The 144,179-nt window shown below is 40.8% G+C and overlaps 1 protein-coding gene across 3 annotated transcripts; it reads right to left on the reverse strand.

Moving 5' to 3' along the window:
• Nucleotides 1–4,796: 4,796 nt before the first annotated feature.
• Nucleotides 4,797–70,803, reverse strand: NUDT14 (nudix hydrolase 14). 3 transcript variants are annotated; one of them, XM_055715989.1, is made up of 5 exons: nt 67,501–70,803; nt 38,572–38,615; nt 23,627–23,691; nt 18,541–18,778; nt 4,797–6,715 (listed from the first exon to the last, which is right to left on the reverse strand). In XM_055715989.1, the coding sequence occupies exons 1-5, from the start codon at nt 67,579–67,581 to the stop codon at nt 6,475–6,477; spliced, it is 669 nt and encodes a 222-aa protein (XP_055571964.1). In that variant the 5' UTR covers nt 67,582–70,803; the 3' UTR covers nt 4,797–6,474. The 3 variants fall into 3 exon arrangements, with proteins under 3 accessions (XP_055571964.1, XP_055571966.1, XP_055571965.1); XM_055715991.1 differs by lacking the exon at nt 67,501–70,803 and adding an exon at nt 66,738–67,049; XM_055715990.1 differs by lacking the exon at nt 67,501–70,803 and adding an exon at nt 42,142–42,207.
• Nucleotides 70,804–144,179: the final 73,376 nt, after the last annotated feature.

Consider the following 144,179-nt stretch of genomic DNA (forward strand, 5'->3'; position numbering starts at 1 on the left):
ATTGAACCTTGTCCAGTTCTTTTAGTGATTGCTGCCACGAGCAGAAGTGTTATCCAAGCACCCCATCCCCACATACACGTGGCAGGGCTGCCGGGGGACCCGCGCGGTGGGCAGGAGCTGGGCTCACATTTTATTCCCCACCACTTCTGTTGGCCAGGCACATTGGAGACCCAATTAGTGACTCTGGCCCTGAAACCTGTCCCCATCCCCAGGCTTGCGGGAGCAGCTGCAGCTCTGGAGGGGACAGCAGCCTGTAGCATGCTGTTTCCCATGGCCCTGGCCCCTGCCTGCAGCTCCTGGGGAGGCTCTGGAGGTGGTGGCTGGGCTGTGCCACCCACAGGGCACAGCGAGCACCCAGCCCTGCCCACCAGCACCTGTTGAGGGCTTTGGAAAGGGCTGGGGACAGGACCAGCACCATGCCAGACACTCTGAAGCAGTGGGGCAAAGCTCATCGCCCCTGTTTCCATTGCACCTGGAGCCAGGTGGGATGTTACCCTCCTAGGCTTATTTCAGGGACATCAACTAACTACTTCTTTCCCCCAAGCCCCTCTCCACAGCTCCAAGGGAACAGGGATAAAGCCAGACTGTGTTTACAGTGTGATGGACATGCACTTGGATGGCATCGTTTGGAGGGTTCAGGCTCTCGCACGGGTGGCCTCGACCCCAGGAGGTCCCCGCGCACACGTGATGCTCGGGGCTCACACAGCACCTGGTCTGTCCACAGCTGGGTGGAGGTGGCTGAGCCGGGGCTGGCTCCTGGCAGCCACAACCATGCCTGTAGTGATCACAGCGACATTTTCTTCTTGTAAAATGCTAAAATCATGTTTAGCTTCCTGTTGAATGCTCTACCCATTGCACCCATACCCCAAGCACTGAAGCACAGGTGGGCACAAGAACAGCCCAGGGATTTTTCTGTTAATGAGGCTGGGGCATGAGTATAGCCATTAATTGATGACATTTGGCAGCCATTCCCACATTGCCCATTGCCAGCCCATTTTCATGGTAACCAAGTGTCCAAAAGGGGTTTCTCGGAGCACTGCTGCTTTTGAATGTTTTATTAGAGACCGAAGCCAGCACAGGATATTGAGTACTTCAGCAGCAAAGCAATCCAGTGCACGGTTGGCAGGGTTTAATACGTATCTGATTGTATTTCCAATTACGAGAAATGCACTGAAGCCAGTCCTGAGGCAGGCCAGAGAGCTCCAAGTGCTGCAAATCTGGGCCATTTAGTTACATTATGACTTCTTATCCTCCCTCATGATTCATCTGGAGAGCAATTAAAGCCCTTGTAAAAATGTGTTCCCAATTAAAGAGCAAGGCTGGCTCTGAAGGATTAGACAAAATGAGGAGTATCTTTTGCAGTAGCGCAGGATTTGTGTGAGCATCCCTTTTTTTGTTCATATCAAGCAAAATCCTGTGTAAACCAGTGGGAATGGAAACTCCTGTTGAAAACCTGCTCTAAAGTTCACGGTGTCCTTCCTTAAATTAAATTTGAGTCTGGACTGGGGCTGGGGTTTTTGGAGCTCCACCTTACTGCTGCGCTCTTTGAGATGTAGCATCCCAAAGCAGAGCAAGTAAAATCCTTTCTGGAGAGGCTGAGCCCAAACAGGGGATGTTTTGCAAATTGCTGGTGCCTGAGGGGGCAAAAGATGCAGGGTCACTTGGCAGCATCCCTGGGACTGCAGAGATGGGGACCACACTGTACGGTGTCCCTGGACAGGCAGCAGCCCTGCCCTGCCCGTTACCTCCACCCTGGCGCAGCCACCGAGACCAAAGCTGCAAATCCATCCTGTGTGCACAGGCCTTATTCTGATCCCTCTGAAGCCACTACACGTTTCAGGCGGTGGCTCCTAACAGCTTCAAAGAACCGTATTAATCTGCGCCTGCCTCCCCTGCCAGAGTGCGCGGGGCGGCGAAGGCGCAGGGAGCACAACAGGAGCCGCGCAGCCAGGCTTTTATGGCCACAAAGGGCAAGTCGCACCTGCTAACGGTTGTGAATAGACTTGCAGACAGCACCAGGTGTGCTATTTCAACAGATTTCACAACTGGGTGTGCCTTTCATCTATGTATAGAGCCCCGGCGAGGGGATGAAGCGTGCTCGGCAATTGTCCTAATTTAGCAAAAATCCTATTTGTCCAGTGGGTCGCCCTGCTCGGTCGGCATGCGTATTTCAGGAGCAATTATATCACTCGCCCTTGGCCTGGCCCCGGCCATCGCCCTGCGGGGAGTCATCTTTTATCGTTGGGAGGGAGGGATGGTAATGAGGGAGCGAAAAGGCAAGCGGCCGCCTGCCAGGGGAGCCCACTTCACAGCGCGAGGAGCATCCCAGCACACCGGGGCAGCAAGGGCGGCCAGGGACCCCTCGCACCATCCCTGCGCCAGCCCCCACCTACCCAGGGGTGTAATTCAGCTCATTCGTTGAAAGTGTCAGCCTTCTAGAGAAGGTGTTTTTAAATCACATTGCTGTTCAGTGTTTAATACTGTGAGACTGGGAGCAGCTCAGGGCTTGTATTTTCCAAACAGGGTAATAAACAACAATCATAAACAAGGTCCATGTATTGCAAGGTGCTGGGACACCTCTTCTGCCACCTAATAGGGAGCCTGACAGCAACATTACGTTCAAGATTTTATAATTTCAGGCTTCATTAGAAGCCTGAGTCATAATTTCAGGTTCATTAGATTATGTCTATATCCCAAAGCCATATCATAAAGATGAGAGAGATGCTAAGATTATTTTTTTTTAAATGTGGACCACTCAATTGTATTCAATAGAAGAAAGACGCTGATCTCATGAGGATAGCTGGATGAGGTCAGATAAGAGTTTTGCAGGCTGGAGTCAGGATTCATTAGCAGCAAATGGGGACCCTGTTTTACTCTGAACTCTCTGCTCTCCATGGACATATGTGTGGTGGCATGTCCAAAGGATGTCTAAAATGCAGACGTGATTGCAAGATTCCATTAGAAGCACTTTTTTCCTGCCTGGGCTTGGCCAATGTATATCGGATTTACTCTAATTATGATCTTTGAAATGAGCCCTGAAGAAAGAAGTGGCATCTGCATTGCTCTCATTTTATTTTTATAAATATGAATCATCTACTGTTTTGAAAAAAGTTCAAGCCCTTTCTCCTGTGTTTTCAAACCTTCCTAATTCTTTAGAAAATTCTGCACCAAAACTAACAGGGAAAATGGAAAAGGATGAAGATATTTTTATAATTTATACTGCAAAGCCAACCACCAGGTAACAACATTGCTTTATGTACAGCTTTCACTATTATTGCATCACTGCTTTTCCTGTGGAAAATGCTCGAATTCTGGAAGGAACCCAAAGAAATCCCTTGATCATTTTGTTCCCATTTGAGAATTACAGATTGCAGGGACGGCCAGGCAGAGCATAGGGTGTAGCATCCCTAAGTTTTCAGAGCCGTCACAGTCCCCTGGGATGTTGTAGGTGTCTGCCCAGGAGACCCCTGGGAAGGAATGCACTGGGTGCTGGGGACAACGCTGCTTAGCTTCTTGCAGAGCCTTCTGGATCATGGCCAAGTGCTGAGGGACTGCCCAGCTCAGCTCACGCAACGGCCCATGGTCATCTGGAAGAGCAGCATCAATTGCACAAAAAAGTTAAGCCTGAAGCCCGTGGCTCAGACTGGCGGGGCTGCCTCAGAGCACAGCAGAGGGCTGATGCCACGTGGCTGTCCCTGTCCCCTCGCAAGGGCTGTGACTTCCCTCCCCACGTGCCCTGCTGTGCTCCAGCACTGTGCAGCCCCTCTGCCCATGCCGTGACTTCCCACTGTCACCCCACGCCTGGGAAACCACGGGTGCTGCTCTGGCAGTGGTGGCTCCTCGGTGTCACCTGCACACCCCCAGGGCTGGGCTGTGAAGCAGGCAGGCCTCAGGAACGTATGTCTTGCAAGCCCTCCACCTTGCCCCCCCAGTGATGGTGAACAGCCTTCCGCTGACCAGCAGCAGTAGTTTGGGCCAGATTTTGGCAAGTCTGGCACTGCCCTTGGTGCTCTCCCAGCACACGCTGCTGGGGAGGGACGGTGTCAGAGGGACAGCCGCAGTGCCTTGGAGGGGGCAAAATACACCTGCACTTCCAACTGTCCAGCTCAGACGCGCAGGCAAGGCACGACCGGCTGACTCCAGTGGCGGGGTGCCGGGATGCACGCAGAGGTTTCAGGACCTTCACCGCCTGCCTCGTGGGGTACGGCCGTGCCCTCCCCAGCAGCCCGGCGCCCCGCAGCTCACCATGCCCATGCTGTGCAGTGGCACAACAGATCCAGCACTGTCCGCTCTCCCTCCTCCCGGCGTGGTCTGGAGATTTGAAGGCACTTCTAGCCAGACTCACCAGTGAAATGTGTATGTAGTCTGAAGAATCATATCTTGAATGCTTGTCACCCACACGGTTGGGTCAAAGCCACGGGCTCTCACCAAGGCTGTTAGTGCCACGCGAGTGCACCTCGTGAAGCACTGACTGCCGGTCCTGGATGCAGCAGGGGAGGGAATGTCTGACGGGGGAAAAGCTCTCAGCATCACACAAGGAGCCTCATTAGAAGTGGAGTTTTGGCCGTTTGTAATTCTGGGGCAAACAGTATAAATACATAAATGATGCTTTTTAAAGTTTCACGCTTTGACCCCCCTCCACTACACTGGTTTATTCTCCCGAATTACTGCATTATACAGCAAAAAAGGTTTTTGACACGTATACACGCAGACTTACTAGTTTGACACTGAAGAGATTAACAAGCTACTGTGTAATAATTTGATGGAATCAAATAGATGCTTTGGCAACTACAGCCTGGAATAAAAGACATAATTTATTATAATAGTTCATAAAGGCCTTAGCAGCAATCAGGACACATTGCACTAGTCACCATAAAGATGCAGAGCAGTGGGGACCCCACCCTAAACTACCTTCCAATGTATATACAACAGACAGACAGAATTTATTTGCTTTTCATAACTCAGCCCTTGACTCACCCCAGACCAGGCACAGTCCAACGTAAATGGGTTTGAACTTTCACAAAAGGTGTCCGACCCCTGCAGACGAAGGCTGTTCTTTCTCCGGTGGTTTTCCAAGGACCTTTTCCCTCCAACAGTAGGAAGTACCAGTTCTAAAAGCCTTTTTAAAAAAAAGTATTTATTTATACACCTCTTTAGATATGCAGTGATTTTAAGTCAGCCACTGGATACCATCAGGCATCTGTACTGCATTTATTCCAGTTGCTATATGAAAGTCTGCACATTCACAGTACTCATCTTCCAAACATACTTAGCACCTTAGTAAGCCTAGAAGCACATATAATGTAGGCATGTTAATTAAGACAGTAAATAACATAAACCAGTGTGTAATTAAATTGCCAGGCTTGATTCTCTGTCATTCATGCTTTTAACAGTTTCACATGACAAACAGTCCACATCTAAAGTATGCAGACAGAACAAGTAATGGAAGTTCTAATTAGACCACTTTATTAAATCAAATTGTGTTGCTCAGTACGTCTGTGCAGGTTGCACAGGCTTCAATGGAAACTGCACAAATGATGATAGAATCTCAATAAAGCACTTCCAATCATTAGATTGCAGGGAGTGTTATTTGAGGGGTAAGTCCCATTTTTCCCACTTGGGTGATAAGGAAACAGACCACAGAACACCTCAGAGAAATCACTTCTATTAGTCACCTCAGAGTCAAATTAAAAGAATTCAGCCCCTCAAGTCCCACTCTAGAGGACCAAGTTTGATCTAATTAATCAAGTATTACCCATAAAACAAACAAAGAAGCATGTGTTCCAGTAGAAGCCCCCATCATTCATCCCTCTATCACCATCACTGCTGCTCAGCATTATAGTGGGAACAAACAGAAGCACATAATCTTACAGCTGGTCTATTGTCAAAATGACACATTAGCAGAAGGGTTTTCAGACAGGTTTGCTTATGAAATACAGGTCTGCATGTTCAGAAATGCAAACGTGTTCTCTGTACAGGAGCCGCGCACCACAGAGAAAGCTGCTCCCTGAAAGCTGTGCAGAACCCAGGAACATAGTTAGGATATCTGTGACTATTAAGGTTTGCTGCCTTCCCACCCCCCAAATATCAGAATCCACACAGAACACACAGCTGCCAGCACATACAGACCACAGTGACAGGCTCGTCTGGCAGCTGCACTGAGGTCTTGAGCAACTCTTCAAAATAGTGGTAGAGCAGTGCCATGAAAAGAGACAAGTGGACACATTTACTTAGCCTTTGTGCAGAAATCAACATTTGCCTCTCAGGGGCAAATCCTGGCCCCTGTGAAGCCAGTAAGTGTTTTGCTAATGATGGAAATTAGGTCAGGATTTTAATTCAGACTTTACTTCCAGATTTATTTCAAGAAAGATTTGCTCTGTGAAAAGTTGAGTCGATCAAGGCAGGAAGGTTTGCAATTTTCTGTATCCACAGAACGAGCAGGCAAGCTTTTCTTAAAACCGTGGTACTTTGATTTTATTTTTTTGGTAGCTTGGGTGCTATGTTGTTTTGGAACCACATGAAGCTGAAGATAACACCCATTGTCTTTGGGAGAGTCTCATCATAAGCAAACTTCATTGAGTCTTCTAAAGGTATTTCTACAACTTCAATCAGCTCTCCTTCTTCAGGCTGGCCACCTCCTTCACCAGTTCTCATCTGGTCTGTTACTTCTGCATAAAATAACGTCTGCCTAGAACCTGTGACACCAACTCCAGACCTGGAAAAAAGCAGAGGAGAAACTCTGTTTTAGATAAAAAGGCGGCAGGTAGGAACTAAGAATGGAAACCTGGGTCCTTAACCTGTGTCACTAAGTTAACAGAGAAATCGATGGCAACTTTCATGCAGAAATACCAACACTTTAAATACAATTGCTTATGAAATGGATTTGTCTTCAAATATGTGCTGCAACTTTGGAAAGATGTTAGTTTGGGAGAAAAAAAAAAAGTTTTGAATTGGGGGACTGTTGTTCTATGTATACTGAAGTAAACAGAAGTTTTTTCAGCTGACCTTGGTGAGAACTGGAGTGCGTGATGATTTGTAGAGATTTACAAACAACAGAATGAAACTCCTCAGTGTATCTGTATGCTATCATGCCACATTTGTTTGCTTGTTTTTACACAAATATTTAGATTTTTTACTCTTAAGAAGATTATGCCCATACACAGCTGGAGTCCTCTGCTCATGGAGTAGATGGGTACAATAACAGAAAGGCAGCCTGAGAGTCTTTCTCTATCCCTCCTGAACTTCAGCCTTGACCCAAATGGATGGACCACTGTAAGCACGCATCTATCTGAAGTAATTCAGTCTCCCTGCTAAATTTGCTACAGTGGATTTAGTTGAGGATATTTTAGATTATGCAGTCTTTCTTCAGCTAGACCGCTTGCTGTGTGTTGTACTTCTTATTTGTTAATCCCCTGTTTCCTTAGGACTATTTCATTTAGGTATTATTAAATAAGGGATAAGTACATAATCCACTCATTTAGTCCTTCCAAGAAAATATTCACATCGTAATCACAGCTTCCTCCTTCCACATGATTACAAGCAACTTTTTACATTGAATCTGGATCCAAAGTTCACTGCAACTATGAATGAGGCACTAGGGCAAGCTGAAAAATTAGCTTCCGTATTATTATTATACATGCAGAGGATTCTAAGGTTTGTAGCAGTGTTATGGTCTTAAGAGTGTATATCCGTACTTACCCAACCATTAGTCAACTAAATCTTTCAGTTAATCCAGCATACATCACACCCTATAGCAGGAATTAATCATTTGTCTCTCAATTTTCTAAGAACACTGGTAATTATTTTGTTTGGAGAATAAATAGTGATTATTGAAATTGGTTTCTTACATGAATATACACTTTTTTTTAAACACAGAATAGGGAGCAGACCTGCAAATTCTTTCCTAAAATTTCTTCTAATACATTCTGTAACATTGGACAAGATGTTTTACTCCTCCAGGATCATTCCTGTATGTCTAAGAAGAGAAACTTAACCATCTTCAGCACTTCCAGGAGCGGTGAATGCTGCTACAGGATTCCTTTCATTCTGGGCTCACCACTTTATTTCAGTGTCAGTAGTTTTTTTTAAGACCCATTTTAACCAAGAAAATGGGACCTACTAGCACACAGGAAGATGCCAGACTAATGGTTTTCCATTTTCTCTTCCACTTTCACCAAAGCACATGACCTCCTTCCTCAGTCAATCTGGTTCAATATTTATTCCCCCTAAGGACCTCTTTTCTGCAGCCACTGTCCTTGGTATTTGTACAGTGTCTGATGACCACCAGAGATGGTCTGCCAATAAAAGAGCCACCCAGGGCTGACAATCATCCACAGACTGTAGGTGCCACTGGCACCAGATCAAAGTCTTCTCGGGACTCCTTGTGCCAAACTCCCTTTTCCCTTCTCCGAAAGGGAGCTGCCGGGAAGGGTAATGCCGTTTGCTGGCCGTGCTGCCGCTCACCTCACCTCAAGCGAGGCTCCAGCCAGCAGACAGCACAACACTAACGCAGTCTGAAAGCAGCGGGAGTCGCACGCTGGGCCCACCGTGCCAGCTGAATCATTCTCATCTCATTGTGAAGGTAAGGGCCAGTTTTCATCAAGCTGCTATCAGCAACAAGCTCGCAGAAGTTGGAATGCCATTTTTAAGGTTAATGTGCTCTCAGCCAGCGCCTTTTCTGCCGTGAGGATGAAGGCACACTTCACTAGATGCCCTTTGTGTTAAAAGACAATATATTTTTCTTGGTATTAACAAGCAATAATATATAATGTTAAAAAGCAACACTGCAAATGAAATACTGATTAAGAGCAAACAGATCTATTTCACAGTCCACCACGCCTGGCTATTTAAGCTCTAATCATCCACTGAGCAGTCTCCCTCAGCTTAAAAAAAAAGTGAGTCACCTTGGCATCTGTCACTGACCACTGACCCATGTGCTACCCACCCGCTCCTCACTGTCATAGCTACATCCACTGGAAGGAGCCTCACTGAGAGAACATATTTGTGATGGAATAGTAGATTGTTCATTTTTTGTTTTCTCTTTTCCTTCTTTTCTTGTCTGAGGCGGCAGAAAGGATTTTTTTTTTTTTTAAATCAGCCAGAGATCCAGATCTGTTTTTCTCTCCATACAGTGGTTACTCATTCTTCAGTTGTTTCTGCAAGAATTGCATTTTTAGTAATTAAACAAACATAGGAAGCCCAGGGTTCAGAGACTGGGTTCTGGTAAGAGATAATAAGAATAAAAAACACATGTGAATTTATACTGTAAAATTTGCAAGACAATGAATACAGCTTGCTAGTCTCCACAGGCAGAAAAAAACACGGGACTATGTGTTATACATTTAATGTTCTGCTATTCCTGGTTAAGTGTCAAGTCTGAGCTTCATCTGGGGTGCCCCACCTGCAGAATGAAAATTATCCTAAATTGAGTACACCCATGACCACTTGATACTATGTAAATGCTATCTAGAAAAACAGAATCTTATTTAAGGAGCCCTTCTATAAGAACAGTCTGGCTTGATTATTTATTTACAGCATAATCTCCTTATATACCACCTGTGACCATCTACATATGAAATAGCTGCAGCTGTGGACATCACAGGAGTTCATTTTCCACACCTTTTTTTTTTTTTTTTTTTTTTTTTAATATAAAGGAATATTCCTTCCCAAGGTGCTACACTGCAAGATTCAGTTTCTTGCCAATGCAGCTCAAACTGCACGGAGTGATTTCAATATGCTGTTATTTCATTGTATTTACTCATATGACATTTCTATTAAAGCAGTGTTTCTCTTCTTATGAACTAAATACATCAAAAGTGGCTACTAGCCTGAATATACTTTAAAAGATGAAAGCACAGAGCATCAATGTCTTTCCTTTATTATGAAGCCCAAACTTATGGCATTTCTTCATGTATACTGGCATATAATTTGGCACAGAAACCAATAAAATAATTTGCAACAATATATATTTAAAGGAGGACAGACCCACATGTTCATTTTTTCTTATTTAATTACCTAACTTATCTTTCTCTGGTGCCATTTTGCCATGAGTTATTCATTAAAAACTAATAAAAACTTCCAAATGAGCTATAAATAAAATCAGAGTGTGCTGGTATTAATACTCACGTTATTCGATTCTACTCTTCCCCCCCCTAAACCAGCAACCTAAATATTTCTAAGACTACTTACGATCCCCTTACTATTTAGATGGGTGACTTTGTAGACTATTGCATGACATTGTTTATAAACATATTACCGCTTTTATCTATTGTCTAACTAAATGTCCATTTCAGTGGTTTCAGACAGAAGTTGAAAGATAAAGAAATATAACTAATTAAAAAGGCATATTTCTTACCTTTTTTAAATTTGATATTTCTTCCTCTAAATGCTTACTCTGCCAGCTGGTCATTTTTGCATGGATCCACACGGAATGTCCTTTACTAAATTAAATATTCTCCAATACTGCTTACTGCTGTCTGTCTTTCACAACATTTCCAGGCTCTTAGATACTAATGTATCCTGCCTGTCTTTAGAAAATTGTCCAAAAATCAATGCAATCGACATTTTGCTTGTCTTTAGTACCTTTGATTTTTATAGAAATTTGAAGTTAGCTGTCCTGAGCTTCCAACTTATTGAAGTAATGAAGTGTTTTAACACATACCCTTGGAAAATGTGGATATATTTCAGTGCTTGTGGGTACTGGGGCCAGAGGAGGAAGACAGCAGAGAGGGAGAAGGTGGGTCTGACTGGCAACAGGCAGCTACTATGTTTTCAGTATGCTTTCACACTTACCTGTCACTAGAAACTTCCTGGGCTTTTGCACACTTTCACTTTCTGAGCATGCTGTTTAAGGAATATCGATGTGCCTTTAATTATGGTTACATTCCTTTTTTTCTGCTACCTTCTTCCACTATCCCAAGTCCGTAACATATGCTTTTCTTTGCCCTAGTATTTCACATTACAAATAAAACGCTTTTGCCATGGTCTGAAATGAGTCACCTATTAACAGATTACAGCTATATTCATTAGCTTTGCATCTGTGGAAATCACAGGGGTCAGCACACCCGAACTGCAAGTGATGAGTTTCACCCTGGGAAAACCACCTTCCTGATCAAGGTGCCTTCCCAGAACAAGAGAGGCTTGGTTTGGGGGAGGGCAGGCAGGGTCTGAAACTCACAGCACTCACCCACGGTGAGACTTTGGGCTTCAGCCTCACTCCATGGGTTTAGCACTGTGTTGCCCAGACCAGGCAGGTCACAGCTCATACTGACCCAGACCTACTAAGCCTGGCTTGACCTAGCTGATTGTTCCAGATGTATTTGGATGTGTCTCTACTGTGCTTGACTCTTATTTACCATTGTGGGACAAATGCAAATGATCTATACACAACACAGTTCTGTTTTCCTCATCTCTTTACTTGTTTCAATTAACAGCTACATGGCTGACAAATACCCTTTGTCAAATCTTTAGGGCTTAGGCTCACAAACCCTGTCGCTTCAACAGAGATAGATTTTTAGAACCAAACTGTGAGCACTAAACTTCTACCACTCCTTCACAGACAGTTAGAAATCTCCATTATCTTTGACAACAGCAAGTCTAAGAATGTAAGCATGTCAAAGTAAGGATACAAAAGTGGTATGGTTTTCATCACAACAGTAATTTAAATGCAAGTTTAACACATCAGAACAAGACTGTATGCTGCATTTTCATATTTCACTTTAAATAAAACACTCAAACACGGTGATTAAATCATGCTATGGCTCTCAAAGCTACAGGCAACACACTTGTAGTCTACAACACAGTGGAGAAGCTGAAGGACTGCAGAATGACTGCAAAGTGCTTCTCCTCACCTCCTGCCCAGGGGTGGGACTGGCTGGCAGAATGAAGCTGTAACTAGAGTATTTTCTATCTACTTCCTTCTTAGACCAGGAAAAACACAAGAGACAGATTGTTACTCCAATCTGTTTTTGAAACATGGCAATAGCAGCTATCAAAGCCTTTGTTTAGCTCTTCCCTTTTATTAAGTGCACAAGAAAATACTTAGCACATGAACTAGAGCTCACAAAATGAGACTTTTCACTTGTCATATCTAAGTGCATAAGCATAAAGATACATACACGTTGTTTTATCACAAGTGGGCAACAGTATCTTATTGCTTTAAAAAAAGAAAGAAGTTTAGTAGTGCCTAAAAGCCGCCAGTGATACCGAGTCCACCTTGTATGTTTGCCAACGCTCAGTAACAGGGAGTTCCTTCTTCAAACTGAGCGTGTGCGCACACGTGCACATTTGTAAACAAGGTCAAAATTCAAAGCATATAGTTAAGATTAGCTTTGCCACCTTCTCATGCCTGGGTGCTCACCTATACCAACAAACTCTTACATTCATAATCATTACATTCATAAATATTATATTTTTAATTTGAAGGAACATGCACATTTGAGAAAATAAACAGTATATTATACTCCTCTGCTACAACATGGGGAACAAATAAATTGACTTTCATTGTGGAGAATTCTTAGTTAACTCAGATTTCTGATAGACAGCAATTAAAAGCTAAACTTTTCATAATTTCTTAATATTTAACAAATATAAAATCTATAAGCAATCAACACCTACCTGTTCCTATCAACACAGAAATGTTTTTTTTTGTTTTAACTGACATAGTTAATGTGAAAATTCCTAAATGCAATACATCCTTTTATAAGACGTAAGCCATCTGGATGCAGAGTTTGGGTATATAGTGAATACATAATTCATGTTTATAAATAAATACGACAAATCTGTGTTATTTCTGCTGAAATCAAGAACTATTCAGGCACACAACATGTAAACTGATGAACGGTGACATGCACCTCCTATTGTCACTTCTTAGGACTTCTGTAGAGTTCTGACATTATATGCAGCAGGTGCAGGAAAAAAAGTAGAGAAGTAATTAACATAAAATTATACTACATTATGCCACCACCCGACAGGTGTACTAGCAGGTGATCTTTCTAATTATAATGCACTACAACATTTTCAAGGCTATTATTCTTTCTACATAAAAACCTATGAATACAAACCATTTTTACCTCATTGCGCAGAGACTAATAGCCATGGCACAGTAATTGGAACATCCAAAATTAATTCTCTGAATGCTCTTCTTTGTTGTATACTTTTGGCAAAAAAAAAGTTAACTGTAGGAAGATTAAAGTAAGTACCTATGTTAATATAGTTAAGCCCTTAAATTAATCCACCTGATTTTTGCAACCAGGCTGATAAGCTACAGCTCCTAGTGTAATAAATCTTGGCTATGATACAACCTCTGGGAAAAAATAAAGATGGAATGAAGGGAAAAGTTCTGGTTCAGCTTTGTCCTGATGCTTTGAGATGTTATTTCACTCCAAATAATTTTATAAATATTCTTCAAGACCACCAAAATTTTCAAGAACTAAAAGAAAATACTGTAAGTTGCAATGGCAATAATAACATCTTTAATAGCAACAACAACATATTTCCCTGCCCCTGTCTTCTAAGAAAACAAGTCTCAAGGAAGATAGCCGGAAGTACTGCAACATAAGAAACTAACTCACAACAGAATTTCACATGGGATTCAAGCTGAAAACTGCTGGGATACCATGACAGATAGAAAATCTGTTATATCTGTTATATCTGATATATGAGTAAGTTCGAAGTCGTTCTGACTGGCAACATTTTGCATTTAGGGGGAAAAAAAACCCCAACAAACTCGAAGGAGTTCACAGATTTCTTTTAGAGCTTTGAAAAATGAACAGTTTAACTGGCAACCATTTTCATGGAGCCTCAGTCTACTGACTATATAGTACTATATTATTAGCTGCATTTTATTATTGAGCTAAATGGTTCATTTACACCCATTGCATCTACTATCTATTCTATTTTTGACTGAGGCCATACACATAGTTGACAAGAACTCAACACACCAGCAGGCATCAAAACTTTCAGGAAGCCTTCAAAAGTGGATTAGGTGCTCCCAAAATAGAAAACAAACTTTCTGTAATACCACAGGGTTACTTATTGTACACCAAGCACAAAGTAGCAATTTGTGCAGCCACTATGAGGAAACTCATCACAGAGGTTGCAAACAATAGAAGTATTTTTCAGAATTATTCCTGCCTCTAGCTACACAGCAAAATGAACAATTTGCATTTAAATTCAGCTTCTGGCTAGCATTTTCTATAAAAGGAACAGCTATTTCTGATTCCTCAAAGTGTCATTTCTCTGACCTCCTCCAGTCAAGGCCCTCTTAATATGTTTGTCTTTCTCATTATCTGCCCCAACCGGGTAGTCTCCTTCATTCACCCATGCCATACCGTCCTGCTGCTGGAACAACTTGTTCCAAAGACTCTTACTCACCTAGCGTAAATTCCCCAACTCCTGGCTTCTTTCCTGATTTCTCATTGACTCCGCAGCTACTCTGTGGATGATTCAAGGTAGTTAAGTCTGAGATCTGCTTAATTCAGTGTCTGGCTTCTATGTGATGAGTATAACGTCACTGGAGCTTTGAAAGAACTTAAGAACAGGGTCCCATGGCTTCTTTGTATGTGCTTTTGAAATATCTGTAGCAATATTGTAGTTAACCTTTTCTGGTTAGCTGAGAAACATAAAAAAAAAAGACATCCCTCAAAACTGCTGCAGGCCCTGATAATAAATGAGGAAAAAAAACCCTATCTTCAGATTACCTCCAATCTTTACTGCTCCCACTGCCTAAGAACACAGCAAAGTTCTGCTTGAATACAGTCTAAGTACTTTATCATTTTGATAAAGAGATTTTTTTCTCTGCCACAATGAATGTACTTTCCCCAACTCCATTTAGTCCTCAGCCCATGTTTTTTACTCTGCATTGTTCTTTCATCTCCTCTTCCTCTTTTTCTACTCGAGGATTTGCTATTTGATTTTCTCCCCTAGCCTAAATCCTCCCTATGCACTGTCCCTGCCCTCCCCTTAATTCATTAGCCGCAGTACTGTACTGACCTCGCTAGCCAAAACTGTTTCTGCCTTTACATTTGGTGTCTCTTCTGCTTTCCACATCCTTCTGTCAGGTCTAGCTCAAGTCCTGCTTTCATTCCAGTCAGGCAGTTTCCTTCTCATGACCACGATTCCAGAAAGGGGTGTTGTCAGAAAAACAAGACAACTCCTTGCTTTCAGACCAAAGGATGTGACAACGCAAAACCTCTTCTTTGTCCGAAAGCCTTTTTCACTGTGCACACAACTCTCAGGTTTTATCTACAAAAATCTGATAGACTTAACTCAGTAATTATTAGTTACAGTTATCTAAATATTTTTATATTTTATTGGCAGTTTTACTGGCATCAAGAAAGGAACAAGAGCTAACAGATTTGTCAGGAATATATCAGGTGCGCCCAAACAAATGTCAGCTATAACAGGATTAACAGGTCTTGTGGATAAGGACAATACCACAAACAATACAACTTCAGTTTACCAAGGTTTTAAACATTATCTAATATGACAGTTTCATTAAGAAGTTGGGAGATCGTGATATACTTAGAAATCAAAGGAACTGTGAAATAGGTGGAAAACTAGTATGAAGATGGTACGCATGGAATGGATATTTTCAAATTGGAAATACAAATGAAATCAGATTCCACTGGGGACCATTCTCCACTCAATGTAATTCAATATTTTGTTTTAGAACCTGTATGTTGAAATAAAGACTGAAGGTAGCAAAGCTGAGAAAGATTATTTATAAGAAGCTAGATATTAATATTAGAACTTAAAATCATCCCAACAACTTGAGAAACAGTCTGAAAAAATAGGATGCAATTCAGTAAAGGCAAGTTCAAGGTTCTGCATTCAGGCAGCAATAACGAACAGCACAAATACAGACAGGAGGTGAATGTCAGTGCAGTACTGCTGCAGAAAACAGTTTTGAGATAGGGGAGGCATTGCAGACCATAATGACCTTTCAAAAAAGGCCACATCATATAAACAAAATTATCTGTAAGACTATGGAAATAATGCTTCCATTCTATGTGACACTAGTAAAGCCCCTGCTAAAATACTGTGCTTCACTTTGGGCATTATGGTTTTAAGAAATCTGCAGACCAGATGGAAAGAAGGCAGAGGACAGCAGAAGGAATAATCAGACATCTAGAAAACAGGGTCTAAAGAGAAAGTGTAAATCAACTCAGATAGTTTTGCATAAGCAAAAATAAAATAAAGAGGAGACGTTCAAACAAGTATGTGGAAGGTGCAGAAGTACTTCATGTCCACTAGGAACAGGGTGGTCAGTCTCAGACTTGAAGTAAAGAAAGGGAAATTTAGGCAAGACATGAGGAAGAACTTGCTCATGATAATTAGATAGTTAGTCAGATACGTACAAATAGTTAAGACACTTCAGACAGAATGCTGAAACCATCTAAGAGAGGCTATGAAATGATCAGATTTTAGAGAAAGCACAGATGCACATTTGTCAGAAGTGATTTAAATCTAGCTGAGCCTGATCTTTGGAAGAGGAGCAATCTAGATGAGATTCTCTAAAATTCCTTCCAATTCTGTTTTCTAAGGCTCCTCTCTAACCTGATGCACTGGATCAATAAATAATATAGCGCAGCTATTACATCGATCACTGAGATGGCAGATAATAGGAGTGGTGCATGATGTACTGTAATTATTAATGGCATGCATATGCATTGATGTAATGCCTTATGTCAGTGCTTTGCATTGACAGTCACAGCATGAACAGTGGCATAAGTCATTTGGAAAAACCTGTTACATTTAGAAAAAGCTGAGAATTTCTTATCTGTAATACAGCCATAATGGAAAAAACATCCTTAGCAGACCATAGAACAAATTAATTCCTGTCTTTGCACCAAATTGTCAAGGATCAGGCAGATAACGCCAGTCTTTGGCTGAAGGAAAAACAGGACACTCCTAATAGGAAGACCTAGAAAATTCTAATACAGAGCACAGGAAATCCAACAAAAGAAACTGTAAAATACCATCTTTGAGGCTTCAACCTTTCATATTGATCTAAAAAAGTAAACAGTATAAGGCCCTTCTGACTTCCATGGATTTCCACGGCAGAAAGCTGTACACACATAGACAAAGCAGGACTGGGGGATTAACATATTAAGTGCCCTTTGCATGGGTCTTAACAGAGAAAACTCCAATTGTATACTTTCTCCACAAGTCAGTGCAATTAAAAAAAAAAAAAAAAAAAAAGAAACTGACAAAAAAACCAACAACCACCTGTAAGATACAAAGGTATTTATCGACCAAAAAATATATGGTGTTTTAGCCAGATGTAAATTGTTAATGTTGAGTCAAACTTCCACACTGAAGCTACAAACTTCTATAGTTGCAGAAATTATAATCTGCTTTTCCTATTTTGTGTTTGTATACACATGCATACGTACATACACATATGCATCTAACTGCATGCTATATAGCCTGTCAGTGTCACCCAATCTATGAAATTCTATAGACAGCTTTTGCTCATAAATCTAGAAAGCGCTTTTTCTTTCAGTAGAACAAACCCTTAATCTAGTTTCAATGAGTTGTAAAAGACAGCTCCTGTGATTCACCCCCTCCCCTCAACAGAAGCACTGCTTGTTAATCCAGCAGGAAATAACATTTGCCAGGATTGACAGCTGTGGATTTGTATTCAATTCCCAAATTAAAAACCAATGACAGGGCCTAGTTCAATGGAGATGTCAAGCAAAATAAAGAAAGTAAAAAACCTGCTGCTTTCTCTGTAAAATGCAAACATACATACATTTTGGATCACAATACTAGAAGCTGGGGAGGAGATATAATGGGATTAAAGCTGTGTGCAAAGTTTCTCTTGAAGGATTTGTGGTTTTGGTGGGTTTTCCCCCCCCTCTAACAACTCACATTTTATATTTTTCCTCTTACATATAGTTTTCCTGTTACTCCAAATATGTTTTAAAACACATTAAATCTATTTCAATAACTAGTTGAAATTCTGCAAAAAAAAAATACAATGTAAAAATTTTCATAGTCAAATCAACAAAATCTTCATATATATAATTAATTATTGTCCAGTTTCAAGATGACTTAATTACGGCTCAACTACTATGAAGAAATCTAATGGCACGGGTTCTTAGGCTTCTGCAAAATTGTTTTAATGGTAAATCAGAGTCCAGCTTGGGCAGCTTCTACTGCTAATCAGGATAATAAAATCAGAGATTGAAATTGCCTGACACAGTAAAGATGAGCTGTTTTCTAGTGCTGTTAACAAACTGCTCTGTAAAGCCCAATGCAACTTTTCCCAGTTTGAATACTCTTTGGAATAAATTACAACTGTATCATTCTTACTGGGAATTCAATCCCATAATTATGAGTTTCTAATTCCTTAAGTCTCTGTAAATAATCCTCTCACTTGCTGAAAATTACACCTTTCATATACTTTCAGATGTCTGTGTTTCTCCCAACACACTGCTTAAACAAGGGAACAGGGAATGTTACATTACATTCAGGCCACTTCAGCAATCTGTGAAACACCACCACGCCAAAGTGTTCTACCTCACTGCTATTTACCTGTAAGAAGTGATCCTCCGTAGGTCTGTAACAGGAACACGATAGCCACACTCTTCTAAGACTTCCCCACAGGCAATTTCTTCTAAAGAAAGGTCTGGTTTATCTACGATGCCAGCACAGAGTTCATAGGTCACTCCGACCAAGGCAGGTAAGGGTTCCTCTAGACGAGAGAAGCTCTCCTTGTCCTGATTCTGAAAGACTTCAGGATGCTGCCTTTCTACTTCACACATGTAAACAGCTTTTTTTTTTTTAAAAGACAAACAAACAAACAAACAAAAAACAACACAAAAGAAAAAGAAACAGGGGGGTGGGGGGGTGGATATGTTAATGTATTCATATTAAATAGAAAGATGGTACACAAATTTTGCCCGGAAATTTTTGATCATCAAAGTATTAAGAGTAACAAGCTGTGTTATCTGTGTAAAATTATGACACACCGAAATTGGAATTTTAGAGAACAAAATTCCTTGCCATTTCTGTAAAATTATTCTTTAAACTATTTGTGCTTACATCATTCAGAATGAATCTATACACACCTTAAAAGAAATAAAAAAAGGAAGATAGTTTATCCAAGAAGTCTAAGTCCCAGAAGTGCCATACAGCTTCCATTTGTTGGGCAATGCGGATATCAGGATTTAATTTAAACTATGCAGTTATCTTGCAGAGAAGTTGGGTTGCAAAATTATGTACCATGTGCACAATGATGAGTCTTTCAGCCTGTCAACTCAGCTGTTATTTAGAAAGGGTATGAAAAGCATGTATGTTTGTTTGAAAAAAAAAAATAATCCTCTTTTGAACATATAGCTCCTTGCACAGATTCCTCTGTGGAATCTGAAAAAGACTTCTTGAACTAATCTACAAACAGCTGCCACTGTAAAGCACTCCTAAAGAAAGTGCAAATGCCAGATTTTAGACCTTATTTAAGCAAAACCTCTCACTGATGTCAACAGAAATTTTGCCTGAGTGAGAACTGCAGGACTGGATGTGAACATAGAAAGAATCACTGTTGACAATTTCAGATCATGGTAACTTTAATTTATAGGTATAACCTCACTTGTTTTTTCTTTGAAATTTCTTCATGTCTATCTCCTTGCTTTTCATGAAAGGTTACCATGAGGGTGTTACAAACACCCTGAATAAAACTATTTTAAAATCTGAAATTATTTTTATTCCATTAAAGTATTTTACATGCGTATTTCATATACACGTAACACGGTTTTCAAATGAGCTTACCTTACATCTTGCATTCTAAATCTTGCAGAACTGGTATAAAAAAGAGCTCAAGTTTGATGGACAGCATTCTTCCAGTTACTGGATTTAGCTTATTATTTCTTAAAACTCTGACATACAATGAAGTCTCCACAGAAATGTTGTCACATAAAAGTACCACAATGACCTCTCAAGCACTTAGTCTCTGAGGAAGTCTACACCCCAGAGATTTGTGCCAGGGCTCCTTCTGCAATGCTTCTTGCAACACCTCAGAAGTGTAGCATAGCAAGATCAGCACTTGAAAGGGAGGTGTCTAGATCAGTCAAAACCTAATCTTTCTCCAAAAGTTAAAACTTTCAAAGCTGTTTGCAGTAGGTACATCTAGGCCTTTGAGATTCAAACAGTTAAGGAAAGGAGCCTCCATTTCCTACTTGAAACATAACTGGAGCATAGTTTTCTTTTTAAAATGCAGCATGTAGGCAGCAAAACAAATATTCCATGCAGACTCTGAGGGACAGATCCTTGTAGGGTGTCTATTGTCATTATTCCAAAAACTTCTAAAAGCTATGACAATTATCATAAATGACAACTACATCTAAGATCTCTCCAAGATGAGCCAAATATTCTTAAGGTTTTATTGCTTTTTTACTGCTGACATACCCGTATCAGTATTTACAAGAAGGAACAACACATGCATCCCACTAAAGGGCTTGGCCATCAAAACAGGATGCAGGTAAGAGTGTGGGGTATGGAAATATGAAACTGTGATTAAAGTAACCCTCTGTTACAAGTCTGTTGAATCCCTGAAACCCGTCCTGTCATTCCAGCAGGCACCTGCTGTTCTCCTTCTCCCTCAGCACAACTGGGCTCCATGTAGATCAAAACCTACATTCCCAGAAGGACCTAATCCAGCAGTCCTCTTCAGAGCAAAGTCCTGCAATATGCCAGCACTTAAAGCCCAGTAACAGCTTTTCTCTGCAGATGAGGAAGAAAAGCAGCAGTACCAGCCACTTCTGTAAGAGAGTCCAAATATTAGAGCATTCACCAAGGAGTCAGAGTATGAATTCAGGATCACCAGGCTCGCAAAGGTTTAAACTCAATTTATCTCTCACAGATAAGCAAAGCCTTGACCACCAAGCTGCCTGCTAATATCAGGGAGCAGAGAAGTCCCCCATACCTCTTCTGAAGGTGCAAAATTGACTGCACAAGTGATGTACCAGGGGAGATGAAGTACCGGAGGGAAAGCAGCCTGTGGCCTATAGGCTAGGGAACACTCTTTGGAGCGTAACCTGTGACTCTCCTCTTTCTCATTACAGCTTGTCAGCTTATTGCACATACACAGTTTGGGAGAGCAGAAACCAGAACCAAGAGCTTCTTTTTCAGCAGTCACCCACTCACTAGTACTGTGTCTGACTGCTCTTTTGTCTTCTGATGCCTTATGCTACTTTGGTCAGAAACTGCCACTTCATCATCACCAGGTAGTCTCCTCCGTCATCATGTGATGAGCAGCAGCATAGTAAGGACTCAACCAACCATCTAGCGCTCATTAAGCATCTTGACTAATTACCCTGGAGCCACTCAGCTGTAAGAAGTCTCAAAGTGGAAACTGATGTACTTGCCTACCTTTCTGCAAAGCTGGGACAAAGGATAGATGGCTCAACCAAACTCATCAAATAAGATCATAACTGTTATTAAAAGCACCCTCAATAGATGACTCATACAGGTACTTGTTTCTATCCCTAAAAAGAAGAAAACAACAGTATGGACTGAGAGGTTAGCGGGGTCTAGCTGACTGGGGAACATGCCTGCTTTTCTTTCAACTTCTGATTTCTCTTTGATTGCATCTGTGTTTCCTACTTCCTAAAACAGAACACAGCTTACAATTCAAATCTTTGATTCTGTTTATTTTAAATCAATGCAAAAACATCACAATTCATTGAAAGGTCATTATACTCACAGTGAGAAAAACAGAGCACATGTTCATTGGTACTAATCCTAGCCTTTCCTACCAACACATTATTTTATTATATTTGAAAATGTGTGGTCAATTGGCTACCAAAATGAGCATTGCCCAAGACCATTGCCAGTCAGTCATGTGTGAGGAACTAATATGGAAACTACTGAGACAAATGTGTAACTTTTTTTCTCTCTGCTCCTTCCAAATGTGTGTTTTATGATCATTCAAGATGATCTAAGTCCACAATACATTGAAATTTATGGCCATGTCTGCCTCACCCTGGTTATGTGCTCCTTCCACCCCTCAAGCCTGCATGAACTCTTTCAGGCCAGTCAGATAAAATGCCTAATCCTCATTTTTTTATTATTTTCATTTTTTTTTCAGCCCTAAGATGTCTGCTGTGGCTGCATAAGGGCAGGTGCTGCCAAAGGGAATGAGGTGGGAATGTACGTACAGGGAGTGATGACTGCCTTTAAAAGAAGCACAGACATCAGTGGGAAAACCTGATCACGACACCACACCCTAAAGGAAGGCAAGCACATATGTCAACCAGCACACGTGCAGGGAGCGTGCCTGGTGAGTGCAAGGCAGCTGTTTGCTCAAAAGTAATGTGCTCTCACCTTCCCGGTGGGACCCTGGTAGGAGCTAGCAATGAAAAAGGTCCCAGCCTTTATTTCTGCTTTATTTGTCTGCTTTATTTTCTGCCTTTTCAGGCACCAAGGCAGACAATAACCGTGCAATGGAAACGTAATTAAAGTGATGTGAGTACTGTCAGGGCATGGTTGTGATCACTGAACTGCTATGGGGTGTCTGACTGACCACTGTCCCTAAGGCGAGGTTTCTGAGCCGCTCCAACCTCTGGAACAGTTTAACTCCAACAACAGTCTAGTCTTCTGAGGCAGATATGACACCTCTGTACAGATGATGTAATGAACACATCACTGTTCAGTACGTGTGTGTACATATATATATGCATAAATATGAACACTTCTGCCTAAGATTGCCTCAAAGGGAGCAACAGCTATATGAGCCATTTCACTTGGCTGGCAAATAAAAAGCACTGGATTATTAATAAACAAATAAACAAACACTTTGTCTTTGTAATAGTCAATATAAGGCTTCATAAGAAGTATGTACTGTCAGTATAACAGTGCTGCACAACACTGAAGAGCCTGTCAATCACTGTCAGTAAGAAAGGACAGCACGACACCACCCGAGAAAGTTTCCTATAAAGTCTACCATGAACAGTCTTGAAATGGTTTCTTAGCAACAGTGGAAAATCTTGTGATTTTCTTTAATTAACATGCAGAGAATATACATTTCATTTTTAACTTCCAGAAAGTAAATCTTGCTTTGAATTACAATAACTAACACAAAAATTCAGAAAAAAATAGTATATTAACCTAAATTCATAGTAACTGGTACAATGAAGCTGTCCATGTATTTATGAAAAAGCATGCAGTCCTGAATTTCCCTCAGTTTAAATTCCGAAGTATACAAGACACAATAACACATTAAAAAAAGAAATAAATATTTAAGAACAAAAGAAAAAAAAAGAAATGTGCTTCTGCACAGAAGCTGCCTACTAAATACTACATAGGTCTAGTAGGAACTTCAAATAAAAGCAATCTATTGCATGATCATTGTAGAGCTGTTTGTAATTGCATCCAAAAGATGACAGTGACTAACCCAATAGCAGAATGTAAGGCTACCCTGATCATTGGTTTCATCTGTAATGGCAATTTCCCTGGTGAGAAAATTCTGACCAACTGAAAAGTGGTTGAATAGTGGGCTATCATACAAAGAAACAGAATATAGAACAAAGATTTTATCACCACAGATGCACCAACTTTTAACTGCTAAACCCTGAAAAGCTTGCTTCACTAGAGAGCAAAAGTAAATCTAAAAAAAGAGGATTACCTGGGCGGAACTGCTTCACTACAACAAAGCACTGCCGAGAAGTATTAAAGATCAGGATTGACACACTGAGGAAAAAGATAAAAAACAAAAGATCAATGCTTTATGAAGGATTAATGCAGAACTATTAAACTTACATCCTGTGAATTTAATGTTAACTACATAAATACACAGATTTATTACTAAAGCCACAATGCAACCAGATCCTTGTCCAAAATCCATCAAGAGGGATAGATAATGGGTAATGTCTCTAAAGCCCATGGGAATTTACCCAAAATTAAGTCATTTTTTTCTCCTGTCATGCAATGTAAGACAACGATCAATTCCTTCTCCCCAAAGCGAAAAAACAAAAGTCCAACCACAGAAACATTGCTACTAGATAGCAATAACAAGGAAAAAAGTCCTTAAAAATAAAAATACTTGCTTACCTTATATCGGTCCCACATTAGGGCAGTCTAACTCTTAGGCACAGCCTAGTCTCATTCAAAGCCAGAGGCATCTGCATAAGCACAGAGCATCTTCTATCTGTGGCTACTTGTTGAGCTTGGGCCTTAAAACGGACACCATCCAAGTCCAATTTTGTACAAATTTAAACCAGAAGCAGTTTCCACTTCTACTACATTCAATGGTTTCAAAGTCACATTTTAATCTTTCCCCTGTCCTCTGGTTGTTTGAAATGTATGTCACAGGGAAGCCTGAGAGCCCGAGTTATTTGAAGATGCTCTGAAAGTGTGAAGTACTGATGTTCTCTGCTCACCTTTAAATTACTCAGATTTTACTAGTTTAAAAAAATGCAGACAGAAGTCTGTCTCCTTAGCTGGTAGCCCATTAAAACCTGCAAAAACATGCATATATTTTGCTTATTACCATGGTAGCATTCTTTCTTTTGTTATGCCTCTTTGTATGCAGTTGGAAAGTTAATTCATTATTCTATGAATTCTACAATAGATCAGAATAACAATGGAATATTTGCAGTGTTGAGTCAAACTTTCAACTTTCCATGTAAAAGAGCTGTATATTTATTTTCACTATTTGATTTAATAATGAAGTCTCAAGCTGCCAGAGAAACTGCTATTTGATGATTATTAAAAATAATGTTAATGTTTATTATAATAATATATAAACCCCAAAACATAAGGGAGAAGTCCAGATGTTAACATTTATATTCATAGTTGCTATTCTCAAAGACCCGTACTGCATATTGATGGCTTCCTGCCCCAGATGTCACTTACAGGCAATTTTAAAGTAAAAGTTTTAGCCTTTAGAGATGCTGGAGGAGAACATTCACTCTGTTTACTGGCATGGGGGTTCTTTCTGACCTAGCACTAGAGTATCTGGGAGTTACAGGGTAGGGCGCTAGAAGAAATGAAGTTAAACCACAGCCTAGCACGTTTTTACATTTACTTAAGTATTATTCTTTGATTTTATTTTTTTTTCCTTCGCATGACTGTTCCTCTCCCCAAAGCAGTACTGTCTGAGGGTAGACATTGTGCTAAAAAAAGGGGGGGAAAAGAATTACTGCTACTGAGCCTTTGTTTTTTGTCCACGGGTTTAAGGATGTGGGGTGCTTGAAATTGGAGAGAGCAGCAGTCTAAATCTGAGGTTAAACAAAAGAGTGGAGACTTCCTGAAGCATACGGTTGCCCTTTACCTTTCTTTACATCCACCACTCCAGGCCCAATTTTTCACTTGGCTTGCCTTCTTCAGCACGTCTCATTAAATAACTCATACCAACTCATTAAAAATGGCTCAGCTATTAGACATTATTTTTTCCTAAGAGTCAATCACTTGAGATTTTTATGGAACAGATGGGAAAATTAAAAACAATCTGTCAGAATTAAGGAACAAGATCAAATTAAGCTGGAAAGGAGTAGCAGCAAGTTATTACAATTGTCTGCTTCTCACACCATCTTGAGATGAAAGGGGACAGAAATGGCACAAATCTGTAGAACTTTCTATTTAATTACTTCTAATTTTCTGAGAGACTGACAAACAATTTTGAACATAAATTTACATTTTTTAACAAACCACAACACACAAGTTCTAATATTTCTTGTCAGACTTGGAGAGCCATGGAGGAGAAAGTTCAGAATTACACCTTCTTAGGAGGAGTGTGACATTACAAATGCATTTGGTATTTTTTATTCCGCAAGAAACAATATAATGTGAAATATTTCCACAGGTCACGAGGTATATTACTTCTGAAAACCCATCTGAAGCCGCATTAGGGACAGTTATTTGCATACTATAGAAAGTTATGGCAAGACTCTTCAACTGATTTAAATGGAGGATGCCCTGAGCCACTGCTTTCAATGGGTTTCCTTATTGCTGCAATGACCCAAATGTGTGGGTTCAGCTATAAGGAAAGTATTTATCTTCTAGAGTTTTAAATCATTATACAAAGAATTCACTACAGTATTTCAAGATTACTATTCTTACAGATGATACAGGCTACCAAAAAGGATTACTACAAAAGCAGAATTCCAAATACATCTTTCACTGGTATCATACCACAAGGGTATTTGATGTTTCAAGGCAATTCCCTTTAAAATATTATAGCCAAACCTATTTCAGAATATTACATATGCATCTGCAAGCTTTAAAGTGATAAATAAAGACTAAGCATATAAAATAAAAATTTAAAACATTCACAATGACTTCTGGGAATATCTTCACAAATAAAAAGATACAGAAGACAAACAAAGCCCAGGCTGTATGTTACCAGAAAAATCACAAAGAGCCACTAGAAGGGGAAAAAAATACCCCAGCCATATTTCCTAAAAAAGGCAGGAATCCTAGACAAGGATTTAATCTGAAATGGACATCAGAGGTCCGAATGTAGCAGCCGGTTTCATTGTCCATGTCCCAGAGAGGAGCACAAGACCACTTTCTTGCTATCTTTTACAAAGGAAAAGAATACTCAGATGTGAAAGGATCACGATGGATCCAAAACTTGCCTCCACACCTTAAAAACAAGCTATTAACATGTCTGCACAAGCGAAGCACTGTCTCAGCTTAGACCTGCCAACCTTTTCATTTTGGGCGGCAAATGATTACTTTTTACCATGTTCCACAGCTGTACATCTTCGCTGGCCATTTCTCCAGCAGCTGACGCTCCAGGAGACTGCCGGTGTAAAAGGAGAGGTCATTAATGCAAATGCAATGCCACTGAGCCCCCGACCTGCACCTGGGACACAAAGAGCACACAGCATAACTGCTGCACACAAGCATCATGGTCAGTACCTGCTATGGCCAGTGGGCTTGCCAATGCTGTAGGCAAGAGATGGCTGAGAAGAAAACCCTTAGAAATGTGCTCTATGTGTCAATCTGGAGCTATCATTTGCTTCTCTAAAGACGTAAATCACCTTGAACCAAGGAAGGAGACTTGGCTCCTTCACACTTGCGTTTGTCGGTGGTTGGTTTATGACCAAAACGGAAAGACAACATATTAAGAGATGATGCAGGTTTGCACAGTGTCTTCCAGGGCTGGTGAAGACCACAAGGCTGCTCAGACTTCAGCCCAACCCCTTCTCAGCTTCCCCCTGCAGTAGCTCCTGCTCGCTTTATACATACAATAAATCAATAGTCTATTAAAATTAATTCATTTTCTTTTTCCCAAAGAAAGCATGCATGTAAATAGGTTACTGTGCAATGAGGTAGGATACTGTTCTTTCTGTAAATGTAGGAACAATTAGGGCAGCCTTAAAATATTTTAAGAAAGGTCAGTACTTGAAGCATCAGCAAGACGTACCTCAAAAGACCAGCTACCCTGCACCTGAGCTTTTCTTGTACTCAAGTTTGCAGTTAGTGTGCCTGGTCTTGGTATCTAACACAATGTTTTCTTAAAAGGGATTCCCAACTATTCAGTCAAGGATCTCAGGTAGCATTTAACCAATTAAACTTCAAAGAAAAGGCTGACTGAAATAGGCAAGTATTAGGATTCTCCAGTGGATATTTGGCTTCCCTGAAATGTCAAAGTCAATGTGGAAAAATTACATACAACTGACCCATGGACATCTACAACACAGGAGTCTAGAATTTTAATTCCTCTTCCACCTTTAGAGGTCTCACTGAAAGAGAAGACATCTACCTGAATACAACCTTCACAGTTGAAAACACCTCTTAGAAGAGTTTAGAAAATGGCTCCATTGTGTACCATTGGCCTAAAAACCAATTTCCATATTTTTTCCTTCCCCCAGCATAGCACAGCTGTGTATTTATTGAACTCACAGTAACTGATGCTTTATGACATTCCAGCACAGCAGACATTTATATAGAAATACTGCAGCTTCACACACTCAAACCCCAGAAAGGAAGGTGGTGCTTCTTGGGAGAAATGTAACAAACACAGTATTTGACCACAGCAGTTGCAAGGTTGGGGACAGATGCAAACTGACATCCTGTTAAAATGTGCACACACATATGGATGCACAGAAAGTTAATTCTTTTGAAATACATCCTAGCAATTAAGATCAGCAAATCAGCTTTGCTAAAGCTACAAGAACATGCACTTCTGCAGCTCCAATACTTGAAGGAAGGTTTGGGGGGGTGGGGGTTAGGGGTTTGGGGTTTTTTTAGTTCTGGTTTGCTGGGGTGGGGTTTTTTTTTGTGTTGGGTTGAGGTTTTTTTAGGTTTTTTTCTTGTTGTTATTGGGGGTTTTTTTTAGGTAGAAATGTAATTTCACCTTGTAGTCATTGGTTTGGCAATCTATCTTGATGATTTGTCAGTTGTTGACCTGGGCTACAGTTAATCCACAAGCAACTGCTAACACTTACTAATTGCTTTTCACGAGACGTATTTATTAAAGGATTTTAAAAATTTAATTGATTCAGTCTTTCATTATTCTTAGATGTGAACTTAATGCATACTTTACAAGTGTAAATTTGCAAAACTAAAAATAATATTTAAAATAATCACAGTACAGTAATAGCAAAGAAAAGGACAAGATTCCCTTGTGACATAAGACTGAAGACTGGAGATGAGGGCTTTTGATGATAATCTTGTGCTAATACTATAGTATGCTAAGCAATTGATGAGGTAATACAGGCAAAGAAACTGACCTCTCTTTAATCACTGTAAGAGCAACTCAGGATCTCCTTGCATCTAGCATGGGTATGTGTGTGTCACACACAAACTGTGATCAGAATTGAATAATGGAAAATAAAGCACCTAAAAAAAAGATTGACATTAACATTGAAAGCCAGGGCTTCCCACTCAGCCACTTAACCTCAGCCACTTCCACCTAATTTTAAAGGCTAGAAATTATCTCCAAATGAGTTTAAGATCTGTAATATTGTTTGTGCTGCTTACAAATGGTAACCTCGGCTCCATATTGGAGACTTTAGGAAGTAATGTTATTTTTAAAAAAGCAACAAATTCTGTGGCAAATCATAGCTCAGCAACCTACTGAGTCTTGCATATGTATATATAAATACATACAATTCTATATGTATGTAAAATATTTAGTAATGTATGCACATACATTCAAACCAAACCAAAACACCAAAACCCCCACAACACTATCAGAACCTGCGAGACTTCAGTTACCATTCCCAAAGATGACAATGAAAAAAGAATGGCAGATTCCAAAAAAGAAACAGAAAAATGACATGCCAGAATAAAAGCAAGTAATTAATTTAATCAGTCCTCTTGACTCTCAACATATATTTGATATTAAAAATCCCTTTGATACAAACAGAAGAAAATAATCAAATGTAGCGCACAACCACAGAAGTGTTTAAGGATGTATTCATCTCAGCTGGAGAGCACGTGAATATATAACATACGTGTAATATTTTTGCCTATTACACTTCATAAGGGAGAAAATGTCAAAACTTACGAATCATACTAGAAGAAAAGTTAGGAAGAAAAGAAATAAATCATTTAGAAGTCCTGTAATTAGTTTAGCTTTAAAATATAAATTTCTTTTTCTTCTTGAAGTTATAGAAATTTGGCTTGCTTTGTTCATACAGTGTTGAAAAACTAATCTTTCATACTGTTTTCCATGTCAAGACTATAATTCCATCTAGCCTTTTTAAAATATGGTTGCAAAACACCTCAGATCAGGATTAAAGCTTGTTAGTGTACGTGTCCTTTTCTTGTTCAAATCCGAAATGACTGCACTTTCAATTTTAAAGTGATAATAAAAGAAACCCTCAAACTTGTTTGAGAGCTAACAATCAAAAGTAATTCTTTGGGAGGATTCATCCTTCAGAAAGGTCTACTTCATCTTTAGTTATTTCAAAATTATTGGTGGTGGCCATGAGAAAGAATTGCATCTAACCACTATGTCACTTGTGTACTCAAATTAACCACCCATTTCACAGCTGGACATGTCCCTGAAAACTTCTGACGTGCTATCTAAAGTGCTCTCATCTTCCTTTTCTCAGAGCAGCACCTAGTATCTTAAGCCAGAGAAAACAGTCCCTTCGTTTTCAGAACAGACATGTAGTAAAGCTGTACCCCTTGATTATTCTCCACTGCAATTCCTTTAGTTTCCCAGAGCTTTAACTATAATGCAGATAGTCCTGAGATTAAATGTGTGTGCTTACACAGTCTTTACTGGTTCATTTAAGTCTTCCTTCAAAGCGTTTTACATTTTTCAAAGGCCAACACCAATCCAATTGGCTGCTTAAAATGCAACCTATTACAAAAGCAAAGCTATAAGCTCCTGACAAAAACATTCAGCCTTTCATACTAATGACAGATAAAGTGGATTTGGCAAAAGATAATTAGAGAAGTCTAGAAGACTTCTGTATTCTGATGAAATTTGAATGCTTTCTCCAATATAACATAAATATTTAATACTAAGTAAAACCAGAATAAAGTGGTGGGACACGTATGCCTAAAAAAAATGAACTTTACTGTGGAAAAAATCAAAAGGAAGATTGGTTTCAGTAAACTGAACTGCATCAGGAAGTTGTTCGTGACACCATAAAGGAGGAAGCATATGTTTGGTTAATCATCGGACTTGTGGAAGAATGAATTAAGAAGTGCTAACAAATCCATATACATACATTTTTAAAATATAATCTCCTTGTAAAGTAGTGATTTGTACCCAAACCAGAGAATATGATGCAGGACAATTTCTTTGGAATAAACAATCCTCCCAGCACCCTGTTTTCATATAACAAAGAAAAAAATAGAAAGTAAATTCAACTGCAAAATAAATGAGACATCAAAGCACGTCGCTCTCAATAACATTCTTGAAGTGTCATATCTTGGCCGGTATCCCAGGATACCCTTAGAAATGAAACATTGCATCTCAGTGGGATTCTTTCAACAAAATATTTTAATAAATAAATTCAGGTTTTAAGCTAACTTATTTGATTAAATAAAGCTTTGTGGGCATTATGCACAACAGATGTCAGAGCCTGATGGGCTTTTGTTCCAATTCCTAATTATTTGTGAAACTGCCATTTATAAATACCATCACATAGTAAGACCAATAAATAATCCATCTAAAAGGCATAGTATGACTCCATTCTAAAATGGCAAAAATCAGAAGTTTTAAAACAATATCAGGTTTTGAGGACAACTCACAAAACAAAAAACTCAGTGTTCTGCCCTAGTTAAGGTAAGGAACAAACCAGCAAGTTTTCTTCTTGCCTAGCAAAAGCCAAATATGGAGTGAATAACACAACCTTTTGCCAAGTATAAAAGTATAGTCTCACTGTTATTAGTGAGAAACATAGACTGAGAAACTGGCAGTTGTTCACATTTTACCCAGTTTTCCCATTTCTAGAGTAACGATTTCAATAGTTCCCTCTTTTCCAAGAGGTATTTTCAGATACAATTCTAAAAATAGTGGCAACTCAAATTATAGAACGTTTTCTAGCTTTCCTAAGATTGTTTTTACCAATCCCAAGTGCAGACCATGACCATGCTGCTGTCTTTAGACCATGTAAAAACCTTTGGCACTCTTCAGAGAGAACTCATTTATTTTAAAACCACCTGGAAGCAGAGGGAAGACTCTACTTGATTTCAGTGACTGTGAGAGAGTAAACACATTCACTTATTTTGTGTATTACTGCAAATACTATAAAATGAAATCCCTAGAAGTTGTAAAGACAAGATGCCTCTGATCTGGATACCAGATTCCTTTATTTAGGAATTTATAACTAATCAGCCAAAACTCTCCTGTACCTGTTAGTTTTAAGAATTTTTATGGGTTACATTCTCAAAATTAGGCAAACATTTAAATTCCCAGTGAAGCAATGCCCTCAATAAACACTTTATTGCCATTTTAGTCTACTTCAGTGATACAGCAGAGAAGAGCTCATATGCTATATGGTGCTTTCATATCACATACTTAAAAAGGTGAAATGAGAATCTTAAAATTTGGGTTTTGATTTTATGTTTTTCTCTGATAACTTTATAGCATCAAATAAATTTATTTTTGCCTTATTGCTATGATTTTATTTAAATCAGATCCTAAGGTAGCATAGTAAGACATCTTAAAAGACAGAAAATATGCCTGCACAATTCCTGGCATGTAAGCAGAGGATCTGTCAAGTCTTCACTTTAAAAAGAACCCAAGAACGAAAAACAAAAAACCAAAAGCATTAAGTGAATTTTATTTGCAAATATCATATGCAAACAAATCGTGTAATTACTTGGACTGAAGAAAACTAATAGGCTACTTTGGTTTTTCCTTCTAATACCAGGAAAATTTTCATCATCCAGATAGCATCCTTGATAGACAGTTACCAAGTCTAGACCCGAGTGTTTTCAATGACAGTGACTACAAAACATGCCTTCCTAGCTTGTCTTACTGCCTATTGGTAAAAATGGTTCCTTAGTGTTTAATTTAAAAAATACATTCTACATGAGACACATCTCTTGTTCTGTCATTGACTACTGATAAAATTAAATTATACCAGCCTACTTCATAACATTTCTTTAAATTTTTGTGATAGTATTTCTTCTCCTCAGTTGTGTTATTCTTTGCATGAACATGCCCAGCCATCATTACCCTCTCTCAGCTCTAATTTCCCTAAACTTTTCATCATTTTTGTTGTTTGTTGAACTGCATCCAGTGCATATCTTCTGCACTATCTTTGAAGATAATCAAGAAAATCCCACACCATTGACACCCTGCAGGAGCTGTTATAAAGACAGAGAAGGTTTACAGCACAACAGCACATCATTGCACATAAAAGGCAAATGCCACCCAAGAAACTTTTTTTTAACCTATAAAGATATTAAAAATCTTTGTTTTACCTATTTTAAAGCTTCTGTGATAATTCTTGCATAAAGGAAGCATCTGATTTAAATTTCATGGTGTCTTATAATACACTAGGACATAAACCAGAAAAATACATACAGGATTAAGTTTCCATAAAGCCCAAATGATCTGGCATATGAAATAGGAGAAGGAATTTAATCCACTTCTATAATGTGGTCAGGGCACATGACTTCCACCCTGTCTCCATAGCTGCCTGCTACAGCCACCAAGCCAGAATAGCCACCCTGGTTCCTCCAGGCCCCTGGCGTGGCTCTAAGGACCCACCACCTGGCCAGCCCTCCTGGCCTGGGCTGGGATGCAGCAGGTTCCTGGTGCAGCTTTTGGGTGACCACGTTCTGCACTGCCCACTGCGCAGCCATGCTCCCCAATTTTGGCAGCGTGCAGAAAGCAGCATGCAGCCACATAACGTCAGAGCACAGAGTGACTGCTCGAGCATATTCATCTTCCTGTGCTGAGCGATGCTCATTTTTAACTTGCCTTGCGAACCTTTTTATATTTACCTCCAGCACTGGCACCTGCAGGAGACAGCACGCCCAAGTGCAGATTGCCTTGGTTTCCTTCACCCTGCAAATTCCCTCCTGATGGAAAACTACACTTTTCAATTGGCTTTGCCATAGATAAAGCCTCTTTTCTCGGCAAACAAATTAAATTAGGAATTAATTTGTTTTAAATGTGAAATAAATTAATCTCTTGACTTAAAAGAAGCCAATCTCATAAGGCAGGAATATTATTTCCTCCTCTTTTTGAGAGAGATAAGAAAAGACCGAAAAGTTTTTTCTATCAAGAATTTTTAAGTCAGGAACTGTTACTGAGCCACTGTGATATGTTTTTGCAGGCAAAACCACAGCATAAGAAGGGTGCAAAACACATGCACAGTTGTACGGTTTTTTAGTCCAAATGCCTCTTCCCTGTCACATGATATTTTCAGACTTGAGAGGAACTCACATAAACTTGAATGCAATTCAGTCTCCTCAAATTTGTTTTCTTTTAAAAGTAGTGTACTTCACAGTGAATTTTTCATACTTTTAAATAGAGGAGTGGCTATAATTTTGCTTTATATCCATTCACAATGCAATTGGAAAGGTGTCCTTTTACTTGCCAACTAGTAAAAGGTACGGTTACGTTCCTGTTCTTGAACATTATTACTCAAAGCTTGTACAAAAGTGAGCACATGACTGTACACTGACCTTCATCTGTTCCCAAATTATGTCTTTTAAAAGCCTTGAATCTGTTTAAGGGGAGTTGCTGAAACCTGAAACTAAGTTAGTCTATTGCTTTATAAAGTAGATGAACGTAAAACTTAAGTATTACATTTCAGACTCTTACTCTACTAAATATAGCAAAATTAGGACAAGGGAGAATATAACTGGAACATGAGCCTGGCTTTAGAGAATAATTTTTTGTTACAGGCATTAATGATTACTTTATAATATTTGGTACATTTCTATTTCTGACAGAAAACCACCAAACATTTGCAGATGGAAAATGTCCTCCTGATCAAGTTTTTTATTTTTTAAAGCAGTGACCTTAAAAAAAAATTAACAACTCCTTGCCTTGCAAATCACACCACCACATATTGCTAACTAGTTCTGATAGACCCAAGTCTAAGAAGTATCTTGAAATACACCTTGCATTTAAATTTTCAGCACTTGCAGTCTGCTTGATTTTCATAAGGATATGTTTAATAATGAGCAAACACATCCACTGACTATTCAGAGGGAAAGCAAACTTCATCAGAAAAGCAAGCAGTGCATAAAATAACTGCAGAAAGCATCTTTTGATGTGGGTCACTGCTTAACACAACAGGCCAGAATCATGTAACGAAAACACCATTTCAATAAACTTGTTCAATAATTATAACCAAAAAGAGGTAATCAAGGATTTTTATATTTCTTCATTCATTTTTAGTAGTCTTTACTGTTGTTTCTAATGTCATAAAACCTTGCATTGAGCTCTGATAATGTTCATCTGCATGTTTCAAACAAAGGTGAACTTAAATGTATCTCCACAGGACAAGAATATTATTTTCCAATAGAAAAATGGCTTATAACTTGACTGGTATCTTGGCAAATTTACAAATTGTTGACAGTTGTCAGATGGGAACTGTAAATTCATTAAGCATTTAATCTACTTCGAAAATCACAGAAACCTTAAAGTTGTAAGAGACTTCTGGAGATCATCTGATCCAACCTCCTGCTCAAAATCAGGCTAACTTCTAAGTTAGGTCTGATTTCTCAAAGCCTTGTCCAGTCAGGATTTGAATTTCTCTGAGGATGGAGGTTCCTCAGCCTCTCTGGGCAAAGCATTCCAGGACTTAATTACTCTCCACAGGTATGTCTTTGTGTCTTGGGTCTTCCTTCTGTTAAAATTTAAACCTAAATTTGGTAAGAAATGCTGCTTCTTTTGTCTATACTGACACTCAGTTGACTTTTCACAGCCAGGTTTTGAAGGTTTGCTTTGGTAACAGTTTATAGTGTCATCAATAATATTTTTGCACAGAACTTTTTTATTTTTCTATTTAAATGGCATGGAGGGATCATGAGTAAGCAATTATTTGTTCAGCATAATTTACAAACTATGTAAAGCAGAGGTGACTCCAGGACTGATACTCTAGCTGAATGGTCTTGATCTTAAGAAAGCTCAGGACCTACACACACTAGACTCAAGCCCAGATCTGCAATAACCAAGAAGAAAGAAAGAAAGAAAAAAAAGTACTATCCAATAAAAATTATGTTATTTTCAGCTTGTGCTAGTGTTATGCCAGCTTGCACACGGTTAAATGATCTTGTACTACTGCAATATAAAGTAAGATTTTAAAAGATGACTCACACTTAAGGCAAATGAAATGACTACTGCATGTCAAAACTCATGTTTTTGTCTTTGTATAATTTAATCACCTGTTCATCTGAACAGTTGGAAAGGATAAATTTATACAAAAATAACTTAAGTTTCTCTTATTAAATATTTTCCTTTATCAAATCCATATTCTCATACAAATTTATTGAATATCGGCTTATGTTACCTTCATCTGAAATAAGAAAGAACACTGGGGTCCCAAAAGAACCTTGCACACAAGCTCTCAGTTCACTGTCATACAGCAAAAAAGTCAGTCTTAAGCACACATCTACTTGTGCTGATAAAAGAGGATGACAGATAAAGACGTGAGTTAGGTGCAATGTCTGGTTTTAAATGATTAACACAGCTGCGTTTATTTATTCAGCATCATTAAATTAATTATACATATCAATGATATGTAAATAGATAATATATACATAGGTGTATTTTACAGATCTGGCATTCCAATCTGTATGTGCAATTTAGGTAAACAGCCTTATTAAAAAACCTTGGAGCATTTAACAGTGTTACAGCATTTTCAGATGTAAAGTAAGTTCAAATAGTTTTGAAAAACTATTACGGAAAAGGGATCTTAATTATGGAAAACACCTACAGTCTTCCTGAAGATGACATACACACTAGAAAATCCTGACCAACAGGACATGTGTCCAGAAACCCCTCCTCTTCTTCCAGATTTTATCGTTCATTAAGAGTAATGGACCTCTAAAAGCCATCTAAACGTGAAATCCTGTATAATCTTCAGCAACTAGACAACGTGATTTTCCATATAACTAGCATCATAGCTTTCCTATTAAAATACAGTAAAATGTAGCACTTGAATGCATTCTAAGGAATTTTGAACCTGAGTAATTTATCTGATAACAATTGGCTTCTTAATGACAAATAGGATTTATATAAACCCGTGGATTTCCTATACAGAACTTTCACATTATTACCTTTGGTGTCAGAAGTTGCATTGAATTTACTTGTGAAAGAGTGTTAGAGATTCTACAGTTCAACAGTAGTCACTAATAAGTTAGGATGGCAGCTGTTGTACATCTGAATCTAACAAATGTTATGTGACCAGAGATGACTGGCATGACATGTGGCCACAGCTTTTTTATACAGTTATGGTCTCAACTATTTAAAAAATGTCCACAAAAGTCCTTCAGAAATACTGCTCCAGAGAAGTTCATGGAAAACTGATCCTTTAATATTTGCCCCACTCAGTTAGTTGCATATATTCACACATTATCACAGAGCTATAAACTAAAGTTTAAACAAAAATAGTACTACAAATTATTCATCTGGAAGTCATGTTCTTAGCACTGTGACTTGAGGCTGGATTCACTTGCTTGAAAGTACACGGCACGTATTAAATTTCCAGCAATCGATTATCATTTCAGCCTTTGTATCTGCGCTCATAAATTCAGGCACATGCTCATATGGATAGAGAAAGTGCAAAGACAGAACCGTCTTCCAGGCAAATTCCAAAAGCAAGTGTGAAGTTCAGTATCGAAGTATCACTGCCTTTTCTGTCTCATTCTCAAGCAGTACAGGCATTTTAATCTATTGAATATTTTCCCAGAACTTTTACCTTCGTAATCTTTATATTGATAAAAGGCATTGCTATCACTTTATGTCCATCCCAGGTACCTACACACAGAAAGATTCACTGTAAGGATTCAGAGGGCTCCAGCAGAGAAGAATTTCCAAAAATGCAATTGATTTTACCTACTTACGTCATGCACAAGAAGAATACATCTCTCAACGTGGTTCTGGTTACAAGTCACAATTTCTTTTGCCATTAAGTGTTTTGCTATTTTTTTACGTTTAATAGATTTAGAAAAAGCTTTCTCTAGGGAAAAGTTGTTACCTTTGCTTTTTATTTTATCTTCTAGTACCTGAATTTTTAGTGACTAAATTAAACATTTATACTTTAAAGAAAGACATGTGAAGTATTTAATAACTCTCAAGACTGGGTCTGTTTCATATATACCCTATTTGTTATAATTTTGCATGAACTGATCTTTGAGGTCAGGAGTTAACTGCTTTTCTTCCTTAATAGGAGCATTACAATTGGAAAGACAGGACAAAATTGCTGACCATCCATTTCTTTTCATGTGCTTAGGAGAGGGTTTGGTGTTTGGAATGGAGGGCCTGAAAGGTTTCAGCATTTGTAAAGTTACTTGAATTTGGCTTTGCCTAAAATATCTTTATACAGTAGTGATGAAGAGGATTAAAATTAAAAAAGTTAGCGTAATACTAGGATTTACTCAAACATAAAACAGAATCTCTAGCTTATTCCAAGTAATTGCCAGTGAAAAAAATAAAACAGTATGACCATAACTTTAGATTGCTTTTTAACAGTCTTTATACTAGTGCAATACCTGGGACTGTATATTCACAGGTGAGAGAGTATGGTCACATACCTGGGACTAGATCATTTAATGGCACAACTAAGAACAGGGTTATGTATGTGGGGTGCAGTGTTTTTCCTTCAGGTGATATATTCACACTCAAAAAAGAAAATTTCAGACAATCCACACTTTCAGTTCCATTTTCTATGTAATCATTAAAATTTACAATACATCATGTGCCAAAATTTTAACACTGGAAAATAAAAGCACAGACAAAACCTACTGAACACATAATCATCCATGAGGAGATTTTAAAATTTCTGCTAATTCTGTCTAACATGGTACAGAACTATTTGCAAGTATTACATAAGAAGTGAGAACTGAAGAGAAAACTGGAGGAAAAAGAAGTGACTCCACATCAACAAGATCTGACCAATGGAAGAGAATACAGTAATGAAATAAATACAACATAAAAACAAAAGGAAATAATGTGATTCCATCTGTTACCTGTCGTGTGTCCTCATAAAATCCCAAAACTTCTTAGTGCCATTCTGGGGGGAAAAAAATAAACAAATCCATCAGTAAAATTAGTTCCAAGTGAAAAATTACTTTAATGAAATTTAAACAGGCATTTCTTTAAAAACTTGGTATAGCTGGTTGTATTTATGAGACTATTATTCTGGATTTTGACAGTAAGAATTAAAGATGCTCAGAACTGCCTTAGGACAGTTCAAAATCTTAGATCCACAATACTATGCTGACAGCTAACTTAAGGCTATGGTAGTCTTCAGGCCCAATTTTGGCCGCAGTACCAACTTCAGATGCCCAATCTAATCAAGGTGGTAGGAAGCTATAAGCTGCTAAGTTTTAACCAGTAAAATAACCCACAGATCTATATTCTTCCATGTCCAGAAAGGGCCTTAACTTAGGAGGACTGGTCAGCACTTACCTCCTAACTAAACTCCTTTGGGATCCAGGAACAAGACATCCCTCCCTCTAATCCCTTACAAGGCCCAAAATAGCAGTTCTGTCCATGACACGCCTAACACGAAGAGATCGCACTCCGTTCTACACAACAGCTGTTATTCTGCACTGCTTTTGGTGGTGAGGATACAAACAGTAGGCTTGAAGTCACAGCACTCATCTAAGAACTGGAAGACATAAAATGCATTATTTTCTCAAGTTGGGCCAACTCCTGTCCTCTGCTATCTTAAGAAGAATGACATCCACTGCAGCACAGCTGAAACTGATCCCTGAAAACAAGCATTCTTCACAGTTATAATGAACATGTACGCACTTGCTTACATTTATATTCTATTTGCTATAATTACCTGTGCCAATTCATGCACAGCAGTTAACAGAGACGTTACACAAATAATCTGAATTTGTATCTGAAATATAAATCAAGATATTTCACTCCTAGGTCAGTTTTAAGTCTATATAAGGGATCAGCATGCCACCAGATGAAATTCTTTTGGTTGATACCTTTCTCTTATCAGCAAGGCAAAAACTAGACCTGCTGAAAACCCACATACCTAAAATAGGCTTAATGTGAAAAGGAGCACAAGCTCTCTATTATAAAGTATGGTTAAATGGATGATCAAACCCTAAGCAATTGGTTAATCATTTAAAGCAGGTCAATGTGAGGAATGAAAGAAGAATCAAGTTCAGTTGGTGGGTAAAGGTGCCAACCAATATAGACGGGCTCTTCAGCTCTATTACAGATGTCATGGCTACCAAGTACACAACAGCTGGTGGGGATTAGGTAACAAGCACTCTGGTTCAGAGATTAAGCTCCTGAGCTTTATGAGTTTACCAAGCTTTTGGAAGAGTGACTACTTGCTTGCTAGCTGGGTTCTCCTTCATTCCCACAACTCTTAATTATAACAGTTGTTCGCCTCAAAAGAAACTCTAGTCTACTCTTCCATTGGTGTCTGCACATACTTTCTGTTAGCATTGACAGGAATCAAACGTGTACATTAAAAGAGGAGCCCTGACATTGTTTAAATGCAATATAAAGTTGAAAGAGAAATAATGGCAGCAAATCTGCAGTGTGAACTTGAAATATTAAAGCCATTTTTTATCAAGCTGAGTGTGCATCCAATCTGTTCCACCTGGTGAGATAGAGGAACAACTTTGAAAGGACTATGACACACAGCTGGAACACTTGAATGTAATAGCATGAGCTATGCTGTGTGGTAAGACAATTTAAGGTATTAAATGTGTACGGTCCACTCAATGGCACACTGCTGTGCAATTTTCCATTTGACATGAGTGAGCCGGGAAACTGTGGACCAAGGATAATGTCTTCTGCAGGTACCTTCATATCACTTCCCCAGCTTCAACCTTTGCCTGCCCCAAATGGAAAGGTGTGCTACCATCATCCATTCTCCTGTTGGAGTGTCCACTTGGGAGAAATGTATGTGTCCAGCTGATGGAGGAGACAAAAAGCCTGAATCAAGGCTCTCCATGCATTAATTTAGGCTATTAGTCCTGTGATACTACTTCCTGATGTATGATCCCAGCAACAATCTTCTTGGCTCTTTCCTCTTGCCATCATTTTGCAAATTACAGAACCTGATTGCTTTGGAGCAATCATGAAAGGGTTTCAAATAGCTGAGGAAAATTACACCCCAGAGAATCATCCCCATCCAGATGGGATCCATCAGATTTGAATGACCTCTTCTCAAGGATGAGCTCCATTAGCAATAAGAGAATCTACCTCACAGACGTGCACATAATTTTTAACAGAAAGTAAAAGGGACTTAGTACCTAAAAAAAACCTAATCAGAAGATAAAATCTGTATTTTCTGTTTTCTAAGTGGCTGGACAGCACATAAAGCACTTTCTCTAGAACATGATTTGATTAGTTTAAGATCCAAACTCAAAACCAGCCACAGGTGAAATTAATTTGAGTCTGTTCATTTGAGATATTGGTTATCATCACACACTCTGACTGGACAGTATTTTTTTTACTATATTTGAATAAAAAATATTTCATATGATCAACCTGCACCTGTTCAAACAAATAAATCAATAAATAAATAAATGAAACATTCCAACATCTTATTGTTTACAATGGCAGAAACCCAAATTAGCCCCATTCGCGCCCTATTGTCCAAGTCAAATGTAATTTGAACCCAACCGTACAGAACTGAGTTTCTATTGTACCCAACGCGTGGTTCTTTCCTAACAGACTAGTATGAAGGTTGCTAATTATTAATAGCATGTAAACAGTTACCAATGGTTCTTATGCTGCTTTACATACTTTACAGAACATTAATTCTAACCAGTTTCTAACCAACTATATCAAGCTGTATGTAATATCTCTATCTTATCTTTAAGACAAAAATATTAATTGTTGGAACTGATCAAATTCACACTTTTAAAAGTCAAGTAGCCATGATTACTGTTAAGCAGTCCCATACGAAATATATCTTAGCCTTTGACAATGTTCTTTTATCACCACAGTTACAGATAGTTGGAAAGAATTAAAGGTGTCAGGGGCCAACATCACTCCCAAAAAGGAGAAGTACCTTTGTAAAATACAAAAGCTTTCCCAAACCCTTAACACTCTTCATTTTAATAAACTTATATATTTGCATTATTATAAAATATTCCATTCTCCAATGTCTAATAAGGAACAATCCAGGTATCTCTCAATGAAGCAAGAGAAATAGTGTAACTGATTGCTGGGAGATCTAAACACTGACAATGGGAAGGAGAAAGGAGTGTATTACTACATTTGAGAATGATTTAAAGAATTATTCTTCAAATAGGAAATGTGTCCTGTGATGTTTTATAAAGACAAGTATGTCAAAAGTATTTATATTAGTATTTATCTGTTCAGAACAGCAGTTTTGATACTGCAACAACCTTGTATAACAGACATTTAATTTGGTAAATCTTTAATCATAAAGTAATCACACTGTAGTTCTGTGCTCAATGTTCAGGTTCTCTGATGTTGCAATGCTGAACTAGTGCATATAGTATGTGTAAATTAATAAACATGTATTCCAGGAGAGGCAGTATGTGAGACAGCTTCGTTTCACATGACACACAAGACAGATTACTTACATAAGTACAAATTGCATAAGAAAGACGTATCAGGTCAGATGAAATGTCCATCTTGCCCAGTATCCTGTCTCTAACAGTAAAAGGAAAATTTAAGGACACAGGAAATATAGGGCAATACTCTTCCAAGCCTTTAACAAAAGCCAGCTGAAGGGTGTCAAAAGATAATCCCTCAAAAAAGCATCCAAATTAAACAGAGTCCTCCCCCAATCCCCAAAAGCAAGCAGAAACAGCCTTTTCTATACTATCTGAATGTGCAGTAGTTTGTCACAAGTCCTGCGCATCCTGTCTGTAACACTGACTTGATAATGGCATTGACAACTTAGAATTACAACAGTATGCTACCAGCTTGACAGTGTGCACAGGGAGAACTCAACCCCTTTGGTTCAAGTGATTCCAGGACAACTACGCGCTGCAAAGAGCTCTCTGCTAGACAACTGCTGACAATGGACGCAAATTCAGCAGATGTGACTCCTACCAGCAGAGCCCTGTTTATGACGCCACCCATACTTGATCTCCACATTCTCTGTCCTGCTTCGATCCTTCGAATCATTTTCCTAAGACTCGTCCTGCACCTGCTCATTGCCATAATTACAGGCAGGAGCCTGCTCACACTGTCTGTTACGGGTAAGTTGGACTTGTCTGCAGCCTATAATCAAAATACTGTTCTTTTTCCCGCCTACGCTCCGCCTGTGACTAAAATGCCTTAGAATCACTGCACCAGGGATATTGCTGTCCTCTGCTTTCCTCCACTACCTTAGGCAATATAATGTTTGAACAACATGGTCAAATTTCTGTCAGGATACCTACGCAAAGGATAATTTCTGCTTCCTAGAGAAACTCACTCAAGACTTAGCCCAAGCTAGCCAATATAAAAGACAAAAAGGACATGCTATGCTAATAATGTAGGAAGAAACATCCACTGGCACTGATCGTATGGTGATACTGGGTGTGCTCCCCATGTGACAGACCTTGGACATGATGTGACTCAAGTCACCTGGGAGTTTCCCTCTACTCTTCATTTGGGAGAGCTTGAATGCCTTCCTTTTTTCCCTGAGGGCAGCACCCAGATACGGTCTGCCACCTGAGAAGCTCCTGAACCAGCTCATACATCAGGTAAAAGTGTCTCCACACCCACCAACACTCAGCTCGGTGTTACACTGATACCACCCTGGGCCTTCAAAAAAAACACGGCCCAAACCAACCAACACAGCCCTCCTGGGATTCACAACAATTCCTCAGTAGATTCAGCTTTTCCAATGGTGGGAATAAGTTTTTAAACATTGTTTTAGAGAGCAAGCCTTCCCTCAAGGACCCCTCCCAAAGAATGGGGTATGTTTGTAAATGATAGAAGTGAATTAAAGCTGTGGTGCCCCAGTTACAAACAAGCAGACCTGCACCTTTCCAATGTTTTTTGGAAAAAAAAATTAAAAAAATTGGAAAAAAATTGGAAAAACAGCCAAAGAGTTTTGAGATGAGGAAGAGAAAGGGATAGTGGTGCAGTAGGCCTGCCATGCTGCTAATAGTAGTGTGTCACCTCAGGACAGTGCCACACTAAGGGCTGACATAGCAGAAGTCTGTAAAATTATGAATGACATGGAGATGGTGAATGTGAAACAGTTATTCACAATTTCTCATAATATAGAAGCACCATGTCATAGCTGGCTACCTGAGGACCAAGGCTAAGGTTTATCTGAGCGCTGATCTGTCTCTTTTCAAGGAACCAGTAGTTTTCCTTGCTTGTTTTATGCATAAAACAATTAACAAATAGCTTCTGAAACACCTACATGCAAGCTGTATTACATATATGTTTTAAATACATGTAATTAAAGATTTATACTTCTTACATTTTAATAAGTTTTATTCTGAAGAGTAAACGGAAAACATGTTAGTGTAACACATACAAGAACACTCACAAAACCTCTTTAAATGCTTCCTTTATCTCTACATAACGATTGTTTCACACCATCAGACCAGGGTGTCTAAAATAAATCGTCAATACACAGGTTTACAGCCACAGATTTCCTGTAGTTACTCTGTTGGGAGTTCAGACCATTCAACAAATCAAAATTTACACTGGATTTGCACCGATTTACATGACTTCTTGTAACAAGCTCTGGACCAACAACACGCGCCTGAAGCAGAAATTACCTTTACCCAAAATTTACTGAAAGGTTCTCCTATCTTATTTGCTTTATTTAAGTATTACAAAAAACAACCAAATTAAAGACACTGTCCTGTGTCATCTCCCATTTTATCAACAGAAAACTTCTGCTTGGACAGACAAAGCCAAACAGCCAAGAACGGTAAAGTCACACCAAAGCCACCTCCGAAAGAGGGTTCATACTGTGTATTATGGATTTTTGAGGAGACTGGTAGCAGGTCCTGCAGGCAAATCACTTAACATGCTGAAGACATATGTCCAAAATAAGCAAACTAACTTCACATATGCCACTAAGAGAGAAAAAAAAAAAAATCTGTCCGTGACAATGATTAACTTCTTACTGTTTACATTACAGGAGAGACAGCATGACGTTTGGTGACCCATTGTGATAGGCACTAAACATATGTAGTGGGAACAGTTCCTGTTCAATGATCTTACAATTCAGTTAGAGTCCAGACAAAAGTTGGTGTAAACAAGCTGAGGCAGTTAAGGAAAGACAACAAATACATTATGGTATAGATAAGCTACAGGCACAAGTTATGAGGGTTAAAATGACAAACAACAGGCATGATCCCCTAGCCTCTACCAGTTGGACTGGGTTTAAAGCAGTCATCCAAGAAGTACATGTTCCATGATTGTGAAAAAAAGCAAACTTGAGAAGCTGAAGCAATTATAACATAAAAATAACTCTGTCCTCATTGCTCCCTTTACTCTTTTTTCACACTCCTAAGAAAATAAAACAATTAATGTCCTTAACGCAAAGGGATTATGACCATTCTTCATGCAATAAAATAATAACACTATAGGTAAAGAAAAACAGATAAGAGAATTAATTGGCAAATAACGGTCTTAAACCAGAGTCAGCAAAGCCAAACAAGTGTGTGGTCCCTGTTTAATGATTTACATGTAAAATGGCAGTAAAACTTCCTAGAGGAATAATCAGATTTTCCTTTTTTCTGTCCTCAAAAGAATTTTTATAAGCTATGAGGGTATGTTTTTCTTTCAAAACACATGTCAATTTTGTTTTTCTATTGCACTCACTTTCACATTCAACCAATCTATAAATTTATCTACACAGTTTAATAACGACATGCACAGCAATGCCTCTATCTGGAGATGCACTATGCATTCTATTGTTGAGATGTCTACTTGTTGCCCAGAACCGCATGGCAAGAAAACATCAAACTTGTCACTTTATTAGATGGATTTTTCTCAGATTAATCCAAAAGAGCAGCATGCTTGGGGAATCAAGTAACTGACTCATGAAGACAGACAAAAACCTGCACCAATGCAGCCACCTCCTGCAGCCTCCAGCCACATTTATTTACTTAAGTGGTCTTAGCTAAATGCTTTTCAGTCATATTCACCTTTTTATGACCAATAAAAGCTGCCAACAGGTAAATTCACAGTAAAAACAACTCAATAATTCAGTACTGTTTGGTTTATGAAATTTACACTCCTACAATGGGAAAATATGCCCTGAAGATGTGCATTAGCTGCTGCTTCCCCTTGAGTCACGGTTCTTGGGCTAAACAGAGTGGACTTCCCCTATGGTAAACGCAGCAAGGCAGGAGACACTCGATGCTAAAAGTTACACCCTCATCCCTCTGTAAATGAACCTTTCCCTTCCTTTCTCCACCCACTAGAGCAGAAGTGCTCCTATCAGTTGAGATTTCCTTGTTACATTTCTTTTTTCAGTTTAATGGAATCTGATGTCACATCTGTAGCAGTTTCCAGTGGAAACATATGAGGATTTATAATCTAATATAAACCATTGCTTGCCAGCTGAATTATTAATGCTATAACTCTTTGTTATATATAATCGATACATAATGTTTCCAGCATCCACAGTGATGTGCCCACAGAAGCTGTACTGCCAGGACAAACTCAAGACTGAACACTTTACACTTTTCACCTTCCCACTGTACAATTAGTGGCCAAATTACCTTACACTGTCTGAATATTTTTCACAGTATTTTCAGCACTTTGCCACATACAAAAATTATGTAAATAAACCACCAGGTTTGACCCAAAAAAATCCATAGTTCGGGATTTTTTTTAGGAAATAAAGCATTAATAATTAACATTATACTGTTAAACCTGTATGAAGAACAGAGAAAGACAGCTAAAGCAAGTTTGGACTTGTGAAGTTTTCCAGATAAGAATAAAGTAAAATACCTGTTCTATACACTTTAAAAGTTCCATTGCCTCCTGTTTAATATTTTTATTGTATTACTAAGTTAGTGGCTGGTTTTTGTTTACACACGCTAGAGAGCTGCCATGCTGTACTTAAAAATCTTCTTGAAGCACAAAAAACCAGGGCAAAGGAACAGTTAAAAATTCAAGGGCAATTAATATTCAACTTTTTCATCTAAAAGAAAAACCCTGTCCTGAACAGACTATTTTGCATATGAAATCCGTTTGAAATAATGAATTACCAAAGGGGTTTTGTCTACTTTAAAGGTTTGATTTGTGGTAACCAGGGCAAAAGCTGTCTTATTTTTATGTAATTACGGATTTCACAGAAAGTATTACATATCTTTCATAATGAAAGGAAGCACTTTCAGCTGGCATAAAACCATGCAACTCAATTAAAAAACAATAATAAAATCAATAAAATCATTCTAATTTGCATTAGTTGAGTGCCTGGCCCTTTTTTCTTTCTTTTCTTCTGAGCTCATACATCAGTATTAGGGAACTGTCTTATCCTTGGCTATCATATTACATAACTACTAATTTAAATGCAAAGTGTTGGTCTTAAAACTCACTCAGTACTGGTGTGCAGTCCTATAACAGTGTAAGTCGATGGAAAGCCAGGCTGCCCTTTTTCTACCCCAGCTGCATATCACCGCTCTACCCCTACCCCATCCCTGAGATTCCTGTAACTACACAGCAAGCTGGTTCTGGGAACTGATGTGGGGAAAAAAAGAAAAAAAAAAAAAAGTGCTCTACAATAAAACCTGATGAAAAATTTGATTTTTAGTAGTCAACGTGAATGTAACGCCATTACATACATACCAAGTTTGCACCGATGACTATTAAACAGAACAGCCTTGGTCTATTCAAAATGACTCCAAGAAGACAGAGATGTACCTGATAAGGAGCATTCTACAGAAAGACACAAACACACAAAAACAGCCTAAATTACAATTTCAGTCCACACCCGCTAATCCACTCCATCAGACTGCACACGCTGGAGTAAATGAAGCCTCATCTTCAAAAGCAATTTGCAGAATTACTTGCTGATGTTGAAGAACTACTTCAAAAGAATGTAAGTGTTATGGAATTTTACTGTTTTTTTAAACAAGCCACTGTTTAAGCTCAAGAGGAAGGGGAGGGGAGTGTTTGTTTTTTAAACAAAGCTTGTAAGATTTCATTACTAAACTATCCAGAATATTTATTTTAAAAGCATCATGATTACAAATAATGACATTTTCAGTTTTTAACTTACCCATATTCAAATGTTTCAGTTAGAAATGATTGGTTTTAGTGCCTTTGTGGAATCTGCATCCAAAATTACACAAGCTGATGACTTTTCAACAATATTAAAAATGCACATTCTGTCTGAAGCACAAATACCACTGCTGCTAATTGGCTTTAATTGATAGTATTAACAATTTCAGAAGTACGACTAAGTGAGCAAAGTTCATGGGGACAAATCGTTCTATATGCTAAAGAACAACATGCCAGCTCCAGCTGACACCACAGTTCTGGGCAGGGCAGGACAAAGTTGTCCACTACACTAATTTTATGTACAAGGATCTTGAACAAGAGGCAGAGGTGCTCAGCTCTGTGTGACAGCAAACTCTGTAAGACATGGACTTGACTTCTTATTTGAAATTAGCTGGAAGGCATAAAGGTACTTCTTGAAGAAACTGTAATGTATACCAGTGGAGACCACACCAGGGATACCTCAAGAGACATAAAACCTAAGGTCATAGACTAATTTTTACAACCCATATCAATTTTCTCTTCAAAGTGAGGGTTATTCTGGTAGGAGTTTGTAATGAAACTGCAAACAGATGGTTATGGCAATAGAGTTTACTGTTCAAAGGTGCAATTTTTTCACACTTTAGGAGGTAAAATAAACAATGGAGAACACATTAATTTATTCAACTGTTAATGTAATACTGGGCCAAGCCACTTTGTTCATTTTATGTACATCAACTGCCAGAACAATTACAACTAAGATACTTGATGTGTAAGTAAACTTTCTTGTATAATCCTCTGGAAGTTTACTTTTCAAGTCACAGTTTGTTTTTTGTGTGTACTTTTCAACAATGGAGCTGTTGCAGTTTAGCTTGGCATTCAGCTATCAGTAAGATCACTTACCTTTGAATGAAATTTATAAAACATGACAATTAAGTGTATATAAATACACTAAATTAAGTTAAATCTCCTTTCTTGCCTTTTCTGGTTTTAATATACACCACTATTAAGAACAATTGCATATACATATCAAACATGCTTTATTCCAAGGCAAATACATAGTAGCATACCAAAATCTATACTACAAAGAATAAAGATACGGTGCTTGCGTTAGGAAACATGATATGCACAAAGGTCAGATTTATGACTTTTCTCACATCACTGTACTGCCAGGTCAGCATATAATTTAAGGTTATAAACTGATACACAGATGGGGCTTTCCTAGAACTCAGTTAACTCCAACTCTGTTGAAAGGAACCAATTGCTAATAGTTAAAGAGATTTCAGATTCTAGTGTTCTTGTATATAAAGGACAAAATTTAAGTATTCAACTGCTTTGTCTTTTACTTAAATTCCTGTCACATTATTGAATTTTGCTGCATGTATTTTCCCGTTTTCACTAAACTGTGTTTTCCCTTTGAAGTCTGGCACACTTTCTTATTTTGCAGGGATAAAAGGAACATACACTTTCCATATTTACAAAATTACTAACACCACTTTTTCCGTAAAGTCATAGTAAAACATGAAACCTGAAACTTTGACTGGATATAGTTAAGGAATATCTCTTAATAATGAAAGATTTTTTTTTAACAGAGGTAATATTATTTGCAAGCTGTGCATTCAGCTGACATTTACAGAAAAGTATTTTGCTGTGCCTTCAAACAAATGCATTACACACCTTATGCAGCTACTTATATCCATACTTGCTGAAAACCTGCACAGCAAGGGCCATTTTTGTAATCTTTTCCCAGTATGTTTGTTACTGTTAAAGAAAAAATCTCACACAATTTGAAAAAACCTATTTATTTGCAAAATTACTATCAAAATGACAAAACCTCAGGAAATTTAAACCATTAAGATTTATTCTGCCATACTTTCTGCTTAATCTGTATCGGCACTTCCATCAAAATCCTATCACCCTTTCCCTGCTTCCTGCATAGCCTCCTGTGTGCTAACAACACAAGGATTTCTGCAGTCACACAGAACCACACTGAAGATGTCATCTAGTGACTAAACCAACTCAGCACAAAAAAAATTACCCATTGCAGTCATCTTGCCACTGAGTAAAGGGATGTGCCACGCAAAAGAGGGGACAACTGTACCTGTAATTTCATGACTCACGTTCTACAATTCTAATCTGCCAAATAATTAAGGACATGATAGACTTGATGATGTTCAATGGGATTAACACACGTATCTTTGAAGATCAGAAGCTAGAAGCAATTGAGACAATTGTCCTGGGTAAAGCATGATCAGAAATTGCAATGTTTTGTCTTCTGAATTCTATATCAGGACAAGCAGAAGTGATCCTAAGATTAAAATCACATCCCTGTGAAAAAGGAGCATTGCATTTTTTTAATTTAATTTTATTTTTTTAGTTTATTGTACACATTACCCATCCACTGAACATTAAGGGAAATAATAAATTCCCTGAACAAACTAAGAGGCTGAGAAACAAAGATGCAGGAGGCACATCAGCTGGCTCCAGCTCAGAGAACAACAGCCAGGGAAATACCTCAATAAGAGGGCTGCTGAGAACTCCTAGGTATTCTGCATTTCATTTCTTTTTCTGGAGTTTTCTTTATTTGTATAAATTGTCACATATTCATTGAGTTAGAAACAAAGAAACAAACATGATCTTTGTAGTTCAGTAATAAATGAATCCAGGGAAAAAAAGGCATGGGTTCATATCCCTGCTCCAATTTATAACAATTTATGAACAACTCTAAAAGATGAGATTTAAGAAAACACTCTGTAGCATTCAATAACCTTAACTTCTAAGGCACTCACTGGAAAGATGTAAGATCTGAATTGAGACTTCACTCTGAACCACTGTCGTTTCAGGTAAATGCCAGATCCCCCAAATAACGTCTAAACATACTTATTTAACCATGTCATATTCTGTGGTAAGATTTAAACTGCAATATTTGTATTAAGATTACAAAACTATTTCTGTTTTGCTACCTGATGGAGCCTTAGTGAAATTCAGTGAGACTGATTCCTGCAAATTTGGGAAATGACACACTCCTAAGTCACTAACGACAACATTTTCCAAACTACTAAATTTTACTGAGACACAGCTAACTATAAGGAAAATAAACTTTGTTTTCTTTTTTTTTTTAAAGAGACCAAAAGAATGAAAAACGTCTCCAGGAACCCCATTTTCATCTCTCCTAGTCTGTTGCCAGCTGCTTCTTTTAGAATCATAGAATGGTTTGGGTTGGAAGGAACCTTAAAGATCATCTAGTTCCACCCCCCTGCCATGGGCAAGGACACCTTCCACTAGACCAGGTTGCTCCAAGCCCCATCCAGCCTGGCCCTGAGCACTTCCAGGGATGGGGCATCCACAGCTGCTCTGGGCAACCTGTGCCAGTGCCTCAACAACCTCACAGTAAGGCACTTTAAATCTACTCTGTTTTAGTTTAAAGCCATTACCCCTTGTCCTGTTGCTACAGGCCCTTGTAAATAGTCTCTCCCCATCTTTATTATAAGCTCCCTTTAGGTACTGGCAGGTGCTGTAAGGTCTACCCAAAGTCTTCTCTTCTCCAGGCTGAACAACCCCAACTCTCTCAACCTGCCTTCATAGGAGAGGTGCTCCAGCCCTCTGATCATCTTCACGGCCCTCCTCTGGAGTTGTTCCAACAGGTCCATGTCTTTTTTATGTTGGGGGCCCCAGAGCTGAAAGCAGTGCTCCACATGCGGTATTATGAGAGCAGAGTAGAGGGGGAGAATCACCCCCCTTGACCTGCTGGCCACACTTCTTTTGATGCAGCCCAGGATATGGTTGGCTTTCTGGGCAGCAAGTGCATACTTTCAGGCCATGTTGAGTTTTTTGTTCACCAGCAGCCCCAAGTCCCTCTGCTCAGGACTGATCTCAACCCATTCTCCAGCCTGTAATGATACTGGGGGTTGCCCCAACTCATGTGCAGGTCCTTGCAATTGGTCTTTTTTAATTTAATGGAAGGGACACTTTGGGAGGTGTTGCATGGAAGGGACACCTTTTGACCACCGAGTTACCAAGATAAAGCACCTGACTGTGAAATTTCAGACTACTGATATTTAATGACAGGCAGGGGAAATAGTTCTGCACTTGTCATAACGTATCTAGATCAATTATGTCTGTAGTAGCTGTTTCAACGTAGAATGATATTCAACATAAAGTATCTGTTGTGAGTCCAAGACCCCATAGTGGATGAGAAATCTCACTTAATATTCTTTAACTCCATTCTGTACCCATCCTCTGTGCTCATTAGTCAAAATATCCTTTCAACCCCTTAGGAAGGGGACTCTCCAAATTATACATACAGGACAAATGCTGCTTTGGTCCAAATCACATTCCCATAACTTGTGCTTCCCCTGACCACTTACTGGCATAGCATCCCGAAGAATTTGGGACTGCTGAAGACAACCTCGTGTAGAATCTCTGACTTGAAGAGACAGGGACCCCACTGACTGTCAGGATTTAGGGCTTTAACCTCATCTCTGCAGGCACAGCAGGGAGAGAAGCAAACATAAGTATAGTAAGTAGGAGAAAATGAAATCTTAAAATCATCAGTCCCAAGGCAACCACTACGCCTACAAGCATAATTTCTTCTTCTCTGCTACCCTAGGTCATGACCCTCATCCCAAAGAGGAAGGAAAGAAACTGTCCTTTCATCATTAATTTTGCTATGCCATTCAGGAAAACAACACTGACAACACTATAAAACCACAGTTTAAGATGCCACTGGTATTTCAGCCAAATGCTAATCACCACCATCAATTACCTAATACTTCTCATTACCTCTTTAGTAATTCTAACAAATTCCATTGCAACTTATACAGGGTCTGTTTAAAATCTTCCCAGGTTGACAAAGAGCCAGCAGAAAAAAAGCAACTACCCCTCTTCTACCACAGCACTGGACCACTCCATTTTTATATAAATAATCAAGCTGCATTCAGACACCATGCAGCTGATGAAGGCTGGGCTGACTACGTCACCTGAAGCAGAACACTGGTAAGAAAAAGCTTGTGTATAGATTTTTGTATCATTAAAACTGGATTTAAAAAAACCCAAGACAGTAAACAATCTGTCATGCATTAACTTCAAAGTTACTTGGTTTTGCAAATGCACCTGTAAAGCAATAGCATGGATCACATAAGTATGATTTTTAAAAGTAATTAGCAAATCTATTTATTTATTTAGAACTTAGGAAGGACAAAATATTTCTGATGCAGAGTTCAATGCAGGAACAATACAGCTCCATGAACTGTACACCTCGCATCACACACCAGTCTGGTACATGCCAGCAAAGAACCAGCATTAACAAGATTGACCAAGGTCAGCAAGCAGCACCTGGGAGACCCTAAGTTTCAACAAAGTTGGGAACAAAGCCAGATGCACCACGGTGTCTCCATGGTGAAGTAAGAGTGGGAAAGGACGCCTCCTACACACCAGGTCTCACAGGAACTCAAGGTTACTGCTTACTTCAAGTGTTTCCCTAGACTAGATCGCAGGGTTCTGAGCATGTCTCCTCTGTACTGAATACCGTGAGCACGTTAAAACCATTTATTGCTGTTTCTTCTTGCTCCTTCATCAGAATACCAAGACCCCTTGAGCTCCAAGACTTTATCCTGAGCGTGCAATGGCATGAACCCTCCATACACGGAAGAGCCTAAAATCTTGGGCAAAGAATGAAGGTCAAAATTCACTTCCCAGACTCATCAGGGCTGGTCTGAGAATGAGGAATTAACTTCCACCAAGCGCTACAGACAATTACACACGTTCCCTTGCAAGAGCAAGACGCACATTTCTGACCAGAAAGTTTACAAAACACAGCACCCAGAAAGCTGTTTCTTTTCTCTTTCATCCTCTCCCCAAGGCACAACTGTTAGGTGTGGTTTGTCATCCCACTTAGTGCAGTACTGGAAGGAATGCCACTGCTCTATCATAAGGGCTGCAGAAGAATGTACAGACAAGAGGGGAGGGAAGACACAGTGCCAACTGGCATTCAGCTGGGCTTTTTGAGAAATACTTCAAAAGCAAATACTCCAACAGTTTTTCAGTTTAGTGAAATAGTTTCCCTGAGTAACTTTTTTTTCAGCCCCTGGGTGTGATTACATCTCTATTCTTCACACACACACACCCCCAACACAATTCTTACACTTAAATCTTGTAATTTATATGATTACTTTTACAAATTAATCTTTCTCTATGGAGTGCACCATAATGCTCTAGGGAGGCTTGTATGTTCCCGTGAATCTTGTGAGAGTTCTGCCAAGAGGTTTTAACTCCTATACAGATCAAAGAGAAAGTAATGAGATAAAAAGAAACAGGGTTCTCTAGACTGACAGGTCAACCACCTCTCCTCAACAAGAAAAAACGACGGTTCACCAAAACAACCAGGGAGACAATCAGGTTTCAAATTTGGAGGAACTATCCCATAAAGTACCATAGTAATAATTTCTGTACTAACGATTCCTGACTGGTTTCACTGAATAGGAGGCCATGTTATCCTTTAACTTACCTGAGTGGTACAAATCAGGCGAGTTACAGACCAAATTTTAGACTGTATAAACTGCAGTGCTATGGAAATGTCACTGAAGAGCGACACAAGCCTTTCAGACAAAGGAAGACAGAAACTGTCTACCTATGTCCAGTATTTTAAAGCGTCAGAAATGTTACAATGCTGAAAGCAGAGTGCTAAGTGTAGACATACATATGAAATTCTAGAACAGATTTGCCAAAAGATTTGATAGCCCTCTCTTCTAATCCTGCTGCTTCAAAAGCTCAACAAGCTCAAGTGGCCAAATAATAACAAAGGTAGGTCTTAAAGCCAAAACTAAACTGAATGAAGCCAACAGTGAGTTATTTCAGCAGTTCAAGGACATATACGAAAGCTATATAGGTTCATATCCTGAACAAATTTATACATTATTTACCATGTTGTACCTAATAAACAAATTTACCTGTTTTCCCTATTTTTTCCATATCTTGATTTCCAGCTCTGTATGTCAAAGCATGTAATTTCTGGTCAAAAATCACTGAACTTCTGAGACTCCAATCACCTTACTTTCCAAGCAAAAAAAAAAATTAAAAAAATCCATTAGTCAAATTACTTTAGTCTTTGCCTAAACTAGGATTAAGAAGAAACGATGCAAGTGAAGACCTGGCCTCACCAATGAGAGCAGGAAAAATACAGTTTTATTCAGCAAGGTTGAAGTTCAACAGTTTATAAAAATACATGCTAAGGATCTTAGTGTCTGGCCAGACCCATTTATAGCATAGAACCTTTTTATGCAGCAAATCAAAACGGTACATCCATTCCAATTTCACAAATAACTAGTATAGCTAATTAAAACATCAGCTAATATGACAAATATCATTGAAAAGAATCCTTAAAACACTAACACCAAGTTCTGAAATTCTGTGTTGTTGCTTGCATAATGAGTATTTCTACCCACCTAAATCATCTTGTATGTCATGAAAATCTTACAGAATCACTCAGCGTTATGCTTTTTGATCACAATATACCATTTCTAGGCATATTACGAGCACAAAATCCGGTAACTGCAGTCATTGCATAATAAGCTCTTGCAAAAAACAATGTTCTACATAACAATCAGATCTAGGGTCAGAATTATGCATAAGTGTAGCTATTTAACTGTAGAAAGAATTTGTGAATTAAAACTGAAACTACAACATTGAACATTTCTGAAATCTTAAGATAGTGAATAATGCATGCCGTGTGTTATCAGCTTGCTGAGGAATTCTAGTCTTTTAAAATAATTGTTTGTATTTGCTTACTAAATATGCACCTGGATCGTATGCAGCATGAAAGACATCAGAACAAGCATTTGCCTTAAAAGAATGAAGCCTCAGTGGAAATGTTTTCAATGCACACTCTGGGTTGGTTTTTTTTCACTATTGTTTTTTTAATTAGATTACTACACAATCAAAAACTGTACTATTTACTGACTGGCAGGACTGTGGAAGGAAAAGAAGGTGGGGAGAGAAGAGGAAAGTGAGAGGACCAGGTTCTAGAAAAAACACACAATTACTAGGTGATATATAAATGCACTTTGCACACACTGAACACATAATAAATCTTACATACTCCAACACAAAGAAAAAGAACTATTTCAGAAAGAGACATGAATTTGTAACCCTAGGTAATTAAAAATACCAGAAAAAAAGCATCCCTAAATACAGGGGAAAGAAAATTAAAAAGCACAGTAACCACCTACATTTTTATGCTTGTGTACTTTTCCCTCTGTGCATTATGAAAAAAAAACCCAAAACCCTTGGAAAAAAAAATAATCTTGCACACATGCAGAGAGTCACAAAAGCTGTGAAAGAGATACTTAGCACAGGTTCCAGACCAGATGACAAGGCATTAAACTTTCACCTTTAGGTAGTTATGATGATCTGATATCTCTTTTATGATAAATCCCAACTTTTTTAATTAAAATCGACAATGTGTTTAACAAGCAATTCTTCCATCAATCTTTGATGTGTTTTACTTATAGAGCAATGACAGTTTTCAGTTCAGTCTCCTTAAACTTCCAGAGAAATCATTTTCCACTCACTTGCTTTGAAAGCCATTAAAACAACTTGATGAAGAACAGCAGCAGGGGGCTAACAGAAGCCAAGGCTTAGTAACAATCTTTAGATTTTTCTCCTAAGACTTTCTCACAGACCCTCCTCACAAAGATTATCAGGGCTTTTCATCCTCTCCCTTCTCCACAACCCCACCCCCCCCAATATCATTTCGAAGTGACAAATGCAACTAGCTCCAGGTTCTGATCTGTTCTTAATTTCACTTTTACCTCTCAATTTTTATTTACTCAACTTAAATCCGATTCCCTTAGTAGTGTCATCTCCTCATCATCTTCCTGTTTGGGAAAAATAATACACAGAATGATTCAAGAAGTAATTTGGGAACACCTAAACCATCATCTATTCCAAAGAGAGCACTGGTACAGAGAAATTAACCTGTTGCTTAAAAGTCATATACAACTGGTATTCGATTAATTGAATGAATTAATGATTAATTGATTAGTGACACATATACAGTTCTGTGTTTTACTGCAGTATTTCTGAACCCTTCATAATGACAGTGACCCTGCAGCAGTTTAAATCTTGGGACAGAAAGTAAAGAACTATGCAGGCCAACTGCAAATAGTCTTCAATCACTCTTTAAAATGGGAACTGCCTGTAATAAATGTTAAGTTCTTTGGTTACAGTTTCATAGAAATATAGAAATCAAAGTTTTATGGAAAACAGAGCTAACAGGATAGTACTTATGCTGATCAGAATCACTAAAGCACACTTTTAAAATCTATGTTTTGCTGTGCTCGCCACCATTTTATTTCTCTATTATTATGGCCACTTGAAAGACAATCTTTGTCGATGGCTAATTTTGGGGAACTTCTGGAACTCCAGAGCTCAATGGACTCTTCAGTTGCTACATTCAAGCGATGCTGCTGTGGTCCAAATACCACACATGGCATTTCTGCAAAGTGAACAGCTACTTCCTGAAGCAGGGTTATAGGACATACACCTATTCATCCCAGATTCTAGCTGCAATCCCTTGTTCTTTTGAAAACTACAGCTAGAGTTACAGTACACATGCTAGGAGCAAGTGGGGACTAAAGGAGGCCAGATACATGTCTCCTTGTCCTGACGAACAGGGGCAGTACATACAGGAGATCTGTGGTCAGGAAAGACAGATGGTGGGCATTCGCGTTACAGCTAAGTCACCTCTTGTCCTTACACCATTGAGCTTTATGTTTTCCAGTTAGTGACTCTCACAGTTTGTGTTTCTACTTTATTTTAGCAAGCTCCTATTTGTAAAACAAAGCGGAATAATACATTGTGGAATAAACTTCTAGATGTCTAAGAACAAATCTCATCGATACTTTCTCAGAGCAGCACAAACAATCACACTTTCTGTATCTCCCCCTTCTGCTGAAGTAACACGCTATTAAAATGTTAATGAAAATGTTAATGTGAGACCTGCTTTTTTCATGAGATTTTCTTTAAAAATTTAAATTAAAAAATTTAAATTAAAATTTAAATTAAAAATTCTAACACACAGTCCTACCAGTAAACACACAAAAAGTTTCTATTTGCTTTCTGAGATAATGATTCCAAATATTGGAAAAGCATCCATCAAGAATATAAACTAAAGAAGTTTGAGAAGTACAGAAATATCCTAAGGAACGGTTATATATAATTTACTACATGCATACAATCACTTTACAGAACTGAAAAAATGTAAGGCTAGAAGGACCTCGCAAGATCACTCAGTACAACTTTCTTAACGGTGGCGGGATCAAACGTATGTGACGTGAGTGCTATGTAATACACACCAGATACAGAATATGCGCCTAAGAATTATCCAGTCAGAGCCTCCATTCAGGCTGTTCCATCATTCAAATTCAATGTTCTACCATTGGTGCAGTTTTTAGGTTTAAACTAAATACTTGCATACTGTTTATGTAATAGCACCATAAGATTGTTAAATACATGACCTAGAGTTCGCCATGAATGCTACTCTGGAATACCCATTTAATAAAAAAATATCATTAGCATTACTTCTTGCTGTATTAGTTTTCAAGTATTAATGCTTACTTCTCCAGGAGGGTAAACTTTTCCTCTATTTTCTATTTTCAGAGAAAGAACATCTCTCACCTTTAGGAGTTTAGCCTCATTTCCCTATAATGTATTCATCACCGCTCAGCACATCTGTCCCAGCAAATCCCATTTCCTGTTCTATTCATGAGGCTCAGCAACCTGGAGCTTTAGTGATTGCCGCCACACTTTTCCCATGGCCTTCTCACCTCTCTCCCCCCCCACGCACCCCGCTCCCATTGTTTATCATCTGTTCTTCCCTGCTGCAAACTGCTGTCAGATGTTCACTTATCCCTAATCTTACTCACTGCCTTTGATATTCTTTCTAATCCAACAACCTGTCAACTGGGGCATCAGCCCATGTCCAGACCAGCTGCTCTGTCACAGGCCCTAAGATTCCCTCTCAGCTCCAAGAGGTATTTAAAGGATTTTGACACAGCAACCACAATGTGAAACAAATAATTAATGCTGTTTTGATCAGTGATCAGGGCTTTAGGGTGACATGAGCTGACCACTAAGAAAAACTGGGCTTTAATTTGTTTAAACCTCAGTAAACTTTGCTGTTACTGTATTAACAAGATTTTGATCAGTGTCTGAAGGACAGTACTAAAAAGCCAAGTTCTTTAACTTGTTTTAGTTAAAAATAATGAAGAATAATTAATCTGAATGCAAGTCAGAGGGGCAGTTAACTTTATATGCCTGCTGTGTAAAACATGTTTATTTATGCAACATCAGCTTGTGTAGAGTTTTCAAAGCACAGGAGCTGACCTTTTATGAGTTACAGCTGAAAATACAAATGTCTTTTACATATGGCAGCAGTTGAGGTAAAATTGTTATTTTAAACACACTCGTATTTTCAGGAATATAATAAAAGTATAGTTCCATCCCATATAGACCGTAAACACCAGATTTTAAAGAATATTCCCATTTACAGAAAATGTCTAATTTCCATAACATTCAGATTTGCTATAAACACTTAAAATGTTACAGTGTTCACCTGCTTTAAAACACACCAAATACACATAATTTCATATCATAGCTGAAATTCTGATTCAGATGACAGATTATTTTTTTTACTGGGAAAAATAAGTTTCTGCTATTTAAGCAAACATATGTATTTTGATCCAAACTGAAAAACAAATAAAGCACTTTAGTTGTTGAAAAACATGAACACTATTTTACTTCTCAAATCTAACTGCAATTACCACAAAAGAGACAATCGCAAACAAGTCAAAAAAGCCTACTTTATACCCCACAGTAGTTGTATTTCACACACAAAATATAAAATAAAATCCCAGTGATGGATTTTATAACATGGTTCATCCACCTAGAACTAAACCACTTTTATTCTTAGGGCTTGTCCATACCAGGCCATCTAGAAAATGAATCTGAAGGTAAGTACCTTGATGAACCTGAATTCTGCTAGTTAAACTCCATTAAACCCCTGTGTGGACACAGTCATTCAGTTTAGTTTACTGCTCCCTTAGGGCATGCACTGGAAAGTTAACATGGATTAAGGTAGGGTATGAATTCAAAGTGCAATCGTACTTTGAAAATGGTTTAACATAAACAGAACCAGACTCTTTGTTGTACAATGAGACATGGAGTTAATCAGGAAAGTCCTGTGTAGACAAGCCCTTGCAGATGAGGCTACTGGAGTGGTATTGTCAAAGCCAATGGTTTGCAACCTCTTCATCTGCAGAGCTGGAAACATCTTCCAGTGAGGCTGCAGACCTTGGGAGCACACTAAAATCTGCTGATAATTGATCTGCCTTTCTTAGTTGACTCACGTGGAGGACCTATAAGTCATCCAATGGCCCTCAATGAGCTATGTATCAGAACTTGAAAAATACTGGTTTAAGATAACTACAACTTAACGTAGTTACTTGTAACTCAAGTAGTCTAGCCATTGATGACATTAAATGAGACTTTGATGTTCATCTATGCAAGTGTAGACACATTTCAGCCCTGTGCAAGGATGCTACAAAAGATGGTTGACAGAGCCTTATTCTTTCCAGTAAGTGACATTTGCTGTCATAAGTTTGTTAAATGATGAATGACTTAAAATTATGAAGTTTTGTCAGTGCCAACTACTTTTCATGTATTTACTTCAAAGAACCCTACATTCCCTTGTCAAAGCATGCTGGATAAAGAAATTAAGACTAATACAATGTAATATTCACTGAAACAAAACCAAGTACTACAGTTCTTTTCAACTACTACTCTTACTAATTCTTTTCGTTTCCCCCTTTAGTAATTCATGTCTCACATAAAAACAACCTGTACAAATTTCCAGAGTTGAATCCAAGGTATGTGGCAGAGCCAGAAACAGATATGCCTAGATTCCTTAATTTCTTTTCTTAAAACTGTGCTCTAATTGCAAAGAACACCGTTTGGTATTTGACTCCCAAATGCTGTCATTGCAAAAACTTCAAGTTTCTTTTTTTTCACCCATATAAAAGAATTCTATTGCACTTCAGTTCCCAATTAACACAGCAGCAGTCAGATCAAAAATCTGTCTCATTCAGGATCCTTCATCTGACAGAAGCCAACATGCTTAAGGAAGAATATATTGCTCAAATACTCTCAGCGTCCTGCAATCTGCAGCTCAAGTGACTTCCTGAGCTAGAAGTGGTACGTTTGCATTTAAGATTAATACTATGTACTGACATAACAGACTTGACAAGTTGAAGAAAATGAGACAAATTTTGCAGCAAAAGCAGCATCTCTTTTTATTGCACTACTGCTTTGAAAAAACGAACTGCAAATATATTACTCAGTAGCATATTTCCTACTACTGCAGACTTTTGAAGATTCAACAGAAGACTTAACTTGTTTGAACAGGTAACTTAAAAATCTGTTTACTCCCTCAACAGCATCATTTTTAACTGCCAAAATAGAAAAGAATGTTCTATGTTTGTAAAAAAGTAGACGGTAGCTCCAGAGAATATTTCAGGCAGCTGGGCACATTAATGTTGCCATTACCATATTAAAAAAATTCTGAATGCAAAATCAGATTGTTAATATTATTGTAACGCTGCACTGCTTTGCTTTTTTGTCTTCAAAGTTTTCATGACATTAATGATACAGACCTCACTTCTTTCTGCATGTATACATATTTTAATCTTCATGACATCTCCAAGACAGTTAAATTTTAAGGCACAGAAACAGTGGTTGCTCATAGTCACAAAAGAAAACAGTAGCAAATCTAAGATTAGAAATACGAAATTCCTTCTTCACTGATGAATAGCACGCTACTCCTGAAGTACATTTTCTACCCATTACAAAGTTCATGATGTGTTAAAATCTACGATAGTCTTAAAAAATACTTTAGAATGACTGTAAAACTCAAGAGATTATAATTGAATTCCCTTAACACTGAATGAAAACATACATTAAAATGAAATTGAATAGCGCATTTTTCATGTTTTTTATTTAATGAATGATTCTAAACATTAAATCAATAGAGGAAATGTGATGCACAGGCACTGGACTACTACTCTGAATTGCGCAAGGAATGTGAAGTTCACAAAAGACCAAATAATTCAAATTTACCACTACTGACTGTAACATTCAGTTGATATGCATGGAGTTTTTGAGGTTTATCCCACATCACTGAAACAGATACTCATTCACCATTCCACAGATTCGGAATACAAACTTGCAGACATACTGGGAACACTACTGACAGTTGATATTAGTCTAGTAGCAAAGTTCTGGGCAGAATATATGTTACAAAATGCAAGGAAACAGTGGCAATAGCTCCCTAGCCAGAACCACCTTCAAAAACAAAGCTATAGGAGTCTGGGCTAGATCCACAAAGGCTTTGATATGTGATTTCTGGGCAAAAGTTTCTGTAACAGCTCCCAGACATTATTCCCCCAGCTAGATGCTTACCCCAGCTGATGCTCTGCCTCCCCTTGAAGGATACCATCCCCAGCACAGAGGTCACCAAAAAGAATACGCAAAGGCAATTCGCTCAGTTCTATACAAAGCCCAGTAATTTCGATTAAAGGGCAGATGGAGGTGGGTTTGAACTGGAACAGCAGAGTAAGAGCTGGAGCAAAATGACTTTCCTTTCTGCTGATCCTCAGAGGGTAATAATTGCTAGCACAGGGACAAACAATTGTATGCAATAACTTCTCAAATTACTACAAGATTCACCAGAGCTCTGCCTGTCAAAGACCTGTCTGAGGATCCAAAGCCAACATGCAGAACCCCTGAAATCCCTGCTCAGGTGCTGATTTCTTCAGAAGACTACATTGAATCCAAATTCCCATTTGGGTACTTAATGATGCCCAAAATCCTAACTCTGCTCAACTACTACGACTCAGAGTCTACTTCATGACTTAGACCCAGCAGAATTATTAAACCTGTTGTTGGTTTTTTTGTGTCTAATATACAGGCCAGTGCCTGGCTAACACACACAAAAGAGAGCTGAAGATTTACACACAAATGTGCTTCCCAGCAGTGAGCACACTCTGCTGTGATGTGGGAAGCAGCATTAATTGAAGCAAGATCTTGCAGCCTGACTCTACCACATCCCAGGGAAATGCCCTAGCCCTTGGGCATTGAGTTAATCTCTCATTAGCCATCCCTCTGGTCTCTTGAATAAATTATTTATGAAAAGCAGAAAAACTTCAGTAGGAAAAAGTGAAAAGAGATTTACCAAGGAGTTCCTGGTAAAGAAGCCATTCCTTCAGGAGGTGACACATATTTCAAAAGAAAAAGCAAGCCACTTTAGATAACAAACCAATTTGCACTTTGGGGGCAAGTACACATTAAAACTAGCCAGATGCTATCCTATATGTGAGCAAAATTAATTTTCTTCTTTCAGTACCAAACAGAACAAAAGTTTGTAAACAGCGCTCCTACTGACAAAATTAGGAGAATATTCATCAAACTAAGCAAGGTACCTTATCTATCTCTCACCCTCAGGCCACCACATATAAAACAACATGGCTTACTTGACTGAGTGTCCCACCTGGAGAAAAGAGTTGATAGCTGAAAAGCCCAAGTAGAAAGTTAGGTCCATTTTGAGGAGCCGTTAGATGCCTATTTTGAAGAACATAGTTTTAAACTGTATCTTACCCCTCTATATTGACCCTAACCACATCTGCCTATAGCTTGGTGAATTCCATGACTCCTTTACTGCACTTCCATTTCTACCTTTGCACTGTACAATGACAGAATCAATAATTTAAAAAAGTTATTGATCCAGTGATTTGTCTGGTGAGCCAGGCTATTCTCCATAGCTTGGATGCCTAACACCAAGCTGCATGTTGCCTCAATCCACATGGTTCAAAACCTAGAATTCTTTTAGAAGGGTGTACACTTACTTTTATGCTCTATAGGAACCATTCAGAGCTCATCACTTACATTTAAAATATGAGTGGGTAAAGGCAGAGGATGATGAAAGACCTCATATGAAAGGATCTCATGACCCTTTCATGGAAGAGCAGATCCACCACGGACACAAACTGTTCTAACTTCAGGGGCTTCTATGATTTCCAACAATCCTCACTACAGCTAAATAGCCAGAAACATGCATTTTTCTCAGTCTTTTGGAAGAGTATTTCTATATGTAACCAAATATAACAGGTTCAATCCAAAGGACAACTCAAGCTCTTCGAACACAGGGAACTTGAGACTTGAGCACAAACCTCAGACACTGCTGGAGTTTTCTAACATGATAGCAAGCGCCTGACATCACCTAAGCACATACACCTCTGCCCTGCATGTGTTCACAACTCCCTGTCTGAACATCCAGATACCCAAGAAAAACACTCTACTGGCCAAAACAGTAATCCAATCTTTCAGCCTGAAATTTTGAATGTGTGAAGTGCCTCTGAGAACAGGTAGACAACCATGAGTCTCTGGCTCCACTCTTGATCAGGTGTGACCACAATCTTCTTCAGATGATTAATCTGTGTGGGTTTACAACAGTATTTATTCAGCATTTTGTTTATATTTTGCCCCTCAAATGGATCCTGTTCTGAGGTCTTGCAGATTTCTGGTGGTCCATAAACCTGCTAGAACAGCAGTGGTTTACAAGTCAGGGGGGCAGCAGGCTGAATGGATAAAATCAGACTAGCAAACTGATATAAATCATCTGTATCTAATTAATGTTTAACTGCTGAAGACCTAACTGTTTTAGCGATAGCAATGGGATCCAAATTACCTCCATTCAAGTAGCATAATTTTTACATGAAATGTCTAGGAATCAATGTTGTAACATATGTACTCATGATGAAATGTCTAGAAATCAATGCTGTAATGTAAGTGTTCATGAATGCTTAGAAATAATCTTAAAATCATGTTGTATGCAAGAATTCTTTCAATTTCCTGTTTGTACAGAAAAACAGTAGTTGTAAAAAACCAAACTAATAAAATAAAAACCTCTTACTCTGTAGAAGTCCTTGGACAGAGGATTTATGTTGACTATCAGTGTCTATTTATAGGAATGGATCTTTTTGAAAATAGCTTTGAAGATTTCAATCTTCAAGGCCCAAATTATCCTTCATCAATATTATAAAACACACAAAAAAATGCATCAATGAATCTTATTCAGACTACAATGAATTATAGGGAACATGTTATAGTTTCACAAAATGTATCTGTAAGATCACCCCAAGCCTTCCAGTTACAGCATGATGCCACATACTGCATAAATTACCCAAAATAGTTTCAGTTTTCACAATGCAACAAATGCCATTATTTAAGTTTTCCTCATTCAGATTGTTCTGTTACTCAGAAAGACTTTTTTACTAGATTTGGGTTTAGTTCAGCAAGCAGGTGCAGGGAATTTGTGGAAGGGGGAAACTAATTTTACTCTAAGATACACCAAGATAAGCACCAATTAGGAACTGAGAAGGAAGTTTCTTTTCTTTCTCCAGCTAGTGAATAAAAAAAAACTTTGGACTAGGGGAAGACCTACTCAGCATAAAACCATTAAGATCAAGGGCTAGATTTTGGAAATAGTTCTCAGTTTTAGATGACTGGCGGAATTTTCAAAAATTCTTAAGCATATCAGGCACCTAACACTCAGATTTTAGACACTTAACTGTTCCGGTATTTAGTGGGGTTTTCAGCAGGCCTAAATACCTTTGCAACAGTAAGTCAAATGACTAAAACTATTTAGTACATCCTCTGGTTAGTAAGTCAGTTTTCAAATGCAAAATATGTTTTTTAATAAACTTAGGGCCTGTCTCTCAGGTCAGGTGCAGACAGTTGTGCACTCGTTGAGCGTATGCTCTCAGTAGGCTGGACCCAAGCCAGCTTCTGTACAGATGCCATATAAACTATATTTTCACGTTCATTCTAAGACAGTACTACAGCCAAGAGAAACAATCTCTGCCCTCAGCCAGCCCCCAAACACTCATCCCTAACCACCACATTACCACCTCCTCTCTGCCAGCATAAGCATTTGAATCGAACCAAGACACCCTGTTTAGATTAAAACTAACTTCTTTTTTTGGCCAGATTAGGTTTGACCTGGACCAGATCCTTGATCCAGAGCACTATGTTGCCGCACAAACACGTGCACAAGGAGAGGAAGTAGCAAGATGTGCAGAAGGGTCAAAGCTACTTCTTTTGGTGGCAATGCTAGTCTCTGTCAAATCACAGCACGTGACCAAACGCATCCTTATTTCATCTTTACCATACCCATCACATTTAAGGCACCTGTATTCAAGTAGGTGTAATTTTCTAATACTGTTTTGTGCAGTTTAAATCCCATTTTTCATGTAAAGCATGACTCAGAAATGAAAATGAAATTAAGAAGTAAGACTTGTCACTTATAAACTAAGCCAGCAAAAAATCAGTACATGAAAGAATGTTCTTCAGGTTTTCTTCTGATAACTAAAAAGAAATAATTCAGTGTAAAGGTTTTAACTGTTCACGAATCAAAATGTTTTGCTTATCCCAACCAATGGGGAGAGAGCTTTCTTCAGGAAAGTCATGTACAAAATCTATCAAAAAAGGTTAAAAAATCCATTCATCTGCTTTGATGCAAGCTATCTGAACCCTTGCTTTTCCTTTTCTGTATCTTATCCCACTGCTTGACTTAGATACACCTCCTCCATATACATTCCCTCTTCTGCCTTTTCAACCAATGTGTTTAGAAGCAAAGCACAGAAGGAATATGAGAAGACGTGGTCTGCAGCATGCACTTCTAGGGCTGTCTGAATTCTGCATTTCCATTTCCATTTCCACCCCTCTACCTGGGTAGAAGCTCACCCTGGACCAGCTAATGCTGCATTGCCAGCTAGAGAAACAACCCGTGTGGTGCACGACCTCATCCGCAGAAAACATTCAAGGAACATGCGGCACATTACGCTGCGATAAGCAACTTTCCTTCCACATCTTGCACTCCTGCCACTGTTGGAGGTACCTGTTCCCTGGGCTCCGGTGAAAGGTGACTCACACTGACAGAAGCACGATAAGGACAGGGATTTCCTTCCCCACCTCCCACCTGCCGGCACTGAGGCTGGCCTGGCACAGCAGCGGCGTCACTTGTCCATGTAACAACCTGCCGCGCCCAGAGCTAGCCAGCGAGGAGCTCGACCTGCAGCCTACCAGCACCAAAACAAGACCCAAATCAAGAGGTGGCACGCTCAAAGGCGAACTGAAAAACCAGAACTGGGTTAAGGAGACAGCCCCGGACCCCGGCGAGGTGACGGGCACCCGGGGGCACGGCGCACCCACAGAGGAACTGGAGCGGTGGCACACCACGAAGCAGTGCCCTCCACTGGAACCGGTCTGTCGGGCTACCTGCACTGCCCACCCCGAGCCCACCTTCCCCGCCGCCAGGGGAGGCTGAGGCGGGCGGGCAGGGACGAAGCAGCCACCCGAGGGGCGGTTCCAGGCGGTGCGGGCCGGGAGGGCGCCATGAAGCTGAGGCCCACACTGCTCCGGCGACACCGCCACTGTCCCAAAATGGCGGAGGCGGGGGGGCGGGGGGTGCCAGGTCACCAGAAGGGCCCGCGGGCCGGCCGGCCCTTCTCCTTCAGCCTCCCGCCCCCCGTGCCGCACCGCAGCGGGGGAGGCCCCGCCGCCCGGCCGCGGCGGAGGGAAGGGGCGGGCGCGTGGGATGGCCCGGCCGTGAGGGAAGGGGCTGGGCGGGCGCCAAGGGGCGAGCTGCCGGCGCCACTCACCTGCCGGTAACAGAGGCGGAAAGGCCGCAGGTAGAGGGAGGAGGTGCAGGGTTTGAGCGCCAGCTCCTCGATGGCCTCCATCCCTGCGGGGGTCAGCGGCCGCCAGGAGGAGGAAGGAGGAGGAAGGGGAGAGGCGCGCGCAGCCGCCGGCGGCCGGGCCCTGGGCGGCGAGCAGAGCAGGGCCGGGCCGGGCAGAGCAGGGCCGGGCCGGGCAGGGCCCTGGGCGCCGGGCAGGGCAGGGCAGAGCAGGGCCGGGCAGGGCGCGGCAGGGCCCCGGTGCACCGCGGGCGGGCGGCCGCCGGCTGCTGCGCAGGGTCGGGCTCCCGGCGCGGTACGGGGCCCGGCTGCCCCTTGCCCGGCCGGCCGGCGCACGCTGACAGCCCGGGGCTGCGGCGCCCTCCTCCCTCGCAGAGCCGGGAGCTGGGTTTCACCCCGAACACGGGGACGCCACAGCTGCAGCACGGAGGGGCCTTGTCGTCTTTACGCCGCAAAAACGCTCATTTGTGATGGAGTTTTCTCAAAAGTTTGGCGAAGGTTGTCGGGGGGGGGGGCCAGTTACTTCCACACATTATGCCAAAATTCACGGGGTGCTGCTGCACTCCTAGAAATTGGTCTCCCTCTGAGGACTTGATACAACCTGCTTACTGGATTTTGCTACAAGTCGTCCTGAACCTGGACGTAGGTCAGATTTTGCAGGAGAAGGACCTTTGTGTCAAAAGCACAATCTCTTCTGACTGCGTGGTGTTTTCATGTCAACAACATGAGTTTTATTCATTGGTAGCCTGCGATGCGTCAGTCATTTGGTGCTTCTTAAACTTTCCCTCTCAGCGTCAGCTTCCAGCAGCGACCCAGCCCGTGGCAGAGCAATAAATGCAGCTTCAGTAAACTCATCTGGCTGCTTCAGCAACAAAGTTACAAAAAAATTACCCTCTTCCCTTTTAGTCTCTTTTTTTAAAACAAATCACTATTAGATTGAATGATTTCCTGATTTTCGTAGGAGTTTGATCATTGTTATGCAACCTTAGGTTAGATTCCCCTTGATGTTTTAATATTCCTGCTAATGATTTTCTAGATTTGTGAGTTCACAATTCGTAGTGCTCATTATCTCTTGTTTGTGTTTACTTTCCATGCAGATTTCCCAGTGTACAGATTTAGTTGCTATATAAAGCAAATTATTTTGTCAATATATCAACCACACTGAGAATAATCTGAAATTTCTTGCATCTGTTTCTTTTTTCTCTTCTAATCCTAATCTACTTCCACTGCATCACTATGAAAGTTTATTATCGTGTCATGTGGCATTAAGAATCTTAGCAGTATGGCTAAGAAGAACAGATCCAGTAACTGCAAAACTCGCTAAGAAGTAAATGAGGCAGCACTTACATTGCAGAATGCTTACCATCAGTTTTGATAACGCAAGTGACAAAAACATGCTTGGTGGAACTGAAAAGTGTGTTTTTTAAAAGTGTATTTGCAAAGCTATCATAACAATAGGCAACTAAATGTGTTTGATTAGCTGACTGAAAATATTTGTGCAAGTCTTATTTGCATCATTGGATATGTCCCTATATTTCTGTTTTTTTCAGAAGGATGTTGAGGTCATTCAAAGCTCCTGGGAACTTAAGCTGGGGTTTTTTTCTATTAAATTATTTCAGTCATCCAAGTCTAATTTAAGTATAAACAGAGTTTCCATGCACAGCACGTTTACAATATCTCTGTTTGCTTATGTTAAAAGTTACTGGCTACCCAGGTCGGTTCAGCCAGTTAGATTGCCCTCTTCAGTAAACATTCTGACACCACTTTAAGGTTTTGAGTGTGTGTGTGTTTTGGGGAACGTGTCATAGTGCCTGATGGATTGCTTATTCCATTCTTAGTCTTAGGTGAGAAGCTTTCAGGGTTGTGATGTGTCACAGACCTATCTTGCTAATGTACCTGGAACAGTTGAGTGCAGCGTGGCAGGAAAACACATTTCAGGGTGCTCTAGTCTTACAGTTGCAGTTGAAAGTTGTAGACTTCTTTGTCGGAAAATGTTCTTTGTGAATATGCTAGCTGAACTAAGGATGTAACAGGCTGAGATTGAGGAGCTGATTTAGTGTTACAGTTTCACAGGTGAAATCTGAGTGAGAGAATAAATAGGAAAAATATGCCCTGCATAGTGGGACTAACATAGAGCAGCTGGACCTGAATTTTGTTACTATTCTTCATTAAGGCCTAGGTACCCCGTGCAGCAAGTGTCTTTGCCTTTGGTAGTCCAGGAACAATCCTGAGAAGGAAATGCCCCTCAGCTCCCACTTATTCCAATGGACAATATCCAAGGGGACAACTTACTTTTGGGTGGGTGAGATGCACTCCGGCTTTCCTGTTCCCTTGCACTACTTCTGTGGCTTGCCCTTGTTGACTGGCACAGTGACTCCGACCTGACTCTAAATGCTCTGGTTTCATAGCAAGAATAACAAGAGGTTACAATGCAGGGAGGCTACTCAGCAGCTCGGCTGAGTGGTCAGGGGAGCTCTGTTCACACGTCCCACCATGGGACATGCCACCTTGTGCTCACTGCTTTGCTGGAGTGACTTGTTTCCAAAGGACATTGAGAGCCCAGGTGTGTTTGCTCAGACAGAGCGTTGCCCAGTATGGTTTTATAACCTCAGATAACAATCAGCTTGCAGATGTCTGAACTACTGTGTTGTGTGTTACTTGACATCCCTGTGTGTCTGCTCCTTTTTTAAAGCAGAAGTAGTAGTGGTGGTGTTCCACCAGAAACTTGTGAAAATAGACACTCATAATTCCAGAGTGTTCAAAGGACTGTGTTCATGTCTATTAGCTTCAGTAAGGTGATTCTGATACATAGGTCTAAGTAAGTCTAAGCCCATGTTTAATTGCTTGCAAAAATCTTTTGGTTTTGAGTAGCATTACTCCATAAAGGATCATTTAAGTTTCTGTGATACTGTACCTAGATGATCAGTTCCCAAACTTCTTGCACGCTGGATTACTCTTGGCTATCACAGTTCCTTTGCAGAGCACGAGCCATTACACTCCTAATTGAAATAGCTACCAGTGATATGCTTCCACAAACCAACTGCCTTGTGCCATCACATCTTCCTTGCTAAGTGTTACTGTTAATTTGACTCGCAAAAACCAGAAAGGTGTCAGAATGACAGGTTGCCTTTCTCTACATTAAATACATTCTTTTATCTTCCTTAGAAGTGGTTTCTGTATCGTATGTTGTTTTCTTGCCTTTTAAAGTAACAGATAAAAAGTTGTGAAAGTTGTCATGAGTGGTTTCCTCCTGGGTTCTTTAGTTTTCTGGAGCTGCTGGCCTCCTGTTGTAAAATACTAAAATCTAGATATTTTGCCTGCATGGGCTCTAAGGGTAATGATGTGATAACAGCCTAATAAAGAAAAGCAAAAAACATGAGTAAAAGTGTGTTTCTTTCCTGGAAAGAAAGATCAGCAGATTAGGTCAGCAGGCAGAGAGGAAAAATGAGAACTGTCCTCCTGTCTGGAGCTGAAGAGTCTTAAGGGAAGATTCAGTGGGATTTCTTATAAAGGATGAAATACTAACATTAGCATTAAAAAGGAATTCTTTCCACAAAGTAAAGTTCGTTGTTTAACAGACTTCTGTTTCCTTCAAAGCAGAGTTTTCTCTATGTTACTTTGTAACTTTTATCATCAGCAAAATACCTAAATCATTTTTTTTCTTACTGTTTTTTTAAAAAAAATATCCCCTTGAGCTTGAAGTTTCTTCCAATAACAGTCCTTCCCTTCCCCTTACAGACACACTGTCCTTGGGCATGTACTCTGCAGAGGGTCAGGTTGCATCCTCATTAGTAATTTGTTTTATTGCTCTTTGCTTTGGGACACAATGGGTATGTTTCCTGCGCAGCCTGGCGGTACTCCCTTCTCCCGCTCTGGGAGCCTAGCACACCCTCTCACCTCCACCTGCATGCTCAGGTGTGGATGTGCAGGGCGTCAGGACGGTCCCTTGCCACCTGTCCTGGCCCATCTGGCATGGCTCACTGCTTACCATGGGTGGCCACCCAGGAATGTCCCGTGCTCTCTTCCTGCTGGAGCTTAGCAAAGTGCCCGAGCTGCTGCGCTCATTCGCGCGCAGTAAGGCAGTGCATTTTCCGTAGTGATTTGTGTGTGGGTCTGCATGTGCTTTTGAATTCAGCCAACCCTTACCAGGCTCGCTCTGCTCTTTGACATGCCATTGCTCATGAGCAAAAATCATCACATCCTGAGCCCTTCTTATCTCCAGAGGGCTCCTTAATATGTTGCAGACTATCACTGCTTTCTCATACTTCTTTTGATATTTGTGAGTACTGTAGTTACTAAGATACTGTGAGCGTGAAAGCCTCAGCAGCTAGAGGTATGCTGACTTACAATTCTCAGTTTTAATTTTTTATGAATGATTTCTAACTCTCATGGTTGCAGAAGAAAAGCCAGGAAATGCACATGATGGCAAACCTATGGTTTGTGAGCTGTTAAGCACAGGTCCTGCACCAAGATGGTGCCATGTGTTTGGCAGAAAAGCTTTGATGTTGGGGTGATAGATAACCTGAATCCCCAGCTCTGGGCAGAAGAAAGCCAGCAGAGGCTGCTGAAACCCATAAACGCTGGCTGACCCAGGATGCAGCTGCATGGCCGGTTCAGCCCCATCCAGCAGCAGACGGCTGGGGTGTCAGCAAAGCCATTGTCTCTCTGCCTGGAAACTCCTATCAGAACTTCCTCCTCCTCCTCAGCTCCCTGGGTCACATGCAGTTTTGATAAGGTCACATAACGGTATCAGGAAGGTTGGACACAGACTTAGTGAGAAGGATGGATGAAAATGTCCAAAATCCAGTATATTTTGTAATCACATATTGGGAATCCTTAGGGTTAGCAGCATGAGAGCTTATTTTCTTCATGGGGGCCATCCTTGCATTGCCACAGAGACGTTAATTTGGAGTGCCTTTCTGGGGATCAGATGTAGGTTCTTTCCATAATGAAGTCGCTGTTGTGAAGTTTGCCTTCTAAAGTTTACCCCTTAGGCTCCTGTGGAAAAGCAAGCCTGAAGCTGCCAATATCTAGCTTTTAATTATTATTCAGTTCTGGGGCATAACCACCCTGGTTACATTCATGAAGGTCAGGAATTGTGCTTATGCAATTCTGCTGGCATTGTAAATAGAGCCCTAGAGAAATTTGTTTTTATTTTAGTAGTAACTTTTCTGAGAGACAACTTGGTGGGTTTTTTTTTAAATTATTTACATTTCTATTATGAAATATAAAATTAGAGATCTGTGCTGCAGTACATTATATTCCAACAATTTTATTAACCATCAATTGGTTCAGAGCTGCTTTAATCTTATGAATAGCCTCAGTCTGAAGAACTCAGAGTAATTATTCATGTATGGGTTTACAGAATTTTGTTCATAAGGACTGACAGCATGAGCAAGAAAAGAATGGTGTGTGGTATTGCTGATGTGCACCACAGTGAGTTAGAGGAATATTTCAGTTTGTTTCCCTTAGATGTTTTCATTAGCTCCTCCTTGCTTTCAGAAAACCAAAGACTCCTTTAATGAGAAGCAACCATCTTGGTCTTTACTTTGCAAAGTCAAGTCCTGTCTCGTGACTGTAGTGGAAAACTCACCTATGTCTAGTAGAATAGTTTGATTTCCCAGAAGAGTTGAAATTTATCCATCGGCCTCGTGAATTGAATGGCTGATACAAAGCGCTTTTTTTCTATGCATATCATTAAAATCCTTGAATTAAATATGGTAAGAAAAAAACAATTGAAATATATTCAGTATAAATACCGATATGGGTATCATGACATGTAAAATCAATCTCTAAAAATAGTGGAGGAAAACTCTTCATATATAACTAATATGTCAATTAGACAGTTCATAAGATATCCATAATGTATGGCAAGTTGCAATATAGTATAATGGAGAAGGAGGGAGGTGAGAACACGGGAAGCAAATTCTGATTTCTTAGTTTTCCAGCCGAGGGAAGAACAAACACATAGTCTGTGAAAAAATAAACAATATGCATGCAAAATTTAGATACTTTTATTTTAATTACTATCCAACAAATGTTGCCTACAGCTAACAGTGAAAATAATTAGAGGGAAGACTTCGGTTTTTCAATAAACTCCTCTCTAATGAGGGAAAAAAGAAAATGATAACACCTTGTTTGTATTACAGTACCATGTACAGCAATAATCTGGGTCTCATTATGCTAGAAACTGTTCAAATACAGGTAGAGAAATAGTGTCTTTCCCAAAAGACCTGCAAACAAATTCATACAAAGGAACAAACAAGACTAGCATACAGTAATAAGGAACAGCTGAAGTAGAGTAAAGGAATAAAAAGAATCTGCTTTTTGTTTGCCCCATATGTATGCAGCAGAGCTGGAAGGAGAAAAGTATTTTGATTTCTCAGGGAACCTTGATGTTCCGATAGTTTGAAATTGTCTGTAAAAAGGACTGGAGCCTGAGTCGTTGGATAGTTGAATGTTGGCCATGGCTCTAGCCATGACCCTGGTATCTCTGAGGTCTCCAATTGCCGTGACACGGTGCTGGTAGCCTGCCCTGGACTGCAGGCATCATAAGCCCAAGGGTCCTTAATCTTCAGGCAGTTTGCCTACCCAGATTTGTTGAAGCTGTGGGAGCTGGAAGCCCTGATCCTCAGGAGGCTACCAGCTGGGCTGCTCAGAAGCTGGGGTTGGCGTAGCTCCAGTGGTAGCTTGCCTGTTTTCCAGAGAAATTTAATTGAATACTTGCCTGTATGAAATGTTTCTGGGTTTGGTAAATTGAGAAATTCCAGGAAAAAAAAATAGTTGGAAGGTGGGGGTTTTTTCACCAGATGTAGGGAGCAGGTACCTGGCTTCTATTTTGACATACTTAAATATAAATACAATTATATGTGATTCATGAGATAGAAAGGTAAGGAGACACAACTGGCCATGTTTCTGCCACTGTTTCATTAGGCATACTGTATTATTTTCATATTTATTTGTATTGCAACAGTGCTTAGGAATCCAGAACTTTATTGTGCTCATTGGTATCAAAACACAGAACAAACCAGCCTAAATACTTTTGTGAGATTCTTGTGATTAGAAGAAGTGAGTTGGAGGAAGGCTCTGAAGAAGGACAGGATAAGCTCTCCACAACTTAGTTTGAGGGGGTATAACTTTTCATCAGAGAGCATCATGAAGGACAGCATGGAGAATGGAGCCTGGGAGTGCTATGGCAGTGCAGAACATGGGCTGGAGGTACAGGGCAGCAGGATTTCAGTATAGGAGAGTTGAAGTCAAGAAGCATATATAGGGGTTGAACTGATTGAGCTGAGGTGATTTAGCAAGTAACCTGCAAGCAGTAGAGCTGACCTGTTGTTGCAAGCTTGCTGGAAAGTTAGTTTGGGTCTTTAAGAGACTGGATCTCCGTAAGAAACAAAGTTCTGAAAAATAAAATCCTAAGCATCTTGCATTGAACTCTCAAAACTGTTGGCACTGACATTTCCTAGTTTTTGAGTGCTTGACTTTCAAACCTTGGCAATTACTTTTTTCTAAGTAAATGTTCCGCATATTTATACATTTTAAATTCTTTGGTTATAGTTCAGGGGAAAAAAAAAAACCAACAACAAAAAACACACAACCAAAAAGTCCCAAACACATAAATCAACTCTTCCCTGCCTTTCCTATTTGTGAACCATTTTGCTGGGTTTATTATTTTGCACTGTGTTCTTGGAGGCAGCAGAGAAAGTTTCCAGAGCATTTCAATTGGAGATTTGGGCATTAGTATGCTCACAGTAAAACTGAGCCCAGGGATATCCAACCCTAATCTCTGTTGATCTCCTGCAGCAGCCTATTTTCACTTTACTTTTGCAGTGCTCCCTCTCTTAATGTCTCTTCCTTGCCTGCAGCCACTTCATTTGAAAGCCTGCAGAATGGAAGAGGCGGATGTTTTTAATGTTCATACGTGTCAAGACCAAAGGAAAGGTGCTGTTTGTTTTGCTACCTGCTTGTGCATAAGGATGTTGCACTTCAGCTGAACAAGATGGACAAGGTATTAGGATCTGAAGTTGATTTGTGCTGTGCAAGATTTAAACTGATAGGGAGCTATTCACTGCATTGCTTTTTTGCTGAGACTAGGTCTGAGATTCTAGTATGAAGAAAATGCTCTCCTTCATCCAGATCAGGAATTATATATATATTTTTAACCATAGTGTTCTACATTAACTACTACAGGTTTCTACTTGGTATTTTAAAGATATACAATCCATGTGTGCTAATATAACTGCATGAGAGGTGGTCATCTTTGGCAGAAACAATAGAGCAGACTCACAAACAGGTGGTTCTCATCACTGGATGCATAATGCTGTATGTATGCATTTTAGCCTTTTGCCTAACACCCTGCTCCTGTAGAAAATGCGGTTGTCTCTGGGCATAGATGTGGATGCATTTGCTGGAGAAGGTAACTAATTACTTCCTTCAATGAGGCATCCCGCTTGTTACCTGTATAAATATCTCTGGGCAATCACGTAAACCAATAGCACATAATCTGTCATTGCTAAGGACAGCGTTGCTATTTTGTGTACGTAAGAAAGGAAAATACATTTAGAGTGAATGTGGATGTTCTGTTCTTCATTCATGTGTGACCAAATTCTAATCTCTTTCAGTCTGCTGTAAATCCAAAATAACCAACTGAAGTCAGTGCAGTTCCTGGGGATTTGTGCTACTGTCAATGAGAACAGAACAGAGAATTTTTTTCTTCCTCTCTCTCATAGTAGTGAGAAGAAAGGCTGGAATGTTAGCCTGGTTATACTTCTCTACTTTTCTCACATTGTCATAAAATGGACATCTTTTAAACCTGCTTTATTTTTTTTAATATTTTGAGTAAAACAGGAGAGCCTTGATGGTTTCTTATTTTACAGGAATATAAACATTAAAAGTAATTTTTCTTTTACACATGAGTTAGAAAGCATAATTTACTTGAAAGGACCCTATTATATACTCAGTACTGTATTTGTTTATCTAATTGAATAGAAAAGCATTTACTGCAATTTCAAAGTTAAGCCAATAAACATTTGTCTTTGTTTTGCAGGAGCAGTGTTTGACAATTGGATTGGGCAACACCCATTTTAACTTGGGTTTATTTTATAGTATTGACAAAGCAAAACTCCAAGTACCTTTTCACTCCCTTGCTTGCACTGTTGCCACAAGTTGGATAGTTGGCAAAAGATGCTAAAAGCCTTTCTTACAAATTGGCTGTGATATTTACATCATCCTCGTTTACAATGTCACTGGGTTGTCTCACCACTTTACATTTTGCTTCACATATCCTGGATACATTCTGTGTGCAACAAGAATAGAGAAATGAGCAGTAGGATTTTGAATAGACACACATGTGCAATTCCTGGTAAAATCAAGAGGAAAGCAACAGAAAATCAACTGAACCTTTCTGTTACATGCCGTGCTCACACCAAAACATCTGTCCATCCACTCTGCCTGCTCCAAATCCAGGAACACCATGTTTATAGGAGTGCTTAAAAAGCCTTTATTTTCACTGTCAGCTAGATGATGCTGATGGCATTTTTAGAGGTAAAAATATTTAAGATTGCTGTAATTTTATTATTTATATTTTTTTACTTTATAAATGGCATTCTGGGTTGTGCTGCCTGTATCAAATAACTCCTGGAACATCCCTCCTAATCAGATCCTTTTGGGAGCAGGATCATCACGTTTGTCCTGAAGTCACGCCAATGCCTGCAGTGCATGGGGGCTACAGACGAGATCTTTGTTACAGAAGCATGAGATCAATTCACCATTCTGGGCCGTGTAGTAAGTGCATTCCAGACTGAATGTTACATCGTTTTTATTTTCTTGGGACAGCCTTGCACTTTGTCTCCTCACTGAAAGGGCTATGTTCATTAGATACAGGAAGTCCTGCTAAACATCCATAACGTTACATTAACAGCTGCTGGCAGATCTTCGAAATCCCAGTGATCAAGGGAGTTTGCAAGAGAATTGTGGCTTCTTTGCAACAATTTTTTTCTTCAATGTGCTTCAGAATCTAAACTTATGTGAAAAAGAAAAGGGCAGTTAATCATTAAGGTTGTGTGGAAAACGTTGAAAACATGCACCAGATGGAAATCAATGCAGTAGTGTCTGCAAGCAGACAGATGCTGAGAAGCAGTCTGAAGGCTGATGCTATTTGGATTAAAGGAAAAGGAGCTGCGAAGCAGTCATGCAACTTAGATACCACCAATACAGTACAGGGATCTGCAAGTCCACAGTGAACCCTGTCTCGTTCTACATCACTGATAGTTTTGTTTTTGCCAGTGGCTCAAGGGAAACCAAATTTCCTCTCCTGTTGATTTGTGCTCCCCCTGTTTTGTATGGACATCTTCCATTGCTTCCTTTGACAATGCACACAGATTCCTGACTCGGTAATGAAGCTGACAAGAAGAAAAGATTTCCAATCTATAGAAAATAGATTTATATTTCTCCACTTGTTTTCTGCACTTCCCAAGCAGGGACAACAGGCTACTAAATGAAAACTGTTTTAAAAGCTCTGGGTGGAAGAAAAAAAAATTCTCACAACAAGAAAAAAAGAGAAAAAAACATGACTAATGAATGATGAGATGTTTGATTTGAACTGTTTTGATCTATATGAAACTCTTGTGTTGGAGCTGATAAGCTTAGTGGCTGCTTTATGTGTAGTGATGTCTTCAGGAATCTGTCGTTCTGGGTGCCACAGGGTTACTCCTTTGCCCCAGCTCAGAGGCACCTCTCTGTGGATGAGATTTTGCAGGATTTCTATGATTTGTTCTCCAGAATAATCCATTGTTCATGTCACCAGGAGTGCTGCATGTGCAGCTCCAATCCAGTTTATGGGTGAAATTCTCTGCTGACATAGTGTTGCAGGTTTTAGTAGAGGAAAATTAATCCTACATCGTCCTGGATGTCACCTCTGAAATGGCCAAGAAAAAATACCAAGTGTTTGGGAGCAAAAGTGCATATTAAATTAAATCTTGTACCTTTGACTCCAGATGAATTCCCAATGTCAGCAGTGAGCAGGGGATGAGGTTTCAGGAAGCTGGATATTCCATGGGCCACAGAGGTGATGTAGGCCAAAAGCCTGTGACCTCCTGGTCCCTCCGACACAGGAAAATGCCCAGATCCATAACAACCTACTCAGGAGTGAGAGTTCTGCCAAATGAGTAGCGCAGAGCTGGCAACTGTTGATGGCTAAAGCAAGTAGGCAGCAGATATCACTGTGGACAGTGCCCGTGGAGGGCAACTGCCCTAAGAGATAGCAAAGGTAAAATAGAGGGATAATCAAGGAAATGCCCATCTGATGGTTGTAGATGTTTGCATGAAGCACCCTGCAACACACCTAGGTGACTGGCAGCTCTAGGTTCTTGATGCTCTTAATGCACATGCAAGACCATACATGGTACCATTTGCTTTAATAGTGGTAATTAGTGGGCCAGTAGAATGAACAATCATTTTATGAAAATGAGGACTGACCCATTCATGGATGAATCTGGGACAAAGATTGAATCCTATGGTTGTTACTAGCCAATGCCCCCTTCCAGGTGTACAGTGTCCAGTATGTGTTTTGCTAAATACTACTGCAAGATCCTTACAATCGACCATTTATTTTTGTACATTAGCTACATTGCACAGGTAGTCTGGGCATCAAAAGCAGCTCCATGCTGTCAGTAATACCTGCTGTATTCTCTAGTGCAAGCAGGCAGAAGAGCAGGTCCCAGCTTCTGCTCACACACACACACAAAAACAATGAAAAAAAATTGCAGTATCTTTGTGTGCCTCACTTTTGCTTAATTCACCTTTGCAGGGAGGTGCTGTTTGGCACTGTGATAGCAAGAATTAGCAGTAGGAAGCTATAGTGAGGCAAGTTTAAATGAGAAATAAGATGTGAGTTTCCAACAGTGGGGATCGTTTCTCACATACATATTTATATTAAATTTATATATTTAGGTGACAGATTAGTCTTTCTTATGATTATGACTTCTTGCCTTCATAACCATAGACAGTCAGTACTCCAGGATAAAGAAACTTACCAGAAGACTTGCGATGGTATCCTTAAAACTAGCAACACTGGATGCTATTATACCAGAGAATGGGACTGTTGTGAGACTGAAGATGAAGTCCTAGGTTTCGTTGCAGATCTAATTTTAACAGGCACCCACATGTATTTAATAAAACCAGATTTCCACCTTTCCAATTGCAGTTTTAGTCATAGCAGCACATTTTGCAGTTCGCACTCAAGCCAAGCTGTGTGTGATAGTAATGGCAATGTTGCTGAAGCAGAGAGTGTCAAATCAAACACTATCACAATCAATCTCTCACTTCTCAGCTACCAAACTGAGCAGGAAAGTGTTAAATCTCTTCCAGCAATGCTGTAATGGGACACCCGATGTCATCTTTACCTCCTAAGTCACTTGCAAGCCAAGTAAAGAAGTATACTCCAAATCAGATCATCTGCTTCATTCTGAAAGACTTTTATTAAATTGAAAAGTGTTTTCTTCTCCCAGACAGAAAACAAACATTGGCATCTAGAGTGGTGGAAGACAAATACTTGGTGCTGGGCAACTTGATTAAAGTGTATTCCTTGTAATGAGCGGTGCCTCCCTTATCCTGCCATTGTGTTCAGACAAAAAAAAAAAAGAAGGAGGACCTGCCCTTTCCCATTGTATAGTCACATTTTCCAAGTTCAGCCAAAATGGATTTTATAAAAAGCTCTAAAAAAAAGAAAGTAGAAAGATTAACTTTGTCTTCTAGTAAACCACTGAGGCAACTCTTATAAGAAAGCAATATTGAGCATCTTGTATATAGGAAATCTGCTGAAATTAGTTCTCTAACCTACCAGAGGAGGAAGATAATACTGATAAAAATGGTCATGGAATAAAGGTTATCTGAGCTTTGCTTAAAGGTTTGCTACTAAAATCTAAGCTGATTTTTACTTAAAACACTGCAGGAGGTAATAGAGGAAGAAGTAATTTGCAGCAGAAGACAGTGTGTTTATACTGTTACATTTTTATCTCTGCCATCACCAATACTAACATCTACATTTATCTACAAGTGTACCTTAAATCAGCAATCCACCAATATATTAACAGGCATTATTAGCTGTAATAGCCCAATTCGGTCAGCTTTAATGGGAGAATCGCAGAATCTCTGCATCATATTTGCCATTACCCAGAAAGAGTTGCTTGTGGGCATTCACCTGTGTGCAAACTGGGCAGGAAGAATTAACATTGTGCATCATATGCTTACATTTTGGAAACAGTAAAAAGAAGCTGCAGTCAGTAGACAGATACAGGTATCCTACAAAACCCCAAAACACACACAAAGAAAAACCGAGTCTTAGGCTAAGCCATGTCCTCAGCTCTGTTTTGTGGCACTTTTATTTCTTTTAAAGACTCAGCATGGATTTTCTTCAGTCTCTTTATATGCTGAGTTTTACTGTACTGGTTCCACCACCACCAGACTCAGTAAACAAGGATGTGCCCAGGGAAAAACAGACATGGTTAAAAAGATCTGTGTTGCCAGCCAAAATCTGGTTAGGTTAGTGTGGGCTTCCAGCAGCCAAAATAAAACAGTTGTGCAGGGCCAAGAATTCCGAGATAGAGAGGGCTGGAGGAATTCTAAATATGCTACAGAAGTGGAAGCAACAGGACTTGGCAAAATCCTTGATCTAGTTAGCGAAACAACGTGTGTCACTAACCAAACAACAGGGTTGTGTCGAAAGAGAGAGTGGGATGGCAAAACCCCTAGGCAGAGACAACAGAGGATATCCAGGAAGGGGTGTTTGAGATTTGAGTCTGGATAGAGATTAAAAGTTGGCTCTAATGAAATGTCCATTTGCTCAGATTTTTGGTTCAATGTAAACATAAATTCTTGACCTAAAATTCTTCTTTAGTATGATCAAGGGTACTGACCAAATAAGCCTGAGAGATTCAAGAAAAACACAGAATTCTTGATGTATACATAAATAAATGTAATACGTATATCTCCATCCATACTTACATATATGTTCGTTAAATGGAGACGTTTTTGACATAATAGTTTGAGTAATAGACGCAAATATTTCATACTGGAATAGTATTAAACAATTACAGTGAAGAATCTAATTTCCTTGTGCTTAACATTAGTTCTGTATTGACATATTTATTTTTAGGTTTTCTTCTTTTCCTTCCTTATTTTAGGGATAATTCCATTCCCCATAGCTGCTTCACTAATAGAAAGAAATTTATCTGTTTGTATAACCTGCATCAGAGAAGCTTCACATGTAAAAAATGTTTGTGCCTATTTGACAAGAGAATTAGCAAGTGATGTGGATATTTTTATAGTCACCAATTACACACTAATGCTTATTGATTGAGAGAAAAGCAGTGCACACAATTTCTCAGAACCAGAGACAGATGCACTTAGTCAACATGGCATTTTTGCTGTATGATATTCTTTGTTTTTAGCACCAAGTTCAATATAAAAGGCAGGTACTTTCAGTTAATTAAAATTAAACATTTTATCCAAGTACACATCAATAGATAGGCGTGTAAAAGGTAGAGATTTTATCTCACTCAAAGAGAACATGGGTTTGGTTGACTCTTACTCTTTGAATTTGTGTTTGTGGCTTATTACCATTGTAATCAACAAAATATAAATCTCCTAAGTGCTCGCTTGAACCTGACAGCTCTAAGGGAACATTTTACAGCAGAACCTTTCCACCCGAGCCCCTGGCCTGCTCAGGGTCTTTTTTCTTCTTGCATTGGAGCTGTCAGAGCTCGCTGATTTAGTATTGGGGTGAGTCAGCAAAAAATAACTGCATGTCGCTCTGCTGGCGTCTGGCATCCAGAGCCTGGTTTGCAGTAGCAGAATTGATGCACGTGCCCCAGCAAGGCCTGGAGCCCGCCAAAGGGCGGAGACACGGCTCATGCCAAAATATGCAAAGAATTGAAATGAAGATTCTCCTAACCCCATACAACATACATTTTTTAAAAAAATGCCTAGATCTCTCATCAAAGTAAAATGTAATTAGGGATATTATTGCATGCCTTCTTAATTGGAACAGCTTGTGACAGAGAAGTACTTGGGAGGATTTCAACCTGACAACAAAGTGCACACATTGTGTTTGCTCCGCTCGGTTGGAAGTGCTGCCCGGCAAATCCCTGTGCACGTGGAGCTGCTGAATGGCAAAGGTCAGTGGGACTGCCCAGGTGCCCAAAGTGAGTCATGTGTGGAAAAGTTAGCTCAGAGCTTAGAATGTGGTCACAAGGCACTGTTAAGATTCCTCTGGACTACTAAAACAGCCTGTCACTTCCCTGTAAGCGGTAGCAAACATGTTAACAGATCATGTATAATTGTAAGTAATATCTTTTCTCCAGAAATATAAGGGATTGAACAAAATTTTGCCCTGTATTGCAATTAGCATCCCAAACTCAAAGCCAATGGTGTCAACACAAAAACAACCTAAGTGTGAAAAAAACTTTATTCCTGTGATACCCAGCCATGAGAGTGAGACACTGACAAATGGATGGGACGAATTCCCATGGACAGGGCAGTGGAGAGAGACCAGCAACATAGACAGGATCCAGGCACAGTTAGCGAGGGATTGACACCAGGGGAGTAAAAGATGCCTTTATTCTTCTGGTGCGATGGCGCTGCACTGCCGTGGCCAGAGGAATAATACTCCAGGGTGCTACTCACCCAGTCTGGCTACGAGCCAGGTATTAATTTCTCTGAGTTCCTGTGTGGGAGCAGGGAAAGTGAAGAAAAGTGTTAAAAATCACAATGAGATGAAGGTGTTAATGATGCCTGCCATAGGGTTTCTTCTTGGGCAGTTGCACTGCTCGCACAGCCCCAGAGTAAGTGTAGAAACAAATTTGTTGTATTTTACATGTCCTACTAGTAATTTTCATGAGATTAATAAAATAGTCTTTTTTTTTTTTTTTTTTAATACATTTCTTGGTGGAAGGGGAGTGTAGCTGCAAAGATTTATTTTAATGCAGTGCATTGAGAAGAGCTGTTGCCTGACATTCAATAGTTAAGGTATGAAGTATCAGACACTGGAGTAATAAAAACCTACTTGCTTTGATCTTGTAGTTAAAAAATGATTAAAGTATAGAATTGCATGTGCCGACGTTAGACCTCCACCCACAGAGATTTAAAGCTGTCGGGGGAAAAAGGAAAGTTGAAAGACAGCTTAAATATAATAATTCAGAAATTGAGCCGCTTTGTTATTTCAAAGATGGTCAGAGTATGAGGGATTTTTCATACCCTATTTGTTATACTAGAACTAAGGGCCTTATCCCAAGACATTTCCTCTTGCACACAACCAAAAAGCTGGAAATTGCTAAGAAGAGGTAGCATGTCAGAGATCTGCGTTTCCATATTTTCTGTTGAGCTGAACTCAGTGAATTTGCAGCCTTGAGGAGTCCCTCTTCCCCTCTTGGTACCTGCACACTGCTCAGGGTGACCCTTGCCCTCCCTTCTGCTTGCATGCTACAAATAGAAAATACTGGAGTATTCAGTAACAGAGTTTTCAGCGATGAAAAGCTTTTTTTGTTGGTTTTTTTTTTTTTTTAATTGTATGTATATTGTCATCTCCCAGGCACACAAAATTACCTTGTGGAATTGCAATTATGAACTTATTATTGGTTTATCTAATTGTTAAAAAATACAGGGACTTGTTGAGTTGAGTTTCTGGCCCCTGACATGTAAACTGCTCCAGCGAAGGCACACCCTTACACCCACACACAATCCTGATTTAAGTCAGTAGGAAGCCTCTGTTTTTGCATAATCATTTTTTTAGCCAGTGTAGAAGACTTGAGAAAGTGTTATAGCTGATGCTTGCAGGATTATATCTGCCTAGCCAGGCTTCTTAATTCTTTTCTAGTGATGGCTTTGCTGGTGCAAAGTCAATGTTTGATCTTGCAGTGTCCTTGATGATATTAGATAATTTTGATTCTTTGTCCAATTACAGATACTTAGCATTTTGTCAAACATTCTTCAATAAAAGGAAAGGCTTTTATGGTAAAAAACTGCAGTAGCATTCATTGGAAATGACCCTGGAGATCAGACAGATCATTAGATCAAGGACAGCCATCGCTATGTTTCACTAGTGCTGCATTCATTACTGTAGACATGATTATCCTGATCAGGAATTGCAGTCTGATGTTAATGTTGCTGTTCTCTGAGAATAAAAACCCAGTAGACACAGCATATCACCTCTGAGACATGGGATATACTAGAATAGGACAACTCGGCTTTCAGGAGTCAGCTTTCATTTACACAGGAATCATTTTTGCATTTGAATTGACAACCACGTTGGCAATGCCCTGCTGCTCTTCTACTGTATGCTTTACCAGATGTTCCTTGCTGAAGCACACACTTAGAAAACCTGTTGTTTTGAGGGATCAGTAGGATTTTTGTAACCCGCTGTTTTGATACAGATTGGCCTTCTCAATATCAAAATGTGAACAGCATGAGCCTGGCTGCTAGGGTGAACGAGAAGCTCCTTTTGTCCTTCCAACCAGCAGGGATCCACTTGCCATTTGAAGGGGTCGCAGACTGCTGCAGGATGAGCTCCTGAGGCACCAGTGTTGTCTTTTGGGAAATTCATTGTCCACATTCATCTTCCCCATGTGGACAAGGGAACCTTCCAACAGTGTAGAGTTTCCTCAGTGTCATTTCCTGGAAGGATCATTTCTGTCCTGATCGTCAAAGCACACCAAGATCCACAGCAGGAAGCCACTTCAGATGAGAAAAAGAGTGTTAAACTCTCAGATTCTTCTGTCTGAAGGTTTGTTTCCTGGACAATTTTGAATTTTCATTCCTCCATGAGACAGAAGGTGAGACAACAACCTGGAGTGACCATGACGAGATAGGGTTTGCCTCTTGCAAGTGCAGATGCATTCTCCAGTGTCTCGGTCCCTTTGAGGTATTAGTCCTTGGGGGGCCTTGTGGGACCAGTTTAGGGTATTGCAGAACCTTAAGTTAGTCTTAACAACTGGAAGTAGAAGCATAAAAGCATGATGTAATAGGGGTTGTAGTGGAAGTGCATAACACATGGGTTAGGTTTAAACGGGGGAAAAAGAGACAGTTGCACAGGAGAGCATGGCAAAGGAGATCACCATGTCTCGGCCAGCTTCATCTTCAATGGCAAATGTTATCTGGCTATAAAGATATGTCCATTGGGAAATGGGCACTCTCCAGCAGAACTGTAAAAGAGAGCTGACCAGTCAGATTCATGGAGAACAGGACATTACATGCCTTTGGGTTCCTCTGAAAATGGGTAACGTGAGGTATTTATAGTTCATTTCAGAGGGCTAAGTTTTCACTTGGGGTTTTACCACAGCATGATGGAAGTAGACATGTTTTAAATGGTCAAATCCTCTATGCCAAATACAAATAAATAATGCTTTCATGTTAAAATAGCAAATAACATCTTGAAACATATCTATAGAAATAAGCCCTTTAGCTAAAAGTAATTGACTATTTATAATTGCCTGATGGGATGCCTGACATCAGATGGTTGTACTAGTAACATGAGAATGGTATCTGACAGGTTGGGAAAAACACATGGCAGGAGATGAGAATATTGATTTGTGGGCAATATTTGGAAGGAGGGGGAGGGAGAGAATGGCCAAGAATGTGCTTTACTTTTTAAGAAAGTGACATTCCTACCACCAAAACAAAAACCTGAGAAAGAAAGCACATTCCACAATGATATCATCACATTCTTTCGATACGGACAAATATGTGGCACTGTAGCTGCTGTTTCCTGCATTTGTGATTTCCCTCAGAGTATTTCAGTAAGAGATGTTTTCAAGTAGGAAGAGAAAATCAGTTTCAATGTCCTTAGGAGCCTCTTGGCAAAATCAGACCTTCTCTCTGAGGCCAAGACTGGCTTAAATGAATGTCTGGGCTGGATAATACACCAGCTTGTAAATTTGTGATGTAGGTAGAAAGTAGGTTTTCCTCTCTTCGGTGACACTTTATAGGGAATATATATGTATTCTGAGCACCAGCTCTGATTTCTGTTGGATGCTTTAGGCTGAGCAGTAGACCAAACAGGAGGTTTTTCTTTGCGTTGTACTGAAACAGAATCCACAAAATGTCTTGGTTTCGAGGTTTGCAAGTAGGTAGGATGCCTGTGAGGCTAAAGAGGATTTGTCTTAAAATGACTCACTGAGTGTAGCAAACCACTGCAGTACCTGACCGGGGATGTGGTGATTCTCCACCATCAGAAGACCGGAGCAAGCCATAGTTCCTAAACCACCAAAAACCACAGACTGAGACCACAGAGTTGTGCAGGAGCTTCTGCATGAATTTCCCTGCCCTGGGTTATGCCAAAGGTCAGACTAACAGATCACGAGACCATGACAGACTCTCTGGCCTTAAAACCTGTATGATTACAAATCCGTGTGAATTGCAGTCATTGCCTGGATTTATTCTGCTGCTAGAGAAGGCAGTCAGGCCTGGGGAACGGTGAGTGCACAGGCTGCCACAGCCAGACACCAGCGTGGAGCTTCGCCTGTGCTGTACCCTTTAAGATGGGGAGAAAGGGAAGAAGGGGCAGATTCAGATTCACATGGAAGTAGTTTACATGCTAGCAAAAATATCTTACAACAGTAATGCAGGCAGGGTCTCACTGCGACTGCAAGGCAGGCGACTAGCTGTTTTTCTGCTTTCTGCTGAATTCCATTCTGGTATAACTCAGTGGTTTTCCACAAAGTCACCCCTGGTGTAACCGAAGAAAAAACAGACCTGATCAATTTACAAAAGAAAAGCCTGAGATCCCTATAGTTATTTTGGGTATAAACTGGAAAAACATAGGTCTATGTATGTTATTGACAGAGTATGTTATTCTGAATTTTATGAATGTTGTTGTTATGAATAAAAGAGAATGGTTTTCAGAAGCCCTGAATTTTATTATCAACTAAGGGATGAGCTCTTGGGAGATCTGCTTAATTATTTCACCATATTCCTGCATTTTAACATTAGCATTCTAAAATCAGCATTCAGGCACTGCCACTAACCTCTTGTGTGATTTCTGACATCCTAGTTCTTTCCTTTCCATTTCTGTTATCTTTGTCATACCACGTCTCTCTCTCTCATTTCAAATGCAAGTCTGGAGGGGCAGAGCCTGCCTCTGTAAGTATGAAGCGGTCTTGTTCTCAGTCAGGGTTGCAGTGCAAGCAATAATAGTTTTTATTAAAAAAAGGGCAGACTTTTACCCAATCCTTGACTCAGGCCAGTAGCTCGATCCTCATTCCAAAGAGGTCCATTTTACACAAGTGATGCCAAATTACAGCATCTTCACTCACACCAGGGTCATTGTAAAATCTTACTTGGCTTCAAGGAGAACTCTTTGGATGAGGAACCACCTACTGTGGCAGAAACCTGATGGTCCAGCAGAGACAATTACCATGACCAAACTGTGTCCCTCATAGCCTTCTTAAAACCATTCTCTGCTGATCGCAGTTTAACTCCAAATCCTATTCTGCTTTTATATAGTGTGTGATCATCCTCCATCCTGCTGCCCCCAGACTGCAGCTGTTCCTTCTGTCCTTGGAGCACTGAGGGAAACATATGACTGGTGTGTAACTCTTCCTGTCCTCAAAACAAATGACAAGGCTTTATGGCAGTCGCATGTTTCCTTTGTTATCCTTTTGTTTGAAGAAATAGGAATTGCACCTGACTAAGTCTGCAGAGGCATTCAATTAAACAAAGACATTTTATTTTAGCAACTGTTTAATGAAGAGGAAACCAATAGACAATATTGTCTTCCTCCAGGCGAGTAAAGCATTGACAAATGCTATATTTAGTTGTGAACTATGCAACCTGCAAAAGGACTTTACCCAACTTACCAGGAAATTAATCCCCTTTCATTTCTAACAACTTGAACTTCAGGGAATGTGAGCAGGTCACACCACACTGGAAACTCATGTTCCTAAATACATTTGTGTTAAAACAGCAAAACAACAAAACAACTGGGGGTGGGGAGGGGGGAGCAGGAAAGCATTTTTAGGCAAGCAAGTCTTCTATCTAGGTCATAATTTGGGATACATTTGCTGACATAGGAAGGCAAGGTAGGTTTTTTCTCTTGTTCCTCAGTGCCGAGATAGCCTAGAGGCAGTGATGGCTGCACTGGTCTGAATGTGGGACCGTGCACAAGGAATAGCATGTTCAATGGAGCTCCATCTCCAGGACTAAGTATTGACCTCAGTTATGTCAGACAGCCCTCCTGAGCTGCAGGACTTTGATGTATTTATTGCTGCTGATGATTCATAAAACACTTGAGAAGGCAAGTGGTTCCTCACATCCCAAAACAAGTTTCCAAGGCTGGGTAGTATAGCTGTAAACTGAGCTAATTAAAGGTAATTTTTTGTATGTGACAGGAAAAAGCTGATAACATCAAACCCTAATGAAGAGATGGGAGAATTTCCCTGAGCTACGTGCTTTGCTGCTGAGAAAGCAGAGCTTGGCAGAGGGAGGAAGATGGAACTGATTTCCAATTTAGCCTTCTATTAATGTTTTATGATTTTAAATTTAGCAGAGTAGTTCTGTGTTCTATAATCTTTGCAGGGCTCCTATTTCCTTTCTGTGGACTGCTAAAAGGAATTCTGTAAAAAATATCTACATATACACATATCAGAAGTCTCTCGTCCAAAAGAACAAGAAAGTCCCAGTACAAATTCCACAGCAACTGCCCTTCCTACCAAATGAGTCTTAACATCCTCATTCTGTCAAAACTTCCTCTGAACACTGTGACTCAGATCCAGATCTGGCTGGATCCTGCTTTTCAGGTACAGATGGGTAAGAGAGGAGAGGACACAAGTTGTTCTTCCTCTCTTAAGCTGGCTAAGCAATTAGGCTCTTGGCAGAGAAAGGGTGAGAGATGCAGTGCAAGTACTTTCCTCCCTGCTCTGCATGGGCTTGAGCTATAGGCTGTAAGATTTTATCCAGTGCATTCTCATGGTGCATGGGGAGTGCTCCAGCATCAGGCCATCAAGGCACACTGATGGCATCCCAGGATATCCCTTTAGAGAAATGCAGGGAAGTAAAATACATATCCACCTGCCCTGGGCACTAAGGGCCATCTGAAAGATGGATGCTGATTCATTCTGCCCAAAAAAGGTACACAAAGTGCACAGCATGAATTGCCTTCTGCCTCTCTTTTCATTGACTGTAATTTAAAATGTGTCACATAGAGGTCTGGCTTGGACTCAACAACCTGAGGTTTAGGCAGATAAAGTTGGGCAAAAAGCATTCAGCTCAAAGGACCAAGATGGAAACAATAAGATCATTTCTCTTGGGGCACATTTCATCCTATGCTTGATACAGCATCAGTGCCTCAAGCTTAACCCCTGGGAGCATACCCATTGCTTCCATACCGCCATCCCCCATGTAGGCTGGGGGGCCATGGGATGAAGAGTTAGTGTGTGCTTGCAAGTTAATTGGGGTTTTGGTTATACTGACACGGATCTAGAGCAGCTCTTCCAAAGCCAGCAGCAGTTGCTCTCTGTTTATGCTGCTGACACTCAGAAACCAGTGAATGAAACGCTGTGAATTTGGGAGCTTCAATTAGCAGTTCTAAAAATGATGAAATCCTATGAGGTAGGGTGTCAGCCAAAAGCAAGCAGAAGGAAACCCAAAATATAAGTATGATTCTGTAACAAATCAGTAGGAAAAATAGACTGGGGAGGGAACTTTGCCCAGCAGGGTCTCCCCGCCAGGAAGGGAATCTTTATTTGGAGAAACACGACTTCATTGTGTCAGTTGCAGCCCTTTTTCTTATCTTGTGCTGTTGCACAAAGAGAAAAGAGGCGTCTGCAAGAAGGCCTAATATGCTGTGCTAATTTAGGTGTGACTGGGTGTAAAAACACAATCATTTTAGAGCTGGGGTAAAGTACTGCTGGCGATTTAGCACTGCATATCTCAGGGTCTCAGTCTGCTGGGGCTGGCTTCCTGCTGCTCTCCGCCATTATGTATCAGCAGGAAATTACACTTTTATGAGTGATTTACCTTTAAACAAACACTACTACACAAACAATATGGTATTGAATTTGGTGGTTTGTCTTTTAAGTATTACAGTGAAAGACTATAACAGCTGTCTAAGCTGATAACTACTACTAGGATAAGAATATTGTTGACTGAGTTATTAGTCGATTGTTTAACTAAATCTAGCTGCATCTCTCTCTTTTAACTGTGTGACATTTACAGTTTCTTTAAACAATATAGTTCCTTGAAACACACATATAACTGGTTCCTTGGGTGGGAACTTTACGGATAAAGAATTGTTTGGGAGATCAGATCACACTTTTCATTTAAATTTTTGTATGTTTGTTTGTATTTATTTATTTTTCTTGGCTGATTCCTGGAGGGAATAGTCTCCTAGAAGTGAATTTCCATGTGACTTTCTAAGTTCAGCAGATAAGCCGCAACCACAACTTGTGGCTAAAGACGACTAAACTGAGACAACTGAACTGCACAGCTGGATGAATTTTGGCAGAGAAAGATTGAGACAATGTAATGAATCCACTGCACATCTGCTGCTGTGACTTTTGTAAAAAGGTTTGTTCTAAGATGGGGCTTTTTTGCGACGTGCTGAATGCTTGCAGCCTCGGTGGAGACTCTCAAGTCTCCAAAATAGGACACAGCATGTGTGGATAAGGTTGACCTTGCAAAATTCTTATTCTGTTTTTGAACAATTAGAACTAACTTCAAGCCCAGTTGAGACTTCCAGACTTTGAGGCTCCAGAGTTTGGACTGGATCCAAGGCCCAGTGAAGTCACCTGGAGATTTTCCATTGACTTCACTGTGCTTTGGACCAGGCATTTTGAAAGGCTATTCCCATGAACTCAAATGCCTAAAGCCAAACATAGTTTTACACAATTGAAAATCACCTGCTTTGTATGTTTTCAAAGGCAGCTCCACCACTCAGCAGTAACAATATAAAATCAGGTTGAAAGGATGAAAATAGATGTGGATGTGGAATGACTCTTCAAAAAGCCCATGGCAATGCTCCAGTGCTGCAGCACTGAAAATGAGAATTTTTAATGCAGACCTTTTTATGAACATTCCTGCATTAGATTTGAGGGGAAAAAAATCACGTCAGTATTGCAGAACTAGAGCTCTCTTCATGTTTTATATATTTGACTAATGCTCACTGCATTATTTGAAAGGAGAAATACCTTAATGCTTCAAGGCATTCCTTTTGTTGTATCAGTTCTACTACCATTTCAAAGCCAATTTCTTGATATCAGCTCTGGTGATTCTCTGGAATTGATCTATACCAACAGCCCATTTTCATCAAATCACACCTTATGTGGGTTTGCCCATTGCATGAAGATTCAGTGCTGTGCTTCAGAGACAAGCCGTTCTCTGCAGCTTTGCATCTGGCAACCGTCTAGTTCCAAAGAGCCAGGCTGATCCCTGAATTCATGCTCAATCTACGAATAAAGGCAGTCTCATCTCTTTTGTCCCACCATTAGTTTTTTGAAAGCACAGTTCCCCTTTGCCTTTAAGTACTCTTTGTAACCCTGACTTTTTAGGTCAAGCCAGTATCACCATCTTTATGGTGTTTTTTTTTTTTTTCAGACAAGGTCAGTTTTGAAAATTCTTTGACATTTGTGTATAAAATATGTGGGTCCTGATGTGAGTGCCCAAAAACTTAGAGCAGTAGGCCCTTCTTTTCCATATTATGTGGATGAAAAGGAAGAAAAGAAAGCTTACAGAAGCTTTATATAGCCTTATAAGCCTCATCATCTACTTCTATTGCTTATTTCCTGCCTGCGTCTAAGTTTTCAAAGGTCTTTTCTTTGTTAGAGGGCTAATTATTTTGGCCAGTAGGCCAAAGCATAGATGCATATTGGATTAACAATGCCCATTAACTCTCCCTCAGCAGGTGGAAGATTTGATTCTGATCTGCTTGATGCTGGTGTAAAGGAAGAGTTACATCCTGGAACCAAATGGATGCACCATGGTACAAAGGAGGATGAGATCAGAAGCAAGCTCTGCTACTACTATGAGCAGCTCCCTGCTGATGTAGGCGTCCTTGAAAGAAGCATAGGGACTTACGGATGACTTTTCAGCTTCTCACGTGTATGGGGCACAAGAGCTATTGGTCACAGAGAAAAGAAATGTTCTCTTTTCAAGCTGATTTCCTTTTTTGTTGTTTTTTGTTTTCAGTGCATACCAAAGTAGGAAGAACTGCAGGTAATGATGTGTTTGAGGTTCTTAAATGCACGAAAATGGGACAGTCTGGCATACAAATAAAACAGAGCACTTATCTGTAAAACAAGTTGTCAAAAACAGTGCCTCTTAATGTGGAGCAGTAAAATAATCTTTTCAAACAGTTTAATGGTCAGGATGAATGAAAGAATCTGTGTATGCTTTACAAATGGCCTGATTACTGCCAGCTCACATGCTTGCTCTGCAGTTGTAGTACATTAGAATTTGAAGTAGGATGTTGTTAGCAACTCTTTGCGTGGGGTGGAATTTGAATCAAAAGCTATAAATGACCTGTGACAGCAAAAATGAAAGTGCAATTGCTTTCTCACATGACCTGTTTCTTTTAGTGTCATTAAACTTAATCAATGATTAACCTTTGGTTTAACAGTGCTTGTCATTTCATAGCAAATCAAGTAGAAAAAGATGTTGTCTACCTGAATAATTCCCTAGAAAATGTCTCTGAGGTATATTAATAGTTTGAGAGGTGAGAGGCTGGCCAAAACTTGAAGTGCAAAATCACTGAGTGCAATTGAGGGAATGAGAAACATCTGACTATCCATTTGATTTGTAAAAATCCTGTATGCAAACCCAGGCTATAGGAAGATCTGGTGTCCTCCTGCATGAACAGGACAGTGTTCAGCTCACTAATAGCACATGAGAAATAGTAATGAATGATTTCACAGAGCCTTCATCTCATTTAGGTTGGTTTTGCATAATAACTTCATGTAGTAAATATATACAAACAATGTGTCCTAATCCAAGATTGTCTGGATACGGTTGTGTTTTTTGATCTTCACTGAGATCAAATGAGTTACGTTACTTTACACTGAATTAAGTTCTAGCTGGAATGAATTTCCTTTTGGCAACCAATTAGGATGTTTAAAGAATTTACTTTCGTTTCTTGATCTCAAAAGTATTTGTGGACAGTTCACATGGACTTTGTATTACTGTGCCTAACTGCTATCAGCCTGTGAAATTATCTTATTTGCATATGCTAACAAGGTACATTATAGGTATAGTTTTTCACATGCCTTTTATCCAATTAGCTCATTGTACCCACCAGTCTTGTGTTCCCCCCTTCTGTCACCAAATTAATAAGAGTTGTGAATTGAAAATGGTTTCATTCATATGGTGTGTCTGTGCAGACAGACTTCACTCAGAAGAGATGTGGCTTCTGCTGTTCGCAATCTTTATTTATTTATTCATTACACACGTAGGGAAGGTCTGTAGGGTTCCCAAATAAGCTGGGGAGCTTGATGTGGTAGATGCTGAGTGAATTCAGAATTTTGCAAAAAAAATTTGTGATAAAAAAATCAAACTTCCAGAACAGCTTCTTGTCTTCATCAATCACCTTTCATCTGAGGGCACATGGAATGTTTAACCTTTGCTTGCTTTCATTTGTTTTCAAAAGGAAAAGTTGCACACAGTAGGGATCTCTTTCCTCTTTTTTCCTATTTCCAAGTGATCCATTGCACTCTGTTTTGTATTACTAGTTCAATCCCATTGAACTGGAATTAATTCGGGTGATGCAGCCATCCTCATGTGCCTTCACGTGCAAAATCATACCCATCTACATTTATTTTAAAAGAAGAAAATTTGCACCAGGAGGATGAAAAATTTAAGAAGTAAATTTTCTTCCTAAAATACTGGCACAAAACATGTATGGTCCTGCACAAGTCATGGCAACCTCATTACCCTGTTAATATCATTGCAACATGATGACTGGCTACTTACCTCATAGCCTTGTTGACAACAGTTTGCCATACCAGCATGCTGCAGAACTGGCATACTCGCATTTTCATGTGTACTTGCTGTAGACCAGCTAGACTGCATTTCAAACTGCCCAACTTCCATTTCAGCTACTGCTGGCCAGCATCAACCAGGCCTACTTTGGTTATTGTCAGTGGAGTCAGAGCAGTGCCAGGGAAGTATAACAGAGAACAAGGTTAGGCTTATTATCCCCAGTGCTCTTTTGTATCTCACCCTTCCGTAAATCAGGAATATTCCCAAGGAAAATGACAACATCAGTTTTCTTTGGGAAGGAAGGGTGAATTACACTGAGAGGTTCTCAGAACTGGCTGCTTTTGTTAGCATATTCAAATGATCTAAGCCATCAAGTAGGAGATATGTTGAATATATTTAAGTCCTATGTTTTGAAAGACCAATATGAAGGCACTTTAGGAACATCTCATGATTTATTGTCATGCAATAAAAACTCACTAACCTCATTAATTCAATGATAGCCTAATCGGTCAATGGAAAAATGAAAAAGAGATAAAAACATGGTGCAACAGCAAGACAATAGTATGCAGGTGAGAAAGAAATGAGTAAAAGAAGCATGGAGAATATGGTTTTCAGTTGCTCTGTTTTCTCCTTTTCCCTTCTTTCTCTCTCATCCATGTCACTCCAAGGAAGGCAGCTGGCATCTGTAGCCTGTTGTGCAGATGGGTTGAGAGGAGCACATATTCCACTATGTGTCTGGCACGCTTCAAAAGTGGCTGGTGGCTGATTGTGTATTTGCCAGCAGCTAGTGATTAGGGAGAGTGGCTGTAGCCCTGGATGTCTGGCAGCACACGGGGTCAAAGGGACTGAGAGCACGAGGAAACATCAGATTAATACCTCCCAAAGCGCTGACCACATATGCTGCCACTTAGTAGACATAGCCTGCAGGGTGAGCGGGTTCCTTATCAGGACTTGTCAGTTTTCTAGGAGTCCTAAGTTTCCATTTTTGTTGCTAGATGTACACACTGTATGTACACCTTATGAGAAACAATGCTTCACCTAAATAACTTGTAGTTTAAATAGGCAGAAGCAGCAAAGGATGGGAGAAGGAAAGTGAAATCCCCAATTCCACAGGGAAGGAAGGGAAACCCGGAGAAATAACATTCTTTGGCGACACAAGAGAGTCATGACAGCAGTAAGAACTAAATCCTATTATTTCAAGTCCTTGTTGAGGGTCTTACCATCAAAATATTTCTTTGCCATACGCACAAGGCATACATCTGACTCTAAGGCAGTTGACTCTCCCCCAGTAAAGCAAGGCTCTACTCACCTTGAGCATAGATACAAGCCTCACTGGGATTTTGTGACTCTCCCCTTAATTTCCACTGTAGCATCCCTGTCATCATCACTCTGCAACACAGCTGGGACACCGTTCTTACTATTTGCAGGAGACACAACAGCCACTTACTCCTTTCACTGGGCTGCTCCCTGCCCACCCAGACTAGTGTAGGACCAGGAGAAGAAACAAGGCACAGATGGGCAGTTGGCAAATGACACCGAGAGAATCCTTAAGTGGCCAGAGGGGCATTCCTGCACAAAGCCAGCTGCTGGCAGGCAGCTTTGTCACTGTCCTTGCCTTGGAGGTGGGAGCAGGGCACGGCTCGGGGGCTCTCTGGAGCCCCTCGGTCTTTTCTCTGGAACGGTACCAGCACAAAGCTACAGCAACATGCTGATGATTCAGGCCCAGTGTGAATGACGGGACTAGACTAGTAGCTTTGCTGCATGCCAAGAGGGACTCTGCCAGAAAATTCTCTGCTAGCAGCATACTTGCACCACATTCGGCTTTATGGACACCTTTCCAAAACAAGTATTTCTGTTTAGAATGAAATTCAGGTTTTTGTGAAGCTGTGTCAGGCTCTGCTGATAGGGGGTGTTTGTTGAAAGTCACCAGCTCTCCGGTATTGAGGTCTCCAGCATCAAATCAAATCTCTGCATTTCTCAGCACAAAATTAAGAGCTTTCTTGAACATACACTCAGGAGTTAAGCTCGTGGTGTTCCTCAGGAGACACCAAATCAATAGCTTCCTCCCTTTTACACAGCATCGGGTGATTTTTCTTATTATATGACTTACGCACTTCCACTACTATGACCCTGGTGAGCTGATACGGTGATTGGTCGCTAAATCCACTTCTGGCCTCAGTTTCCCATCAGAAAATCCCAGCAGCAGCTTCTGCTTAACCATTAGGCTGTGATAAAAGACCCATGGGCTCTGACAGGAACTCAGCCAGCGTCAAGTTACTGGAAACCAAAGAACGTTTTTCTGACCCACCATGACACCTCTTCTGCACTGACACTGCTCCCAGATGACCCAGGAGCTGAAGGAGGTGTTTGAACACCAATGACTAAAGCAGCACGGGCAGGTGGGTGTCCGTGATCTTCATGTGGGACTGAAGTGCCCAGGTGGTGAGGGCTAGCTCACAAAGATGAGGAGACCACCATGGCAGCACATCCTCCTGAGCAAGAGCCAGGACCAACTTGCACTGTGGTGCAAGAAGCAGAGGAATGAACTAAAATACTTGCATGAACAGAAGTAAAATGTGGGGCAGTGAATGACAAGAGGCCAGGATTTCTCGTCAGTGTAGACTGACTTTCTTGGCAGTGGGACCAACTATGCGATTCAGGCATCTTTGGTCATTTTTATACATTCTTCATTTATTATAAATTGCTATTGTGTACCCTGCTATTGCAACCCCCTGTGAGCTGCCACTGGCAGCTGCAGAGATAGGTTTAGATGCCTGGTGATTTCATCTGCTGTGATGGCTGCCAGCAGCCTGAGCCCTAGCCTGGAGGCCTAGGAAATCCAGGGGCTTCACCAGGGGCTTTTAGTAGACAAAATTCCCCACAGACAAAGCTTAAGTGTACGAGGAAAGGAAAGGAAATGAAAAGCTGGCATAGCCTAAACTTGGAAAAACTGACAGACAGCAGTCCCCAGGGAAAATATCCTGATCTGAGGGAGCAGGAGGAATTGCCGGGGATTGGTTTTGGTGCAGGGCCAGGACCATGGTGAGGCCATGGTGAGAGCAGCTGGGCACATCCCTGGCCCGGGGAGGACAGGGGATGCAGAGGTGGGGGCTCCACTTGGACATCAGGTGTGGCCTGTGGGTCTTGGCATCCTGGAAGAGCAAGTCTGGTTGATCTGAGCAGTAACACAGAGGGAAGCAGTGTGGGGGATTTGCTTCAGACTTGCTTTCTCCCTTACAGAAGTAAACTATTCAACCCTATGCATTCCAGCCCCCCAGGGGGACATGCCACCCAGTTTGAGAATAGGTGCATTAATAAACCAACAATATCTTTGTCTGCATCTAGATCTAATCTATGACTGCTAAGTGAGATTCACCGTTTCCCACCCCCAGCAGCATTTTGGCAGTAGTTTTAGAGCTCAGTTCTCCACCTGTAGTTTGAACATCCCATACGGCAGTGTTCATTGAGTGCTTGTTGCTCCTTCACGGGTCCTGTTGGCTGCCATTGAGGAAGTTTGGATGATCTCTGGCCCTTCAGGGAAGCAAGGCCTCTCCTGCTTTCACTGGTTAATTCAGCCAAGGTGGTTCTGGCTTGCTGGATAGGCAAGCCTTCGCTGGATTTTCTCAGCTAAGCTGCAGTCCTTGGCTGTTTCAAAAAGAGCTCTCCACTGGCCATTAATTTGGCACTGGTGTTTCCTCCTGAGGTTGCTGTCAGGTTCTTCATGGTTTTACAGACCGATCTCTGTGGAGTCCTTCAGAGAGAAGCTTGATGGCACACAGGGCCAAGCAGAGCCTCTGCTTCCCCAGCATGCCTTCCTGCCACTTCTCTTCCTCTGTTTGGTCTGAGCTCCAGCTTTACACCACAGTGTTTAGTACCTTCAGATTCATTATTTAGCTACGTTTTGGCCAAAACACTCTAAATATTAATGCAAACAAGGCCTGTCTCTCTTAACTGTTTCCCTCTGCTTGCTGATAGAAACAAGAGAAGAGCTCTTCCCTGGGGACAGGCTGCCCATCTGGAGTATTTAAGCTTTTAGGGGCTGCTTTTCATCTTCTTCCCTGGCACTTGCTTCTTTCAGGGCTGGGCTACATGTTCACAGGTATATGACATTACTGATAATACCGCAACAAGCTGGCATTCATCAAGCACTTGGATGAAGGCTGTCTTTAAAAAGGCAGGTAGGGGCCTGTGCCATAGGAAAAATGACCAGGTTTTCTGATCACTCATATGGAGTTATCTGGACACATGGCTACCTTTCATCACTTATGCTGACGCCAAAAAAAGGGGATTATAAAGCCAACGTGCCTGTTGAAATGTCTGTGTGTACTAAGCTGTCATGGACTTGTTTTGGGTCAAAATAGCACGTGTACTCAATTTCTTTGTTTTTAGTTCTCCCCCCCCCCCCTTTTTTTTTTACTGTCCTGAATTTCTTGTGAAATTGTGAATAAAGAAGACATAACTCATCCACTGAAAATGTAATATTGCCACTAACCAACACTGCTTCTTGAAAGCTATGCATAACCCAAAACATAATGTAATGGTAGAAATAAATACAAATATCGAAGTCATTTTTCTCATAAGAATTAAACACTTCAGGAAATACAAACTGATTCACAACTCCAGTCTCCTTATCACTATCTGTACCACAAACATAAAACCAGGAGAGTAGCCATACCAGGTCACACCAAGGTCCATCTACCCTGGCACCCAGTTTTGGACTGTAATCGTAAGCAGATGCCTTAGGAAGAGAAAGGAAAGGACAAACCTATAAGATACGTTCCCCTGATACTCTTCTAGCATTCGGCTGTTCTCAGGGCAGGGGCTCCCAGAGCAAGGTGTGTTCTGTATGCTTAGTAACTTCAGTGCGTTTCTCTACTGCACACTTATCCAGTCACTGCTTGAACACTTACAAATTTTTTATCACCCACAACATCCTTTCACAAGCAATTCCATAGATCTGCTATCTATTGCATGAAAAACTACCACATCTTGTTTGGTTTTAACCCAGTTCACGTACAGAAAAAAAAAGAAGAAGAAGAAAAAAAAAAGGACAATTCACCCCTATCCACCTTTTTTGTGACTAGATTAAGTGATCATGCAAATTATCACCAATGACATAATTCTGATTTGGCTTTACATCATTAATGGAGCCATCCTGACATATTCCAGGCTAGCAAATGCTCATCATCTGCAGATCTTGCTTGGAAAAGGCACAAAACCCTTAATAGCTAATAAAGAAATGCATTCAAAAGGTTTTCTGGCCTATACAAATAACCAACCAATTAGAATAAGATGTAGGCCTTGGGTTTGCATTGCATGGCACTAATGGAGTTACTCTTGGAAAAACCCTGTGTAAAGCTCCATGGATTGGAAAGGAAGTAACTGCTATTAAAATCCTATGTAAAAAAAAAATAAAAAATGTATGGTGCAGTACTGGATGATGTAATTTTCAAAAGTATGCTTCAAGAGACAGAAAAGAAAGAATATATTGATTTTTAAAATGTCATTGTTCTAGGATGTAACATTAGTCCTTCCAGTTTTTCCTGATGGTGGTGAGTGATATGGCTCTGTTTTGCTCCCCAGTGAGTCAGTGGTGTGCACCACCCCCAACAGTGATGTCTTTTCATTTATCATTGTGCAGCATTTTGTTCCCATTCTTGTGTGTTTTCCTTCACTACTGCCACTTGTGTCATTTCAGTTGGGGCATTTTTAACTGGGATGCTAATAAGCAGCAGCAAAGCAGTGAGACCCTCAGAGAAGGGAAGCAGCATCTCCTGTGACTCCAAGGGGAGATCTGTAATGAATTCCAAGGAGGATGCCAAGCCAGCTGGAGCTGGGAGAGTCACTATGGCAAGGGAGGAAGAAGAAAGGGAGGAGAAAAGGAGAGAGCTTGCCACCTTTCCCTGCAGGACTCATGCAAAGTGCTGATAATGTGTATTCCATTCATTCCTCGCCTTTGTTCTCTAACCATCTCTTGAGAGACATTTCAAAGAAAAGGAGGTGAGGAAGAGACTAAAAGTCTCCCTTTAGATTGAGGAATGCACGCTCCACCCTTGCTCCCAGCTCCGTCCTTTCTGTGCTGCTGCAGCTGGGGAGTCTCCCTTGAGGCTCTAACTTAAACCTGGGGTTGGTCCTAAGCCAAATGGTCCAAGGATCAGGGGAGCCATGTTCTTCTCCAAGCTGAGGGCTGGCCTTTCATTGCAGTGTATGAAGCTGAGGGGGTTAAGGAACCCTCCAAAAAGAAGAGGACTCAGTTCCTTGCACTATAAGGGAGCTGTAAAGATGTAGGGGTGATGGGAAATAACCAGATAAACGTCAGATCCTTGTGTGGTGCTGCTGTGCAGAACATCCTGAACACTCACAGGAGGAGCCATGACGTGGATTTATTTCTGTGCACAGAAGCATGGGGCTACCACGGGAACACTCTGTCTTGTTTTCAAGTCCACACTTCAGAAAAGATGTTGACAGGTTGGAAAGACATCAGGGAAAGGTATATGAGCAATCTGAGATCTAGAAAACTTTACAGTAGGAGACTGAGAAATCAGTGGAATTCAACTGTTTGAAAAAAGGCTAAGGGGTGACTTGCTTGTGGTCTTCAAGTATGAGCATGGGGAAAATGCAACAGAGGTTTCAAGCAGAAAATAAACCCATAACAAAATCCAGTGTTTGGTTGTGAATGCTAGACATCCAGAAGAGAAGTCAAGTAAAAAAATTGAAGGTAATTAACCACTACTTACAAGAATAAAGTTGGATACTCAGTTTCTCTTTAAATCAAGGGTGGATCTCGTCTGCAACATCTGAAGATGGAGAAGAGTCCATGAGAAATGATTTTTATATCAGGGTTATATGCAGATCAGATGATCATCATGAAAGCTCCCAAGACAAAACTGAATGTACAACAGAGTTGATCTTCCATGCCAATCCCCTTTAGTCCTTATTCTGATAACCTTTGTGTGACCCTGATTACACTGGGAAATCCATATGGTCCGTTTTCACATTGTGTTTCTATACCCCAGAGAGATGAATGAGAGAAATGTTTCCATACTGGGTAATAAGAATGAAATCTCACTGAGATTACAGCATTCAACATCAGAGCCTCAGAAACAGAGATAAAGAACAATAATAACAAAAAATAGCCCCCCTTTTTTTCACACAATAGGTCTGCTATCAAAAGTAACCAACTTGCTAGTAATCGTGTTAAAATATATTGCTATTTTGAGGAAATGTTGTATTGCTTTTGGTTGTAGTGGGTACCCTTGCCTAAAACCAGCATGGTCTGGCCTACTGGGAGAGGTGAGTGTTAGAAATCGTCTGGTCGCTTGAGCTCTGGGGAGATCCACTGTGCTACCTGGAGGCTTTGGCACTCTTTGGATTCAGATCTCCATAAGTGTAATTTTTTTTTTTAAAAAAAGGCATAACGTGCTTGAGTTCCTCACTTTGCGTATTTGACTTAAAATGGTTTCTAGGTGAATGCTCACACATCCATCTGCAGTGGCCTCTGCTGGCAAGGGCAGGACCTGTAACCTGCCTTCAACAGCGCGATGTTGAGCACATCTGCAAGCATATCTTATTAGCACCTTTATCTGAACCTACCCTGTTACACTTGATGTCGTTAGTGCAGGGCAACACAGTTAAGGTTAGGGAGCTGGTATGGAGCTACAAATGCAAAAAATGCCATGGGGCATATGAAGGTGGTAGTTAAACACAGATAGTCAAATCTGATTAATAGCAACGATAAAGGAATGTCAACATACGCCAGTCTCGATGATTAAAAAAGAAGGTAGCTGGAAATTAGCAATTGTTACAGGTAGCTTAAGGGTATTGTTATTTTTTTCACCTTTTGAAACATCCCTACGGGCTTGCGTCTGCCAGTGAAATCATTGAGATATTTCTCCAGTGTGTAAGGAATTACTGTCATGCAATTTATAAATATAAAAGATGCCCCTTGCTCTTCTGGAGGGATCTATGCTTTTAATGGCAGAAAGTCTCTGTTGCTGTAAATCAAATTACTTGCAATTTACTTCGTTGCTTGCTTACCCTGCCAGAGAATCTGGATCCAAATCTTTGCATTGCAGTTGTCCAAGAGCACCTACCAACATGGGTTAGTTTTTGGCCTTTAGACAAACCCCCACTGTTCACTGTTGCAACTTGCCTTCTTGTATCTGATTCTTCTTCTTTTTTTAAAAAAAACAACTTGTTTTTCTTTCTGTGATCACCATTCTCCTGCCATTTCAGAAATGCTTTGCAGCCCTACCTGTAATCAATCAAGCCGTATTTCCATGCAGAATGCAGAGAGGAGCAGTGTTTCTAGGTACCATCCTCAACTTCAATGCAAGTGGAAATGTTAAAGACTCAGCTGCCTGCCTGTCCTGAACTCTCCTCTCCTTACCATCACTCTCTAAATATGCGTGGCTAGTTCTAACTGTGAACAGGAACTCAGAGCCAGAGCACAAACAGAGCAAAGAAAGCAAAATTAGCTTACAAATTAACATCCAATGTGTAACCTGAGCTTTGGCTATGTGTTGGTGCTCTCTGAGAGCAGCCAGGGACTGGTGTCTGTGGAAGAGGATAATAACAGGGCAGCAGATAGTGGTATTTCTCCAGACTGCTCTGCTAACCACCAGTGACTAATCTGACCCAGGTGCAGCAACTGGTAATATATAAGATGTTGATGAAAAATTACTCATTTTCCAACACATATCTATAATGCAAATGATGGCCCTCAGCATTTGGAGGCATCTTGATCTACAAGAAGGAAGCTGCAAAAGCCCTTCTCCAAAGGGCTTCCCCTCCCTAGGCCAGTTTTTGCCCATCTCTGCAGGGTTGCAGCAGCAAATAGAGGTGGGATGCATTCCCTCCTCTGCAGCGGATGAGGCTCGTGTGTAATTGTGTTCCCTGAGGACACTGCGCAGGGCCGAATGATGGAAGGCAATGTGAAAGAGGGAGGCCATATGACTCCACCATGCCTTGTCCAGGATGGTTGAAAGCACCAGCAGGCAGGTAGGTTCATGCGTGCAGGATGTTTTCACCTGGTGAAGCCTTTCTGGAAAACTCAGGTTTGCCCCTCCATGGCAGAGTGCCCTGCTGTGTCCAAACCGCTCCATGGGAACTACCGGGAAGAAGTGGCTCACCAAAGCATGAGGAACATGACTGCCCCATGTGACCCCCATTAGACAATTCCCTGGGCATTCTGGTCAGGGCCAAACCACTGTGCTCCCTGTACTGGGAACAGGCCATAGGCCAAGCAGCCTCAGCACCTTCTCCCCCTCCTAAGTGACTCAGTATATTTTCTGTATCACTGACAGGCTGGGTTAGTTCATGGGGCTCTCCAGGGGCTCAGAGAAGACTCACAGCTCTTTGGGTCTCTTCCTGTGAACTCCTGGAACTTGAGGAACTCACCCTTACTAACCTCGCAGCCAAGGTTGAGGGGAATCTTATAAATCTTCTCCAGCCCTATTGTATGCTGTTTAGTGCATATTATCATGTTTGAAATCTCTAGTTATAGTAATCACTTTTAAAAATGTATTTCTGCAATGTCAGTAATTAATCAAATGCTTTTGTTTCATTAGCCATAACAATATCTTTGGTTTCATGTTCTTAGGTGTTCCTCTTTATAAACCTCTCTCATGATGAGTGTCTCCTCCTTAGCACTCAGTCACTCCAAATGCTTTAACATCACTGATAAGGTGTTTAATGGAAAGACTATGAAATAGGTTTTTTTCTCATATCAGACTGGGATCTAAAAGGATTGGGATCAGCATCAGGTCTGTTTTGCAGCTGCAAATATTGGCTCTGCTCTTTGAGCCCTGTAGCTCCTGACTGTCTTCGGAGAGCTGTTAGCCTGTGCTCAGCCTCCACACCCTCTGCAGTGCACAGCTTCCTCAGCAGCTCCCATTCCAACCCCTACCCCTGTCCCACACCTCATGTGAGTTCTCTTGATGGTTTAATAAGAATAGGATTGGTCCTGAGGAAAACTCTTGACAGTCTGTGAGAGAAAAGGTAATGAGCGAACAGGCAGTATGGATTTTGGTGAAACTGGAAGAAAAAAAAAGAAAAAAAAGAAAAGAAAAAAAAAAAAAAAAAAGGATGTCCAAACCCAACACTGTATCTGTATTAATTAGAGAGAAACAAAGGTGATGATACATCTGCAATACATGTCATTACATATTTCCCACACTGAGAGCTGGTGTGTTGGGACTTCATCTATCACAGCAATGTTCACCGAAGAAATGTACACCGACCTGACTGGCAAAGCCTTTTTATTTTGTATGTCTAACTTTGTAATTTGTGCCACTAAGGCTGTTACTGTGGACTTCAGAGTCATGCTATACAGAAACTTTCTTTTCTTCTCTTTCACTTTTTCCCCTGGGCCAATTCCTTTTTTATTTTTTAAATCAAGCAGAAGAAAGTAATTCTGGCATACTTCTGGGAGTAAAATAATTGTATAAAGTCATTGGCAAACAATCTCTGCCCAAACACGCATGTAGAAAGCAAGTTCTCACAATTATGGTTAATACAAAATGAAGTCAGGTTATAGAGGCCTCCAGCGTGATTTCTAGCATGATAGTGATGAGAAGAGAAGATTAGGCTTATCACAGACAAAGCTCGTAGTGCTGAAATTTTTAGTAATTCAAAAACAGCCATGCTGCTACAATGCCCTTAAACTACTTATCTGCAGCAATATGTTCACAAATCCTGTAGCTTTGCAAAGTGAGGCAGAGGAGGCCTTTTCTGCACAATTTTACAGCCTGATACAGCAAAATGCTGAAGTGCAGGCATAATTTCCAGCATGTGGAGCAGCTCCACAGGCTCCACTGGGAAGCGCCATGTGCCTAGAGGTGCACAGGTGCTGCTCATTACCTGGGTGCTCAAGTGGTTTGTTTTTTTGAGTTTGTTTTTTGGGTTTTTTTTGGATTGAGGCCTTATCTGAACCTCCTGCAGCTCTGCTCTGTGCATCTGCCATGGGAAGACCAGGAAGTCTCAGAGGAGAGCCTGGCAGAAGCCTAGAGCAACACTCACCCCCTTTTTTGTTTAGTGAGGAACTGCAGTGCAAAACCCAGAGCTGTTATACCCTGGTAGAAGGTGAAGTTGGCAGAAAGTAGGTGCTGGGCATGGTGTGGATCCAAAATTCCTTACACATCCATATTCCCAACTTGTGTGGCAGAGGTTGGAAACAGAGCCTGTCTCAGAAGAAATGGATCCAAATGATTTCCTACAGCTCAATGAGGTCCCGCTGAGTGATGTAGCCACTACTGATCTGGCCATGGCAGGCACAGGGTCTCTCGCTTTTCCTTTGCAGCTATGTCAGGACCCTTGACCTCATAGTACCAAGATCCTCAGGTCTGGTCATTGTGTGTGAGAACTTATGCCCCTTTGACTTGATCCCAAAGAGGGTCTGCCCCCACTGGCAGAGACAATCCTCTCTTCTGGATAACCTGAATAACAACAACAGCAGGACATCGAAGAAATAGAGCCTCCAAGCAGCCATCACGTGAATTAGCCCAGCTGGAAAAGAGCCAGGCTGGAGGAACAGCAGTGCTGAGTCAGACTGAGGGGTCACCTAGACCATATCCTGTCTCTGACCAGCCCGTAGCGGATGCTTAGCAAAAAAGCACAAGAGTAGGGCAAGTACAGTGATGTTTCCTCCACTTCATCCTTCAGGTTCTGGAAATCTGGAGTTTAGGGACTTCCTGAGCCAGGGCTGTATCTTCATCTCTGAAGTCAAGGCGCCTTTGATGGAGTTTTCTTTCAAGAACTTTCTAATTGCTTTTGGAACCCATTTACACTTTTGGCCTCCACAACATCCTGCGGCCACTGGTGTCACAATGTGGTTATGCCTTGGGTGTGCTTGTTTTAAACCTGATGCTTAATCACATAAAGGCTCCCCAGTCCTCACACTATGAGAGACACGTTTTTATCACATTCTCCAGGCCATTCCTGATTTCACATACTTCTCATCTGCTGTCCCAGTGGTCTCTTTTCCAGCTGAACAGTCCTAGCCCCAAAGATAGTTCTTTATTTTGGAGGCTTTCCATCGCTTTGATTATCCTTGTTGATCTCTTCTGAACCTTTCTGGTCCTGCTGTTTTTCCTAGGCACAGCAAACAGCCCTGCCTGCAGTGGTGAAGAGGGCACACACCATCAGTGTACACAGCAATGCAGGGATGAGAACAGGCATCTTTTTCTTTTCTCAGTTTCTTTCCTAACAGTTCCTGATGTTCAGTTTTTCTTTCTGAGTGCTGCTGGACCCTGAGTTATATACTTAACAGCACTATCCACAGTGGTTACAGGGTGTCTTTCCTGAGTGGTAATAGCTAATGTAATGTCCATTACTGTATAGACATTGTTAGGGTGGGGTTTTTCCCTGTAAGCATGAGTTTGCAGTTGCTATTATGAAATTTTTATTTGCTGTTTTATCATTGACTAATGTGAGATTGCAGTCACCGGCAGAGTGAGATTTCCTGCAGCTCACCACAACCAGCATTAGTTGTTATACTGTTCACAGTTAACAACACCTGGACAAGATTAATACAGGGCTAATGCTTAGAGTCTCATCCCTAAGGGTAGTATTGGACACAAGTCATCAGGCTTTGGGTTTTGTGCCTGTATGATGCTCTTCTCTGGACCAAAATTGTGTTGGACATCTCAAAAGGATAGATGACACCAACAGACTCCCTCATTTCTTGAATTAAAAACACCAATCCTTACCTCATCATACTACAGGGAGTACCAAGAGTTGAAATGCCTGATGAGTGAGATGAACGTATGCACATGCTTGGGGCTATTCCAGGCACTGGAGCTAATCCAGGCTGTGGGGTACCGTGATGGGCCTGGAGCTATGCGAGTTGAAATTAAGCTATTGATTTTCTTTATAAAGCTTTAAACATCCCAGAACACTTATATTTTGAAGGCACACCTCTTCTGATGCTGGTGTGCAAAACATGTGCAGGTATAACCTTGAATCCCACAGGTTACTTGTCGATTCTGTGTCATCCTGTAAGCTGGGATCTTCTTTCCCCTATACCAGTTTGACTGTAGGTCCTCGGGGTGCTGTGGAAGGCCCACTGATTGACTGCTGCCTTGGGAGGTAGGGACACAGTGAGGCTGGGGACGATTTTTGAGTTTACATTTGATTACGATTGGCTGTTGCAGGGTGAGAAGAAGTTGGCTTTCCTTGCAACAGATGCTGGGGAGGCAGAGCCAGGATAGGTCGTTTCCGATGGGAGCTCATGGTATGAAATAAAATAAGGGGAAAGTGAGAGTGAAAGACACATTGTATAAGATGTACAACTGGCGAGATGCCAGCATAAATATTCATTGAGTATGTTAATTAGCAACTATTGCTGTTACTCATTAACTAATTTATTCAACAAATAGCATTCAGGCCACTCTAGAACACTGCATACTGTTACTGCTAAAAGGGGTATCAGTTTCCCTGGCTGTCACCTGGAGACATTGATACTCCCTCATCTTTGCAAGTACTTTGATACATGGAGCTGAAAACTGCTGCAGGGCCAATGGAACAGAGTATATCACTTATAGAGTAGCAGAAGTCCAATGTTATTCCCAGCACCATGCATAAGAGATTTAATTCATTAGTTCAAACTCAATTGGAGAGGAATGGCAAGTCTATGACAAGACTTCTTCTGGACGACAGGAACAGCATGTAGGTTGCAAAGAGTCTGCAAAGAAATGGATGGGCTTCTCTGAACTGACTTTTTTTAAGAGTCCTCTCATTAAAGGAACCAAAAGTGGATTAAAACGTCAGCATAGAGGGTTTCCACCGAATCTGGTAAGACCTGGCTGTCAAAACTAGAGCTGACAGCAAAGAGTTGCAGAAGAGGTTGGCATTACTGAGTGACTGGATGATAGAACAGAAAATGGAACTCAGTGTTGGAAAGTGCAAAGTAATGCATTTCAGAGAAAACCCATATGAATATTACATATGTAATGAGGGCTTCTAATATACCTATTGCCAATCAGGAAAGGGAAACGAGCCACTGGGGACAGAGATATGAAACTATCACACCACCAGTGCTCAGTAGTGATCAAAAAAGCAAATGGCATGTTAGTAATTATTGGAAAAAGAATATGGGGGGTGGGGGGTGGGGTGGGCGGGGAAAGAGTTATTAAGCCATTACTTAAGTCCAAATACATTCAAACAGCCTGGTCCTCTCATCAAAAAAGCACAGAGCAGAACTAGACTAGATCTGTAACTATAGAATAGGGTATGATAGTTATGGAAGAATAATTTCTATGCAAAGACTGAACAAATAGATTGGAATCTTCCTTATGGAAAAAAACACTGATGAAAGGCAACATCTGGGAAAAAATGTTTTAAATCCCAAATGGCATAGAAAAGGTAAATAAAGACAGCTGTTCTTTGCGATAGAAGAACTGGGAGACATGCAAAGAAATGTTAAAGCAACAAACTCAAATAAGAAGAAATACTGTTTCATACCACATCTAATGGATTTGTGGAACTCCTTGCCCAGGGTGTTATGAAGGCCAAGAATATAACTAGTTTCAGAAAAGGAATTCATGATGAAAAATTCCTTTAGTGTCTATTAAATACAAAGGCTTAGGAAGCTGTTGGTTACCAAAAGCTGGGAGGAGGCTATGCCCACAGAAGGATTACTGTATCATGCCCTACTTTGGACTCTGTACAAACCTGCTGCAGGTCAGTCAGAAACAGGGTCCTGGGGGACCTGGACTTGTGGGTGACCTTGTGTAAGAATTTTTATGTCGATACTCTGCAGTGAGAATTGAGATCCCTTTGAGGCCCCTTCCACCTCATCTTCTCTAATTAAACATTGGAGAAGAAAAGCCAAAGGATGAAAAATCCTGATCTATCTACCTACCTGCCTATCTATCTATCCATCCATCCATCCAGATAGTGTGTATCATTTAGCAAAGGCTTAATCTACATGGTGTATCTTATAGTAATTAAGACAAATGTACCTTGACATGCAGTTGAGCCCCCAGTAGTATGCTGTCATACAAAGCAGCTGCGGATTGCACCATGGTACTAGCAACCTGCCCAGATAAAGCAGGGGGCTCATCCTTATGGCCTACTCCCACAGCACCATTTCTGTAGCAAGATACTCAGGCAGCAACAGCTGTGCTAGTAAATTCAGGTATGGCAGTAGCATCTCCACGTGCTGGGCTGTGACTGCATGCACTAGCAGACTATTAGAGTATCCCTGACATGAATTTGGCCCGTTCTCTGTTCCTGGGCACAGCACTTGGACCAGTCCAGGGACCATTTCCAGTAAGCTGTTACCATGTGAACACTTTTAACCAGGCAGTTCACTAGCACAGACACTGCCTTTTACATGCCAACTGGCCACAGCGCCCAGGAACACTGCTGGGCATGTTTAATTTACCAATGTACATGCAGCTTCTGTGCCTGGATCCAATTACAGGATTAGGTCCACAAGGACAGGGGAGATGAATTTGTGAATCAAAGCATTGCAAATTAGTTGCCTATGAAGGGCAACAATTTCACAAAGACTACTCAAAAAAAACCCTGAAGATTCTTATCTCAGTGGTAAGAAATGTGCACATTTTGGAACTGCATCACTAACAGCAGTAGGATGCTGAGCTGGAAAGTAAAGGAGCTGGAACAGAGGCTCAAGGACTCTGAACCTCAACAGGGTATGGCCTGGAGGGAAATCATAGGGGAAAAAAAAGAAAAAAAAAAAAAAAAGGAAATAAAGGAACAAATGAAAACATAGCTGACATTTATGCAGTACCGGAGACTTTGACCTCCTAGCAGAGCGTCTTATAGCTGATGTATTTTAAATAAAATATAAAGTGAAGTAGCAATTAACCAAAAAGACAATCCAAGTCCAGCCCCTACAACAAGTTGCAAGATGTAGAGAAATATGTATGAAATTCTTTGATGGGGTTTTAAAGTATAAAGAGATAAAAGTGGTGTTGAGAAAACAGTATTCTCTCTCCTATCTGGTCCATCATCACCAGTGACTGTAAGTTGGTCGTGGTAACTGCCTAGCATTTGGTACTGCTGGGTTTTAAGGTGGTTGAGACTGAGGAAGAAAATGTAGATGCATGCTGTTCCAAAGTGTTGCTTGCATTTTATTAAAGCATGAAAAATACCAGTGAATTGACATTACTCATGCTCAAGCTGACAAAAAGCACTGCATGAAAAGATAATAGCTGGCCCTCTTCCTGCATTAGCAGGTTGCAATGACACAAACTTAGACTTTTGGATGAGCGTGAAGCTTTTCTTCCTAATCTGTGCTATGCTTTAACTTTGGAGCAGGGTAGTCAGCACTGAGTTTCATGCACAGAGCCGTCACATTTTCTGGTGTGGGGCAATGAGGGCAGTGGGATGGATCCGGCGTGCTGGTTCCTGTGGCAAAAGAGGCACTGTGTGTGATGGCAGAGAGCCAGGAGGTCTGGGAGGACTGTGCAGGACTGTGTAGCATGAGAACAGGAGTGGAAGGGCAGAAGCTGGGTCAGCAATGTTCAGACTTTGCCCTCAGAGATCCTCTGGGCTCCACTTCAGGAAAGCTTCCCCTTGCTTTCCTATTTTAATTTGGTCGCAAAATGTTTTCTCACACCACGCAGGTTCTATTATTATTATTATTATTATTTGCAATATTTTCCAGGTTTATTTTGATTTTGGTGCATTGGCTCACACCCAGCAGGACTCTTTTTAATACAATGAGGAGTATTCTCTCTTTGGATAAAGTCCTCATGGGAGCAGAAGATTTTAAAGCAACCCAGGGGAGGAGGAGGGGGGGCAGTTTCTTTCAACATGTATCTATGAATCAAAGAGATTACTGCAGCCTACGCTTAAAAAACCCTGGAGAGTCCCTTGCAGGGAGGATATCACCTCAGGGAGAGTCCAAACCTCCCTCCCTCCAACCCCCACACATGCTGGCTCCGGGTGCAGATGAAGTTTACCTCTGCATTCAAATAGCTGCAAGCCCTGGCTCCAAACACACCCAGCCTCTCTCGTCTCCTGTGGGAAATTGCCCCCCAGCTCGGCTCCCTGGATGTGGGCACTGGCTTCCCCCATAGCAGGAAAAGGGGGTGCCAAAGCCTCCAGGCAAGTGAGCATCTGGAGGGTGCCCGTAATCCAAGCCCAGGCCCCCATCCATCATGTGGTCAATGTGGTGAAGCCTCACTACTGGGGCTGGAGAAAGAAGACAGGTGGGCAGTTCACATCTGAGAGGTTTCCAAGGATATCACAAATCCTAGAGGATCTGCAGAAAGTTAAGCCCATCCACAGGGGCTGGACACCCCACGACTCCCCCCCTGCTCCCCAGCAGAGAGCCTGGAGACAGAGCAGGAGATGTGGTGGGGCTTTAGTCTTTTCTGGCTTTTCCAGATAAGCTTTGGAAGGCTGTTCTGGGGACAGAACCACTTGGTGGCCCTGCCTTGGCCCATCCAGCCTGGCATCCCATAGGGGAACCATCTGCAGGCAATGTCTTCACTACGGTCCAGAAGGAAATACTTGGGAAACATGGGATCACATTTACCTCTCTTCCCTTGGGAAGGTCCCTTCAAGGCATTACTTCTGTGGATGAACCCAGGCGACATAATTCCGTAACTGTGTTTCTAACAGAGGTGAGGGAAGTGAGTGAATGCTCTTACCATCCTCCCAAGAGAGATGTATTTCAAATAATGGCAAATACTGTAATTTCTAGATGATCTCTATCTCTATTGCATATCCTTCCTCTGTCCAGTTACCGGAATAAAGCATATCCTTTGGTAGCACTGAATATAAAAAGCAGCCCCATTTTCACTCAGATCAAAGATCGTGATGTGGTTGTCTGTTTTGTCTAGTGTAATGTGTGAAGACTTTTTAATGTCCCACAAGGAATATCTCTTTAAAGCACCCTGTCAGCTTTGCACTTTAATCTATTAGGTTACAAAATACAGAAAAATGAACAGAAAAAGACCTCTTTTTAAGCTACTGTTGCTTAACTTATTTCAGTATTTACGTATTTAACAGCAAACAAATAATGGGCTTGCTCATCAGCAAGGAGTTTGTTTAGTGCCATTTTTATTTTCCTCACAGCTTTGTTGGGACCTGATTGCCCATGAACAATGCACTGGGGAAAAAATGTCATTTTGTATGAATTAGCTACAAGGCACATCTTGGATTTCAAAATGCTTGCATGCATTGTTCCATTCACAGTATATGGTGTCCCACTCCCTTTTGAATAAGGACAAATATTTTTACATATGCAGGTCATCAGACAGCTCAAGCCCATTCTGTTTTGACTGGATACTGAAGGACCATACTCAGAAACCAGTCACATGGATTCCTAGTCCCGCCTCATTGTCCACACTTCTTTACAATCAGTCAGTTGTCCTTCTTGGCTTTTTTTGCTTGGAGCAGCTGAGTAAAGCCACATGTTCTCTGGATAATCAAACAGCTGATCCTCGAAGCGTGCATTGCCAGTCGTGACTCAGTAGATATGGAGACACTGTCGCTAGCTGGCCTTATGATATGCTCCTTGTGGCTACTGAATAGGCTATAGCACAAAGGGATGAGGAAAGACATTCAGGGCACATGCACAAACCAAAAGTATGGCGTGGCAAAGTACATCTTTGTTCATAAGGGATGTGTAGCGCTCAGCCAGGTCTTCATATGTTGCACCTGGATGTCATATCCTTGAATACAGTAGGCCCGCATCTACCCATTTCACTCACAGATCCAGCTCTTCTACATCCTCTTTTTCAAATGCTCATCTTTTGCAGAGAAGACTTGCTGGAGATCCATTGCCCAGACTAAGAACAGAAAACATGCACAGAGACCCCATTCTTCCCTTTAATGAGATGCCATCTCCATTTAACTAGTTTCTGGCAGAATTTTCAAGCGTTGCAGATCTCACATTCCAATTACATCAGTTGGTATTTCACTCTTTGGCAGAGGCCACCAACTTCAGCAGCTTTCTGCATTCACTAACAGTAGCAGAGATTACCTACAAAACAGGGCGACAGGCCTAAATAAGCAAGTTACACACAAGGAGCCAGAACCTTGGCCCAGCTGGGGTTGCTTTGCCCAGCTCCAGCAGCACAAAGCTGTCACCAAGCCAGCCCAAACAGCTGTTGGAGGATTCCCTTGGCGCAAAAGAATTCCTGAATGGCAAAGAGCCACTAAAGCAACTCCTACACAATCTCACTCACTGGTCCCCAGAAATCCCTGACAGCTGGGGCAGCACAATGGGGCCAGAAGCACCTGTTACCATTCAGAGCCTTTAGGCTGCTCTATAGGGCAATGAATGACAAAACGAGCACCCAGTATCTTTGGGAGCATACAGAAGCCTGTCTTTATCACCTCACATCCACAACCGGAGGTGCACCGTGGGAATGTTTTTTCAAGGCACTGCTATGGTAGGGTCAGAAACTCAAGGCACTTGGTGTGTGCCCATGCCTTCTGATATTTGTATTTGTGGAGGCTTGGAGTGAGGGAAGAAGCAAGTCTGAATCCCTGTGAGGGGAAGGAGACTGGAAGCAGAGCAGGTTTCCGAGCTCAGCACCTCTCAATATGGACCCGCTGGAAACCTCAGATGTGAGCCTCCTTACAGAAATTTAGTGCCATCTATTCTGAAAGCAAATATTGGCACCTCGTTTAGTTTGGTGTTTCAGGTCAAATCTAGGGTTTTCTCTCAATCTCCAGTCCCAGCCAGGACTACCAGAACCTTTTTCTTCATCTTGCTTTCCCTTATGGCCAGCTGGCCCTTGCCAATCCTCTGTTGTCACTGACCCCAAAGAGTCAACTCGCTCCCAGCCCTCCTCTCAGACTAATACAACCCCCTTTTTATTCAGTGCCTACCTGCCACAAGGTTCCCACTGATGCTCTTAGGCATTCTGCTCTACTCAGATTTTGTGTGTGATGCCTGAACTTCATTAATCTTTTGGCACAGGGGAACTGATGAGTCCCTTAGAAACACAGGCATATCCCAGAAGAGGATGCTAGTTCCTTCAAATGGCCATAGAAGGCTCTGTGTTGTAATAAGAGGTGTAAAGAGAGGAGGTGTAAAGCAGAATGAAGCCCCTGATTATGCTCAGGTTTGAAGGCTAATATTTAGATCAATTTATCTTTTTCCCGGGTTTGAATTATGTCTGAATTTCTGAAATAAAATCTGTATAAATGGTACATAGTGAAAAACAAAGGAATAATTTTTTTATTTCATCATGCACACACCAAATTCAAAATAAATAAATAAATAATGTTCAGCTCTGTTAATAATCCTTTCCTAGTGTTCATCATGGAATTCATCCCCAGTCCTAGACAGACTTCACTCAAATGACAGTATCAGCATCAGGATTTCATGCAGCATCTGAATGGAGCATTGTCTCTGTGCTGTGCTTTTAACATGCTCTTGCTCTTATTAATTGGGCACTTAATAAGAATTTGTGATGAATCCACCTTTCATATACTGCCAATGTGAAAGGGATTAATATTGAAGAGATCTAACAAAGGACACAAAGACAAGCCCTGACCCGGAGACCTCCTAATCAAGGATTTAGACAGTACACAACAGGTGAATAACCCGGTAGGATAAATGGAGACAGGAAGGAGGAATGGAAAACAAGTGCATTTGCCTAAGCTAATAATCACAGTGGTCTCAAGAGTCACAGGTGGTCACTAGCTGAACCCATGATTGAACAGCCAAAAAAAGTTTAGTCCAAAAGCTTACAAGATGAATGTGCTCTATGTGAACACAATTCAAAACATTTTAAAGCCACTGGAAAGACTCACATTAATGAGGGGTGAGGAGCTGAAATATCTACCTCTTGGTTTTAATCATTATTGGATGCAAAATTTGTGGATGGAATAAAGATGGTGTTTATGGCATGTTCTAATCCCTCAGTAACAATTCTCAGCAAATACCTCTGTGTTCCTCAGTTCCTCAGGTGATAAATTACACACCTCTTTCCCTCTGAACCACATGGGCTAATGCCCTTCTGGACTCCACTGTTAGTACAATCCCTTCTGACACCAACAACCCACAGGCACCAACTACCTTTCACCTTAAGCGATAGTGCTTCCTGATGTATTAACTGAATTCAGAGCCATAGTTTTCAACCTGTACCTAGTTTTCAAGATTGGTACTGTCTGAACTGAAGTTTGGTGGTGTGCTTAAAAACTTGTCTAACCCTTCCAAGCACAACAGCTGGTCTCATAAAAGCTATGCCTTCTCCTTGCAAATATCGTCCTTCCCAACTATTTATTGGATGCTTAGAAATTGTGGATATTTTTCCTTTTCTGGAAAACTTGTTCAAAATGCAAAGCAAGCCTAATATTTTAATTTGTCAAGTCAATGATTTTCTATTGCAGCTCAGAAGACAGTCTATCAGAATAATGTAGCTGGGATCAGGTAAGCATGCAATCAGGGAGAGATCAGAAAAGGTGGGGGAGGACAAACAACATTCTGTTTAAGAAGAAAAAAAATTACTTATTCCAACAAGGATATGTCATCAAGATGTCACAAGATCAGGTAAAAAATGGTAGTGTGACCAGCAGACCTCTGGTTTTGCAGGCAAGGAAAAGTTTGCAAGTATCTTTGTTTTGAGTAGATTATATACTCCCTCAATATATGCCAGAGGGGCAATGCTGCCACAGAATAAACCTCTGAAAATAAATTTCTCAACAGTTTTGTGTAATACTGTAGCAATATGGTAAAAGTAACCAACAGAAGTAACCAAATGCAAAGGCAGTGGAAATAGACTCAGAGCTCATGTCTGCACTGCAAAGGTCTGCTGGTATAGCCACATCAGGCAGGGCACAGACGTGTCCCTTCCTCACACAGGTCTTACAGACAAACCTTCTTGCTTTGCTCTTCTGGGATAACACATTTGCCTGTGGGCTGAGGGTGGACATGAAGCAAGTCACACTGCCAAAAGCGCAGTTTTCCTGATATAAGCTACATTCACAATAAGGCATTTTGCTGGTGGAGAATACTGTTAAAGTTGTGTTGGCAGAGTACAGGGATGTGGACCTGATCTGAGAGAAGCTGGCAAGTTTGCATACTGGGTATTATCCCTTTCCAACCTTCTCTTCTGAATAAAAAATGCTGTGGAATCTAATTTCCTCTCTGAATAAAACATGAATATAGATAAGACAAAGTAAGAACCCAAAGACCACAGCAGCATACTTTCTTGTTCTTCTTACTATTCAACATCATGGCAGCTCACATATAGAGCAGCTCTAGAAACCATCTGTCATTGAGCAGCTCTTTATTCAAATGAAATCAACTGTGAAGTAATCATGGTTCTCATTTTTATTATCTCTCCTTACAGTGAACTTGATTAAAATCCAGCGCACGGTGTGCAAACAGGCTGTTGTAAATTTGTACTCTGACAAAAGGGGAAAGAAAGTGATCTGCCCACATGCCTAGAACGTTGTCATTATACATGGGGACAAAAAAAGGAAGGGGCATACCGGGTTGCATAAACAAGTTTGTCCGGACACAAACTGTCCTAGCCCTATACAAAGGCCACGTCTGCTGCGTGACACCATCAGAGGGGCTGAAGAGAAGCTAATTTTACTAGCACATATAAAAGGCTTGGACATGTTCTGAATAAACTAGATAGCCTGGTTTCAGCAGCACGTGCTTTTAAGTCTTTTGCCCAGGAGGATGATCTGAGCTTCTGAGGAATGAACTCAAAACAGACGTGATTCTCCTTTCACTTCTGGCAGTGTAAATGGGGAGTGATTCCATTGTATGGCTGGTATGAATGAGACTGGGAAACAGTCCCAATCAGTCAATCATTCCCTGCTTTGTCTATTCATTAAACCCCTCTTCTCCTCTGCACAGATGGCCAATGTACTATTGTACTCTAAGAACTGGCCAAGTTAAAAAAACAACAAAAAGGAATATGCCTGACAAGTCAGCAATAAATGTTTGTTTTTCAAAAAAAGGGGCATATTAGCCTGCTTCTAGGCTTAAGCTATACATATCGACATATATGTAAGTAGATACGAGATATAGATACACATAGATATGCAGAATATATATTACATAGATACATACAAACATATGTGTGTATGTGTATATATATATATCTCACTCCAACGCCCACAGATTTCCCAGCACAAGGCAAAAGGTGTGAATTTTAAAAAATCATGGTAGCTAGCACAGTGTTAATAAACTTATCTCTGTGCCTTGGAAAAGGCACAGCCAGAGAGGGAGACTGCAAGTGACATGAATTTGGTAGAGCAGTGTTTTACAGGCATGCCATCTAAACCCAGGCGCACGGCCAGGAGTACAGCCATGAAGTACGCAGGCTGTGCCGCAGGTCCTGGGACTGCCGGCCACAGAGCAAGAACCGGGCTGGAAAGGTGGAGGATAGGGAGAAGAATGAGGGGACGGGCAGACAAGGGATGCCATGTAAATCCTGCCAGTTTCCCGGGGTATAACAAGAGAAGACATGGTGTCTGTCACGCAGCAGTCCCCAGCCCATCTACGTGACCCATGCAACAGAGTCTGTGAAAGACTGGGCATTAATCCTAGCTCTCCTTAGCCCTAGAGTGCTCAAGTATCAAATCTCTGTACCTTCTTGTGGCAAAATCCTGTAGAATAATTACCTAGGGTTAATACCTACACAGGTCTCGGTTCACCCCAAGAATTACTTTCCCACATTTCCCTGAGACATGCTACAAAATTCAGTCCGGGCTGAAATCTCAGAGCTCTGGCTAGCCACAGGGACCCAGAACACATTTGGCGGTTATAACATTCACACACGGCACACTCATATTTGCCAAAGTGTTTTACAGTATTCCCATAATAGCACACTGCTGAAAGGGTGATGCAGGTCACCCTCTGAGTGCTGTACTCTGAGCAAATGCACTCATCACCTGCAACCATCCAGTGGATTCTTATTAGTTGGCATGCAGAAATTCATGGACAAACTTCTTGGACAGCTTGAGTGATGACAGTGGTGTGCGCAAGCCCATGTGCAGTGGGCTATACCAAGCCTGTCCAGGAGGCACCAGCCACACAGGTGGATCTGAGCTTTTTAAAGCACTGTCTGGGGCAAAACTTGCTTGTGGTATGAAAGACCAGGATTTGCTTCTTGAGCAAACCTCTCAGAGCAATTGTGTTTGGTGCCAACCCCTGCTTAGGTCTGCCCTGAGTAAGTCCCAGGAACAGATGCTCTGTCTGTAACGTGTTCAACTCAGACAACTTGCCATTGCCCGGACTCAGGGTGTCTGTAGGACCTGAAGATGGACATGTCTTCCTAACCTGTGTACTTCTTAACTTGGCATCCAAAGACTGATAGTGTCAAGAAGCTGGGCACAAGTCATACATCCGTTAAGATGCCCTTTCTCATCTCGTACTGAAAAGATCGTGGTTTTAAAGATTTGGAGTCTGTGTAGGTGTCAGAAGTGTATTCTCCACTAGCTGTTCTTTGCAGAAAATGTGCTGAACCTGGGGCATCACTGAAACAACTGTGCATGTAACAGATGTACACAAGGAATGGAGTGCTTTATGCTGCCTGACTGGCCTCTGCTTTCCAGTCAGGGCACTTGGTACAGGTGTCCCTGCCTAAATCATGAGCTGTGAGGTACAGTAAACTTTCCTCTCTCCCTACAGGGCCCTCGATGCCCTGTAGGGATAATTTGCTGAGGATGGATTTGAGAGCCTTATTGTATTCAGAATATAAGGCCTGATAAAGACTGGACAGCTTCATGCTAACTAATGAGTTTTCAAGCTATTTCAAGCAATTTTGAAATATTCTTTGTGAAAAACAAGCATAGGGAGTGTTGCTTACAGATAACAGGATGTTCATAGTAGCTCTGGTATATGTCATTTTTTCCTATGCAAACAAAATGTTGCTGTAGTTCTTCAATGAGGAAAATGGTGCCAATAAAGAGAAAAGAAGGGAAAATCTGAGAAAGCATGGGGCACCTCTGAGTATACGGGATGCAGCTGCAGGAAGAACAAAATGTCTGTTTTGTCTGTGATAGGTAGGAACTCAAATATGCAGCACCCAAGAAATAAAGGATTTTACCCAGGCAATAAACAGAAGAGGGTGATTACTTTGGAGCTGCATACAAATGTTGAGATTCCTTGGCAATGATTTCACGCCTTTTCCTGAGGCATGCTCTCCTGGTACATAACACCAGTATCTTCCCGTGTCCCACAGGGATTTATGGTTTTGTTAGTCACTTGAGGTGGGGCTGTGGGCAGGGTCAAGCAATCCACCTAGAGGTGAAAATGTGGGAGCAGCTCTCCCTCCCGCTTTTCTGGGGGTTTCATTTTCTGCTTTTTTAATAATGAAAACCAAACCAAAACAAGAATGCAGCATCTGAAATGTTTAGAAAACACAGAGCCCTGCTTTGATGAAAGCAAACTGTGCTCCCTCATCAGGTGAATGGAAGTCTGTGCCCTCCTATGTTTATCTGCTCCCTGCTAACCTAAATTCACCTTCATGGCATCCAGGGAATCTTTGCTCCAGGGCTTACGTATCAAAGGCTTCAGTTTCTGAGCGTCTCATTGCCCCGTGCTTCATCAGATTAGGTTGTTGCACATCCTTCCATTGATCCTGTGGGCTTTGGATGTGGGTCCTTTGTGCCTTTTCCAGCCAGCAGGTTGTGACTTTCCTCAGAACTGCTACCTTGTTTTAGACGTGTATAGCCCACCCTTCATGTAACCTTGGATTCTTTAACCAGCACTTAGAAACAAGTCCCACCAATGATTTGTCCCTTAGTTAATCCACACAGATTGAGAGACAGCAGAAGAGGGGTGCTGAGCTGCGTGGAGTTGGAGACAGTCAGGAACCAGAGGAAAGGAGGGTTTGGGGTTCTCAGACTCTAAACATATAACTCATTCTGCTGCTGAATGGCAGGGACTTTTTGATAAAAAATCTCGAGGGTAATCTAAGGCCAAAAAAAATAGGAGGTTCAGATTTGCCCAAGCTATAGACCAGCCCCGACTCTGTCAGACAGCTCTCTGAATGCAGGGTACATACAGCTGCCAGAGAGCACTTGGGAAATGTCTTAATGTTGAAGAGTTGAAGAAATAAGACATCTCTAAAAAAGCAAGGTATTAAGCCTGGCTTCTTGCTTGAAGTATATATAATCTGGATACATTTATTGCTTGTGTAAAAGCGTGACTCACAGGGCTGGTGTGAGGTAAGCACAGCTCTAGGAAGCTCTTCGAAGGCCATCCCTGCTAGCAAAGAACTTTTTAACTTCTGACCTGAAATATCCTCTGCTGTCCCAGACAAGGGTATCTCTTCACCAGACACCACCATTTCCAGTGAACAGAACAGCAGTTTTACACTCTGTGCAAACCAGAGTATCCCCAGAAAATTAAACATAAACCTATAACTTAAAATTACTTCTGAAATCCAACTTGTAGAATTCACCTATACACTGTATTTTATTTCAAAACAAACTCAATGCTCCTTTTGCTTCAGGCTGTACGTCTCCTTAATACACATTTTAAATATTAATCTCACATTCTTCATTTTCTTGAGTAATTATATGCATAGAGTCACCATCTCTCCATAGTTCAGCACTGAAGTAATTATGATTATTTACAAGATCAACTGAAGATGACCTGACATGAAAAAAGCAGACCTGAAAAAGGCTTACATGCCCCAAACCTTATCTCTGTTTTTCCACCCTTATCAGTTGGCTTAATAAAAAGATCCTATCTTACCTTCCAAACAACTGCCTTGTTTATATCGTTAGATCATGACTTTAGCAACTTTCACATATTGTCCTCACCTTTGGAAATAGAGACATTACTCATGTTGCTGCCTATAGCTTCTGTACTAAAGCATTATCACTTTCTCTATGTCACTCTAGCTATAGTAGTAAGTATTTTGAGCAACTTCAGAGAAAATCATAGCACAACTTAGGTTGGAAGGGACCTCAGTGTCACCTGGTCCAACACCTACTCACAGCAAAGCCAACTTCAAAGTCAGATGCAACTTCAAAGTTAAATCAGGTTGCTCAGGGTCATATCCAGCTGAGTCTGGACTATCTCCAAGGATGGAGACTCCACAACAGTCAATGATCTGAAGCACTCATTGCTCTCTTGAAGTTCTGTGATACTTAAATACATCCCACCATGCAGCTATTTAGCAGTGAACTAATGGGAGTTCATGTACTGGGCAATATAGTGCTAGCCCTTGGTCCCATGGAGATGCTGCTGTTGCACATGCATTCCTTCTTGTTCCTCATGAAAAAACAATTGCCCTCAACACTGGAGTGACTAGTAAGGGTAATGTGAGTTGCTGGTACTTTCATCTTCGTTTCTCTTGGTTTCAGGAAATATTTCCTGCCAGTTTGTCTGAGCATTTACATATTTTGATATTCTTTTTACCCAGAAAAGAAATAAACCCCCCAAAATCCCAATAAAACCTCAAACACTGGAGCTATAATTAAAAAACCTTATAAACTTCAAAATGAACCTGAGGCAAAATCATAGAGAAAAAAAAAAAAAAGAAAAAAGGTGTGCTTAATCCAAAGACTGTTTGCCTGCCTTTGCTTGCCTCCAATTTTACCTGATCTTCATTGACCTGAAGAGCGTTTTCAGTTATTCCACTGGCATGCTGTGCGTTTGTGTTTAGAGCATTATTTGAGGTCCTATGGCCTTACAGCTTTTTTCACTCATCCACAATTGCTTTGTTTTGGTTTGAAACATCACTAGGACATCACCTGTGGAGACTGTAGTATCCAGTGAGTGGATAAGAAGCAGAAATTGTGGGAGTGATCAGGAACGGTGTTGCGGAGAGCTGACTTTGGCCAGGGGAAGGACTTTACACATGATTTATAAGGGGAAAAGTGTGAAGTGTTCAAGGGTGTGTCCTGTTCTGGAAGAGCACTATTAAAGCAAAACCATATTTGTAAGTGGAAGTAATCAGATAGATGTAAAAGAGCACAGTTTGCTCTTTCTATCATCAATAGTAAAATGAAAGCATATATATTGTTTATAATGTTTGCCAGTATTTCAGTGTATTGATTTAGGTCTGTATAATATACTTCAAGGAAAAAAAATACCCAAAAAAATTGCATTAAGTCCAGGTAAGAAATCTTTTGACGTTTCTGATAGATTGTTGATTTCACCTAAATTAGTTTGAATTTTGATGCAACAATTCTTCTGCTAAAACCTTCCAGGTTTTAAGACAGCAGCCCATATTTTCAAATAAAGGAATGCCATTTTCCACTGAACATTTTGTTAAAAGCAATTTCTTTTCTGCTTTTGTCAAATATTTCCAACAAAATATTACCAGATTTCTGCTGACTTCTATTTGGCCCTGTGTTTGTGAGAACCAAAGCCCATTTTAAGGGATTTGGATAAGAGTCTAATACACTTGCAATTGCTTTACTCCCACTCAGCTCTCCTGATTCCTGTAGTGCAGATCTCTGGCCCTTCCTGATGAGTTGACTGTAACATGACTCATCTCCTTCTTGACCTACCCAGCTGTTATTATTTCATTTCCCTTTGCTGGGTCAAAGACAATCAGATCATTCATTTCAACCTTTCAAAAATGAAGGAAAACTAAAATTTTTAAAGGGCAACATGTCATGACCAATGACACAATTACATAGCCCCATACACAGATTTGTTGACGGGGATTTTGAGTGGACTCAGTTATTTGATGTTGATTGATAACATATGTAGGTACTTGGATTAAGATAATACCAGAATAAGTATGACATATCTTGCTGATTTTGTAAGGTCAAGGAAAAATTTCCTCTGTGTAGCATTACGCTAGGGCTCAGTGAGCGTGAACTCTCAGTTTACTGCAGTTCCTTTGTATATCACTACAGAAATGCCAATATAGCTTAAGGCCAGCCATTCAGGCTTCTGTCTCCCTGAATATTCTTATGCTCTCTTTTTGCCAGGTCTTCTCTTGGAGGAACTTATTCTGGTAGGCATCACACTTGTCTTGGGTGAAACATCATGAAGATAACAGGATGAGAGAGTTAAGCTGGGCAGGAAAGAAGGATTAATGAGGGGAATGGAAACAGACTGGAAAGAGGAGGTGATTTGTTTCAATAGGTTGGCCAAGGCAGGCAACATAATTTTTTTTGTTTTTTGATGGCTCAGTGTCAAAAAATCCATTATCAATGAGCAGACAGGAGAAGAAACAATTTGCAAAACATGAACACCTCAGCTTTATGTGTCTGGCATAGACCTTCCTGAATTTTTTCCATCTATGTTATTTTCCTCTTCACCAATAAAAAAACTGATGTAATGAAAGAGAAGTAGCCCAGGACAACAAGATTGGTGTGATGTATCCACCAGTCCTTTCTTTGAAAGCAGAAACCTCTGCCTACTTGTTCTATCACTTAAAAAAGAAGAAGGGGGGGGGTGTCGGGGCGGGGGTCGGGGGGGAAGAGAGAGACCTTGCTCATATGTGAAGGCAAGTAGGAGGCCAGCTCTTGCTTTTCTTACTCCAATGAATAATCCATCTGAACTTGCATATTTGGTGTGAACTCAAAGTGAGTGAAGCTCTGGAATGTACTCCTGATTTGCAAAGGGAAGTCAATCCCCAAAAGAACCAAAAGAAGCTTCACATGGATCCAGGTGCCCCACGTGTAAATACAGATGCAAAAGCAGTGGTAAGCAAGCCTCTTCTATTGTGTAAATTAGCTAGTTCTAAGGTGGGGATTTAAGGGGAACTTTGTCCTGCAGCGGATAAAAGCGGGTGAGCTCTTCAGTACAAAAAAAAAAAAAAAAAGAGTCAAGGAAAGAATGTGCAGCTAATCCAGATGAAAGACCTACAGGCAGTTTTTAAAAACATGTTAGTACAACTGCTTGGGAAGTTTCCAAATGGATGCCACATCTTGAACAACTTTCACAGCTTTATATCTGCCTTCAGTATGGAAATGAGAGAAGGGAAATGCTGATAGGAGGGTTGAGAGGAATAAGTTGGGTACTTCGAAATGCAGTTGTTGTTCCCTGGTGTTCATTCCCCCCATCCTCTTAAGCTCCCCACAACAGTTTCTCATTTTTACAGAGCTGAATCTGTGCCCTGTCAATTGTCTACCTCTGAAGGGCAGGAGTAGTGACAGGTTTGCGGTCCTAGATCTCTTTTGAGATGTGAGTTCTCAGCATCAAGGTCAAAAGCAGGGGTCATGATCCCTCGCCTGCCTATCTTTCACAGTGCTCCTGGCTACATGTACTTCTTTTGAGGCATGGCAGATGGTGAAATACTGAAAGTACAAAGGATTACCCAATCCTATTCAATAGCTGAACTATTTGTGTATTATTGTTATTTTGGAGCAGGGGCAGCCTCGTGACACCCTGACTATGTCTTTCACTTTAAGCTGCCCTTAGATATGTGAGTTTGGAAGGCTAATGGGAAAGTGTTCTTTGCTCTCTTTCAAAAGGCTGCAAAGCATCCCCAAAATGTCTTTTCTGCAAATTTTAACATCAGCAAAATCTATGACTGTTTACCACAGAGGCTATATCATTGCTAGTTGGAAATGAGCTCTGTGTGTCCTTGCTAATAATGCATCAACCCATGTCTTCTTTGGGCCAGAACTCTGAAATCTGAACAAGGTCCTAAAACTTTACTTGAGACTAAAACTTAAGTGAGTTCTTCACAGACTAGAATTGTTTGAAAAACTGCTGTGTGGCTTTACTGTGAGCAGAGGGGGTTAGAAAGTGAAAGGACAAGGCTGTCTGTCTCATTCTGTTAGAGTGCTCATATTTTTTTATTATTATTTTAAAGTTTCTCAGAGATACCCAAACACAGTTTATTGCTGAACTCTGAATCTGAGAACAGAAAAGTCTTTTGACTCAAACTAGAAAATGCCTTTACTAATGTAATGCATTTTCTAGAAGCCTTTAACAAGTACTGCAGGAGAATGTAGACTGAACTGCTACTGTGTTGTTATCAGTTATGATGCAGTACAGTTCCAAAATTACTAAATCTTTCCAAACCACTCACAAACGTCAAAATGTTCTCCGTTTTCATCAGAACTGCAAAGGTTGTGATGGAAGTGTGTGCACATAAGGAAGTGCGGCCAAGCTATAGTTTGCCCTTCATGGCAGAGAAGGCCACAATTTATGCTGTCTTTTTTGTTATTTATTATTATTACAATAAAAGGAAAAGATGGGGGGAAAGGAGTTGGATTTCCATTTTAGTGAGTTGCAGCCATGATGCTTGCAGGCTGTTGTGCCTTCAGGTGGAAGAGGACATACTCTGCTATCACTTTCACCAGAAAAATGAGAGCAATATCTCAGCAGCCAGGTGAAGAGGTACAACCACTGCTGGAGAAAAAAGTGCGACTGCGCCAGGTGCAAGGATGGAGCAGAGGGCAGAGATAAGCACCAGCAGGGGGCTGAAGCAGGGACTGCAAGCCCCAAGGCCTTGGCCACCCCTCTTCCCTTCCCCTGTCAGGAGAGGGTGCGCTGCACTCCCAAGGGAAGTTGGACACAAGCTGGCATGGGAAGCTACCACTGACAGGTGTTTTGTGGAAGTCACGAGCTGACGGCAGTGTTGGAGCTGAGCACGCTGTTCAGTCATCTCACTGACAAAGATGCAGCATTGGCAGCTGGTGCAAAGGGAGGGAGCATTTGGGAATACCCACAACAGACACCAGGGTAAATCTGAAGTGACTCCACAGCTGAGTGAAAGTTTGACACCATTTATAACTGTTTGGTCCTGTTAGCGATCACCTAGTGCAACGGTGTATTTTGAGCAATACCCAGTACCTAGACACAGGCAAATCTGAGGGGTTTGCTTCTTTTTTCTTCCACACAAACAGAAAGCTTTTGACTGTCATTAATGAGGATGTAAAATGATAGTGACGCCAGCAGAGTGAAAGGTGGCAATTTCTCAGGCAATGGAAATGTCACCAGGAGTATATTGTTTTGTGGGTAATTGTTTCATAATACAGACCACACAAAAGGCTCTGGGGCTACCTTCAGTTGTTAAATTACTTTTGCTGTTAGCAGAAAGCCGCAGCAAATCTAAGACCATAATTTTGTGTTCGTGCAACGTTTTGAAAGCTCTCACCTGAGCAATCAAAAATTTGCTTCTGAATACCCACAAAATTATGCCGTGCAGGTATTTTTTTAGCATGCAAAGCTAGGCACATTCAGCTAAATACTGTGGTGCTCAACCTTAGGGGCATAAACAGGGATTATTCTGTTAAAACTCAACAGAGGATACTGAGGTTCTGGTCCTGTCCTACAAACTCTTGGAAATTTTGTCTCCATCACACAGAATGTGAGAGAACGGAGTCCCCTCAGACCAGTGTTTTTCAAACTGTAGTCTTATCCATGTGAATAATGCAAGTTGCACTGACTGAATGCAAACCATGTATTCTCACACGCACTAAACTTCTAGAATGCAAAAATAAAGTATCATCTCTTTTTGCATCCCAGACCAGAATCAGGCCCAATGTATTTGAATAAACCTGGCTTTAACTTAAAGGTCAAGGGAAAATGAGTAATGAACTAATTCTTAAACAATGCAAAATTCAGAAATGTTTCTAGTGTGCAATGTATGTGGCTGTTATCCTCCTTTTGCCATTAGAGTTCATAAATACAATGTAAAGGAAATGTCCTTTCATCTAATATTAACAATCAGAATCTGAAAAAAAGACCATTGACCTTAACGTGAACAGAATTCAAATGAGTAATAATTTCCTCCTATTTTAAAAAAGCTTTCAATAAATTTATTGTTTTTAGTTTTCATAGGGCTTGGCTGGTGTGCTGGGAACACTGGTATTTGCTTATCAAGCTTCTGCCCGTATATATTCGGAGTTAATGAAAAGCACTGTAGCCTGGTGCTGTCTGTGATAGGGCTGTGCTCATACATGCACTGTTGAAGGGTGGGTGGAATATTCTGTTTTTTCTCATGCACTATGTTTCATTGTGGATTTTTTCTGTGTGGGTGAGGGGGGAAGTGGATTACAAAATTAGGACTTTATTTTAGTTGCAATGTAATTGCTTCAGCCTCCTTTAGATGTTTTGAATAACTTTAAAGTAACAATGCACAAAAGCACAGGAAGCAATATGAGAAGCAAGCCTTTACCCAGCCTAGTTAAAATACTTTCGCCACAGTTTACAGAATCGAGTGCACAGCATTAGGCACCAAGACTTTGTACTTGGATCCCTAGAGAGGCTCATTCCACACCCACAGGTCCCACTGCCTTAGTTCTGGCATCAGTTCTGCGGGGATAAACCGAGAGGCATGAACATAGAAAAAAGCAGTCCATAGGATCAGTTTCTGCCATATATGTTCGGCATGGCCTTATGCACTGCTATGTCTGGGTCTGGTCGCTGTCACCTAGGTTGTCCTATGGTCTGGTCCTGGCTGGCAGCGCTTTTGACCTGGACTGGTTCTACAGTGAGCAGGAGATGCCCACGTAAATGATTTTGACCTAGCTCACAAGTGTGCCTCAGCCAAAACAAGATCAGAATTTTTCACACAGTGAGAGGAAAGCAGGGCCTCTGATTTATCTCTTTCCTTCTAGGAAATGATTACAAGGGCAGAAATTGCATATCCTTGGGCACAAAACAAATCTAGTTCTGTTCTTTCCGGTGCTGTGGGCAAGTCACTGCCTATCCTGGGGACAGAGTTTTGTTCTGGTTTAACCTCATTAATTTAGTCACTGGAGTGCTGTGGAGAGCTGGAGGCTCTGTATAACTGATGAATTTGGGTTATTTTTGTGAAACTGCTGCATCACTGAATGTTGCAGCCTAGAAGTATCCTTGAGACACTTTCACTCTTCCTGCCTGTATCACTGCAAAATGCTACACAGCAAGGAAAAGAAGCTGTTGTTCTGGGGTCTGCTTGAATGTCTGAGTTTTGGAGGATCAGTCTGGCCTGGAATCTGAAACTCTGCAATCTGAAGAAAAAGGGAAAATCCTCAGATGGGGAAGTAAGCCAGGACGTTCTCACCTTTAAAAATGCCAAGAGAGAGGTGAAACTGGGGCAGAAGAGAGAAACAGGAGGGCAAGCTTTTGTGGTAAAGAAGCTATTTTCACAGCTTAGGATCAGACAAGCTGGCGACATAGGATGGAGAAACTGAGATTCCCTGATCCATGGGAGAAGCCATGAGCTGCAGTGAGGGCCGTCTCAGGATCATTGACCAAAACCTACAGAAGGCTCAAGAGTGGCAAACTTCAGCACAGAGCTCCATACTGCTCTTCTACAATTTTGTCTTGATCTGTGTGTTTTGTGCACTGGTGAGAATGAAGGATCACTACTTTTAGCACATTTTATAAAGTCTGGAGTATTCTGCCCTTTGGCACTTCTCTGAAGGAATAAGCTGTAACCCACAGTACTCACAAGGATGGAGGCAGGGAAGTGTCTGATCAAGCAACTGGATGTCTATGAGACTGTCCACACAAGGAACAGGACAGCTGAACTGTGAGAGCCCATTTCTAAAGGAAGGAGAGATGATCAAAATGTGTTAAGAATGGAAGAAGCACCTTGTAAAGGAATAGCTTGGGATTGATCAGACTCAGGAATATGGAGGCACTTTAACAATTGGGAACCCCAAAATGACAGACTGTTCCATGGGGAGCTGTGAGAGTTTTTTATGACTCGTTTGGTGTAATTGTGATGAACCAAGTCCTTTCCTCCCATAACTCTAACATGCGCGACAGCTTGTGTAAAGGCTAGGTTTCACACACGAGGAAGACCAAACTCAACCCAGATGTATTTATTTGTGCTGTAGCGGCACCTAAGGGCAGCCAAGAGCCGCAGCCGGTCTGTGATATATACCATACATACATACCAGCACCTACCTAAAGAAAAAAAAGAATTCTTTGCGTCTAAGACAAGTAGCTGGAGAATAAAATGAAGATGTGGTGACAAGTGGTGGCTTAACTGAGCAAGGTGACATGTGGGAAGTGGAAATATATGTTTATTTACTTAAGCAATTAGTGGGTTTTCTGCCTTGCACTTTTGCACTCATACTCCTGTCCAAAGCTGTCCATGGGTACCAGGCTACTTTGGTTTGTTTTGCAGACTATGAATCAGATATCACTTGGGAACTATCACAGAAGAGAATCATTTGCCTGTGGTTAAATAATTATTTGGATGATCCATCTTTTCAGAGGCTAGCATCTCCTCTGGGTAATCCAAAAATGCCAACAAAACAAGGGCTATTTACTGTGTGGATTGAAAAGACATTGGAGAGCAAACTCTTTTCTGACCTGAGAAACATTCAGCTGGAGAATAAAATGCTTCCCCACCATCTTCTGTTGCTGTCACTTGTTCTTTCCATGAGAGACATGGGAGCTGGGACTAGTTCTGATGTAATCAATGCAGTTCCCCAAAACCTAGTTGAATGACTCTGATTAGCACCAGCCAAAGATCTGGGCCACAGACTTTCAGGGGAGCCTTCTTGTCTCAGAGCTATTGTTAATGCTTCCTGTTTATTGCAGTTCAGCACAAAGCCTTACAGGTCCTGTCCACAAAACAACACAGCCGAGGAGCCCAACCACTTATTAATAAAGGTTTCTTGCTAGCTTTTGCATGTTTCCTATATCAGTGCCAAGAACTGAAACACTTAAAGTGTGTCCAGTGCCAGTGTCCCCTCCTTTCAGATACTAAAGTATTAGTTTGACCACCTCATGGCGTGATTGTGAAGTAACTGTGTCTTTCTGGTTATGTGTTTTATCATGCAGAATTAGCTATGGGACTTAATATTTCTCTTGCTAAAGGCAGATCTGGGATAGTAGGTAGGTAATTTATCAGTACACTATGGAAAGAAATCCAGAGGGCTTAAGGTAGGCAAGATTCATGTGTGTCAAAGGACAGAACCACAGTCAGAAAGTCAGGCACAAACCTGAAGAAGGGAAGGAGCAGGCAAAGACAGGAGTAAGGACACAGTACAGGGAACAAGGCTCTGATGGACAGGTGGACATAGTCATACTTGAATTGGGGATACATCAGGGACCACAGGTACCACTCTTCCTTCCTTTTCCATGTTTATTATTAGTGAGATATTTCCAAAGGTGCAAGAGACAGCTGAGTGCCTGATGCCCATGATTATTCAGAGGGAACTCCCTGAATTACCATTACCTTTTAATGGCACTGAATGTCATTTGGGCCTGAAAAGAAATTAGTCTAAGAACCGGTTCCAGTTTGTGGTGAAAGTTGTTCTTTCTGATAGCCCAAAATCAAATTGAACAGGTGCTCAAGACAGAAAATAAGAAAACCCCATTATTAGGGCTAGACAGTGCAGTAGTGCTGGCAGGAATGGGTTTGTTAAACATCATGAACTGCACCACAGTTCCCCTTAGCCTCCTGGAAAAGCTGTAGCATAACCTGATTCCTGAGCTGCAGGAAGTGAGCAAGGCACATGGGGATGTGAACTGCCTGGCCAGGGTATATCTCTAGCCATAATACAGAACCTGTGACGTGGATGTGGACAGAAAGTACATGGACTGAAGAAAATGCAACCAAAGTTTTTAAATGAGGAGCTACACAAAGAAGGGGAGCAGAGCCTGCATGTTCACTCAGTCTCCTAATCCGGAAGCTAGGGATGTTACATGGAGATGGCAGGGGAAGGCTCAGAACAAATGAAAGGACACATACCTCAGACTGTGTAGACGAGTTGTGGAACTTCTTGGTGTGGGATGTTGTTGGTGTGAAAGCCTCAAATGGGTGCAAGATGAAGCTGCACAAGATCATGCAAAAGAAATCTGTTAAAGATTACAGAATAGGTAAAGACTATCCCAGTTTAGAATGTCCCTGAACTATGAATGGCCAAAGGCTGGAATACCCAGGGGATCTCATAGTTCCTTCACATAGTCGTGTAGTTCTCCTTAGGCATTCACTGTTGGTCACTGTTGGAAACAGTATACTGGGGAATATGCACTATGAATCTAACCCAGTATGGCCATTCTTATAGCTAAGTGCAATTAAATGTTAGAATGCAACAAAGACAGATCAGTGGCTCTGGTTTGATACTAAAAAGCTGTGGCCTCTCTAAACACCTTCAAACTGGAGACAACATCAGCAGGGACAAACTGAGGGAAGCTGGAGGTAATGAATTTTGATTTTGTCATCCAAACGGTCAGGGGTGCCACAGCACTTTTTCTTAGCCGTTGACTTAAAAGTATATGGGGATTGCCATGTTTTGACATATTTGATTTGTTTTGCATTTGATGAGTTTTATTCTTCGGACGGTTTATCTACACCTAACACATGCAGAGGAGAAACTGATTTGGGTATGAACCCAGTTTCCAAAAAGGAAGATGCGGCACTGCAAGATCTCACCCTCGCCCTCCCAAAAACTGTCGCAATGGCTTGTAACAGAGCCATCTACTGACTCGCGGCTACTATGACATTGATACTGCCTGCCTCTGCTTCTTAAGGGTCCTCAGAATCAGGCTGCATCCGAACTGTGCTAATGATCAAAATAATGATTTGATAAAGAAAGCAGGCTTTTAATAGCAAAGCGCCTGCAAGTAACGCAGTCATGGGAATGGGAGCAGAGATGATTCCTTGGCCTGGAACAGAAGGTTGGCTATCGTAGAGGCCAGATAGTGTGATAGCTCTGAACACTAGATGAAGCGCACAGCCGCAAGAATGGTGTTATTTGATGAGAGCTTGGAGCAGATGGGCAGTGTGGTTAATTAAAGGGCTAGGGATAATGTTTCCTAAATTAAAAAAAAAGAAAAAAAAAGGAAAGTAGTTGGAAAACATTTTAAGAAACCATAATCTGCATGCATGGGATGTCTCAGAAGGGAAGAATTGAGATAGTGGAAATTTATAACAGAAAAAATAAATAAAATCCAGTTTCTTTGAAGTATTGGAATATTCTCCCAAATGAAGTAAGTACTTTTAAAGTGGATTGTGATAAGCTTATGTTGGCGATTGGATGACAAGGTTACCAGCAATGGCAAGGAAATCGAATAAGTAACCTAGGGGGCCTGATTATTCCTATGTGCCTGATCTCCATTAACGTGAGGAAAGCTGATCCACATTACAGATCTGGTCCAGGGAATTTGTTAGTGCAGAGATCTTAAGGCACTATTGAAGATCTCCTATGTAGACTCTGAAAAGGGAAACACAGCACATCTGAATTGGAATTTTTACTGTTGCTGTTGAGCATTTACACTGCGGTGGTCCTCAGGGACTTCAGTTTATCATGATTCAGAGGTGCTCTGTGTTGTACTAACAGTGCTCTTGCTTGTTCCTGCTGCTGCAACTTAATTTACTTCTCAGTCAGATAAAGGGTACAAGCAAAGGTGCAGATGATGTTTGTTAAGGGAGCTTCTTTGATGCCATACTTTTACATGATTCAGATAACCCATATCTATCCTTTTAGAAGTACCATATCTTGAAATTTAATTTTACCTCAAATACTTCTTGGCTGACTCACTCTCTCCTTCATGGGGTGGTTGCATATCCCACAAATTGCCCAGGTTGTGGTGGAAACTACCTGCTGAAGGGGTCTGGGGTGTGGAACAGGTCAGACATGCGCAATGTTGGGATAATAGGAGAGAAGCAAGAGTTCATGTGAGAAGTGGAGGCTGATGGGTTGTCAAGAAAGAAGGCTCTACGTTAGATTTCCCCTTATAGTACCCACTACTTAACTCTCACTGTTCCTGAAATAATTACGTTTCTGGCAGCTAAACCCCAGATTGCACATGTGAAAACACAGTAGATTAAAGCATAGCAGACCAGACAAAGAGAAATACCAGAAACTTAGGTTTTGCATCTGTAAGATGATGATAATATCTGTCCAACTATGAAAAGAGCTAAAAGCGAGTATTGTCCACAGAGTTGTTTTTAATGGTTAGGGTGAACTGAATTATACTGACTGATGTAGGGCTGCCTTTGAACAAAAGCATTACAAAGAGCGTTTAAGAGATCTAAAGACTAACAATAGATTAATAGAGTTGTTAGAAGAAATGAAAAGGAAATTGAAGTATGAGTAATGCAAACAAGTAATGCAAACAAATTCCTATGAAATAACAAAAACCCCGTTATGACCACTTTTCTTACCCACTTTGGCAGATAACATGTCAATTATGCTTTCTATGTAGACAGTCAAACATTTTTAAATTAACACATAAGACATTTTATAAGCAAAACTTCATTCGCTCACATGTTTCAAGTTGGTAAAAGTATTTTTCATGCATGATTGGCCTGTGGGTGCTTACCCTACCAGACATTCTTGAATCAAGAACTTAGTATGATTAAGGCAATTCGGCATGTTTGAGTAAGAGAACTGGCCATGTTCTATAAGACAGTTAGACTGGATCATGAATAATTGAAGATAATTTGTGATTAAAATGACGGTTTTGTTATGAGGACCGAAGCTTCAGTTTCTAACTGGAATTTTGGCTCCATTGAAAATGATTGGGGTTTTGCATTTCACTTGTGGCCCACGTGGCTAATTTGACTTCATATAAGGCCTTGTATTTGCCTAAAATTTGGGAGTTAAAACCATGCGCATGATATTATTTATGTGATCTTTTAAATCTTAGATTTAGCAGGTTTTGGAAGGACAACCCATGGTAAGTTCTGCAGTATAATGACAGTTAATTTAAAATTTGTTAAGTTTGACTCGGTCTATTGGGGAGTGCCTAATTCATGGGAATTTTATGACATTTCTTACCATATTCTCTGTCTCATTAAACCATGAGTTTAATTGTACATCACTGAGCTCTTGGAGAAAAATTATCTTTATATCCCAGAAGAAATCACTTATTATGCCAGCTGCAGCTGCAGTAGATAGCAAAGCTATTATTAGGATATAGCTGTCTTGCACTCTTCCTTGGTCTTTAGGGCAAACACTGAAACATGGTGCATCTATGGATAAAAAGTAAATTATAAATTGTGTAGAGTATAAAAATACTTTCCAGAAGAAACATAGAAGTCAGTAGATCCCAACAAGCCTCTGCAATGAACTCTGCTACACAGAAGTGAATGCAAAAGATGTTAAAATCTGGGTTTATATAGTTTGGTTTTCCCTGAAATGAGCAGATAGATAAGTAAAAGAGATACTATTCAGTTTTAAGCAGAAAGACCAGTTACAGAAGGAGATTTCTAATAATGCTTTATATTCTGGTAAGTTTTAACTTTACTGTCTTCTACAAGTTTACACAGATTTGTTTGGAGCTACTGACTTCTCATCCCAAAAGCCAGAGTAAGAAACTTGAGCGAAGCGATAGAACATCTATCACTGCCTGACTCCTCCTGATATAAACATGAAACGAATATCAGATTCCTCAGCAGTCCTTATTTTGGCTGCTGCCCAAAAGGTGTTGTTCTTTTTTGGAATTTATGAAAGATGATAGGTGACCCATAGAGGCAATCATGCACTCTGTTGTAAAATAGTGAAATATATTTTGTGTGCACATTGTAAGTGGAGATGGGTCAAGTGGTCTCCCTGTAATGTGAATGTTGGCAAGCTCAACCTGCTGCAAGAATGGGAATAATGTGGTTTACGGCACCTCATGTCATTCTTTTCAGTGAGGACATCAAGTGTGCAGTCAACAGAAGCTTCTCCCAGCTCAAAATACCTATATGCATAAACACACACATCATATACAGCTGTATTCCATATGGACACAGGCACCTATAGTAATGGAAAAAAAGTCCTCATTATGTAAGCACCAGCTCGGCATACTCTTACAGGGCACAAGAAGGGCTTGTGTAAATATAAGAGTGACAGAGCACCGTGAAAGCACCCATGAAGACTTCTTTCAGTCTTGATATCTATTAAAGTAAAAGAAAAACATAGCCCTGCAAACTTTAACAAAAACAGATGAGACAATCCCTAAAGACTCCTGTCACTATCAGCCAAAAAAGACTCAGTGGCAGTATGCACAAACACTAAGTGAGCTTTTACCGGGGTTGTCATTTATATAGCATCCTTTGGAAGGAACAAGAAAAAAAAATACCTCAAAACATTCTCCCCCATGGAACTGCATAATCATCTATCTTTCCTTCTGGCTCAGTAAAAGCTGCATCCAACAAGTCATGCAAATATTTGTTTATCTTGAAGTGTGTAAGTAGTACAAATGAAGTGAATGGGATTACTCACATGCTTCGAGTTAAACATGTGCTTTGCTGGATCAGAGCCACAGATGTCAGCAACTTGTTGGGCTAAGCTGTAAACGTAGGCTACATAAAAATCCCAGGTCTTTGTCCAGATATTGCCATACTGAATCCCCTCTGTTGTGAACGTGTCTAATTGCCAATTTCAGTGTATTATTCCACCTTGTGATTGAGTTTTTTGCTCTGTTACCTGTGGCAAGTGAGACACAGCTATCTCCTAACAAGCATAACACGATACATCTTCAGACAAAAGATAATAAAAATAATATTAAAGAGTACTTTCACTGTAGTTTTAACCTCTTTGGCCACTCTCTCACAGCCTTAACAAGTAAGTGACAGTCATGGAACTCAAAATAATGAGAGAATGCTTTATTCACTTGTTACCAGAGATAATCTTTAGGTTGTCAGAGACAGCAGAGAACTATTCTCCACAGTTTAGAAGTGCTCTTATCCAGACTCAACATTAATGATAGAAGGACCTAATAGACTGTTAAGTCCTCTAAGTGCAGAGCATGCACTACCATACACAAATATTTTTGGGAACAGATACAGAAACTTTGACGTGTCCTTTCAGTAAATATTCCTTTTCAGCTAGTTTGCAGCAAAACATCACATTTTTCAACTGGTGAAAAAACTGCCTTAACAATGGAAAGAACAATAGATAGTCCTCTTGTAAAAAGACGTCTCCCTGTATAGAATGGGAAACATCAAGTTCAGAGAGTTATGTCAGTAATGATCATGAACAACCAGAAAAACTGAGTCACCCAATACAGAAAAAAAGTATTCACTGCATGAAAGCACTTTACTTAGGCTGACCCATCTATTACCCATCTTCCTTTCTAATCTGTCATGTTGTTATGCAGGATTAGCAATGTGAATGAATCTTAGTTGTTTTAAATTCTTTAGCAGGAGTATCAAGCATCAAACATTTGGCAGTGTTCATATATGACACAGGTAGTGACTGTGTGCTTGTGCATGTCATCTTACAGTCGTTCCTGTAGACTGTACTGCAGAGCAGTAGGTGCCACAGGACTTGTGAAGGGGACAATAGTCCCTGCTTATTGCTTGTTAATCCTGCTCAAGTGGGGTTCACATAGCTTCTGCTGTACGATGTCAATGGAGCTGCATATGCTCTCTGGCAGAGCAACTAGTTCAGGACACACCTAGAGACTGTCTGTATACCAGCAATTAATTATACACTGGTTTTGATAAGGCAGTTAACTCCAGTTGATGTAAATTTACTAAATGTACATTTCTCAAAAAAAAGATGCAGACCTGGAAGTGGAGCCAGGATCAAGTAAAGAGGAAAAATCTCAGAAATTTTTAATTTGCTGACATTAACACATTCTTTGGAAAAAACTAAAATGAAGGTGAAGTGTGTGTTCTACTCAAAGTGCAGAGTAATTAGCATAAGAAACAGGACTCGGTACAACTACCTCCTTGGTAGCTGAGTCCTACCACGAAGAAACCATCTCTGGCTCAGGAAGTACCTGAGCCATCACAGGCAAGAGCAGACAGAGCAGGGCAGTCTCCTGGGAGGGATCACTGTGTGCTTGCTCTGTTTTTCACCCTTCCCTAACCCTTGTCTACTGACTACCAAAGGAGGAGGACACGAAGTAAGATAGAGCTTTGTCTGGGCTTGTCTGGTAAGACTGTGGTTTTGTTGGGGTTTTTTTCCTGGTATGGTTATTTTAATTAGTGTAGAGGCAGAAGTCCTGCAAGAACCAGGAAGCAAGGAAAAAGATCTGTAAAGCCCCAAGGAGATTAATTTCAGTGAAGCCATCAGCAGGGAACTACATAAATTTAACAGAGAGAGAGAGTCCTTCAGTAGTCACAGCAAAATCAGTAACATGCATCTGTTTCTAACCATGCTGCTGTTGTGTGAACTCTACATACTCTGCAAATTATAGGCTGTTGGTGGTGACCATCAAGAAACATATATTTAGCCTTGCTCAGTAGTTTTCTTCCAGCACAGGACATTTTTGTAAGCCCTGGGGAAGCTTCAGGTAGACTGAGGTCACGGGACACAGGATGTGGTCCTGTATAGCCTCTCCCCAGTGGAGATATCATTCAGATCAGCCAGGAATATAGTAATGGCTGGTCATTGTAGCTTAGGCAGAGAAACCAGGATCGAGAAAAATACTTGTGGAAGATCTCTGGTTTCCTGTTTGCTGATCCATTCTGATGGCCAGAGCATAACTCAAGATTCATGCATTTTGCTCATGTCTGTCATGATCTGAACTGTCATGGATGAGAAGGTGAGGGAACAGAAAGCAGATTAATAGGCAAAGAACTGGTGGTGAGAGTTGGAAGAGAGCATGGGGTTGTTGCGGAGGGAAGGGATCAATAGGAATTGTAGGAAGAAATCAACAGGATCCAAGTAGGGTGGAGAGGATGGTTTGGTGTAAAAGATGAGTAACAAAAAAAACCCAACAACCTGCAGGTAATTGAATCCTTCTCATTTCTGTATGTGCTGGGGTATGCAAAACCCTATACCTCTTATGTGGGACCCAGAAGGAATGAGGTGTGAGGAGCAGTGCTGATGTCTTAGATTCATGTCTGTGAGGTGTTTGCAGTCGGGTGAGGTAAGGGGGCCACTGTGTACTCTCTTATATCTTCAGCACTGTGAATCAATGGGTGGAGCACTTCTCCCATGCACATGGCACACATTCTTGCAAGGAATCTCCTAGAGCACTCTTTCCTACACCACCAAAGGTGGTTCAGTTTTGATGCTTTGGAGAAAGTCCCTTGGTCGCTGACTGAAAACATGGCCCACCTCTGCGCTGGTGTGGCAAAGCCTCGCCTTCTTCCCAGGGCTTTCTAGGGGCATCACAGGGCCACCCTGTGGGGATGGTTTGACACCGTCGGTCCCCACAGGCCCCTGAAAGCCAGGGAGAAAGGAGAGGGCATGCGGAGTGGGGGCCATATTGCCTGTTCCGGTGGCCCCTCAGGGTGTGCGGCCATGCCACACCACAGGCCTTGCTGCCCGTCCTCACACCCTGATCAACGTGCGGGGCCACAACCCATGCTAGTAATGAGGCTCTTGGCATGTAACAAAGGCACTGGTGTTCATAGTTCCCCTTTGCATAAACATGTGAAATTAAGGGCAATTATCTATGGCATATGGTGCAGGAGGCGATGTTTAATTAATATCTAAGGGAGGCGCATGCTTCTCCTGGAAACATCCAGCCCCCCCATCAGGTCAGCCGGGGCTGCTCTCCCTCACCTCACTGCGGGGTGATTTTTTCAAATCACACTTTTTGACACAAACAACAGAAGTCTGCCCAGGTGCTTGTGCAGGTGCTTGTTGTGGTGGGCAGGGCAAGGAGGGGCTGTGGAGGTGAGGAGAAGCAGCAGCAGCATGCAGGGAGGGTGGGCAGGCAGGAGCAGTGGCACTGCCTGTGCTCCAGGGAGACAGAAAAAATTCAAAGCAAGCCCTGGCTATGAATGCAGAGCAAAAGGTAAGAAATTATCTCCTGCAGACCTGCTGGATAGCACTGCTGCTCTGAGAAAGAGTGCTCATTTGCCAGCTGTTTGAGGCCCAGGCACTCTGAGATACCATTGGTGTGACATACCAAAAGCATACTGATGTATCATACAATTACAGAATCATTTAGGTTGGAAAAAACCTTTAAGATCATTGAGTTCAACTGTTAACCCAGGACTGCCAAGTCCACCACTAAACCATATCCCTAAGTGCTTCCACTGCTCTTGCTGGCTGGCTGGTTTTTGGAGGAGAACCTCACATACCAGCCTTTTTCTGGCCTGATCCTTGCATGCTGTTGTGAGCTTTTTAATATACCTGGCTTCCAATAATTTTTGCAAGGAGGGACATATTCCCCCACTTCATCGTTGCCAGGACTGTCAGTGCTGTATGCAGTGTGACAGGACCTGGGGTCTCAGGGGGTTTGATCTCCTCACCTGGCACATCCCACAAAGCTCTGCCTGGGATGGGCACTCCTTTCCCACAAATCTGGTGGCAGTGCTAAGTAAGAACCAATCATACATGGATTTGCTTTCAGAAACATGGTACTGAGTGACAGTTCTCTTTATTCTCAGTGCTCTTCTCCACCAAATGGTTTATGCAGCATTTAATAGAGTAGCAGGGCACTTTATAAGAAGAAAATACTATAAAGGATATTGAGAATAGATGGTCTGATTGTAAAGGCATCTAGGCTCCAGAGTAATAGACAATATCAAACAACCACTGCATAGATAACTGGCCTGTTAATAAGCTGGCTGGCAGCAGTGCTGCAGATGCTGGCAGGCCCTGATACCAACCTGCATTGCAAAATTTTGCAAATGCAGAGACGTCTGTTTTTGAGCTGTCACAGTTACACTTAGTAGTTTAAAAATGGACCTTTCATCCCCTTCTAAGGACTGTGATTAGCATACTTATCAACACTATAATGTTGGCAGCCCCTCTCTATTTGAAACAATTAACTGAGAAAACAAGACAGAAAATCAATACTGTTGAGGACTAATGAGCCAAAGCATGTACTTCAAGTGAAAATGTTTGCAGTTTTTCTTTAACGTGTCATGGAGCCTCACAGAAGATGGCTATGAAAGGGATGAGTGGCAGCAAGACACTCATTTTGCGCTCTCCCCACTATTACCACAAAAATACAGTCAGGTGGTGTGATGGTCTGCTGCAAACCAGCCAGCTCAGACACTGCATGATTTTTAAGTTGATTTTAAAGCAAGGGAGTAAGTTTGGCTTATTCACACCTTTTTTCCCTAGGTTTCCTCTCAGGGAGGATGTAGACATTTTGCTATTAATGCACTCTGCTGCATTTGGACTGTGATATGGACTCTTCCAACCGGCAGAGGAGGCTGTGTGCATTGTCCCTCTGCTGCTTGCGCATCTATCAACGTGTCTGTCTGGGAGAGACGCATGTCCAGCTGTGCTGTCAGGTGAGAGTCAGGACTTGTTGCACTGCTTTTATACAAAACATAGCACACACTTGGATGTTTTTTAACCAATTGCATAAGAAGTTCTGCTTGTTCCTTGCAGCACTGATCCTCCTCCTGAGATCCTTGCAATACTGTAAATGGCCAGACGATGGTACTCCAGCATCGCTTTTCCTCTCTTCCTGCTGCCACGGACACATCTGCAGGATCAGATTATTCCCGGAGCCCTGACCTCTTAATTTCCAGTTTCACTTTGCTAATGACTGTTTTGCACCCGTTCTCTCCTGAAACAACTTTGTGCATGGACCTAAATAGCTCCTCTCCATCTTTCCTATGTGTGTCTGTCGTATGTGCAGAGTCGGATTCCCTTCATTGCACCAGGCTATACAAGGCAAAACGCTCAAAGCCTCCCCTTAGAAGACAGGCTTTCCTCCCCCTTGATCACTGCATTTTTCCCCAGTGCAGTTCATCTGTCTTCAGCAGGAACTGTTGTATACCACAGGGATGACACTTTACCATCACTTTGTACAACAGTATCTCTCCTGACACCGCTTAAGACCACATTTTCTTTTTACACACACTGGCAGCATATAATCATCCCATAATCACCTCATATGCACAGGTCTTTTTCTGCTTCACTCAATTCTAGCAGATGAGTTCCCAGCTTACAGAAAAAGGTTTTTTCATTAGTTCCTTATTGCCAGACCCTGAACATTGTGCTACTGAATTTCACCTTAGTTTTGTTAATACTCCAGTCCTCAAGCTCATTCAGATCTTCTCAGACTGCATCCCCAATTCTTTTCTCTATGGGTGATGCCTCCTACCTTTGTGTCAACAACAGATGCCATTAATAATGCTCTTAACATTTATTTCAGATCACTAATGCAAACATTAATCATTACCACCTCTGATGATCTCCACCAACAACTGTTCTCTGATGTGGTATTTCCCACTTTAACATCAGCCATTGCCACATGGCCTTAGCCAACTCCTTATCCACCATACAATTGTCTACTGTTATAGTATTTTTTTTAAGTTGGCTTAAATTTTAAACTGCTACTGTTATTTTAGACTAGTGTGCTTGAATCAAACTGGCAGGTTCTGCTTTGGGGTTTTCTAGACAGTAGGGAGCACACTTCCTTTATTTTTCAGCAGCTCTGCTGGACATAGCCAATAAAATCCTCTGCATTTCAAAAGAGGCTATAAATGAAATGCTTGTGATGTGGCTGTGCCAGCTAGACAGGGAGCTCACTACATGAAAAAAACTTTATAGCTGTATTTCTGGTGGTGACTGGCTTCTGTGGATTTGTGGCAAATGTTGCACCATGGCCCACAGACATCATTCTGATCCCCACACTCTGGGGCCACCATGTAATTAAATATTGCACAGCTTAAAAGCTTTATAGGATTTAATTTTTTGAATATGTAGACAATTCTACCCTAATATACTTATGATTCAAATATATGCAGTTAATTGATGTTTCCTGTGGCTTCCAGATGGTCTAAAAGGAACATTTTATATTGCCCTAATTACTAGCACAAGAAAGAGATTTTAGGAAGGAAATGGCGCACTTCAACCTGAGACAAGTATTTGCAATAAAGCAGACAGGGAGGTCACACAGAAAAGGAAAGGACCATCTGGGTGTTCTACTCTGCCATCAGGATGTCATTCTTGCCTTGGTCCTCTTCTTTAATGATTTTTAGTATGGGGAAAGACAAAGCCAGTTATAACCAATTTTATGTGGTTTTACCTGGTACGAGAGGAAAACAACTGCTGCAATCACTGAATTGCCCACATGGAAAATATGAACAACTTAAACACCTATTTCTCCACAAAGGAAAGAAACTTGGAGGTGGTGGCATTGGTCCTGCTGCTGTCTCCCATGGAGACAGCAAGAGTATGGTCCATCATATTGAATGCAGCGTGGTCAGGAGGAAATGCAGAACGTGCTCTGAGGCCCCAAAGTTTTGCCCTTTGGGCTGGCATAGGTAGTAGTTTAGTAGCACCACTTTTTGAGAAGGGTTCTTTCACAGACTGAGTGTCCCCAGGGTGCTGTGCTGTGTGTTTGGGACATTGCAGTAGGTACTCATAGGTGGTTGTATGTGAGTTGAGAGGTGTATTTCTCAGCCATCGATGCCCCTGGGATTGCCCCTAGTGTCCTTTAAGATGGGGTAGTGCTACTTTACAGTCCTTGATTTGTCCCTTCCTATTGTATGTGGTGGGCAATAGATCTAGTCTTGTGCCACTTAAGCAGAAACCATTGCAAAAACTTAAGTCCTGCACTAAGCAAACTATTTCTTTAAACTTCAAAAACTTCAAATCCTGAAATTATTAATGACACAAGAAGTGCTCGATGGACAGGTACCACCCCACACCACCAAGACCTTGTCCCACTTAGGTCCAGCCTACAGTACTTCCTTTCTTCTGAGGTATCCTTTCTTCCATCCTCCTTCCAGTCAACCTGTGAGCTCATGGGCAGACTCCATAACCTCAGCCAAAGTGATGAAGCACCAGTGACTTCTTCCTCTTCTCCTGAGAGCTCGGTTGACTCCTTATGGACAACACACAATGTGAGAACAGATCCACTCAAGCTGCTGTGCACATCCCTCACAGGCCTTACCCTTGCATGGCTGGCTGTAGTAGCCAGTTTTTCTCCAACCTCTGATAACCTTGCCCAGATAAACTTTGTAAAAGGCAGGACCTCGGAAGGACCTTCCTTTCCAGGATAATTTTATGCTTTGCTCTATTTTTCTTCAAATTTGCTCCTATTTTCTTTTCCTCTCCATCACTGGCAGTTCCTACTCACTCTCATTTCTTCAGACATATTTTATGGTCAGCTCTGATCACACACGGTTCCTTGAAAGGCTCTTGTTGCTATATTCAGAAGAGGACTGGGAAACTAACACCGGAATTAGTGCCAGTAAGATCAAAATTGGATCTTGAAAATCCTTCTTGCTTGCTGCTTGTCTCTGGAGGTGCCTGTTCTCCAAAGACACCATTGTTTTCTGACATTAACATTTCAGAGCTGCCTAAACCTCATTCTTGTGGTATACTCAGGGGCATGTCAGGCTTGACAAGACTGATCAGATTGCTGTCTACCCTTTATCTGGGCCTTATGTTTTTAAGCTGAGGTGATATCAATTACTTTCCACTAATACACTGACCTAGTGAGCAAATAATCACAAGAGGCCTAACTTCTTGAGCAATGAAATGACTGACTTTAGCTCTGAGTGAATACAGCAGGTTTGGCACAAGCTCTGTCTGTCAGAAAAAGGATACAATCAACCCATTTTGAAATAGCTCCTGAAGACACAACAAAGGGAAAAAAAATATTCTCAGAAAATTATTTGAAAATTAATTGACATGAATGAATGCTCTAGATGTACTCCATGTCCTAGAAGCACTTGATTACGTAGTTGAGGAACAGAAATAGCACTACTTGACCTATCTTCCCCCTTAAGCAATTCAGTTTAAAGCTTGAGCCTGGGGTATTAGGTAGTCTCACCATACACACACTTTTAAAAGGTAAAAACGTGTTTTTTAAAAAACAGGGTCATGAAGCATAATTCAAGCAACAAACCCCAGGAAATGCCAGCTAGATCATAGGTCCCCTAAGACAGAAAGAGGCCTAGTTCTTCCCCAGGCAAACGGTTTGCTGCGAGTATTTCATGCTGTGCTGTGCACAATGAATCACACAGACTCTACACTCATCTGCACCCTGGGTCACCCAGTGGGGATTCCTTCACTGCAGCCATTCAAGGCAAGATGCTATAATA

Source organism: Falco cherrug, chromosome 7 (assembly GCF_023634085.1).
Source record: "Falco cherrug isolate bFalChe1 chromosome 7, bFalChe1.pri, whole genome shotgun sequence".
Taxonomy (NCBI): Eukaryota; Metazoa; Chordata; class Aves; order Falconiformes; family Falconidae; genus Falco; species Falco cherrug.

Bases quoted from the DNA above. Each gene is read 5' to 3' on its own strand.
- NUDT14 (XM_055715989.1), bottom strand. From the start codon at position 67,581: ATGGAGGCCATCGAGGAGCTGGCGCTCAAACCCTGCACCTCCTCCCTC. The intron at 23,692-38,571 runs GTAACAGATGGA...CTTTTTCCTCAG, and splicing joins TTTATGAGGACACACGACAG to TGTGTCAATCCTGATCTTTA. The intron at 18,779-23,626 runs GTAATCCTCTTT...AAAAAAAAAAAG, and splicing joins AGTGAAGCAGTTCCGCCCAG to CTGTTTACATGTGTGAAGTA.